Here is a 110,000-nt window from a genome sequence, read left to right on the forward strand (position 1 = left end):
CAAAATTACAATTGAAACCAGAAGTTTACATACACTGTGCAAAAAGACACATAACACTTTTTTTTCTCACTGTCTGAAGTTAAATCAGACTAAACCTCTCCTGTTTCAGGTCTGTTAGGATTACCAAAATTATTTAACTTTTGCAAAATGTCACAATAATGAGAAAGAGAATATTTTAGAGAATTTTTCATTACTTTCTTCAGGGTCAAAAGTTTACATACAGTTCCTTAGTATTTAGTAGCATTGCCTTTGAACTGCATGACTTGGGTCAAACGTTCTGGGTATCCTTCCACAAGCTTCTTACAGTACTCTGCTGGAATTCTGGCCCATTCCTCCGGACAGAACTGGTGTAACTGAGGCAGGTTTGTTGGCCGCCTCGCTCGCACACGCCTTTTCAGATCTGCCCACAAATTTTCGATGGGATTCAGGTCAGGGCTTTGTGATGGCCACTCCAAGACATTGACTTTGTTGTCCTCCAGCCACTTTTTAACTATTTTGGCAGTATGCTTAGGGTCATTGTCCATTTGGAAGACCCATTTGCCCCCAAGTTTTAGCTTCCTGGCTGATGTCCTGAGATGTTGCCTTAATATTTCCAGGTAATGTTTTTTCTTTATGATGCTGTCTATTTTATGAAGAGCTCCAGTTCCTGCTGCAGCAAAACAGCCCCACAACATGATGCTGCCACCTGCATGCTTCACAGTTGGGATGGTGTTTTCAGGTCTACAAGCTTCCCCCTTTTTCCTCCAAATGTAACGGTGGTCATTATGGCCAAACAGCTCCACTTTAGTTTCATCAGACCACAGGACATGTCTCCAGAAGTTAAGGTCTTTGTCTTGGTGTCTTTTTGCAAACTGTAATCTGGCTTTTTTATGTTTCTTTAGGAGTAATGGCTTCCTTCTTGCTGATTAGCCTTTCAGCCCATGTCGGTGCAGGACTCGTTTTACTGTGGATAATGACACTTTCTTACCAGCTTCAGCCATCATCTTCACAAGGTCTTTAGCTTTTGTTCTGGGGTTGATTTGCACATGTCGGACCAAAACACGTTCATCTCTGGAACACAGAGCCTGTCTCCTTCCTGAGCGGTGTGATAGCTGGACATTCCCATGTTTATACTTGCGTATAATTGTTTGCACAGATGAACGTGGCACCTTCAGGCATCTGGAAATTGCACCCAAAGATGAACCAGACTTGTGGAGCTCCACGATTCTCTCCCTGATTTCTTGGCTGATTTCTTTTGACTTTCCCATGATTTCAAACAAGGAAGCAGAGTGTTTGAGGTGTGGCCTTAAAATACATCCCCAGGTGTGCCTTCAATTAACTCACATGTTGTCAGTTAACCTATCAGGAGCTTCAAAAGCCATGACATCATCATCTGGGCTTGCCCACGTTGTTTAAAGACATAGTACTTTTGGTGTATGTAAACTTTTGACCTCAAAGAAAGTAATATAAAATTCTCTAAGAAATTCTCTTTCTCATTATTGTGACATTTAGCAAAAGTTAAATAATGTTGGTAATCCTAATGGACCTGAAACAGGAGAGGTTTAGTCTGATTTAACTTCAGACAGTGAGAAAAAAAGTGTTATGTGTCTTTTTGCACAGTGTATGTAAACTTCTGGTTTCAACTGTATATAAAAAAGTCATACTATAGCATGTCTTCCAAAATTATATAAAAAAGTCATACTATAGCATGTCGTCTAAAATTATATAAAAAAGTCATACTATAGCATGTCATCCAAGATTTCATAAAAAAGTCATACTATAGCATTATAAAATTAAAAGTCATACTATAGCATGTCGTCCAAAATTTATATAAAAAAGTCATACTATAGCATGTCTTCCAAAATTATAAAAAGTCATACTGTAGCATGTCGTCCAAAATTATAAAAAAGTCATACTATAGCATGTTGTCCAAGATTTCATAAAAAAGTCATACTATAGCATGTCGTCCAAGATTTCATAAAAAATTCAGACTATAGCATGTCTTCCAAAATTATAAAAAAGTCATACTGTAGCATGTCGTCCAAAATTATAAAAAAGTCATACTATAGCATGTCATCCAAGATTTCATAAAAAAGTCATACTATAGCATGTCGTCCAAAATTATATTAAGTCATACTATAGCATGTCGTCCAAGATTTCATAAAAAAGTCATACTATAGCATGTCTTCCAAAATTATATAAAAAAGTCATACTAAAGCATGTCGTCCAAAATTATATAAAAAAGTCATACTATAGCATGTCTTCAAAACAATGAAAAAAAGTCATACTATAGCATGTCTTCAAAACAATGAAAAAAAAGTCATACTATAGCATGTCGTCTAAAATTATAAAAAAGTCATACTATAGCATGTCGTCTAAAATTATAAAAAAGTCATACTATAGCATGTCGTCTAAAATTATATAAAAAAGTCATACTATAGCATGTCGTCTAAAATTATATAAAAAAGTCATACTATAGCATGTCGTCCAAGATTTCATAAAAAAAGTCATACTATAGCATGTCGCATATAAATAAACTACTCACAGTATTAGTAACTTTTCAACTGTTGACATCTACAACAGCAAATTAAAACCATTCTCTAAGGACCAGTCTAGTGACGTGTATCCCTACGTCATCCAGATGAATCCGCACGGGGGATTAGCTCAGATGGTAGAGCGCTCGCTTAGCATGCGAGAGGTAGCGGGATCGATGCCCGCATCCTCCAAATATTACTGAAACATCATTCTCCTTTTATTAGTTATTGGACACTAAGTATGTTTTCAGCAAAGAAACAGTCAAAGTATGAAATTAAACTCAGAAGTGACTCTAGTTTAGGTCTCATTGTCTCTGTTTGAGATTGTAAGCTTTGTAACAGCCTAAAATGTTTTACACCTCTAAATGAGTCCTTATCCTCTGATCATAAATAATTAAATTGATTAAAGACAGTAAACTACATGCATATTTCCCACATTTTAATTGCCCCCTTGTTGTTAAAATGGCTAATTATGGTGCCACGTTTAGTTCCTTGATTAAAGTGACTTTCTCTTTGTGTCTTTTTATGCACCTGAAATTTTCTGATCACACATCAAAACTACAGCAAATAAAGTTTTTGCGCCGTGCGACCGAAGCGACAGACTGGCACCGTTTTTAATGCACGTGAACATTTCGCAGCCGTGGCGTCAATTCCTGACAACAGCTGCGAGTTTTAATTCATACACCGAGTAAAATCTGACATGCAAAGAAATGAACAGAGAGAAAAAAAAAAAAAAAAAAAAAAGGAGGCGGGCGGGTTTGCAGCCTCAACAGAACGCTTGTTTTAAACGGCCTCCTAAAACAAAAACGCCCCCATACGGACGCCAGACAGACATCAGCATCGTGGATGTGGCGGTTTAAACGCCGTCAAATACTGTCCTGCTATCTGAGCTGTTCTGTAATATTCCCGTGCTCCTTCCTCGTGTGCAGCGTCCTCTCCTCCCTCCTCCCCCGCCTCCAGATGAAGACGTCCAGCCAGCCTCGGTTTGGTGTGAAAGCAGTTTTTCTCAAGTCCCGGCGCCGTCCCCTCGCCCGGCTCGCTTTCTGCTCCGAGTATTATCCGACAGCAAAAAAAAAGGGATCCGTGATGTCTTTTTGTTTGCTCGTGTTTTTTTTCTTTTTCCATTTTTTTTTTTTAACCCCACTCAATGTCAGTGCAGAGTTACAGCAAGCAAAAGCAGCAGGAGGAGGAGGAAGAGGAGGAGGAGGAAGAGGAGGGGGAGGGGGAGGAGAGCGTCCCGACAGCAGATCGCCCGTCTGCTTGCTGCCTCGTGTTTTTGTTTTTGTTCCACCTCTCACATGAAGTCGTCCGAGTCGTAGCCGTCCTGCAGAAAACACGGGGACGCAGTTGAGAGACGTTACCGGAGCCAAAGTCTATTTAATCTGAAAACACTGTAAATTTATAAACTGCAACTTTTCACGAGTACATTTTCCAAGTTGATCTGGAGTTTTAACAGGTGCAAATAAAAATGTGTGTACAATTTTTGTATTTTTATCCACCCTATATGTATATTCTGGTAAACTCTTGGATAGCCAAACTAACTTCTCCCGTCTAATTCAAATTGATTAAAAAGCGTCTGATCTCCATTGGTCGGTTGGGTCATGTGATCACCTCGTTCGTTTTCATGTTGTCGCTCTTCATCAGTGAAGTGTAGTTCCTGGAGAAACCGAAACAAATACATTACTAAAGATGCATTTATAATACAGCGTGTATGCAGTACATTTAAAAAAGTTAAATAAAAAGTGTTTGGAGAACGAGTCCAGATGTTCTGTGTTATACTGTGTCACCTGAAAACAGATCTGACATTCATAAATTAATTTATTTAATATAGAAACTCAGGATATTTAACGCCCAAAGTTTAGAAATGTCAATTCATAGAAACTAAATGATTCCTGAAATCATTTAGTTTCTGTTCTTTAACGACTTATTTACATAAAAAGCTTGTGTTTAGTGAACTGGGCAGAGACTGAATATAATGATTTCTACTGTAAAATCTGTGCTGATTAAATTTGCCATTTAACAGAATGCAGCTTTTGCACAGTCAGCTGATTTGATTCAAATGTTGCGCAACGCCCCGCCTACTTGAGCTCCTCCATCTCTTTTTTCCTCTTCTGCTCGTCCTTCTCTCTCTTCTTCTGGTCCTGCAGCTGAGCTTTCTTCTCGTTCCTCTCCTCCTGGTCTCTGGATTCCTTCTCCGCCGCCAGGTCGGGCAGCCGCTCCACTTTCGTTTTCTCCAGACGGTTCACGATCTCGTTGACCTTCTTCTCCACCGCCACGATCTTCACCTGCGAAACGAGCGGCACAAAAAACATGAAATGCGGCCGGCAGACGTTTCAGATTCGTGATGCAGAGAAAAAGGATTTGGTTTGATTTCAAATCCTCCAGCTCTGCTGTCACAAGGACTGATACAGGAGATCATTCCTGCCCGATCAATACGATCAATATGATCAATACGATCAATATGATCAATATGATCAATATGATCAATATGACCAAGATGTTCAATAACCCTTAAGGTCAAATCCATCACTTCGATAACACCATTGCACTGTTGTTTAGTTTAGTTTGGTTAAATTTAATATTATTCTATTTTTATTTATATGTAAATTGTATATAAAGTGCATTTTAACATTTAATTTTTTTGAATATTTTTTAGTTTAGTTAAATTTAATATCATTCTATTTTTATTTGTATGAAAGTTGTATATAAAGTACATTTTAAAAATTTTTTTAAAACATTTTTTAGTTTAGTTAAATCTAATTTTATTCTATTTTTATTTGTATGCAAGTTGTACATAAAGTGCATTTTAACATTAATTAAAAAAAAATTTTTTTTTAGTTTAGTTAAATTTAATATTATTTTTATTTGTATGTAAATTGTATTTAAAGTGCGTTTTAACATTAAATTAAAATTTTTTTTTTTTTAGTTTAGTTAAATTTAATATTATTCTATTTTTATTTGTATATAAATTGTATATAAAGTGCATTTTAACATATTTAATTTAAAAAAATGTTTTTTTAGTTTGGTTAAATTTAATATCATTCTATTTTTATTTGTATGTAAATTGTATATAAAGTACATTAAAAGTTTTTTAAAACATTTTTTAGTTTAATTAAATCTAATTTTATTCTATTTTTATGTGTATGCAAGTTGTATATAAAGTGCATTTTAACATATTTAATTTAAAAAAAATTTTTTTTAGTTTAGTTAAATTTAATATTATTCTACTTTTATTTGTATGCAAGTTGTATATAAAGTGCATTTTAACATTAATTTAAAAAAAATCTTTTAGTTTAGTTAAATTTAATATTATTATATTTTTATTTGTATGTAAATTGTATATAAAGTGCATTTTAACATTAATTTAAAAAAAAAAAATTTTTTAGTTTAGTTATATTTAATATTATTCTATTTTTATTTGTATGTAAATTGTATATAAAGTGCATTTTAACATATTTATATATTTTTTAAATATTTTTTAGTTTAGTTAAATTTAATATTATTCTATTTTTATTTGTATGCAAGTTGTATATAAAGTGCATTTTAACATTAATTTAATTTTTTTTTTTTTAGTTTAGTTAAATTTAATATTATTCTATTTTTATTTGTATGTAAATTGTATATAAAGTGCATTTTAACATATTTATATATTTATTAAATATTTTCTAGTTTAGTTAAATTTAATATTATTCTATTTTTATTTGTATGTAAATTGTATATAAAGTGCATTTTAACACATTTATATATTTTTTAAATATTTTTTAGTTTAGTTAAATTTAATATTATTCTATTTTTATTTGTATGCAAGTTGTATATAAAGTGCATTTTAACATTAATTTAAAAATTTTTTTTAGTTTAGTTAAATTTAATATTATTCTATTTTTATTTGTATGTAAATTGTATATAAAGTGTATTTTAACATATTTATATATTTTTAAATATTTTTTAGTTTAGTTAAATTTAATATTATTCTATTTTTATTTGTATGAAAGTTGTATATAAAGTACATTTTAAAAGTTTTTTAAAACATTTTTTTGTTTAATTAAATCAAATTTTATTCTATTTTTATTTGTATGCAAGTTATATATAAAGTGCATTTTAACATATTTATTTATTTTTAAAATATTTTTTAGTTTAGTTAAATTTAATATCATTCTATTTTATTTGTATGAAAGTTGTATATAAAGTACATTTCAAAAGGTTTTTAAAACATTTTTTTGTTTAATTAAATCTAATTTTATTCTATTTTTTTTTGTATGCAAGTTGTATATGAAGTGCATTTTAACATTAAATTTTTTTAAAATATTTTTTTAGTTTAGTTAAATTTAATATCATTCTATTTTTATTTGTATGTAAATTGTATTTAATGTACATTTTAACATTGTTTAAATTTTTTTTTTTTTTTTTAGTTTAGTTAAATTTTATATTATTCTATTTTTATTTGTATGAAAGTTGTATATAATGTACATTTTAAAAGTGTAAAAGTCTGCACATGCTGCTGTAATAACAAAATTTCCCTTGTGGGATTCATAAAGATTATCTATCTATCTATCTATCTATCTATCTAGTGGTTTTTAATTTTTTTTTATATATCTGTGGTTTTTCTGACCTCTTTTTGTCGAAAGAAGCCGATCTGTCCGACGTCCATGTCTCCCGTTTTCTTCAGGTTGGCCCACGGTGTGTAAACAACATTAATGTTGTTCATCTTACAGCCTGACAACATAATAACACAATCACACAGGTGTAAAAAACAAAAAAACAAAAACAAAAACACAGCATAAAGAAGCTTTGACTGAATAATTCAGGTTGTTTTTTTCCCCTCCACCTTGGATGCTGTTGTTTTTCACCAGCTGTGCGCAGTCGATCAGCACCTCTGGAGGAATATCATTGATGGTCTGACCCTGGAAATGAAACCACGCGAGAACAATCACAGCGTGACCACAGACTCAAACGTCCCTTTACCACCGTATAACTGATAATTCATGAATTAGATTATTTTCTTTTCATAAATCACGTCATATTAGTTTTGTCCAAACAGACTTTTAAGCTTCACACGAGACAAATAATAAATAATAGCAGCAAAACCTGAATATTTTGAAGCTGGAAACAGGAGTGTGAACTTGCGTTTAAATTAATGTATTTTAAGAGTCGTTCTCGGTCTCTTTCTTACCTTCTGCAATCTCAGATAAACGTGAGCTGAGGACAGTTTGTCCACGTGAAACCTGGATGTCAGGAAAAAGTCATTAGTTCAAATACATTTTAAGTTTCTGAACTTTTTAATCTACTTTATGACAACAAATTACAAAAAAAAAAAAATTACAAAAAAATGCTTGAAATTTAATTCTACGTTTTTAATAAATTTTGTTTGTATTTCTTATACTTTTTTAATATTTATTTATCTTTCTCGTTTTCAACTTTTATTGAGCATTTGAGTCTCTTTACACAGGAGACAAATCGTACATCAGTAAGGACAAATAATCTCACCAGATGTCCTCGGGCCATCCGTACTTGATAAGATCCTCATCTGTTGACAACAACAGCTGATTTGTTTTATTCAACATAATAATAATAATAATAATACAATAAGAGGCAGCACGCGCGTTGGGGGAAAAAAAAAAAAAAAGGGCGTGCGAGTGATCAAACGTTAACAGTCTTACTTTCATATTTGTCTTTTCCCATGTAGATAGTGAAGGGAGGGTTCACCGCTGAAAAAAAGAAAACAAGATACCGACAATTAAAAAACAACAACAACAACAACAACATAAAAGAGCAGCGGAGGACCGAGCTAACCGGGCTACCAGCTAACACCGCTGCTCGCCCCGCGGCGGCGCTCACCGGCACTCGTGAAGTAAAACACCATTTTTAAAAAAAAAAAAAAAAAAAGAAAAAAAAAGGGGATTAAAAGTCGCCGCCGGGAGGTGAAACGAGGCGACCGTGAGAAGTTTGAAAGCCGAACACGTTTATAACCGAGGACGCGGGCGTGTGTGAGCGCCGCTGCTGTCACTGTTTTTTTTCGCATGTACGAGTTTGACCCGGGAAGTTGTTCGTTGGCAGAGCGACGCTGACGACCGTTAGCACGCGGCAGACCGGAAGGACACACTTTTAGCTACAAAATAAAAGCCCGACGTTCGCGCACGGACAAGACATATTCACTGTTTAAAAAAATAAAAAAAAAAAATGTACTTAATATGTCTTTTTAAATCGTTCGTGCTTTTTTTTTTTAAGATGTGAGAAACAATATTTCGATCTCTCTGTATGTCTTTCGCGAATGTTACATTGACAATAAAACATGTCTGAGATTGTTATTTTCAGAATAGAGTACAAAACACAGAAAAACGCAATCAGGGTTTTTTTGTTTGTTTGTTTGTTTGTTTTTTTACACAGTACTTAGTAAAGTTATTTTCTTTAATAACGGATTGCTATTTGTATAAAAGTCAGAAAACAGTTAAAAAAAATAATTTAAAAAATAGCAGAAAACTAGCATTTTTAAATGACTGAAATAATTAGTAATTGATCAAAATGTTCGGCAATTAATTCATTAAAAACGTTTGCGACCGATGTTTTATTGTGAAAGGCGAGGACCAGAAGTCTCTCCACTCTTTTACGATAGTAACTCGATTAAGGATCTCTATATATATATACTGTTTCCGCTTCCGGTTCGCGTGTGTTTTTTTTTTCCCGGCTGGCGCGCGCTGTTCAAAACACACGGAGAAGAAACGCGGGCAGAAGAAGAAGCCGGAGACTCAAAACTTTAAACCAACATTTGTGGTTTTTTTTTTTGCGTTTTATGTTGCTCGACGGAAACGTGTTCGGTAAGAAGAGTAACGCGTACTTTATTGTTGTGATTCGTTACTTCGCTTGTCTTTTTTTTTTTGGATAAATGACGTATTTTCCCGTCACGTTATGAAGTGTTCACCCGGTCGGAACGAGCTCACGTTTAAAGCCATTTTATTTATTTGTTCGTGGATGTCGACGCGCTTTGCTTTTTCGTAATGGAGGCAGAAGTCACCTTCGTATCAGCTCATCATCCCGCCAAGTAGCGCTTCGCCTCCACTTTTGCTCTTAAATAAGCGCTAACAAGTCCCGCTAAACCAACCCAGCGCCGACATAAGTCCTAGTTGTGCACAGACGAGATAAAAAAAAATAAAATAAAATAAAATAAAAATAAAAATCCGTTAATAGTATGGTGGCACATGAAGAAGCCTGATCAACAATCCTCATCTGCGGGGTGCAGTTTACCAGCCGCACCAAAGTCCTGCAGAAAATCAGTCGATTTAACGTCAATCATCACGTTAAGCTGCGTTGCGCTCTGTGACCTTTCCCGACCTCTGATGGGAAGTTTGCGTTGCTTCTTTACGTCTCAAATAATATTGTGGAATAATTGTTTTTTTTCTTTTTATCAAAATCCTCATTGTACCTTTTTTTTGGGGAGGGGGGGGATTTTTGAAAAGCAAAATGTCTTTGCAGCAGGTGCAGAGATTATTTAGAAATTGCACAAAGCAGCGCATCAAAATCACTCCATCTTTAAAGACTGTAAGAATAACAGAGCTTGAAGCATTTCTTAATCTTCTTGCACATCTTGTTATGGCATTATAAATATATCGGAGGGTAAATGTTGGTCTTCTTTTCAAAGCTAAAAGTTTTGTGTCCTCAGATGACCTCATGATGTTTCTCTGTGTGTAGGTACTTTGTTAAAATGATGCCCACTACGACCAGGAAGAGAAAGCTGTCCTCTTTGGACTCCGACGGGTAAGATATGAACACAAGGAACTGATATTTCCTAAAGTTGTTGTTTTATTATTATTTATCCGAACGTGTGATAATACAAGTTGCATAAAAGAATAATATTTCCTGCTGCCTCTTGTTAAAGTAACCACGTGCTCACGTTGGTGCCGTGTTACCCAGTTTACAAAACAAACCCGCACTAACTAAAATACTATTTAACCAAAACTAAGTAAGAAAAAAAAAAACCATCTAAAGTCAAAAACTGACTTTATTTCTCATCTGATCCCTAAAACATTAGTCACCTGGCCAAGAAGGCGGTGAGAGAGGAGCCGTCGCCGGTGAAGAGGAGATCTCCATCAAAGCCCCGGCAGTCTCCGACCAGGAAGAAGCCAGTCGGGCGTCTGGAGAAGGACGCTTGTCCCTCGCCACAGAAATCCCCCCGTAAGTCCGCAGGTAGACCGAAGAGACGCGCCGGTTTCTGTTTGATCGGGAGTCGAACTCTCGTCCTCATCTCCGTATTTTGTCTTTTTTTTTTCCCCCAAAAGGCTCATCGCCCCGTAAGTCTCCGTTCAAACGCTCGTTGGTTACGAGCTCCTTCTACGGCCGGCAGAAGACCGTCTACCTCACGCCGCTGGAGAGGAAGGCGGTCAAGGAGTGTCGGCCCTCTCGCCCCGTCTGTACGCCCGCTTCGGCCCAAAAGCCGGAAAAGAAGAAGAAGATGACGACGACGAAGAAGAAGAAGAACGTGAAGGGAGGCAGGAAACCCAGAAAGGCGGCGGCTGGATTTAACAACGGGGGAGAAAAGGCCGTCAAAAGCTCCACGACGTCCAAAATCAGCAGAAGGTTTGTTTCTCACTCGGTCCGAGTCGCCGAGTGTCTCTTCGTAGTTTCTGGGATCTCGAGGGTGTTTTCGCTTTCAATGTTCAGGATTTCAATTTAGTTACAAGAACCCGTTATTAATGTCAATATTAAATTTAACACAATCGCAGTATGACCTGGTTAAAAGCAACATTTTCCATTCAAGCTTTTTCTAATGAACTGAATAGATTCTTGTTTGTAGATGGTGTTCGGTTTGTCCTTTTCTGTCGCGGTTATTTTCATTGTTGAAGTCGGTTCAATTGTTAAGTGTTTCACCTTCACCTGAACAAATAAAACAACAAAACGCATGTTGTTGTTGTTGTTTTTGCTAAACTTGTCTCTACCGCGTATATTTTTTTTCTCTCTCTCTAATCGTTGCAGCAGCGTTGCCGTTAAACCGACACCCGCCGCACCGCCGGAGCCCAAGAAAGCGGCCACCGTCATGTTCGGCAGCCTGAAGCCCAAACCGAAGATCTTCGTCGGAGCCGCGTTCTTCGGAACGGGAAAGAAAGCCACGTCCATGTACAAGAAGTCTGCGGCGAAGGCTTCGGCCCCGGCGAGAAGCAAAGACGTCCCGTCGCGGGCGAAGAGCGAGAAACCGAAGCAGCAGGATGTTCAGGCGACAAACCGACAGCAGAAACAAGTGCCGAAGGTTTGTGAGCGTTTTCTTTTTTTTCCTAGGAACAAACATTATCTTGTTAATATTTAGAGTTTAATCCCGGTTGCTTCCTGCAGGCGGTCGTCCGGCCGGCCGAGAAGAAGCAGAGAGCAGAGTTTGACCTGAAAGACTGGATGGACTCTGACAACGACGAGCCGGAAACTCCGCAGCCGTTGAGGTGCTTTTAAGTTTCCCCTCCTTGATTATTATTATTTTTTTCCTGCAAATAAAAAAACATTTAATGTAGCACGAGACATCTGTGAATTCCTGCCAAAAAAAATTGTCTGCATAAGAATCTATGACGATTGATTTGATTGAATTCAAAGCAATCAATCCAGGTGATTAATAATCTTCATCTTCCTCCCTCAGCTGCCCTACAATGTTGACGGAAAAACGTGCGCCGACCCGGACGCTGAAGCTCGTGTTGTCGAGGACGCCGAGTTCAGCATCTGCAGCCTCATTATCCAACACTTGGGTACGTATTGTCTCCTGAGTTTATTATAATTATAATAATAATAATAAAAATAATAATAAGTGCCATTCAGTTATCAGGGTGTCGGGAAAAAAAAAACACGTGTGATGCCGCCTGTTTTATTTCTATCAATAACGTTGTTTATATCGGCCGACATTAAAGCAGCGAAAGGTTGCGCAACTGATTTTCTTTTATTACCGTCGACTCTGAAAAGATGTTTTACTCAACAAAAAAAAATGACGCGATCGTTACAGAAATTAAAGAAATATGATGAAACAATTCTGCTGGCGTGATCTTTATTTATTTTATATTTGTTCCGTTGTGGTGTTACTTTCTGGTTCTGTAAATAGCGCCGCAGGGCGGCGCGGTTCGTTCTCGCACCGTTAGTGAGGATTTAATTTAATTTAAAGACACCGAACACATGACTACGTCTCTGCTGGGAGTCTCCTGTCTAGTCAAAGCAGAAATCCCAAAAACCTTAAATTATTTCTGTCTGAATAACGGGCGTTTTGACATCTGAAAACTAAGTGAACCTACTTCTTTTTTTTGGGATTAATATTGAACTCTGTTTCGCAGGGTGACTCTGACGGCATCTCAGACCTGAGTGATTTCAGCCCCATCAGCCCCCCCAAAGGTACGAACCAAGTTTCAGCCACAAACCAAACTGCACAAAAAAAAAAAAAAAAAAAAACTCTCGCTGTATTTTAATGTTCTGAAATATCGAGCTTTATTTTAACATGTTTTTATGTCCTCCAGATTCGGCAGCCGTTTACCCCATATTTGGTTCTGCCTCTAAAAAGTGAGAAAGTTTGTTTTACATTTCAACACTTCATAAGTGGAAACGTTTTTTTTAATTTTTTTTATCAAACATGATGGTGTAAAGGTTGATACTAATAAGACCAGTTTGTTTAACGCAATTGTACAAAAATTAGTTATTATGGTTTAAAAAGAAAAAAATGCTATTTATTTACATGCATTTTTTTTTATAAAGTCACATCAGAAGTATTTAGGGGATTTTTTTTTTTTTTATAAACTAAAACAAACACTACTATATATATATTTATATACTTCTTTTTAATTTGACTTTTTTCGTCCTGCAGGTTAAAGAACGCCTCTCTGCTGCCTCTGGTGTCCTGCAGCACCCCCTCTGGCTGCACGCCGCTACTGCAGACTCCTTCTGCAGCGGCGAAAGAGCGAAGCGCCCGCCGGAGGAAAGAGAAGCTGGACGACGACCAGCTCATCATCGTGAGTCACCGTCATCTGTGTGTTTTCAATTTTAAGATTTAAGCTGGGTTTATTTTTGGGGGAGCCAATATTCAATATAAATAGTTTTAGTTGAATTTTATAATTCAGCGTGTTGTCTACTTTTTTAAAACATTTGTCCTCCTGTGTTTGTGTTTATCTCTGTTGTTGTTGTTGTTTTTTTTATTCGCCATCAGGATGCAGGTCAGAAGCAGTTCGGAGCGACGACCTGCAGCTCGTGCGGGATGGTTTACAGCGCCGAAAACCCAGAGGACAACTTTCAACACACCCAGTTTCACCAGCGCTTCCTGGAATCCATCAAATTTGTGGTAAAAACTTCCCTCCTTCAGTCTCTCTGAACACTCGGGTGTAGAAAAACTCCCGTTTCAGTTTATTAAAGTCTGATTAGTGCTTTAAATTAAAACGTAACACTCGTGGAGCAGATTTGTCCAATTTTTTTTGTACGTCGGCGTCTTTTCTTTTCTCGTGATTTAGTTACTTGATCTCTTGTTTCACGGGGGCTGAAATTATTTTGCGAATTGCTGCAGCTTCTTCCTTCTTGTTGTTTCCAGGGCTGGAAGAAGGAGCGGGTGGTGGCCGAGTTCTGGGATGGAAAAATTCTCCTGGTCATGCCGGACGATCCCAAATACGCCGTCAAAAAGGTGCGAGAGAGGACGCGGTTAAACCGACTCCCCCACCCCCCCCAAAAAAAAAAACGAGCGACGAGACAAACGAAGGATTAAACAAAAGCTTTTAAAGTTGATGTTCGTGTTGTTGTTGTTTTTCTCTTCCCTCGTCTTCAGGCGGAGGACGTCCGGCGCGTCGCCGACAACGAGTTGGGCTTCCAGCAGGTGACTCTGAGCCGGCCGACGCAGGCGAAAACCTTCCTGTTCATCAACACGGAGCGAATGGTGGTGGGATGTCTGGTCGCCGAGCCCATACGACAGGTCGGCGGGTTTTTTCCCCCCCCTCCCCTCCTCCCCCTCCTCCGTCGCGTGTTCGTAACTCTTAGTAACCGTCCTCATTCTTCAGGCTTACAGAGTCCTCGAGCAGCCGGACCGACACAAGGACATGAGGAAGGACGACTTCATGGAGCGGCACCGGGCCTGGTGCTGCGACACCGTGCCGGAGCCGGCGCTGTGCGGGATCAGTCGGATCTGGGTCTTCAGCCTGGCGCGGCGGCGCTGCATCGCCACCCGCATGCTGGACACCGTCCGGTAACGACGCCGCGTCGTCAAATCTTCACCGTCTCAAATCTAAAATACCGGACGTCGGTATTTAACTCTTCACGTTGTTTTTTTTTTTGTGTCCCCGTAGGAGTTCCTTCGTCTACGGGAGTCATCTCACCAAGGACGAAATCGCCTTCTCCGATCCGACGCCCGACGGGAAGCAGTTCGCCACAAAGTACTGCGGCACGCCGACCTTCCTCGTCTACAACTTCGTCGCGTGAGGTTCGGAAAAAGAAGAAAGAGGAGTTCCAGGTGCCGATTTTTTTTTCTTCTGAAGTACCACGTTCACAAGATCTTCAGGCAGTTGTTAAAGTCGTCTTTCACATCGCAAAGCCGGAGCTGTTGACATCGGTGGGTTTTTCCGTGCCGACTCGGCGGCTTTAGTTTCCCGCGTTTAAGCTTCGGATGTGTAATTATAAAACACCGTGTTCAGGATGAACTCGTTTTTAAAGGTTTACGATACATCGCTCGGTATTTATATTCAGTTTTGCCCGTTTTGCTGTTGGATGTCGTGCATGTTTCAGTTTTTTTTTTTTTTTTTTTTGCTGGATATAGTTTAAACCTGCAGCGATTTGAGGATTTTCACATGTTGCTTTGACTCCTTTTGAACATTTCGCGTTCATATCGACATCGTTTGTTTTTGTTTTTGTTTTTTTTCGGGCGCTTCAGAAGGAAAATATGTTTATTTACAGATACAGACCTGTTTGAAAAGCGCATGCCGTCGTTGTTTGGCGCATTCCCCGAGTTGTAAATAGATTTAATAAACGTTTTGCCTTTTGGTTTCTGAATCTTCCTCGTCTCATTGAAAATGTTTCACACACACCGGATGAAAGCTCCGGAACGAGCAAAGGGGACGTAAGCGTCATCGAATGCTTTTAAATACGAATATTAATTTGTCATTTTTAAAATACTTTATATTTAAAAGTTAAAAAAAAAATACAGTAAGTTTTGCTTCAAGTCTAATTTATTGATCATTAATGTAATGGAGAATTTTACAGATATACAGACAGCAGAAGGTAATGAAAGTAAAAAGAAAAGAAAAGACAACAATAAAAAGACGATAGAAAAAAAAGACCAAAACATACAAAGAAGAAGAAAATGTCAACGGATAGTTTACAGTTCATTTTCTACGTTTGAACGAGACCCTCGAGCTTTTTCTCGAGAAAGTTTCAGTTTCTTGATTAATGCAAAAAAAAAAAAAAAAAAAAAAGAAGCTCCGACCAGAAAATAAAAAAAAAAAAAGTAATAATGAATGAAAACATCCCGGCGTGTTCCCGACCTGCTCTGACGAGGACTTTGCGTGACTCAGTCGATGACGATCACCTCCGTCGTCTTGTCCAGCGGCGCGTTGCTCTCCAACGCCTCCACGATCTGCGCGGCCGACGGTCTCCTCTCGGGCTTCTCCTCCGTGCAGAGATAGAAGAGCTCGACCGCCCGGCGGTACGAACCGCCGAGCGCCGCGGCGTCCAGCGGCGGCCGCGTCCCCAGACGCTCGTAGTAGGCGTCCTCGTCGAAGCTGTCCTCCAGGAAGTCCTCTGAAGGACGGACACGGGACTTTTACTCATCCTTGTCTGGATGTCCGAGTGTTTCTGCTCGTTTTGATTCATTTTGCACTCCAGACATCGAGTTTACACAAACAAGAGTTTTGAGCAGAATATGAATTGTGCAGGCGGCTACAAATCATTATTGATTTCCGCCACTTTCTTGTAATCAATCAGTCTAGAAATGTTAAGATTTTTTTTTTAAGGTCGAAAATGTTATTTTGTCTGATTGAAGATTAAATTTGCTCGAATATAAAACAAAAATGAGCAAATTGTCACATTTGAATGTTAAAACCAGCAAATTTGGGGAATTTTTTTCCCTCAATCGATTAATCAGGAAATTAAACATTTAAAAAAAGTTGTTGTTTTTTTTTTTAAACATTCTAGTTTTGTCTGACTAAATATATAAAATTTGCTATCATATAAAACCAAAAACGGCAAATTGTCACATTTGAATGTTAAAACCAGCAAACTTTTGTACTTTTTTTTTTTTTCTTCTTGAAAATTGCCTGAAACATTTGATCGATTACCGGCTTCGTGTTTAATTACGAGCAAACGTAAGTCGTGCAAATCGACGTTCAAACGAAACGCCCCTATCGGCCACGGAGCGCCTCACCTTCACCACCACCATCACCTTCGGCGTCCAGCATGTCCAGATGAGGCATGGCCAGCGTCATCATCTCCCACAGCGTCAGACCGAAGGCGAAGACGTCGGCCTTGTCGGTGATGTCGCCGCCCTCCTCGAAAACCTCCTTCGGGTTCCACGGCTCCGTGCCGATGTACTCCGCTTTGGGGTCCGACACTGAGCACGGAGAGGAATGTTTTTATATATATATATATATATATATATATATTTTTTAAACCGAAACCATATTTGGAGACGATGGCAATTTAATTTGCAACACAAACAATCAATTTGTCTCGTACTGCCACGATGGCGTCACCCAAAATGACAAATTTTATTTTGCGTACAATTCTGGTGATCTTTGAATCTGCATGCGGGAGAGGCGGGTGGGGGGGATCCAGGAGTTTTCAATTAGTCGAAAATTGTCGAGACCCACGGATAAATGGAATTTATATTTGCGTCCGGGCACAAAAACAAAAGTAAATCAACGGCTGTAAACAAACCGTTTCAAGCCAAAAAAGTCTCTGCCGGGGTTTGTTGCTTGAAATCCCTGATTAATCCCACTTGTGAGCAGAAAACAAGACCCGCGTGGTTCGAGACTGAACGTTCGCCAGTTTACTGATATTTTAAAAATCGACACTGTGGAATAAAGTTTATGCTCCGAAACCGTCCGAGTGCTCCTCGGGAAAAAAAATAAAATCAAACGCACTAAAAGGCCTAAAATCAAGTCAACAACTGGATTTTTTTTTTTTTTTTAAACTAAATAGGAGAAATACTTTTAATATGCCAATATCGATGGTTAGAGATTTGAAAAATTCAATGTTAATACAAATGTGTTTTTTTTTTTTTTTGGGGGGGGGGACACATTTTCTATAGTTTTCGAGTTATAGAGTATATTGTTGTTGTTATGTTGACGTGTTTGGACATGAGCAGAGAGCTTTGTAAGAGGCTCCTCCCACCCATCCCACCGAGTACAAAGCGTGCAGGTTGTTTTCATGACAACAACAAAAATACAAAACAACAAAGTTCACCTCTCATGTTCTCGTCGAGCTGCAGAGAAACGCCGACGTCGCAGATCTTCACCGTCTCGAAGTCGCCCCTGACGACCACGTTGCAGGACTTCATGTCGCCGTGCAGCAGCAGCTTCTCGTTGTGAAGGTACTGAACGAACAAACAAAGTGTTCCCGATCTCCTCGTTTCTTAAACGTACAAACGGAGGACCAAAATAGAAAAGGCGCCCTTTTTAAAAAAAATTTTTTTTTTTTTTTTAAGCACACGACTCACCTTCAGGCCGCGGGCCACGTGTAGCGCCACCTTCTCTACGTCGGCGGCGGGGAAGGCGCTCAGGCCGTCCTCCTTCCTCTTCTCTATGAGGTCGTTGAGCGACCGCTCCCCTCCGTACTCCATGGCCAGGCACTTGGAGCCGTCTTTAGCCGTGGCGAAGGCGCGGAAACCTTCGACGTCGGGGAGAAGGGCGCGAAAGAACGTCAATAAAACTGAAAATGAACTCCGCTGACACGGCAAGACTTTCAAACACCAGGTGGTTTCGGTTACAGACGAGACATCGGAAAGTTTAGTCTCCGTTTTGACGACGGCAGCTATTTTTTGTTGTTGTTGTTGGTGTTTTTGACTTTTTCTTCGGCCTACGAGTCAGAAATTGACGGTGTAATTGGAGAATATCATAATGTTCTGATTTTCATGGCCGCGCCTGCTCGTCCGTTCTTACCAACGATGTTGGGGTGGTCGATCCCCTTCAGGACTTTGGCCTCGTCGTTGAGGCGCTGCTGGTAAACGGCCACCTGCTTGGATGCACACTTGCTGTTGATCTTCTTCACGGCCCACGGCGACGCGTTCAGCTTCCCCACCCTACGATTTGATCAGCAACGCCGCGTTTAACGTGCTTGAAACAAATACTTGACTGTAGATGTTGTTGTTTTTATGAGGATATTAGAAACATAAAGCTGCACGTGATAAATTTATGAAGAACAACTTGTCTTTAGGATATCGGGGAGCACGGCAGACCTGTTCATGAGGTAAACGTTGACGCCGGTCCCACAGCCCAACTTCTTCATGAAGGGCGAGGCGGGGATGTTGATGGGGGTCCCGCCGTTGCCTACGAAGCTCCTCACGCGGATGCTTTGAGGGGTTTTGAACGCGCCCTCGTCTGAGGAAGTGGAGGCCATTCTGTAAAAAAAGGATAACATGATCGTAAACGTGGGCAAACGCCTACTGGGAGACGGCGACATAACATTTACCCAGAGGTAAGGCTTTTATTTTCTGTGTTTTGCATTTTAACAGGCAACAGACTCAGAACAGAAGTTACATCCACTATTTTCTGTTTTTTGTTTTTGTGTGTGATTACCACTTGCGGCCACAGAGGCCGCTGTTGCTCCTGATCAGTGAAGTTGCAAAAATGTTGCTTTAAAGCATTAATATATAACAGTTTACTGTATGTGATATATGCCGAATTAAAAATCGGACGTATTTCATACTCTACTGAGTAAGTATTGGGTTGTCTTTCTCTACGACGACGTGAAACGACAATAAAATGCCAAATTTTGAATAGAGTCTGGCTCAACCGCCTTCAACAATGGAGTCGGGGAGAAACGTAATGCGCCTCAAAATGTTCACGTCAACCGCAAAGTTTGCTTTGACGGCGAATGTTTCGGCAAGTTGCTAAAGTTAATGTGTCGACAGTGTTTTCCTGTTTTGTTTAAAGACGTGTAAGTTAATCGTTCATTCAGTAATAATAAAAAAGACATGTTACCCGAGTCTCCTTCGCCGCGACAACCAAACCGCTGCAGTGAAACCGCGCCGAACATTCAAAATGACTGCGGACAGCCAGTACTTCGGCCGCGGAGGGACAAACCGAGCGAAAGTCGTTTGCTTTATTTAACTAAAAGCGGCAAACGGGAACCTGTATCCCGTTGTTGTTGGTGTTGTTTAGAAACTCTTTAGGAAATCTATGTTATACGTAGTGAGCATATAGGCGCCTCTCAAGTTTATTTCCACGTATTAAAAAGTAATAAAAATTAATTGTAATACTGCGTTTAGCCAGATGAGGGCAGTAAAGTTATGAAATGAGGATCCGTCAGGTGCAAGTAGGACGGAATTATTTATACTGTGGTAATAAGAGTCACTTTCATCACGGATTTGATCCATTAAAAACTTTTAGATGGATGGATGGATGGATGGATGGATGGATGGATGGATGGATGGATGGATGGATGGATGGATAGATAGATAGATAGATAGATAGATAGATAGATAGATAGATAGATAGATAGATAGATAGATAGATAGATAGATAGATAGATAGATGGATGGATGGATGGATGGATGGATGGATGGACGGACGGACGGACGGACGGACGGACGGGAAAAGATTTGTCCTTTTCATTTTATGCGCGCTGCCTCTCCAACATTGTCTGAAAGAATTTCCTCGCTACTGATGGTGACCTCGACTCTCGACCTCGACTCTCGCGATCCCATTTTTGTTTCATCTCCTACACACACACACACTGCAGATGGTCCTGCAGCGCTGTCTCCTCATTGTGCGGAGGGATAACCATTTCATTATGAGGAAGAGGAGCAGGAATGCAGTTTGATGACAAGCTGGACATGAAAGAGAGGACAGAGACTTTCTCTCTCCGTCTCCCACTTCCTCGTTCCCCTGAAGCGAAATGAGCTCATGTCTGTGGGCTCTGCTGTCACATGTTGTGGTGCACAACGTTTTTAAAGAATAAGGATGGTCGGTCTCTGGTCAGACCACAGACAAGCAGCCAGCAAGAAAGAGAGGATGCTGCTTTATGCACACATCTGGAACAGAACAAGTTGTAATGACATTGTTCAAATTGAACCACTTTCATATATGTACTGATGGAAATCTGTGACTTTCATGCACCACAGTAAAAAAAAAAAACAAGTGGACACCTGAATATTACACTCACATTTCAAATAATTTCTATTCTGTGGTAACAGATTTTTATCCCTAATTCAGCTTTAGTTAAAAGCAGGAACATTTAACCTAGAAAACTTTTAACATACCAAATGCGGAGCACCTTTTTGAGGTCGTGACATGTCAGCTCTTGACGTTTAGGATCTTCCAGGATTTATGCGTGAAGATTCACATAAATCTCTCTCCGGTTGTGGGTTTTTACATCTGGAATCACGCAGATCTGCAGCTTAGGAGAGAAGTTGCTGCAGCATGCAGCATGCAGCATCTGCCCTCCGGTTCAACTCCTCTCCTCCGCCTGTAAAAACAACAACCAAAATACCCACTGAAAACAAAAGGTTTTATATGTAATGAAGGATGTCATGTCGTGAAGAAGTTGTGGCATCTTCCTCCCTTGTGGTGGAAAACACAACAATTGGACCAGTTGTTTTGGTCAGTTTCAGGCCTGGATGTGCTTCTTACAGGATCATAGAAAATGCTTTATTCACACATGTACAAACAGCTGCAGCTGAGTGATGTTGATTGTTCTAGGTACGGCCCTGATTTACTGCTTTGTTGAAAAATTCATTACGGATAATAAACACTATGGTGTAGCCTGCGGTGAACAGTAAATTAAAATGTGGAGACTTATAATTCATTATTTGGCAGCATCCCTGACAGGTGCTGTGCATTTTTTTCATGCAGTGTCCTTGCTGTATTTTTTTTTTTTTTTTTTAGCTGAAAATAGCACATACACTGCGGACGTTACATTTTTCATTATAGGAATTTCTCTTTGTATTCACACTTAACGAAGAATGATGGACAGTAAATACAATCACAACATTTAAAGCTGCTACAATCAAGATTTTGATGTTAAAAATGGATCAAATCAGTGTGTGCAACATAAAAGATGTTGCTCGTAGTGTTGACGTCTGTACATCGTTCTAGTGTCTTTTAGCTCTTTGTTTTGGTTCGTTCTCACTGTTTCCATCAATCTAAATAGCAACAGGTAGCAAAACAACAACAACAACAAAAAAAGTATCCGAAAAGATCATGTGGCATCACGTGGGTCTCTGGGGATTGACTCATGTTTGGGGCCAGCCCCAAGTGGCCATACGAGGAATTGCAGTATTTGGCACTTCTGCATCGGCTTTACTCAGTGGCGACCTGGAGACACAACACTTTACCACCGGGTGCATCTACATTTTTACAAACTAAAATCATGTCATCAGAATACTTTGAAAGTTCACATCAACATAGTTTCTAACCGCGAAAAAATAAAATGTCTCGAAATGATGAATTGATTGAAAATAGTCTCATTGAAACGGTCACATGTGGTTCTATTACAGAAATAATACCGAATCAGAGTTTGTCTTATTCTCGAGTTATTCTCAAGAGACAGAAAACTGTTGAAACACACGTCCAACGACCTACACGCGTATAAACGTATTTCCACCTACATACCTGCGCACGTGGACGTATCAAATAAAAAGTAATGAAGTCTTACCCTCCTGGAGCATAAGCGAAACCACGCTGACACGGGTCAAACCGGCTTCACAGTTACTCGGAGAGCAGGTGATTTTGTATTTATTTTTTTTCCAGCTGATCACCTCCACATCTGCTTCACACGTGGAAACGTTCATACGTGTGATTACTGTCCGGAGCTGTCAGTCAAAGCACGTACACGGTGTACGCCTCGACGTGCTTCAGCTCCTGCCATCATGTGTGCGACTCACACGCACGCGCACACACACACACACACACACACACACACACACACACACACACACACACACACACACGTCCAAGTCAACTTCCCGCGTCTCTCTTCACCTGCTGGCGTGTCTGTGTCCAATTCACCTCTACATGTGAGCAGCAATAACAAAGTTCACCTGTTTAAACAAATCTACATTTTATTATTTCAGCAGTGCATATGCAGCATTTTAGTGGTACAAGTCAACAGAACATAAAGTAAAAATTAAAAAAAAAAAAAAAAAAAAGCTCTGTGTAGTTTCAGGTGACGTACTGCATCACATATTTTTAATCAGGTTTACTTCATTTTGCATTTTGTTAGCCCTTATGTGTGCTACGACCCGAATTGTGTATACACAGAGGGCGAAGGGACGTTTTCTTTGTCCAACCGAAACATTTTAAATCCGCACCGGAAGAAAACGACACATTAAAATTGGTTAAGAGCACTTGGTTTGTACTGTGTTCTCACTTTCGAAGGTGTCTCACGTGACACCCAGTTGTTGTTTTTTACAAGTTAAAACTTGACCCCGTGAGGCCGAAGCTTTGATCTGAGGTCAGAGGAGCCTCGAAAACAGGAAATCACATCACAACCGTTTTCTCCTGCTGATATCTGATAGGCTGCAGGTCCGCTGCAGTCCAAATACATTTATCTGTAAGACGAGGCTCAACTGGAGGAGACACCGGCTCCGCATGTTCCCAGGGAGGTTTTTTTTTTGACGTGCGATTAGCGTACATTAATCTCACTTGTTGCATTTCTTCAGAACCTGTTTTTTTGGGTTTTTTTTTTAAGATTCCTCAGGAGCAACTTTGAGCCCTTTTTGTTGTTTCTGGGAGATTTCCACCTGGTATTACTTGATAATTATTACTGAATATTTTGCAAGCCTGTGTGAAAGAAGTGTGAAAAACCTTCCTTTCACTGCTCTCAACGCTTGAAAATAAAACATGCAAATGGTTAGGAGTCTTTTTCACCGCTCTCTATGTGGATAAACAAACTAGTCTAACTGATGCACTGATACCTACTTTTTTTCAAATAAAGTACAAGTAGTTAGTTTTGGGTACTAATATGAGTACAAAAGTATATGAGTATAAAAGTTAGATTTACCACAAAAGTACAATGACTTGGCTGTTTGTCTGAGAGTGCAAACTGTTCGCAATCCAGGAAAATAAATTCTCCATCAGTCCACAGTGAAGCTGACAAGAAACACTGAACAGACACAGCTTTAAAAACTTTAAACTTATTGACTCCAGCGAGATGTGACTGTATTTTCTCTGGCTTCCAAAGCTCTTCTCCTTCTAAGGAAATTCTATCTGCTAGAAAATACAGAGATGTTAAGCAGTGACATTAGTCCAGTGGACCACATTCAATACATTGCGCTGAGGTGATCAAGAATATCAGAATTTCCATCTCTCATAACATTTGCCTTCACTTCCCGTTTGCCGCTTCGAAGAGATCAATCGCCAAGATCAATGCACTTAATACATGTTGTGTATCGATACTGTGGGAATTAACAAAACAATGGAATACATTTTTCTCTCAAAATCTGCATACGTACAAAACAATTTTCTCTGAAACTGATTTTAGTTTTTTTTTTTCTAAAGATGACAAAATAAGCAGAGTGAAAATAGACGCAGACCGGCTTGTTACCTCTGGCTGTCGTTTGAGAAAGGAAATAATAACCGTGCAGTCGGAGGGCTAAATGACAACACAAAAGGCCTGGCTGCCACTCAGTCGTATGTCAGCTAGGGACTTTATAGTGCACATGAAAACAGAGTAGATACTGTACAAATGTGTTGGAAACTACACAACAATATAGCCTGGTACATTTCTCATTTGTTCCATTCATTCACAGGACAAATAAACCCGCTGGACGTAAAAGTGCAACCGTACCACATGTCAAGCTGCTAATATACTGTATGTAAATGAATAACGAGTAATGTATGTCGGCGACTGCTTTAAGTGCACGCTGGTGAAGTTAAAGGCACCGGACTCGGAAGTGAGACGTCTTTTCATCTGTTTTCAAATTTCGATTTACATTTGAAAGAATTGCATAAAGTTGAGTCCGAAAAAAAGTATTCAGTGAAGTCTTCGTTTAATGTGCGATGACGGCGTGTGAAGAGTTTCGGTCGCTGTCGGCTGCCACACTTTCACAAATCATAGATCTTCACTTCCTGTGCTCAGAAAAGAATTCCCACATATCCCAATCAAGAAATTGAGCGAATATGAATGAATCTGCTGCATTTTATTGTTGTTTTTTTCTTCTCTTTAAAGCACTACTTTGGGATTCATACAGACGTTTTTAACACTGAAGTTTGACCGGCAGTCCGAAACTCAAAGATTAAAGGTGCAGTTTACGTAAAGTTCAAGTCCCGTCTTGTAATACCACTTCGTACATTAGGAGGCGACAGTGAGTCACTGTACCGTCCTCTCTGCCCTCTTTTTCTACAACTGATGATTGCATACATCCAAAAGCCTTGGTCGAACCTACGGTTTACGTTCTTATTGCCGTTTTTCAGCAAGACAACAGCACAAAAATGCAGCCACCAAAAAACATACTTCAACGCCATTTGGAAAGATTTTCAGTAGCCTACGATTTGTTGCGTGATCAGCTAAAGATCTGTTTTAAATTGACCAAACGAGGTCAGCACGCCTGATTTGTTTGTTATATAAACTAGCTTCAGTTTGGTAGATTAGCTAGATGTCGAGCTAACTGAGCTCTTCACATGCAGCTAATGTAACTGGTCTGAAACGCATATTAACAAACAGAAAAGCTAACATATTAGCACGGTCAGTAACGTTATAAAGTTAAGTTGCTTTTTTTTTTTTTTAATGGACTGGATGGTAGAGAAACCCTCTATTGCCTCTTGAGGTGCGGGGTAGTATTACAATTCAGGACGCGCTAGGGCTCGCTATGTCTTTGATGTTAAAGCTGTTATTTCTTCAAATTCTGTTGAAAAATATTGTTCATTTTTGAATGTTTCAAATGAAAAAAACAAAAACACGTTTTGATCGTACCTTCAACAAAACATCCTGTCTTTCAGTGGTGGTATGTGTTTTTTTTGTAGCGTATTAATTAGCTGACAAAACCCCATTCAGCACTAATGTGTTCATAAGAAAAATGTGCAGCATTCAGATGTATTATCAGTGTTATAAAACTGATTTCTATGCTTCTGAGCGACGTACGAGGTACATAAGACACATATCAAAGTGAAGATGAAAGAAATAAACAACTAGCTTCCTGGTAGCCCAAAGAGTTGTCATCGTCTTTCATTATAGGAACTAATATGCAGGAATGGTCAAAATACAGACGGCAGATGTGACGATCTGATGAGACTTGATGTTAGCAGATTAATTAACTGGATCAAAGAATACAAATAAAACCAGATTAAAGTGGATTCCTGCTGAGGACAAGCAACTGAGTGAGTCAATCAATCAGCTTTTGCAAAGAAATGTAAGAAAAGGAAACATGTCACCCGTTAAACCAACCACAATTATATCTGTCTATTCAATCTGGTTTCCTCACCTCATTTCCCCTTTTTCCTTCTTCAACTTGTCTTCTGTGGCAGAATTTGTGGTATGAAACAGAAACCTCAACGAACACCAAGGCACTTCATCGGCCAGAAAAAGTCATTCCTGGCTGCACCACCATGAAAAACTCAAATTCATCTCCAAAAAAACATTTTTCCTCTCTTCTCACTTGGACCCAAAACTCTTACTCATCATGTGAACGGATTCATTTTCATAAACAGAAAGTGGGCCAAAGACAAAAAAGATCATGGGAGTAGGGGGAGTTTGACTTTTTTTTTGGGGGGGGTGGTGCTTTTTTTTAGGTTTGTGAGTTTGCCAGATTTTAAGGTGCACTCAAAACCTGTTTCCCCTCTTTAAAATATAAAACGCGGCTTCGTTAAGGCTCGTGCATGTTTTATTTGTTCCAACCTGCAGCTCGACGTCTTCTGCCAGCTCCAGAAGAAGAAGAAGGAACGGCGAGGATACTTGGGAGGTACCGGCTTTTTTGGATTTCAGAGCGGCTATAAAAATGAAATCCCACCGAGAGCGGAGTGAAACGCCGAAGAAGAGTCCATTGTGGTTGGTTTGTGAGTGTGTGTGTGTAGATAAATGCTGAAACAACCCCGACTTTTGGCAACAAACACTGACAGACCCACCGCTATAAATCGTACGGGGCAGGCGTCCATGCATCCATCTGTTTATACTCATCTGTTCTTCTTCCTAACCACTTCATCTGTCATCTGTGACTGTTAACTCTTTCCAAAATGTGTGAAGTTGCATTCTTTAAATTCAGTCAGTAAGCACCGACTGGTGATTTGCAGGTGAAACGATGCATGAAAAGTGAAAGAAAAACAATGTATAAGATTTTTTTTAAAAAGAGCTCCACAATAATTTGAAATAAAACAGACCTTGTGTGCATTACTGCCTAAAAAAAAGTTGTTATAGCTCATTTATTTTTTTAGCAAACATCCAGACACTGAGCAACTATTTTTTGGAGTTCCTGCTCAATATTCACTCTAATTTTAGCTCCGTTTTCTATTTTTCACCAACTCCCGAAGGAAATATCTGACTCTTTAAAAGCTCAATCTTTTCTCTTATCGACCAGCTTTGTCCCGTGTTGCTGTTCTTGTAGAGTACAGCAGATTAATCAAAGCTTTATGGCTCAAAAACAACTTCTTAATGCGACTGAAAATGAGGCTGATGAAAGTGTAATTTGTAGACTGAACAACTGAAACAATCTGCCAACAAATATATGCAGGGTTTTGAGATTTGGCTGATTGTTCTCTGTGTATAAAATGTACTTTCACTTGACAATAACCTCTGGAGTTATGAGCTCTAATAGCGTCACCTTATGAAGAGATGAATACCAAATAAAGAGCAAGTACGTACGGGGTGTTGGCCTGAGTAAAGCATAAAGTAAAAGTCAGTGTACAAAGAGAGAGGAGACGCCAGGTTGTTTACAAATGGGAATAATAGCACGCAATTTTGTACATTTATCGTGTTGCTCCCAGTTGTTCACATTAAAAGGGCCAGAAAAAGGTTCAGGAATAAAAAAAAAGAAAAGAAAAAAGAGCTAAAGTCTGAGACCTCTCTCATTTTCTACTTAGAAAGTTTGGAAATCATTGAACACACGACAGAAAGATGCGCGAGAGGTTTTCCAAAGCTGTTAGACCATCTGATACGCGCTTGTAATGGTTTTTACTTGCTCCTTAATGCACACATAAATGCATCTAAATGCCAACGAAGGAAAGAAAGAGCAAGACTGCAAAATTCTGGTGTAAAAATATGGATGATTTGAAATACTTAAAAAAGAAATAAAAAAAAAAAAAATCAACTTTGCAAATATTTTACGAAGGGAAAGGCACTAAACATGTTTGCCAGACTTAGGAGAAGAAAACTGGGCATCTTTTGACCTGCAAATCACCAAATAACGACCTACTGGACAATTATTACGTGTAATAAGGCAACACTGTGGTATGTTTAGCAAAAAGCCGTAATACTGTGAAGAGCAGCTGCCTGTAGATAAAAAAAAAAATTAAAAAAAATCCGTTCATCGGTGACACTCAGTCTTGTCAGTTGGAGCCTCTTTCAGCTCCTCAGTATCTGGAAATGAAGCTCTGGGAAGATTAAAAGTTGTTGTGGTCGGCCCGTCCTTCCAAAAAAAGAGCCTCTGAGGCTCCACTCCATTTCTATCAGCGCTGACCTTTGACCTTGGTTTATTCAGCCCCACGAAGCGTCCCGTTGTGCGACCACCCCGCTTGCGTGCCAGCTCATACTGTGGAGTTAATGAAAACACAACGTCGCCGCACGGTTGAGTCTTGTGGCTGAAGTAGTCACATGTTTCGTCAGGCGAGGCGGCACTTTTTGTTGTTGTTGTTGTTGTTGGTTTTGTTTTTGTTTGCAGGTAAATAGGCAACACATTGTTAATAAGACACTCCTGGTACAAACGGCGGGGACGTCCGGCACCTCGTAGAAGTTGAAGGAAGTTGTTCGAGGATTTCGGTTTTTTTTTTTTGTGTGTGTGTTTTTTTTTTTTTAGACGGCGCACGTCACGCCGGCGTCCTCCACGTGGCCGCAGTTGGTTTTGCCCCAGCCGGAAAACTTACACTGGTGGATGGCGTCCTCAGTCCCGTTGCACGCCACGTCATCCATCCAGATCAGACCAGTACCTGCACACACACCGGAGGAAATACCAGTTAGTGTAAGAAGGAAAAAAAAAAAACACACTGATGAGTAAATCCTGAAGAGTTCATGAACTCCCCTTTCCAGGACACTCCAAAAAAACAAACAGAGAAAACATTTCCTTTTTTCCTTCATCACGATGAAGAAACAGATTCACATCTGGTCTTCGACGCCGACAATCCGAGCTCGGCGGTTCCTCCGACGGCTCCTTCGCGCATCGCGTTCCCTCTTCGTGCGCACAGTTCACAACGACGCGACGAACACGTCGGCTCGGTAAACTGTAAATTGTATATGTCGTGAACGAACTGACCCGATCCTGGTATTTTACTCCTCCCTACTCGACCGGTCTCCGTACCGTCACCAAAGTAACGAAGCGTTAAAGGTGTGTTTGTTGCCATGTGACAAATGAGATGAGGATGTTGTTTGCGCCCCCAAAACCCTTAACAGCTGTAGGAAGGTCAAAAGTTTTGGAGGTCAAACTGAAACTGATACCTCCCTCTTCATATGACTCCGACGGAACATTCATCAATAGATATTTTGCGTATTGAGACAGCAAGTACTCCCTGTGCTTCCTCACAAGGACTGCTGATCAGATAATATTGCATCCGGTGATAAAATACACAGTTCCAGATGGTAAGCAGAGCTTTTGGCAGAATTGTTTTTGCTATAAACTTTTGTTCCTGTTTGTAAAACGGGAATCACTCGAGGTTTTCAGAAACTCCCCGACGAATGGGTTTTGCAACAATGTTTTTTAATCTTGGAGGAGACGGCGTTCAGCTTTGAGGGAATAAGAGCGAACATTTGGTTGCACTCACGGAGATTCTGTAGTTTAAGGATTCATAACTAAATGTTTAAGGCTGGTCGATTTAGAGGAGAGGCTCACTCGTCAGTAACGCTCTTAAAGAAGCATCTGGAGATGTGGCAACCGCTCTCATCTCTGCTGCGCCTGCTCTAAATAACAGCCGTTAATCACTCGGCCCCGCCCCAATAATCAGTTTGATTGATCACCCCGTCGCTTCCCGCTCCTCCACCACTGACGCACGACAACGCCAGAGACACAAACAAATCACTAAGGGAAGCAAAATGACTACAAAGACATGCAAAGCAATGAAAGGGAGACGTAAATCACCACAAAGACACACAAAACAACTTAAAGGAGACACAAAACGACCATAAAGAAACACTAAAGGACTTCAAAGTCACATCGTAAAGAGACAGAAAACCACAACAAGGCCCACAAAATAACCAAAGATGCAAAATGACGACAAAGACTCACAAAACGACCATAAAAAGACACAAAACGACCACAAAGAGACACAAAACAACTACCGAGACGCAAAATGACCACAAAGAGACACAAAACAACTACCGAGACGCAAAATGACCACAAAGAGATTTAAAAAAAGACTGCAAAGACATGCAAAATGTGAACAAAAGTTTAGCCAAGCAAGTAAAAGGACATAAACTGACCAACAAGACAACTTAGAGACACATAACAAACACTTTTAGTCATTCTGAATGTCTTTGTGGTCGTTTTGTGTCTTGAATTCAAGTCTTAATCCACTTTTACTTGTTTAAAAAAAATGTGCGTCACTTCTTTGAATCTCTCTTCTGCAGACGAGGAAGATAAAAAGCTCAAAATCAATAATTGAATTCACATACAAGCGTAATCAAAAACATTAGTTCAGTTTCAGGGCAGCGGGTTTCAAAACAAATCCAAATATGTTTTTTAAAAAAACACTTTCAATGGCAAATAGTTCAAGACTGTTTCATTTGGAGATTAATTACTGGAATGTGTATTAAGACACGACGGTGCATTAAATCTCTTTCTACATTCTTGTGAGACGTGACTGGAGCGTTTATTTTTTTTATTTATGTCTGACTTTATGAACTAAATCAGAAAAAGAAGGTTAATTTATCTGCAGTGGCAGTAAAAAGTGTTTTTGCCTTCTCATGTTGACCGCAGGAGACGAAGTACTGACTCGCAGTTATATTCTACGTTAAAATGTGGGTTAATCCAGCGTGTTGAACTGCACTGCAAAATATAACGTCACATCTCAGGACACTTAAAGTTGAACTACCTTTAAGTATATATTTATTATAAAAAAACAAAACAGATCTTGATCTTCAAAAGGCTTTCGACTTTAATAAAATACTATTACTACTCGTCCTGACAGGAGATGGGAAAAAAAAAAAGAGGTTTCAGGTTGGAACAAAGAACAAAACCAATATTTCTAATTGTTTTGTGTTGTGATATTTCTAACAGCATCATCAGCGCCGTGTGATTTAGTGATGATTTACTCTTTTCAAAAGTTTAAAGATGTTATTTTACAGCCGGCACAAAGCAAATGTCTTTAAAAATTACCATTACAAGATCACCTGGGTTTTAAAGGGGATTAGAAATGACACTCAGACACACCTACGATTATCGAAGAAAAACGAACACGACTAATTCGAACCGTGCGCTGTCTTGATTATTAAACTAGCAAATGTGGATTTGGACACACCCCTAAGTGCCAAGCTCTTCAGATTGGTGCCGCACAAAGTTAAAGTGCATAATTAGGTAGAAGGATGCTTCCAACACTGTGGAATTTTCCAGACATCTACAAAACGGTTTTAAAGCTACTTGCCAAACAACGTTCGTATAACACTGAAAACTCCCCTCCCCTTTTTTTTTTTTTTTTGGATACATGTATTCAAGTAAAGCTTTTAAATCCAAACTGTAAGTAGCGTCTTTTCTGACTGCAGACAGACGCATCTCATCACCGGTTTGCTGGTTTGAAAGACCTCCAGGATGATCCGTCAAAGTAGCAGTCTGTTGTCTGGTGTGCAAACTCTGCATTCTCTGGCAGCATTCACGGCGCTGCTAAATCAAACTGTCTACTTCTACCACTTTTTTCTGTTGGAGCTACATGAAACACGTGCGTTATGGACCCCAAACAGACACATCAGACATGTTTGATGAACCATTCGAAACAGGAGCGCCTCCAAAAGCTCTCACAGAGACTTGTCTTTGCCAACTTGCTCTTCCACCGATATGTTTTATGTTATGTTGTTCCACTAAAGTTTTGCTTTTGGTTCTCTCTCATTTCTTTTTTCCAGACTCCAGTCCTTAAAAAATAAACTGCAGGTCGGATGGAAATGGCGCTGACACTGCAAATATATGTATTTTTGTGTTTGAAAGATGTAATGTTTTACTGCACCGTTTCTTAAAAGTGCTGACTGGGTTTCTTTTCGGTTCTGCCAGTTTGGCGTCTTGATGTTTTTGTTTTTTTTTACTTCAAAAAAACTCAACTTGTGATACAGGTTTTAGTTTTTTTATGTCATCGCTAGACGCTTAGAGCGAGATCCAAACTAATAAATTTTAGCTGGGTGAGAGAGTCAAGTCAGGTCGAATGTTATTTACATACGAGGTGCCGTCAAAAAGTTCAGAGCAGTGTGCGTGGGATCAGGAGGAAGCAAAATCTTTCCCGAGTAAGTATTCCAGCAACGCTGCTTGATCGGCACCTGCGGAGCATTTATATTTCACCATGGACATAAAACTTGACCGCATCGAATCCTGTATCAAATCTTCGGGCAAAGACGTCGTAGGAAGTCAAATCCTTTGAGTAGATGTGGTGGGGAGCTACGATTGCGTTTTAGCAGGTGAGAAACTTTTTGCCAGGTTCTCTGCCGTGGACGTCTCGGGAGGTCCCAGCAGAACTCGGTGTTGACAGTCCGACTCTGGGGGACGAATTCACGGGTGCGCAACCAAAGAAAACCCACCTGGTTGTTCCTGACCTGAGGCACCTTTTGTTTTTTTTTCTCCAGTCTCGGACGGCGACGTTTCTGCTCCTCTTGAAACACGAATGCCACTCAAAACACCTCTTTGCTTCACCTTCGGAGGCATTTCGAGGGTCTCCATTGCCGATTTCTTCAGTTTGATGTGCGCTCAAGTCCGTGCAATGAAATTGCAAACGAGCAATTACAAAAACGCACATAACTCAGACACTGATGTTGATCAAGTGACATAACTTGGAGTATTTACTCTCTAAAGTTCTTGCTTCCTCCCGCTCCGTGTGCATCACTGTGCTGCGCTCTATTAGCATGCAACAGGAACAGTATCAGACATTTTTGTTCTTCTCTCGTCGTCCAAAATCGCAAATCAGGAATTTGCCTTTTTCATGCATTTTGCAGACTGTTTGAATAACATACCAGTACGTCTGTCTTCTGACCTTCTGAGAGGGAGAATTATTCATTTTGTTCACAAAAGCATACTTCTGATAAAAAAAAAATGGTTGCATTTAAAAGGTTTGATATCCAAATAATTACGTCAAAATGATATCCCGGACAAATTATGTGCTTTCGACATTCCTGCTTCAGTTCCCAATCAAACATGTTGAAATCCCGGTTGCGTATTTGGCATCTTGAACGCGGCACGAAACATCACGCGTGTCTCCACGCAGACGAGCGCCGGCTGGAAACGAGGTGTTCGCTGCAGGGGAGAGTTTACACGGGGCTGCAGCGGTAGCCTGATCCAGTGTTGTTGTACATGATACCTCAGCTGTTCTGCTGCTGTGTGTCCTGAGGATTTACTTTAATATACGTGGCCCTTCAAACCGTTTACTCTGGATCTTAACACACATTCGCAGCACCGTCTCCAGGCCAGCGTTACGCACACTCGCTCCAAATTTATGACACTTCTCGCAAATAAGTGTTGAATCACCACAACGCCGCGGGATTTCAGGGGAACACCCAGGAATCATTCACGAACGGAGGGAGTTAGAGGATTGAAAAGTAGATTTTAGGCTTTTGCTGTGATGAAGCAAAAGGAACATTGCCGTCTGCAGAAAATCGGTCAGATTTAGTTCAAAGTCACATTTTCCAACCCTGGAAAGTGATTCTTCTCGTAGGCTGATGTCTGTGTTTCTTCAACTGGTTATGGGGTTACACAAACTAACAAAGTAGTGTTCACCTATATAAAAAGCAGTATTCTGTTTTTGAGTTTAAATTGAGGGTTTAAGAGTTTAAATAAAATATTCTGACTTTGACATTTTTTTTTTTTTGGGACTTTGGATAAATCGGACAAAGTTTTAAAAATGTTTTGATAATGTTTAGAATTTGAAAACATTGTTCACGGTTTGGATGAAAAATAACTTTAAACTGAATGTCTAGAGTCTAAAAAGAGTTTTTCTTCCAGTGCAGATACATTTGAAAAGAAACAAAAACATTTTAAAGTTCATAATCTCATATGAGACTATAAATACCTTGTTACTTGGTCACGTGGTGTTGGCCTGCAGAAGGATCTTACATGCATGAAATGAATTTGCAACGCTGGTTCATTTTGGGTTTTGTGTTGTGGATTTGGTTACACTCCTGATTTCCTCGATTAGCAGAGCTTTATGCGGTGGCTGTTGCCCAGTTTGTACGGTAATTTAGCTGTGAATAAAAAGGTCAGTGGTTCCGTCCCTGAGCTCCTCTCGTTCATATTTGGGCAGAAAAATATCTCGTCATGGACAAACACATATTTCATGGACAAAATAATCAGATTGAGACATAACCTACTTAGTGTAACTATAACAGTTACAAGGTAGAGGAAATTTGATTTTATAGGCTACCTTTTATTGGACCAAGCTATTGAATGTCTTCCTGATTTGGTCATTTCGGTGGTACAGTGTGTTCTTGCCTGTTAAAATCGGAGCCTGAGAAAAAAGCCCCAGAAAGCTCCTCAAAGACGCTGCGAATGAGAAAAAGTTACACTCAACGAAATAAAAAAAATAAAATAAAAAAAGGTAAATGACTCATCTGAACAGCTGTATGTAAATTCCAGATTGCTTAAAAACGAGTCCAACTGCTAGTCACTGCTGTCGTCTTGGACGTCGTCCCCTGGAACAAAAGCACGTTTTCCCCCATTTTCCAGACGTTTTGGTAACAACTGTGCCTGGACAGAGGCTTGAATAATGTAAATCTGACTGGTGAATGAAGGGGGTGGGGGGTGGGGGGTGGTGGATATGGCCTCTGAGACTCTTCCTTGACGACTTCTGGCTCACATGACTTTCCCAATAAAACTTTAATATTAATCCCTGCCGCGTCTCGGACCGCTGTTCGAGCACTGCAACTCAACAGCGAAGAGAAGCAGTTAGTAAAAATCACAACTCTACTTCCATCGGTAAATTTCAGAAAGGATATGCGCTGTGGGTAAAAACGATTTCACCGAATGCACCATAACTCTCTAAACTTTAAAAGGCAGCTGAACCATTTAAGGTAAAACATTTTTACGTTAAATGCACCGTTGAAATAACAGCTGACGTAGCGTTTCGTACCGTGTCCGAAGCGTCCGATCTTATGGAACGCGGTTGCTCCCTGGTAGCCCAACATCCTGCAGACTACTTCTGCGTCCTTTTTGTCCCAGGCGTCGTCACACACCGTCCCCCAGCGACATTCGTGGAAGACCTCCACGCGGCCTTCGTGAGGCCCGGACCCGTTCACCAGCCGCACCAGGATCTCCTCCACTGCAAAACAACACAAACACATTCATCTGTGTGTGCAGATACACAGAAACACTGAGGTATTTATACGTGTTCGTTCCAACTACTCAATGTGTTTGCAGACAGTTTTTATACTTGAAGTCGGCGGAAGTACGTTGAAAAAACACGGGAAACACTTGACTCTCTTTTATCTGGTGTTTGCTGCCGTGGCTTTGAACTCAGATTATTTTCATTTTGAGTGTTTATGAGTTTAACAAAGCCTCGCGGATCGAATAAATATGAAAACCAACTGAGATGAAGAGGTTTTTCTTGACAAGCTGAAACAGAATTTTTCCATAAACCACAGACGCAGACTTTGATTACACAAGAACTATAAATAAAATCACTAGATTTTTTTTCTTTTTCTGTATCAATCCTCTCGTAAAATTTCTGGTTTGAAGTTCCTAATAATTTTTTCAGCGATTGCGGACTCTATAATCTACCAATAATCTCACAGACCTGACGGTTTATCAATTGAGGGATTTTGAAATTCATCCTTCTTTTGGCTTTGCATCTGTAAGTGTTTATCCAGGCACCTTATTGAAAGACTAAAAACAACCGGCTGTATATAAATATTGAGGAAATCGGAGAAGGCAAATTAAAGATATAGGAATGACCAAACCGTGGTGAAATGAAGTTCGAGGAAACAAGAATATAAGTGACAACATAATATATGAAAAGAAAATAGAAGATACAGTGAGATTAGAAAATATGAGATAAAAGGGAAAAGATTAAAAGTAGAGAGAAGAAATTCACAAATCATTGTTAACTACAATAACAAGTATCTTGTTGGTGATTTGTGAGTGCACTTTATTTATATTTTTTTAACTTGAATGCAGCTAGCTGTTTTCACTGTTCATGCTGAGCTAGGCTAACTGCGCCCTGCGTCCTTCCCTATCAGTTAATGTGATGCAACTCTGCAGAAAATAAGGGGTAGAAATTTCTGAAGCTCTGAGGTCAAACCGTCAATAAACTTGCTTAACATTATGGAGCTACAGCTGAAATTTGTTAAAGATAGATCGACCCTTGACGAAGTTCGTGCCTTTAAGCTTTTATGTACAGGAATGCATCCGGTGGGAATTTGAGACGGCAATCTGCAATTTCGCTGTCATCGTCAGAAAAGACGTAGTTTGAAAGGTCAGCTGACTTGTTTGCATAATCTCGACAAGGCTTCAAATCGTGATGGTGATGGAGATGCAGCTCAAACACTTCAACAGGTGTGTAAAACCTCTGCAGTGTTTGGGATGACCCACTTTGATGGACTCAGGATTGGAGGGCATTTCTCGGTGGCATTATGGCCAAGCACTTTCAGATAATAAACTTACCAACAGTGTGTGTGTGTGTGTGTGTGTGTGTGTGTGTGTGTGTGTGTGTGTGTGTGTGTGTGAGAATGAGTGCGTTTCCTGAAAATATGCAGCAGCTGTACTCGTATAATTGACTTGATTTATCACCTTTCACAGGGCAGAGAGGAAATGAGAGGGAGAGGTAAACACACACACACACACACACACACACACACACACACACACACACACACACACACACACACACACACACACACACACACACACACACACACACACACACACAGGGCTGCTCATCATTGTTAAGACTGTTGACAAAGTGCTGCAGAATGAAGCCAGACACATTATCTACACAGGATATTAGTGTCATCAGACCATCATAAATTTTTAACTGTGTACCATTTAACTCTCATTAAATATAGTCAAGTACATTCACTAGCCCATCACCGGCCCATCATAATTTAATATCTACCATAACATCATACTGTCATATCTGCCGCACATGTTCGTGTTACATAGCGGCAAATTAAAACCAGAAAACCAGGAATTAGATACAATTTCAACCTCCTGTTGCTCTTCTTTCAGACGAAAGAAAAAGAAAGCTGAGATTGATCGAGCAAGCACATGCTTTGTTTTGGAAAATAGATGAGCAATTGCATGCTCAATTACCTGAATTACAGTTTATTACAGATGTTGAAACTATTTGTTTCCTCCTCACAACACACAACAGGTCTAAGTCCAAGATCTTTTTTTTTTTTTTTTACAACTGCCATGAAGTTGGGTAAAAAAGAAAAAAAACTGCAACGCTCCAGAAAACAGGCATGACGACGAAGAAGGTATCAACGAGATTAAATACTCATCACGACCTCTCATCGCTCCTCCAGACGGGAGTTTACTTTTCAAATTCAAAAAAACGCCGTGTCATCGTGAATTCGGGAAAAGAAACGACATTGCGAGTTATCGTGTTGAATACTGATTTCAACAGAAATGTTGTTTGCACATGATTTGTTAGCTTTCTATTTATATACAACTGCTGGAGGTCATCTGGCGCCGTTTTGTTTTCCACTTGTGTAGCCGACTAAAGAACAACATCCCCACTTCAGTGTTTCGTTAAAACCTGCTTGTTTTTTTGGACTGTAAATCATCACAGAAGCGGTAATAACATGAAAGGATGAAGAGTGAGGACGCGTCCACTCATGCTGTCATGTGACTATTGTGCGAGGATTTGCATATAAAAGACCAAAAAAAAAACCTAATACTTCAAAATGTATTTTAAAATAAGAGTCTATACGACACGGACAATCGAACTGAGTGCACTTTCTATTAAGTTATATATGTTTAAAAAAAAAAAAAAAAAAGTTTTTTTCAGAGCTTTATTAAATTCATCTTCGTGTGCAAAAAAACCCCTGATCCACATCACCACTTTCTTCCATCTCTAACTATCCGTCGCTCGCGGCTCTTCGTTCCTTCTCCTCCCTGTGAAGCGCCCGAGGCTCCCCGCGGCGCAAACGAAAGCCGCCCGGAGACAAGAGGAAGGACGAGGAAAGGCAGCACGTGTCGACTAATCAGAACCACGCAACCGAAACTTCGCACGCGTTCGTGTCTCTGCGCGGCAGCAGAACTGAATTATACCGAATGACGTCGTTTTCTGGAGGAAGTGAACTTTGATTTATTTTGCCGGAAAAATTGTATTCAAGTAAATGGATCTCTTTGTATGAAGACGCGGTGCAGCTGCAGGTCGTTTGAGGCGAACACCTTGTGTTTTGAGGCTTTCAAATGAGTAAGAACCAAAGCGTGCCAAACCCTTTCCCCTGCACGATATTTTCTCTAATTATATATAATCATAATCATTGATTATCAAGTCATATCTTCACAACCGCGGGTTTTGCATTGCTACGCTTTGAGCTGTAGAAATATAAAGGGGGAGTTTCTTATGGCATATTTATGGTATATAAATATTCAACGTAGTCTATATTTGTCATTTCAGATGGTAAAATTCATGGTTGCAGACTAGAATTGAGAATTTGTGCGACACTGAAGACCCATTGGTTAAAAAAAATCGTTATAAATGTCGATGTACCGTCGGTTAAGTGCACCATGCAGGAAACTTTGCGGCACGTCGTTTGGTGAAATCCAGTGTTATTCACCCCCCCCCCTTTTTTTTTTATTCCCCAAGCTGGCCGTGCTTGAATATAATAAAATGTCAACATGTCCTAGCCACTAATTTCATTCTGGATCAGAGTTTATGAAAATAATTTCGCTATTGGTGGAAAAACAGGCCTCAGAAATCTGTTTTCAGCTAATTACTTTTGACCGTTTATGCGGTTGATGACTTTCTCAGAGTCTTGATGACACGCGTAGGTTTGCCCTCAGAGAAAATGAGTGTCTTTGAGTTGTTATGCAAAACGTCGAGAACCCCGCATCTGTCGGTTCGCGTCTCCACAAGCCGACAGCTCGTTCACCTCGGACGGCCAACGAAGCGGTTCACCGTGCAATAGAGGCACTCTGTAATTTAGACATAACGAGCCTTGTACCTTTTTCTGCAAAAGTAGGGAAATTAATGTGAGATTTATGAGATGTAATGACTGTTTTTGTTCGGGTGGGTGGGTGGGTGGGGGTTGGGTGGGAGGGGGGGGGGGGGGGGGGGCGAGGGACTGGTCGGGTGAGCTCCAAAGCGTTGGTGTCGGTCCAAGTGGTTCAAGCCTCAGAGAACACGGACTGATCGCGTATTACTAATGTTTATCTGGCAGGCAGGAAAAGCCTGGACTGCAGCGGACTGAATGGCTGCAGGACAACGGCTAACTAGCTCCATCTGTTCGTGAAACGCTCTTCTAAGAAAATCTGACGTGATTGTCTTCTTATCCTCAGTTTCTTCTTGTTGTTTTTGATGGCTTGAAACAGCTCTAGTTGGTCCCACTTATGTTGTCTGTCCGGTTGCAGACCGTTGGCTTAGCTTAGCATAAAGACTGGAAGCAGGGGGGAAGAGCTAGCCTTGGCTTTTGTCCAGTGGTAATAAAACCCAGCTCCTCCAAAAGCTCATTAATTTATAAGATATAAAAAGGGTAAAATTGGTTTTGATTAAGAGGGAAAAAAATAAATAAATTGCAAAATGAGTAAATAAAACACCTCACTCTCAACGAGAGGTTTTAGCGTGAAGATTTTTTGTGTTCGCTTTAAACATGAAATTTGAAATTATTATAATGAGATTAAAGCACTGGGGAAGCCGAGTTCTGTTCCAGCAACATAATTGGATCCATCAAGTAAAAACTATACGTACAATACAAACTTGAGAAGGTACGAAACAAAAGGAAACATACTGTTTTATATCTGATTCTGTCCCTCAGCATTAACGTCGAAGGGTCACACCAGATAGAGATTAAAACTTGGCTTCAGGTGGATTTTCACAGAAATATGATATCGTGGTGTTTTTGTGAGTCATGAGTCTCGGGATGAAAATGTATTTCTCATTAGACTCAGAAAGCTAAAATGATTTGTTTTTGGATCCCTGTAGCTGCCCGTGTCCACTAAAAACAGCCTGTTGTACATTAAACCCTCTCCGGACCCTCGAGATCGACTATCAAGCTGCCCGATGGTATCTCTCTGTTAATATGTCAACTGTCAGGAGAAAATTACACAAAAGTTTTTAATGGCCTCAAAATGAAAAAAAAACGAAAGACAATTTAAGTGTTCTGTTACATGTTACGTACTCATGGAATAAATGTCTTTCAGGAATCATAATAGCGAAATTGCCGGACTCTGGCCTCTGTTAATGTTTCACATTAAGTTCGCTTTTATCCTCAAAATCGAATTGAGGTGATGGCAGTGCAGTTCGGGACAATGGAACCAGTCTCTGCTGAAGTTAGAGAAGATTTACAAAATACACAACGTTAAACAGACTCAAGTGTGTTTACTGCAGCTAAATAGCTTTTAGTAGTCACAGTACAGAGTGTTATTTCCAAGAATCATTAACTGGAGGACATTAGTTTGAGGGGTTTTAGATCATCTGGGAAAATAAAATGTAAAAAAAAAAAAATGATAAAAGATGACATTGTTTACCCAATTCAAGAAATCAGTAACATCTTGATAGTATAAGCCACTGTTGTCATTGTAAACTGCACATTTCCCCCCCCTTTGTATTAAAGAATAACGACAAATGAACGGCCGTAAACAAAGTTTTAAAAAAAAATAAAAGTAGCTATTAGATTAATAATAAAAAGAAATCGAATCAAGTACTGGACGGACCTCCTTGAAAAACAACAATGCGCTAGATTCAATTCTTTTGTGTGGTTTGGCATATTTTCATGTATTCAGTCCGCTAAACCCAGTAGATCAGTTCTTTCAGCTGATTCGGTCACTGGACGAAGTTTTTTTTTCAATCTGCAATTTTGCTGAACTTCATGTAATCTGCATGTGCGTCTCGAACGATTAACAGACAAAACGAGAGTAACAAGGTCAAATTTGACTCATTTTAACCAGAAATATATATTTTTCAGGGCATCAGGAGCACATTAAGTCAATGAGCGCGTTAGAAAAGAGACCGTCTCCAAAATCCATTCTCCCACTCTTATTCTTTGTGACATAAGATAAAAGAAAATGGCCTAATACGGATGACAGATCTGTTACACAATCTGGGCTCCATTTGTCATCTCTGACGCGGGAACATTCACTCGCGCTGTCAAGGCCTTTCAACAGAAGACCCTTCGAGTGACGTGACGTCTCGGTGCCGCAGGTTTCTCCTTACGTTAACGTCCAACATGTGTGCGTGAACTCTCGCTTTTCCACACAATTTCTCAGGTCGCTGTTGCGGTAAGCGATTATGCAGGTACGAGCTGCGTTGCTTTGAAGTCGGGCCCACATGAGGTTTGCGACAGAAAAATGCACGACGCGGCGATTTGATGTTTTCTCAGAGGCACCATTCGTGAGGCCTCGGTTCGTCTGTCGTCCTCCGAGGACATCAAACGTCCGCGTCTTGTAAACGACGTGAGCAAGAGGAACTGATTTTTGACAGCTCAGTGACGGGCAGAAAACGGCACTCGACGGGGTCGAAGGATCGGGAACTCTTTGACGTTGAACGCCACGCCGTCACTCGACACGTGCCGCGCAGCCACGACGACGCAACAAAGGAAGAATAATATCTGCGGCAACAAAAATGTCTGTTTTTTTCTTTCGGGGGTGAGGGAAGCGAGGAGGACATTAATATTTTTCGGTTTCGGGTTTCCACCGCACGACGTATGCACACTTATAATGTTGTTTTTAAAAAAATCCTTTTGATGTACGCTGAGACATGTGGTCCGTCATCGTGTGTCGGAAACAGAGATTACATGGAGAAGAAAAGCAGATCTACTGATCCTTTAAACTCCCCTCGGCTCTGCGACGGGCCAGAGACGTATGAAGCCCATAAAGTCGTCGGATCGTAAATTTTTTGTTCGCCTTTTGTTGGTTTTGGACCATACGCATCGATGTATGTGCTTTGTCTTTGTTTGTATTACGGCGACTGTGCAGTCAGGCGAGATTTGTCTCGAATGTGATCAAATATTCTTATAAACATCGTTGTCAAACACGTTTTTTTTTTGGTCATGTCAAACTTGTTTTAAGTCTTTATTTTGATTTTACCATTTGGAATCGCTGCAATTAGTCGATAATATCCACATGTAGCCAGCTGTGGCCACGTAACAGTAAACACAACAGTCGATGTCTGATGTGATTAAGACGGAGGATAAACAGAGGTGCACGGCATTGTAGTATGATTATCATTGAAAAATGCAATCTAATGCATTGTGCACTGGACTACAATACAGTGACAGATGTTCCTAATATTTTATACTATCCACCCTATTAACATACATGAGGGAGGTAAAATGTTAGGGAACCCTTAAAACTACCACATGTCCAACAATGTCAATAAAATACTGACATTTTTTAAGCTTAAATATTGTATGGTAAGTGCTGAGTGAGTGTAAAATGTAACACAATAGACAAAATATATATATATATATATAACATATTCTTTGATCTATCCTATTTCCTATTTGCTTCTGTGGAAGTCTCATTATTTCACCGTGGGTTGAAAAAGTTGCATAAGTGTGAATGAATCGCACGCTCACGTTACACATCGCGATTTGAGGTTGAATATTCACTCGGAGCCTCTCGTTATAAAAACAGAGAGCGGCGGGAGAGAATACTTCAAATAGCTTTAAGGTAATATAAGGACGCAATAAATGAGCGAAAATATTAGTACTGCTGTAATTCCACAACCGTACAAGCTCTTTAGACCATTTTCAACATGTGTACAGAGAGTGTCACTTAATCACAGTGTGTATAAGGTTTCTATGTCCGAGGGGAAAATTACAATTTATCAAAGCAGCAGCAGCATAATAGAACATCTTATTAGCTGTTGCCCATTTAAAAAAAAAAAAAAAAAATCTCAGCAGGAGAGGATGATGGAAAAGAAACATGAAACTTGCTGGCGTCGAAGCAGCAGTTTTGTTACGGCGCTAATTAGCGGAAATATGAGCGTAGCATCCAACATGCTGTCTCCAATGGAGTCCATAAAACGCTTAATTTCATAGTTGAATCTTTTAGCAGACCGTGATCCCCGACTCTTCAAACATTACTGGGTTTACTGACTGTGTACTCGTCTCTTTGCATCCATGCGCGGACATCTGACGAGCTGCAGGCTGCAGTTACTGCTGGAATTAATGAAATTACCGAACCAAAGAGAGAGACTTGGCATCGCTAACATGATGTTGTTATCCTGGGGGGGGGGGGGGATTTAAAAAAAACAACTTTTATATTTGCTTTTGCGTTTTTATGTTGTTGTCAATCTTGTTGCAAGTGGAACAGTCAACAGTCGCGGGAGGGAAATGTGCTATTAGCATAGAACTGATGGAATTTTCTGATTAAGTGAAACCGTCCGATGCTTCTTTTGTTTTTTTCCTGAAATTTATCCGGTGCTATTAACCCTAAAACTAACCCCCAGAACATAATAAACCCACGAGTGGTAAAGCCTGTGCAGACAGTTAGAGTAATTCATAAACTATTTAATGGTAGCTGAAGAGGACAGAGTGATGTTCCCTTCTGCTGTAACGTGAGCTGGACTCATTTCTATTAAATAATATGGTTTATTTGAATGTCAGCTCTCACCTGTTCTCTCCCCTCGGTCGCCTTTCTCCCCCTTGAACCCTCGTTCTCCTCGGTCACCTGAGGACACAACAGGACAGAAGCTCCCATTAACTCATGATGGAAAACGAAGGAATAGAAACTTTAAAATCCATTAATAAGATTAAGTAGCACATGTGGAAGTGAGACCCAGGTTTCGATCAAATACAACGAAAAGAAAAGTTGTCACATGCCCGTGATGTTTTTATTGATGAGTTGAAGTTAGATATTGATCAGCAGCTGGAAACTGATGATTAACAATAAAATGTGAACCCTTATCAGACCTTAGTTCGATGCTTAAACTCTGTAGACCACACAATTAAGAACACATTTGTAAGAAACAGATAGCACACCAGTTATTTGCACTAAAATATCACGACAAAAAAAGTGAGATTTTCTGTGTTTTCCACTTAAGTTTTGGCTTCACGGAGTCACAATCATATTTGTTTAAAAAAAAAAAAAAAAAAATCCAATAAAATCGAGTTTTTCTAAAAACTGACCACCCTATTAATCTGCTGAACGCTACCACATACCCAAAAATTCTTAATGTACAACCACAGTATAGAACAAAACTGGGGAAAGAAATGAAGTGAAATAACACCAAAGCCAGAGACTAGCCAGAAGCCCCCACAGAAAAGAGCAGCAACAGGTTTAAATTTCAAAACCTTTTCTGACACCTCACGCCCATTTCCCCTCCTTTGTACTCCTTTGTATATTTTTAGCACTCTTAAATAGCCAGCCCTGTAATTGCCTTGCGATTTGGGCATACAACGTATAAATGAGAGGTTACCACCCCGAATCCTGAGTTTAAATTTACCTCTGAAAGTTGTGGTTAACATTTGTTTGGTTTTTTTTCAGCAGAGAAATAGAGAAGATAGAAAACACAGTTTTGGACAATCTTTACAGCATTGATGTTCGGATATGAGAGAAGTTAATGCGATGCAAAACCCAGAAATCACCGCGAGTCAAAAATCCTCCCATTTGCGGTTGCTGCAAAATCACGGTACGTTTAGGCACACGACGCCTCCCTCCAATCAGCACCTCATTTGTTTTCATTTCAAAATATAGTTTTCTTCCAAACTCCCAGGAATTACCCCAGACGCAGGAGAGAGTCGGTTTCAGCGCCGTTTGTGGCTAATTCTCAGCCGTGAGGTTTAAAAAAAAAAAAAAAAAAAAGAAGAAAGAACACACAAATCTGTTATTGCCATGAAGCTGTAAGAGCAGGGGTGTCAAACTCATTTGAGTTAAGGGGCCACATACGGCCCACTTTGATCTCAAGTGGGCCAGACTAGTAAAATCATAGCATAATAACGCAGACATAACGACAATATTTCTCTATGTTTAAATCATTGGTGATAGTTTTTGGATGATAAACCCTATTTTAAGGTCTTTCTACAATAAACTAGAAACATAAAGAGCAAAAACTCAGACATCAGCCCGCTGTTTATCTGCCTGGGCTCTCCTCTGCAGATTCCCTCGCTTTGCGACGCGTTTGACGTCAAACGCGTCGCAAAGCGAGCAGCGATCGCTTCTGCCTCCGGAGCAGACGTCGCATTTACGCTGTTTTTAAAGCAATTACTGGATCGATTAAAAAAAAAATTACAAAACGTTTGTACTCATAAACCTCCATATTCTCATAGAAATGCAATTTATGTCTTTCTGTAATTTTCACACTTAGCAAAGTCATCTGGCGGGCCGAGCTGGACCCGTTTGTTTGACACCCCTGTGTAAGAGGATCAGCTTCACGGGGGGATTTATCCCACCTAGGAGAGTTTAGGTGCTGGCCTCGGTCCTGGTCCCACCTCCCGTCTGCTACTGCCCGTGTGTGACCAAACACTTCACCACACCCTGCCTTGTGACGTTCTCAGCTGTCGGTGTCACCTCCATTTTCGACCACATCCTTAACAACTAAATAACACTGTGGGGAAAACCCAAACACACGAGTAAGCTGCTGCCGAGCCACAAGAAACAGCAGATGCGTTTGATTTAAAGCTGCTCGACGGAATTCGGTGTGCCACGAATGGCAGCGGTGGGTAAAATTGGGTGGGAGAGGAGGGTTCGACAAGTGTCGGAAGGGTTGCTGTGAAATTTGGTACAGACAATCATAAGGACCCTCAGGGTGAATTGGAACAGCTTTCTTAAGTACCTGACTTTTCATCTAATGCCAACAGAATAACAATTCGTTCGGAAAAATACCAGCAAAAATACTGTTACTGCAATCAGCCTCAGCTCTACTGTGTACTTAGTGGTTATTAGCGAATGTTAATTTGTCAACAAGCTTAACCAAAACGTTATATTTGGTAAACATCATGCGAAGCCTCAACTTCCTGTAATTGGTCCAAAAGCCCGAACCCTTGCAAAAACGTTCACATCGGAAACAAATCAAACCAAGGTTCAGTTTGATCCAGACTCAAAGCCAAGTATCTTGTTAGTACCAAATCTTAGACTCATTATGGTCTGTGTTGTGGTCCGAGGGACGCCTCCTACTCCGGTTCAGACTAAACTGAAAAGTGCGAAGGTCCAAACAAGGTAGGTAAAACTTTAACAAGAGCCAAATGTTTTTTCTCGAAGGTTGGTGGAGACCAAAACAGAGATAACAGGAGTTGTCCATCAATGGTGTATAAATGCTGATGTTGCTCTATGCCCGCTAAATGTGCTTAATAGTGAATTGTTTACGACTATGTGTCTGTCCGTTTGCATTTCATTGTCCCTCAGTGACCAAAACACAATCAAACCAACAAATAGTCCAGTTTTAAGCACCGAGAAGTGACAGATATTGTCTGTAAACCCAGCTGGTCAGACATGTTTACATCCAAAGAAAAGACCTACAACTGATGCGCTTCCCTGTTCAGTCTACCGACCATCCATCTAAAAAAACAAAACAAAACAAAACAAAAAAAACACAAAGCGTCCCAGTTCACACCAGAGTTCACCCTTCACTGGTCCGTTAAACCCTCAACCAGACCCCGGTTGGTTGAAAGCAGACACACATTGTTGGAAACCGACGGTGTGCAGACGGCCAAAATATCTGCGAAGATCCTTGTTTTCCTCACGCGCGCTCTGTTTTTCTTGTGAAATGTTTATTTGTGTGCCGTTCCCAGCTTTCCCTCCCATAATTAACTTGTCGCGTTTCATGTTTGTTCAGCCACGGTGGTGAATCAAGCCTTGTGCTAATTTTCACATGTTTTTTTTTTTTTCCCCCCTTTGTGTTTACTCCAAACAAATGAGAGGTCCCAAAATGAAAGCTGTGATTTGTAACAAAATTGAACTTCCTCCCATTTTGACACGTTCTCTCTGATAAAAAAAAAACACATAAATGCCGTACGTGAGTATTGATCGTTGGTGAAATGTGTCTCCGTTTAAGATGTCAATGCTGACAGATTGCTTTCGTGAAACAAGCTCCGTGACACATAATGTGAGGTTTTTTTTTTTTCCAGTGAGAAGCTAAAACAGTTGTTTGGTATAAAATCCGTGCTCTTGAGTGAAAAGGAGTTGGCGGCTGGTTCCACAAATGTTTTCCCTCATCCTGTAGTGCCAATCATTTTTTGGGGTAATTGTTTTTGTTGGTAATCCAAAACGCTGTGTTGCTGCTAACAAGACATGCCTCCCCAGCTGTTGAGTTACATCACACACAATCTAAACGTGAATAGATTTTGTCTGTACGACTTGTCAAATCTTAAGATTGCTGATTGGACGTTTGCTTTGGGTGTTGCAGTTAAAATTTTATGTTCACAAGCTTGTATCTTTGACTATAAATTCTGTTGTGTTAACTAATGTCATTTTATGGGTACTTAAAGCTAACACCAGCATACAACAGCCTAGTTTATGGAAAAATGTACTTTCTGCTGATCAACGATGAGCTGGCTTGAAAAGGCTGACCTTAAAGGGAACTGAACTTACGGTTACTGCAGAATTAATTTCCTTAACAAGTGACCTTGTTAGCTCGGAGACGACCTTCGCTTGTAATGAAACTTTATTGTCTTAAATGATGTATTGTGCAAAAGGGTAGCAAACAACCCAGCACAGAGAAAATGGAAAGAAGCTTGGGATCTACAGTAGCTATTTCTAGCATCTTTCTGGCTATCTTTATTGCCAGCTACAATAGTTCACCAACTAGCCCTGCGAGTAATGACTCCATCACGCTTCGACTGCCAAATATTCGGGTGGAATTTTCCTGTTTCACTTTCTGGTGTGACAGAGCTTTCAACGTTGAATTTTCGCTTGAAACACTTTATTTCTTACAAAGCCTTTCTTACCTTTCTTTATGGCATCTCTTTTTTCTGCTTTATCATCAATATAGCTGGATTTGTTTTTTTCCCCCAGTAAATATCTCAAAGGCCAAGTGCTGTCTTTAATATTAAGCCCGTTGTATAGATAGATAGATAGATAGATAGATAGACAGACAGACAGACAGACAGACAGACAGACAGACAGACAGACAGACAGACAGATAGATAGATAGATAGATAGATAGATAGATAGATAGATAGATAGATAGATAGATAGATAGATAGTTACTTTATTAATCCCACAAGGGGAATTTTTTTTCACTACAGCAGCATTATAGGTACAGGAAAGCAATAAAACAACAGTAAAATATTAAATATAAAAATACACAGTATATACAATAAATAGAATAAAATAGAATAATTAAATTAAAACTAACTAAAACAACTCCGAAGAGAGGAGAAAAAAAAGATACTTAAAACAAAAACACACTCGGTGGAGCTGCTGTAACAGGCTGCCACTAGCACGGCGCCATCTTAGGCAGGGACTGTATAGCCATGCACTTGACATCCATGAGGGCAAAGCAGACAGAATCCGCCAAAACTCCGATGGACTCTGGTACTGAGTGTTGAGCCGCAACAACTAAAGTGCAAGAAACAACAGATCAGCCCGATCCAAGGTTTTGAGAGCTATTGGCCAACATCGGGACTGTGGGACTCAACACTGGACATTTCAGCCAAACACCACACTGATTGGCAACAGCTGTTGGCTGAACACACACACACACACACACAAAAGAAACGCAAAGGCTTTCAGCGGCTTATCACATTAGTCATGGCTGTAATTTCTTCATCAGAGCTGAGTTTATGTCTGAGTGTGTTTTTGTTATCGTTGGCGCTGTCCAACTGGCGGTACCAGAGAGGAAACAACAACGCCCACAGAGTTTACGTCGATTCGGAGAGATGTCGGAGACAGGATGAGGAACAAAAGAATAGCAAAAGGTGTGATTTAGTGGACAGTCTTCAGTCTAAAGGTTGGCATTGTTCTCACGTTTTGTATTTACAGTCTGCATCGGAAAACTATTGGTAAATGAGAATACTGAATGTGCTTTGATAACATATATATTCAGCTGATACTATTCAATGCTTATATTTTGCATCACAAGAATTATGATCCAACCTAAACCATTAAAGATGCATGGACTCTCTAGAAAACATATCACAATCCACTGCATACCTTTAAAGATGTAAATAAATACTTAAATACTCACATTCAAATTCTCTATACATTATTTCCATGGTACATTTGGAGCTTTTTTTGTGACAGCATGATGGATGTTGGGCAATGAGAAAAAGTGGCTGCGTATATGATTGTATGATTAGTATAAATGTATAATTAGCAGACACGGGAAGAAATCCCCCCATTTGACTGTTATCCAACTATTGAAAAGGCAGATTAAATCATACATTTATCCCAATTATACGGGATAATAAGGACCTACTAAACCTCTCATTTATGTCCTCATTTATTTCATTATTTCAGTCCAATGTTCATACTCGGCAAACTGCACCTGCCAGTCGTCCATAAGGTTACGTTTATTGTGACCTCTAGGTGGCCGTACTAATTATGACTGGAGAAAAATAAAACAATGCACGTGACCGTAGTGCAAAGAGTGACAAAGTCCACATGGAGAGGAGGTCGGGGTGCGTACGTTTGTTAATAAACATAACCTTCATAACTGGCATCATGTGAGTAACATACGGTACTTATTTTAACCAAAACAATCATCTTTTCCTAAAGTAGTTTTAGCGCCTGAAGCTCGGCAAACGCTGACCGTGTCAACGGTGCGAGGTTTACCACGTGTTTTTTTTTAATAAAGATCCGGTACACCTGTTCGCTGCAATTCATACATTCTGCATGTCATTGTTATCGGTGACGATAAAGCTGACCTGACACTTTCCCCCAGGTCAGCGGTCTCCAACCATTTTTTTTTTTCCCTTCGAGAGCTACTTTGACAAAATGCAAGTGCTACTCGTGTAGCTCTCGGACACTGTCACATTTATTCACATAGCTGAGCTCCACCAAACCAACTGAATAAGCTTGTTTCACGTGAAGAATAACAAATTGATACTCAACGAGCTACTGGTTGGAGACCCTTGCTGTACTACTTTGGCATTCAGAGAAATATTCTTTAAACTGATCGCTTTCCAGCTCATTATTTTGTAAACATCCTGTGTGGGAAAATATTTCTCTTGCATCGGCTCAGCGAGGATGGCCGAGAACTGATCAGATTAGCAGAGACAGCTGTTCCACTGTAATAAACAGGAGAAGATATGGGTGGTTAAAGCAATTATAGCTTCCATGGGTAAACACACCAGGAAAACAGTGACACCTGTTCGTGATGTAAGAAGTGTTAAAAAGCTTTCGGGTCCTAATAATTCCTGGTGAGGAAGTTTCATGCAGCCATTTGAAGACGGAGATGATTTGAACTGTGAACGCATTGACAAGTTTCAGCTGTGAGTTGGAAAAGGGAGAAACTCTGTTTTTCTACTGATGGACTCTTGATGGTTTCGCAGGAGAATGACTCGCTTTAATGTGGCTACTGCTGCGGCCCCCACATTCCCGCGATTGCTGTATTATAATCTGCTAGTTAATCTGTGTTTTTTTGTTGTGGTTCCATGTGTTTCCTAGATGAGCTTTCTCGGGGTCACATCCACGTGCAGAAACGCTGAGTGGTGACCTCAAATGACCGAGCCAGGAATGAAATCGTAAGCAACTCTGAAACTGATTAATCTCAGATACAGCGCAGATGTACCTCTAGGCCCGGCAGGTCCGGCGTCTCCTTTGTCTCCTTGCACACCGTCCAACCCAACAGACCCTTTCATTCCCCGAGGGCCTTGGATGCCTTTTTCCCCAGTAAATCCTAAAACACAAACATGTAAACATGAGGAAAAATCTGCCTGATCACAACATGCTGCAGGATCGGGCTTCAAAGATTATCATAGAAAAAGCCTGAAATAAGTGCATTTGAACAAATATCTTAAACAGACACATCTTTGGATCTTATAATGCTCCCTGTTGTTTGTTATAGCCTTTATTTTCTGAGCAGTTTAAGACTTACCGGATCCTTTAAAGTTTGCAATAGACTTTAGTGTTCCCTAAAAGACAATAGACCCCCACACATGCTGAATAATTTCACTAGTGTACACATTTTCTTTCACTACTGGCAGCCGCAAAAGGAGCGACTGAGTCAGGAACAAACTTGATGACACGCTGAATCTCCAGTGATCGTGTTTCAAAGTTATACTGTGTGTGGAAAAGGGAAAGGAATGGAAGAGCGCATGAGGACATAAAGAGGCTGCACAGAGTCCTACTGGAGGCCAGTGAAGTTTATCAGAGTGAGGCGAGGTGAGCAGCTTCAACACAACACCGTGCAAGATTTCATCGCCAGACTTCAACGTACTCAGTCCCACTTGATCTGATGAGTCATCATGATTTTCATCAGGCTGTAAATAAGCAAGTACTTCACCAAGCCAATGCAGAAGTGCCTTAAAGTGCAATACCACTGAGGGCCACTAGGGGCTGGCTCCAAAAAAAACCTCAGGCTCCAATAGACTTCCATTAAAAAAAAAAGCATCAGCTTCTCATTAAATACAAAGTCAAGAAAATGTTTTCCACAAATCTTTACGGTCTCATTTGCCGAATTCACTCCTTCTGATGAGTGTTCGGGTGGTCCATCTGAAAATAATTCCATCATTAATTAGATATTCGGCCTCAAACAGAGGTACGTTTGCGGGTGTGCAGTCAGGTTGTTGGTGCAGGCTAGTGGGTGTAGTTTCTTCAGGGTCTCAGGTGGATCACCCTCTACTTCCTCCCAGATCATCCAAATATGGTCACTTCTTGCTCCAAGAAAACCCCCAGGATGGCGACCGCCTGAATGCCAGACTCGGGGCACCGCATTTTATCCGAAAAAGTCTTCAATCACCATTTTTACTGGCCCTGTCTGTGCCCTCAGCACTGTGTACTTTACTCTGTGATTCAGCATCCCCAATAGACACACTAATACTACTCTCGTTCCTCCATCTGTGACTCCCTCGACCCTTAAAATCTTTGCTAACACAGAGAAAAACATCAACATCTTTTGTTTTGCTCCTTAAGTTTGTTTACACGGAGCGCACTCGAACGTCTCAAAATGAACGTGGCAACGAGGTCCTGATTGCGGTGAGCGAAGTGTCGCCGAGCACCGATACGCTCTGATTAATGCGACTGCTCGAGAAAAGTGAATGAAATAATTAGAGTGAAGACGTCACAGCCAGAAACACCAAATAAACCGATGACGGATGATGTCATGTAACTCGGCTCGACACAGAAAAGCCGCTGGGAAAAAAACAGAGAACACCGATCAATCACAGTTTGGATCCAGTGCATAAGTGTTCTTTGTGTTCTGCAGGTCAGTCCAACTGGATCGTTCAACGAGTCGGAGAGGATAGAGGATGGATGTGATGACAGATTACTTTTGGCTGCAGTCGAATACATGTGGTGCAGTACGAACACATTGTGTGGGCCGAGCTCTTTTTAAAAAAAAAAAAAATGTATGATCAGAAACAACATTTCTAAAGTTATTAATTAGTAACAATACCATGTTCTGGTATGGAAATACTTCTGGTGCAGATTCACTATAGTTTCACTTTCTACACATCATGATCAAAACTTCCCTCAGTAACTTGACTGCATCTTTTTATTTATTTTATTTATAATGAAGTATCTTATCTATCTCTTCAGCCTTGATTTGAATTAAAATGTCTTTTAGACGTATTTAAATTTGATTATATTTACTTAAAAGAAAATGCCTTATATGTTTGCTTTTCTTTATTAATTTCCTTCCCGCTTTTAATCCATCTAATTTGTTCTCAAATTTATTTGATTTTTTTCTGGTATTCCAACTGTGAGCACTTTGAACTGCAACCAAAAATGTACGAAAAGTGCGATATAAATAAAGTATGATTGATTGAAGTTTAATTATTTAACTGTCCCTTTTGGAGGTGTTTGTGTTGTTTTTTTTAATCAATAATTTAAAGATAAAACAGCTCTAATTAAGTTCAACACAAGCACCGAATCGTACAGAAGCTCGTCACCAATAAGTATGTCAATAAAAATCATACGACGCTGAAGACGGCGGTTTGGTGGTCGGGAGTTGTTTTGTTCAACTAACAAGGAGGCCCTCTATTTTTCCCTGCAGTTAGAAATTATTTCTGTTCACTTTTTCCTGGAACTATACGGCAGCAGGAGAGGGGGGGAGGGGGGGGCTTTCAGCGCGAAGATAATGCTTCTTGGAAACGTTTGTCGGCCGGGGGAATGTGGGATGGATGATGACAGGGGACGACCTGAGGGGTGCTGATTCAAGGGGTACCAAGCCGGACGGGGTGCCGCAACATCTGGATTCACATTGTTGTTATTTGCGTCGTCCAGTGTCTTTTGAAAAATCGTGATTTCAGGGTCTGGAGGTGCTGACTCGGGCCTGAACGGTTTTTAGAGGAATTACCTGCGAGACAAAGACAGATGAGGCGTCCCGCCGGTCCTGTCTGCAGAATAAATCCCCATCCGAAGTCTGGGGCTTTGTTTTCTTAAGTGAATTTATACGACCTATTATTCTCGACGCTCTCTGCATCATTAATGCAAGTGAACGTAATCGCAAAAGCAGAGGCAGCAACACGGGCCAGTCGGTTCTGCATAAAAGGTGTCTAGACTTTAAACCCTAATGACACGTAAACATAAATTCTGGTTTAAGAGAGAGGCTCATAACTCATGAGATTTATTGATCCATTTATGATATTTATTGGTCATATCAAAATTAATGTCAGTCAAATTCCTACCTTTCTTATATGCATAAAAAAAAAAAAGTGTAAATTAAATTAAATTCTACTTGGCAAATACAATGTATGACAAATACTGTGTTGACACTTGAAGTCGTCGGTTTTCACCGTAGGTTTGTTTGAATTTCTCAGACTTTGTTTGGTTTTGGTTGTTATGAAACGGTTGGAAAAAACTCCAAAATGACCAACTATATTAATGATATCTTTTTTTTTTTTTTTTTGGTGCTGTTGAAAGGAAGACCTGGTTAGGACAGCAGGATGAAATCATCAGGGAACTCGTCAATACTGCAGGAGTCGTCAGTGTGACGCCTCTAACTTCTGGTGGATCACAAGAACGGACCATTTTAACATTTAATTATTTGTGCTTCTCAGTTACTTATGAGCGATAGTCAGGTTGAACCCACCTCTTAGGCCGGTCAACCCAGGAACCCCGGGGGGCCCGAGCTGTCCGGTGTCGCCCTTCTCTCCCTTCGGCCCCGGAGGTCCTGCAAAAAAGAAGGAAAGAAATTGGGCGTCAGATGCAAACGATGTAAATAAAGTCACGATTTGTCATTGAAAGAAGTTGTTTACTGCGTGTACATTCTAGTTTTTGGTGTTTTCTTCACTAACGGGAAACATTTTGTGATTCAACAAAGAGTGACGCATGAATCCAGCTTCCCAAATGGCACCCTGCAGTTTTTCCAAATTGAAAAGCGAACGAGGGTTTTCAAACAATTCCTTTGAAAGTCAAAAGGTCGTAGAGATACACAGCTTAATAGGAGCTTAATAGGGATTTACTAGTGGTACTTCTTCTGTGTTGCTGTTTTCCACCTGTTTTTCTTTAAAGTGAAAGAGAAATTTACAGCATGTCAGTGAAAGTGAGCCCGATATTCATATAAAACAATATTAAATTCAGTCAAATCTGCTATAAATCGCCGCACAAATCAAAAGGTGTGCGCTGCGGTTTAGAGGCTCGAGCTCGGCTGGAAATAAATCTTCACTGTTTCCTTCGGAGAAAAAGTATTTTCTCGGGAGGAAACGGTGAGTTTTACGTTTATAGAAGCGGCATCGCGACCCGTTCGGTATGAAAACACAAGTACGAGCGTCTTTATCACTGCAGCACGATGGAGCGTTTATCATCGAGCGCAGGCAGGATATCAGGAGAATTATTATCCCAGAAGGAAACGCATGGTACCGAGCCTTTAATTCCTGCGGTTAATAATTTGATTAATGTCATGAAACTCTGGAGGTTACTGTATTCGTCGTGGATTTTAATCTCACGAGCGCACGCACACACACACACACACACACACACACACACACACACACACACACACACACACACACACACACACACACAGAGCGACAGAGCAGCCAAATAAAGGCCAAACTGGGTCTTACAACTGGTGTAAGGATTCAGTCCAACGGTTTGTTGTACTTGGATTACTCTGCAGAGAGAAAGAGTGAAAAAAAAAAAAAAAAAAATAGTAAGTGAAACAGAGGGAGAGAGAGAGAGAGAGAGAGAGAGGAAGAGGTCTGTCCACAATGGGAACCACATGTTTAACAAGGTGGACCACAACACTGCTTGTGGGAATGCTGGGAAGTTTCAGGACTTGTTATTGTCCAGCGGTCGTGATCCTTGAGCGCTCCTAATTCAAAAGGTTTCACGACGCCGATCTATGGAGATACAGATCGGCCTCCCGCTGCCGCCGCCGCCGCCTCGAGCTGCTTCACAGCTCAACGCACCTAGCCGGTGAAGAGGGCTGCTAAAAGCTCACGAGGGGAGGCTCAGACCCAGCGTGGCCGCTCCGCTTGTTTCCGTCCCAGCGAGGAAAACTCAAGGTGCCGCGATTCGTTCCTTCGTGAGGATTTTTCTCGCTTTTATCTTTCGTGATAATAAACTCGATCTCTTTTAGCAGTTTCACGTCTCGTAGACCAAAAATGATTAATGAGAAGGTTTAATAATTGGCAGCTCGATCTCAAACAAAAATAATCATTAGTCGCAGCCCTCGTTGAGCCTAAATTGGGCGAAGGATTGCATGAAATAAATGTCATTGTGCATGAACGACTCAGTTGGAAAGAAGAGTCCTGTTGAAGGCAGTCAGCCTTCAAAGGTCCTGAACTGTGTCCCAAATCCCCCCTCCCCCCCCGCCCCTCCCCGTTCGTTCCTTTATTACTCCTTCGAGACACTTAATAGTCTGCAGTAAATTAACATTTTGGACAGTTACTAGTCGTCATCATTTGGTCTTGTTATCGTCACCTTTTGAGTGACTGGTCGTTTCAGTCATCCGTAAAACGCTGCACAATGCATTGTGGGATTATTAGCAGAAAAACACACGACAGGAAAAATAATAATGACTTTCAATTCAGACACCCACGCTGCCTTCAAATCATGTCGCGTGAGTCCGTATGAACCTCTCTCCAGGTATTCGCGATCTCGGACCTCGAAATGTCCCGAAAGCTCAGAGTTCACTTGTTGACTTGATTTGTCGTCGGATGACGAACGTGATTTTAGAGTTTTTTTTTTTTTTACTTGTAATTTCGCAAAGTACAAAGGTGCGTCCTGAAACTCGATCAATACCGCTCATACTTTCAGGAGTTTGCTGACATCACCCTGCAGAGGACCTTCGGTATTTCAGTCTTCTGTCTTTGGAGACGACGGTTCACCCTGGTGGTCGTTATGAGCTCGTTTGAGCGGCGTGTCACGTTATTAATCTCCAGGTTCTCTGCGTCACCTTTGCTCTCTCGGCTGTCGGCGCCCCCCCCCCCCCCCCTTCCCGGGATCTGCCCCGTAAAACGTCTGACGGCTCGGCTCAGAGTCGAGTCCGGGCCCCCCCCCCCCCCCCCATCCAACATCCAGCCCGGGTTACGGATCTACAGCAGACTGATGCGACAGCATGAGATAAGGACCGTGTTGTAAAAATTCATCACAATAACAAATGACACGAAAGCGTTTCTGTAATCTGAGGATCCGGGACGCTCTAACAGAGAACACATGGACGCCACCGTGGTCGGACAGATATATGTTCATTTATTATGTTCCTAGTCTAAGGGGACGGGTTCGTCCTTTAAAAGCATCCCGATGGAGGAAGCGCCTCAGATTTTTCAGAATAACACTGCAACACGGAGACATTTATTTAATTATCTGCACTAAAAACTCACTTAATGAAACTGTCTATCTCAAGTCAGGTCAGTTTGAGTTCACGTAACATGTCGCCTACACGTGTTCATACGTGCTTCTTGTTAAAAGCGAATGTGAGGAAATGGAGGGAATTTGGGTTTGGAGAATTTTTTTTTTTTGCATTCAAAATAAATGAAATTAATATTATATATACACATCAATTCTAATAATTCCTACATCTTGTAACTGTATAAAAAACTGAACATATTGAAGAGAACAGTGGCCTGTAAGGACAAAGAACATTCAAGCACAAGCGTAAAGGGAAACACGCTCCAGGCAACATACATGAAAGGTCCTGGAAGTGCTTCAGGGCACTATGGGAAGCAATAGGGTGTATATGGATAAGAGGAAGCATTACATACTCGAAGCTGTTATGATTTTGTTTGTCAGAGAACTGCTATTATGTCATGAAATTTAAGTATTTGCCAAAAAGTGAGACAAAAAAAAATTCCATTTAAATTTCAGATATGTGGCCAGTTTATCCAAATAATGCAGGATAACGTCTGTGAGGAAAACTGGGTTAACTCACCGAGCCTATGTGCTAGTTAACAGAGACATATAAAATATATATATATATATATATATATTTATATTTCATAGATATGTTTTGTCCTTTTAGGCCACCGTATTTTACCTTTAGAGAAGTTTTGGATTGCCTTGTTGTTGAAAGGTGCCTTATAAGGTGAAAGCTGGTGCTGTGTTTACACATTTGCCTCTGAGGGACCAAAACAAAATCTATTGTTATAGGTTCAATTCAAAATTCAAGTTGGGAGTACAAATGATATGAAGGTTTTGAATGAACTTAAAATTGCAAGTAAAATAAACCTTTCTTAAATAAATTCATTCAACGTTCTCATTCAGTGAAACATCTTTACATTTTTTTTAGTTTGTGGAACTGAATATATTAAAGCGAAGTCTGACAAGTAATTCTCTGTTGTCTTTGAAATACCTCATTGGTTTCCCTAAAAACAGTTTAATAAAACCGTTTAATCATCGTCATTGTTGTCACTCCAACTCACTTTTATAAGTAGAGAGAACTCATAAAAGTGCAAACACATTTAAGGGTCCTTTGCTAACTCAAGATTTACAAGGCTGTTGCTGCCTTTCCTTAAAGCTGGAGCAGCTTGTGCGTGTTTACAGTGTGGTCCACGGGGTGTTTTCTTAGTTCCTGACGGTGAACATGTTGGAAACACGAGTTTTATCTCCACGAGAGAACCAAAACATCAGAAAACCAGTGAGTCACTCTGGCACGACTGGGACAATCAACCTACTTCTTGGTGTTCTTAAGTAACGGTGTGTGGCCCTGTTTATGAATGTCAGCAAATATGTACACACACACACACACACACACACACACACACACACACACACACACACACACACACACACGCACACACACACACACACACACACACACAGCTGTCAAATTGAAAGATAGTTGTGAAACCCCAGTTGACGGTATTTGCTTCATGCCAATTGAACACTGGCGAAAAAACATGGTAAAGGAGGAGGAGGAGGGTGGAGAAAAGGAGTCATGAAACAGAGGGAGGAGGAGGAGGAGGAGGAGGAGGAACATGAAAAGAAAAGAGGAGAGAGGAAAGTACCACTCCGCGAGGGCCAAACACTCGCTGTTGCACAGTCATGTTAATCTCATAATATTGTCTTTGCGACGCTCCGTTTGGTTTTCTGACCGTTTGCACTTTGTTAGGTGGAGCGACTCCGTCGGCAAATGAGCTAATTCTTGTTGAAAAAACAAACACGTTCAACACAACCAGATTCAAACAAAAGTTAATCAGAAAATAGGTCTCGATATTATGCGGATGTTACCACGGCGACTGACAGTTTAAAAAAAAAAAAAAAAAAAATCCGATTCAACGCTTTTTCCGAACGACTCGTCTAACTTGTGACTGTTTGACGTCGAGTCACAACATGTTCCTGCAAATGTTCCACAATAAAAGCCTTGTTTGAACAATAAGTGTTTCTGTTCCACTGACGTGGTGAAAATGGCTTTCGATTTGAAACAGGAAAAGGTGAGTATTGTATTAACACGTGACGCGATGACTTTAACAGGGCAAACGGTAGCGGATCAAAACGAGGCGACAAGTTGACTTTGAATGGAAATGTGACAACTCTGACTGTTCGATTTTATCAACATTTTATGTCCTCACTTGAAGAAACAAAAAAGAAGCGGTGGAGCAACGTTCAGGCGGCGTGTGCTCATTACTGCCACCTGTTGATCATTGTGGAGTAGTGCGACACTAATAGCGAGACTGTGTTTTGAGTCCTTGTTTACAACAGACCCACTCGTAAACAAAAAAAAACAAAAAACCTGCTCCATTGCACTCCCACAAGACGTCTTTAAACAAGAAATGAATTTTGAAAGTGCAAGAAAATATTGACGATAGTTTTGTCACCGATAACATCGACCCCTAAAATTGACGGCGCTGCTCTGCAAATAGCAGATGTCTAATTTGTCATGACATATGGGAGTTGTAATCAACATCATCTGATATATTTGGGCCTGAGTTAGGAGCATGTTTCTGTAAATTAAACCATGCGAGATTCTTGCATCACTCATCAAGAAGAAGAAAAAAAAAACACGACGTTTTAAACAGCTTCTCATCTTTCTGTCATTAATGCAACAAGTACCATGTGTGGCATAAAGATCACAGTGAGTTGCAAAAAGGGGCAAAGCGAAGGGAATAAGAAGGAGGCACGAGAAGAGAGAACAGAGGAGGGTAAACATGGATAGAGATGTAAAACTTTTTCTTGGCCAAGGTGACTGAGAGCTAACAACAAACAAATGGGCCGCGGAGCTAAAACTAATGACAGAGCCGAGCGGTTGAGCTTTTCGTCCTGGACTCGGCGGCTAAATTTAACCCACAATTGTTTCCAGGCGGGAGAGAAACGGCGTCCCACCCACATGTGAAGCAGACGCTATGGATCGGGTGGGGGATTTGGGTGGTGGTGGGGGGGGGGGGGGGTCCCGTACAGTTTCAGTTGCAATCAATCAGCTTTGGGCCGCGTCCCCCCCCCCCTTGCCAGCAACATTACATCACGGCATACCTATTCTGATTTCGGAGCGAGCCAGAGGAGTCGTTTGGTGCCGCTGGCAGGCGAGAGTCGTACCACGTCGGGACTAATCAGGTCCGAGCGGTTCGGAGGGAGAACACTCGGAGTCGCTCCACGGTGTAAAAAAATAAATAAAATAAATAATTCAAAATAAAATCACATTTGCATCAGTCAGTCACACTTGCAAACATGTCCGGGCTCAGATGAGCTGCCGTACGAGAGGACCGAGGTTCCACCCGGAGGGATTCATTATGCTGACGGATAAAGTTCTCGTGTTCTGCTTCTTGTGTTTTTCACGTTTCCTCACTCTCTTCTGCGGTTTTGAGCTTGTCGATGTGAAAGACGTGTGCATGTTTCGCTGTAAATTTCACATTATACTGTGCGCACAGTGTCGCGCAAAGGATTCGGGTGTGTTTGGGGCTACGCGGGCTCAGACTGCCGGCCCAAATCCGATTTCTGTCACATCTGGAAATGATTTTTGAAAGTCTGAACGCGTAGATTTTCGCGCTGTAGAGGGGACAACGATAACAACAACTCCACGGACAGAAGTCGAAATAATAAATGCCGGCAGCTTCCGCGGTTGGGAAGCCGCGTCACCAGCGTAGCTGCGGGTACCTCGTTACCACAGCAACCGATGTAGAAAGGTTGGTGATCAGATCTGTTGCAAATAACAGTACGGAGATTTAGGAGGCCAAAAACCTCGAGTCCAAAACAATGATCTTAAATACTTTCAGATATTTAAATTAAAAACCTGCCAGTCCATTTGATTGATTGATTTCTGCACTCTGACTGGATTTCTTTTTTTTTTTTTTTTTTTTTTTTGTCTTTATTTCATAATAAGACCAGATCCATCCATGTCTCTTTGCTGACCTTCCAGTATGGTGAGGTTCTTCAGGGTCATGGACTGCTCCCAGTCCTTCAGACGGAGGTCCTCCGTGATGGTGTTCAGGATCTCCATCTCGTTCCTCAGCTGGGCCTCGGTGTGGACGTGGGTCACCCACAAACTGCTGGTGTCGTCCGTTATGTTGCTGATCTGGATCTGAGCGGGACGAGTACGGACAGCAGCACCGTTACGACTCCACAAGTTTTTCTATCGCGCAGGACGTCTCTAGCGTAACCGAACCTCTAACCTGCAGGTCTTGTATCTTCAAGCGGTGGACAACGATGTCGTTGCTGAAGGTGTGATTGACGGCTCCCACCGTCCAGTTCACCTCGTCGAGTTTCTCTTGCAGCCCGCTCACCTGCCCCGTGGTTTCCCTGCAATTAATCAGAAACACACGTTTTATTCTTCACCTCGTTAAACGCATTCAACTTTCCACGGGCTGTGATATAACGGCGTACCTGAGCAGCATGTAGTGGTCGCGGAGCCACGTGGAGGTGCGGGTCACCTCCGCGGTCAGGCCCGTCAGGTTCCTGCCGGCGGAGTTGCTCAGCGAGGACAAGCGGTCGTCCAGCTGCACCAGGTAGCCCTCCGACTGGAGGGAGTGAGCCTGGATGCTCCGCAGCTCCACCTGCAGGCCCTGCGAGGAAGAGGAGTCAACGAGGACAGTGCGAGATTCGTCGGTGGGAATTTGAAGCCGCGGCTCAGGGTGGCGGTTATGTACCAGTGAGACGCGAAGCTGATCAAAAACGCCCAGTTTGAGGAAAACGTCAGTGTTAAAGGATCAATGAGATGCCGAAATACACCACATTGGTTTGAGATACTCAGAGACACACTGATCGAGAAGTAAACAGTAGAAATACAGCGTTTATAAAGTATTCTACCTGGAACGACGTCCCGACAGCAAAAGTCGACTGATGTTAAACCTTTTTTTTTTTTTTTTTTTTGCTGGATTAATCAGTGAAGCGACCTCCCAGTAAGGAACACCATCGCCTTCATTAAAGCAGAGGAAAAGCCCCGACGGCAGCTCAGCAGACTCCTCGCAACGCCGCACGACCGGCGGCTGAGGGTCGACTTAGGAAGGCGGTTCAAATTCTCAGAGGACATCGAAATGCATCAAAACAAGTGGCTTCACTGGAAACTCTCTGTCTAGAAGAGGGCCGAGTTTACACTCCGTTAACTTTGAAAAAATGTTGACGAAAAAGCTCATTCGTCGTCGGCCAATAGTCGCCAGCGGGTTCATTGACTACATTTCGGCCAACGCGTCCTCCTTCTTGCGCCCTTGAAATAAGTGTTTACCAGCACGCAACCCCGAAGCGCTCTCAAACACGACTAATCAAAACATACTCGGACCGCAAACTGAAACCAGAAAGCCTCCAGCGCCAACAACGTAGCCCGCCGGCCAAAGATTCTGTGTTTAATAGCAAGATACTGGTTTATAGAGTTTAGCTGCGGATCAAGCGGGGTGATTGATGGTGTTCTTCAACACAAGCTGGGGACTGATCCAGGGTCTGTGTCTGCTGGTCAAGCGTCCATGTTGCACCACCTCGGTGTGTCGTTTTTCAGGCGGACACTTCAAATCAACGAGAGTTGTGTTTTTGCTACAAAACTAACAAATTACTGAAACATCCCTCTTTAAACCTTTAATAAGCTCTAATAAATAACCAAGTAATTATTATTGTGTTTTAATAGAGTACCAACAGGGTTTTAAACACATCACTCACACTTCCAGAGTTTAGTCAGTTTTATTATCTGTTGACTGTTTTGAGGAGTTATTTTTGTCATAAATTTGGCTTTGTGAATGTTTTAAAAGCATTTACAGCCACGACGCCAGACTCTTACTTTTTTCTTTCAGCGATAATCCCTTGATTATCACAATAGTTTGTTTTTAATTTCTTTAGTTTACTTTATTTATTACTTTATGTTTTACATCATGCTGCAAACCCAGCAGCAGATCACATTTTTTTTTTATTACAGCCACAATCACCCAAAACCTCCCAGCCACACATTAAAAGGGAATTAAAAAGAACATAACACAGACATGTTTTTTTTTTTTTAATTTTAAAAGATTTTAAACCATGTTTTGTACCTTGATGAGGATCTCCAGCCTCTGCAGCCAATCGCTGTGGTTCTGGAAGAGGTTCTCCAGCTTCCAGATGTTCTCCAGCAGGTCGGCCTGAGTGGACGCCTCGCCCAGATTCTGCTGGAGCATCTGCGAGCGCTCCGACATCCGGGTCACGTTCTCCATCAGCACCTCCTGCCGCTGCGAGGACACCTGGGAGCGGGAGACTGGGAAGGGGGAAAAAAAAAAAAGAGGTGAGGAGAAGAGAGTGAGAGATTTGCTCCGGGTGTTGATTCAACGATCCCTCGGCTGCGGCGAAAAGTCCCCAAAATCCAGTTTCATTCGCTATCAATCACTACCGTCACCGTGGAGACGGCCAGCACCGTAACGCAGAGCAGATGTGGATTCAGACGTCGCTTCTTGCTGGACGTATTGTTGTGTTTGATCAAGACCTAAATATTTTCACGGGTTTTCCTAAAATTGGCGGCGCTGTGCAGCTTTCCCGAGCCGTAACGTCACGTGGTGGAAACTCTCGTCTTCATATTGACTGATGTTGAAGTTGGCCTCAGCGTGCAGATATTCATCCAATGCTTGCAGGAGAGAGACTTTTAAAAAGATATGACGTATGACTTTCCATTGATATAAAATATCTTTACTATCTCTCTCTGCAGCGCCCCCTGGTGTTTGGAGGCCAGCGACAAAAAACAAGTTGCTCATTAACAACACTTATGTTTGTATCATACAAATGCAGCTCTCAGAATCATCAGCAATGTGTTAACTATTAAACTATTTGAAATTTGAAGTTTACGAGTGCAGTTTTTTTTGGTTTGGTAATTTATACAAATATTTTCCAAAACTCCCCTTTAATTTCATTAAAAACAGATGATAAACTTTAAGATGAATGCATTGGAACTTTTTGTAGAGTTTATAGTTGTTTCCCATTTCAGATGTCTATGATGTTTTTAGCAAGTTCAGCAAAAACTAATTTCACATCCAAAATCCTTTGATTGTTTTAATGTAATAGCCACTGGAGGCCCAAAGAGGCACGATCACCCAAATTCTTACAAAAAATGTTGAGTTTTATGTTGTGATCTTTTGGAGGGGGCTTTATCCATCGACTAAACTCCAACTTCAACACACGGCAAAAGTGAACCTAATAACTCCGGGACTAATACAGGGACCTTTTTTTTTTTTTATTCTGCAGCAACGGTACTTCAACTTTTATACTTGGATTACATTTCACCGATGATGCTTCTGTACTTACATACTTGCATTTTTGTTCTTCTCCATTAAAGCCACAATTCTTGTTGTTTCCAATTCTTAAATATTCATCATTTATTCCTAAATATGAACTTGAGAAATATCTGTGTTTTTTTTTTCTTTGCAGTTAACAAACTGCAGACGAACCCCTCTCGTCTTGAGTTTGGCTGCTCGGCATAAAGGACACTTTATTTTTTTCCCTTTTTCTCCGTTCTCCACCGTGTCTAATGAGAAAAAGCTCCTCGGTTTTTATGTTATGTTGAAAGCACGCTGCATGGTAACGGCTCCATAGCCCGGGAGATATTTTGAAACCAAATCCTCAGCGTAGCGCCATGACGACATCCCCTCTGAAGGACCAGCGGGTGAAAGAAAACCTCATATGGAGAAACAAGGAATTATTTGGGAAATGGGAGGAAGCAGATAATTCCCTTTGCACATGTTCCTCGACACGCTGATGCCGCTAACAGCCCGATATCACACACACACACTCTGCATGTTACAGTTTCCACGTAAGTAAGAGTGATAAAAGTGTGTTTCTTCGCTCTCTCTGTGTGTGTGTGTGTGTGTGTGTGTGTGTGTGTGTGTGTGTGTGTGTGTGTGTGTGTGTGTGTGTGTGTGTGTGTGTGTGTGTGTGTGTGGCTTCCTGTGCCAGCATCCAGGCCAAGAAACGTCAGCGTGACCTCAGAAAAAAGAGCTACGAAGCCGCAACGCTGCAAACAAACCATCGAAATTCCTGCTCATTATATGTGTTAGGTTTATTCCTAATGACCTGAAAAAGTAAATAATGTGAAAGCTCTCCTCTGCACGGGGCGCTTAATAGCTAAATGATGATCTGTCAGCTGCAGCGGCTTTTTTTGATTTATTATTATTTCCAGAGGAACACGCACAAAAAGATAAGATCAGATCAGATCCTGAGGAGTTTATTCGCAAGGCTGCTACATGAGACGGAAGAAGACGAGCAAGAACAAAGAGATGATGAAGGATAAGAAGAGGAAGCTGAGGGAAAATAGAACTAATGCGGTGCACGGTGCATTTTTTTTATTATATTAATTTATTTAACATTTGCAGTTTTTATACTGTAGGTACAACATTAGATAACAAAGATACAGAAAATGTTCTTTTTAAAAAAAAAAAAATTTTAAATTTTTTTTTTACTATAAATAAACCATTTTAATTACAGGACAATGTCCCAGTAATGAGCTTTATTTATTTATTTATTTTATAGCTTTTTTTCTTCAGTGTAGCAGACTTCAGTCACGGCCAACAGTCCACTATTTTTTAATATAGAAATCTGCAACCGCAGCCGCTCTAGATGTCTGGAAATATTTCCAAAACTATTAGAACGATGTCAAAATACAGATGTGCTTGTGTGTCCTTTGAAACCAGTGTCATTGACTTCCTGCTGTATTAAGTTAGAGCAACTACATGTCTAATCCAGATGATAATATATTTAATTTATATTGTTTTTACAAAACGTTATGGATCGTTTCACCTCTTGAACAACGTTTAAACGACCGAAATAGACATTTGCTTGGTATAAATGTTTGAGGAGGCAGGTGAAGTGTCCTTCAGTTGTAAATCAAAATCAAGGAGCTTTATGGTTTTTATCCTTGATACAGAATTTCCTGGATCCCAAAAGACAAAAAACAAACACGCAGGAATTTTTGAGTACAGAAATGATGAATAACCTGCAGTTGAACATCTCTTTCAGTGATTAACCTTCAATCTTTAAGGTCACATTTTGCGAGACGGCAGGCGAGGACGGTGAGAAATAGCCTGAAAGATGAGACGTACACGCCTGACAAATCCATTTCAAACCTCTCAACGCTCGGCTCGGGAGGATGGGAAAGTCATCGTGTGTCTTTTCCATCCACGTCCTATTATTCGTTGTGTATTTCGCACACGCACACACACACACACACACACACACACACACACACACACACACACACACACACACACACACACACACACACACACACACACACACACACACACACACAGAGTGGCATGGCAACAACACTCAGAAGAAGATTAGTTCCAAATTCACAGCTTCGTGGTCTTTAAATGGTCCTGCGGAGACACGGAGGAGGAGGACACTTTATCCATCCATGTATCAGTTGCTGGGCGAGCGGGCCAGCTCAACAGCTGGGCTTCAGTGTGCAATGTGAACGGATCCCACGTTATTGGTCTATGTAAGTGAGCACTTGACCCGCGGTGTCGTCCGTTGGGAACATTTCACTCAACGAGCGTCGCGGGACTGTGTGAAAGCCGAACACGTGAGAGTCATTATTTGACAAATTCTAAACAACCATTCTGGGAGTACAGATGTTATAATAGTAACCAACGGAGGTTGTGGATGTATTGTGAACCAGTGACCGACTGAAATAGAGACTTAAAACGCCCCTAAAAATCTGCTTTGAGCTGATTCACCTTTGACCTTACTGCAGTGATGTACAGGTGAACTCCAGGACACCGTGACATCACTGGTGGGTGTGGGTACGGACCTTGAAAACATCTTGAAAACTGGATGTGTAAAGAGGACCAAGCGGCGACCAACAGTGACGTCACCCGTTGGATTTTGACCGGCCGTCATGAAGCCTCGAGTTCGGATTTTGACCGGTGCGCCGTCTTGCTAGTTTGGTGGTTTGGAGCCACCAATGACCATATTTGGACAACCTGTGGGTGGGGCGGTATTGGAAACCTGACTAAACTACATCCCGCCCAGCGATAGCCGTAACCTGACTACACCACAGGCCTGTCAATCAAACAGACACACACGCCCCCATTTTATTTACTTCGAATATTATGAGACTATATGAATGGGAGTCTGTGGAGGCTTTTTGGAGGCGACCTCTAGTGGAACTCGGTGGTATTGCAGCTTAAGGCACTTCAGCATCTGCCTCCTTTTAAAGACCCAGAAGCTACGTCCGCTTTTATATACAGTCTGTGATTAAGATCACAATAACACCAAAGTTGATATGTATACAGTATGAATGCAACTATAAATGGAATTACTGCCTCGTGGTTCAAGTTGCAGTGCGTGCGTGTGCGTTTCCTGCCTGGATTTGTACTTCAACTTCAACCTGAATCTCATTTACATATTATGACTTCGACCCTCGAACCAAATCCTTCCGCAGAAAAAGGCTTCTGGAAATTAGCTAAAAAGGTTTGATTCCTCCCACAATGTCATGCATACACGAACCTCCTCATCTCCACACACACACACACACACACACACACACACACACACACACACACACACACACACACACACACACACACACACACACACACACACACACACACACACACACACACACACAAAGGCTGGCTGGACAGTCTCAATCAGGACAAGGAGGGGAGACAGAGGGAGGTCCATCGGAGCTGCATTCCTCTGAGGGTGAAGCCAAAGACAACATGGTGCCTTCGGTTATCTCTTGATCTGCTGCCAATGCCAATGCCTGTGTGTGTGTGTGTGTGTGTGTGTGTGTGTGTGTGTGTGTGTGTGTGTGTGTGTGTGTGTGTGTGTGTGTGTGTGTGTGTGTGTGTGTGTGTGTGTGTGTGTACTTCTATTTCTTACGTTGTGTGGACTTGCCCCCCTTTTGGTGGACAAAATGCAGGTCTCTATAACATTAGGGTAAAGGTTGGGATCAGGCTTTAATGGATTACGGTTTTAGATAAGTGCAGGAAATGAATGCAAGTCAATGTAATGTCGTTTAAAAATGATGTAAACACGACTGTGCGTGTGTGTGAATATAGATGTGTTTGAGTTTTAGGACTTTGGGACAGACAGTTATGATGATTCAGGAGTTTGTACCTTTTTAAATGGTGCTCGTGCTGTAATTAAAGGGTCGTTACACAAAAAATGTCGCTGCACAAAGGTACTTGCGGCTGCAGCAATATAATGACAATACATACACACACCAAAGACCACCTAAAAGTGTCAGGACTACACTGGAAACCACAGCTGCTCTGATTGGTCGGCTGCTCTGTGTGTGGGAGCCTTTGAGTTTGTATATTCGGTTTTCAGTCCTTACCACTTACTTTTTTGCTCACAAAAGGAATGATAAGAACGTAAACACGATTACTTTGACAACATGCGACCATATATTCATCTTTCAGTAAACAATAAAGCAACTCCTACACTGTGTAATTTATGATGTAAAACTTCAAATGAAGAAGGACAAGTTGGAAAAAGACATCATTTGTTCCCAAGTCTTTGATCACCAGACCTCCATGAAGGAGTCAGACATGGCTGATAGTCCCCACCCTCCCCCTCTGATGTTGACCTTCATACCTCCGCACAGACATTTATCTTAAAGGAAACAAATGTGATCAGTGACTGACACGGCGATGGTGTTGACTTGAATTGAACCAGAACATTTAGTTGGATTCACATCAGGATCCACCAGTTTTCCAACCCAAACACAGCGACAGTCAAAAATAAAATAAAATAGAAAAAGGCCGAACAAGCAACTCTCGTATGTTGAGTCTGGTCTGCGGAGTACCTGGAACGACCCTGAAGAACAAGGAGTCGGGTGTCGAAGCTCGAACTAGAGGCCGGAGAATCAGAGCTTTTTTTTTGGATCTCATCGGGTAATTACAGTAAGAACATGGTAATGCTGCGGATTATAACAGAGACGAAGAAGAAAAAAGATTAAACACTTGAAAGCAAGCAAAAATATGTCTTGTTATGAGTGTAATCCGGCAATTATATTGCACCTCAACTTAATTGGAAAATTGTTTTCTTTGTGGAGAAACCACATTTTTTAAAGAGACAGGGTTGGATGAAGGAAAGCTCCAATTAGTTGCAGGTTTGTAAAAGGAAGTCTCTCAAAAGATATGGATTGTCCTTTGTTTGCCTAAATGATCTTATTGTTTTGCTGGTCTGATTGGACCAGGCGACAATATTTAAACTTTTCTTGGTCCCACAAACTAAAATAGATCAACCTTGAATCTGCTTTTAGGGGTTTTGTTTTAATCAGGTATAGTTTTTAAGTGTTCCTAAAACCATGCACGATTAACCAACCTTTTTTAGTGTTTATTTCTAAATAAGACTGCTGTTACACTTAGAAAATATGTGAACTTATTTCCAAAATGTATTTTTTGTACCTACATTTAGCCTCAGGAACATCCATCTCATAGAGGGGCTCCACTTTCTTTGGTACCACTTTTCAATGTCAATGTAAGTAGAGGCTACTAAAACAAAAAAAAACTGTGGGTGATAAAGACGTTCTGAAACATATTCGGATTCACAATCCATAAATATACAAGAAAAATGCATTGCTTCTACACGAGACTAAATCTTTGTTCAGCAGTGTTTTTTGTTAACTTTTGTCAGATATATGTTTTTTGGCAAATGAGGGGAAAACAGTAAGAATGTGGAATGTAATGCAGATTCAACCTTTATTAATATAGTTTCTCAGTGGACTCGGTTTGTCTCAAAACATCTAAACTAAACAGCTGAAATAACCTCAACATTCTCCGACTGTGGAATGTAATTCGAAAAATACAAAATAAAATTCAGCTCCATGATTGACCAACCAGAGAGGAAAGTGATCTGACCTGTGAGGATGATGAGAAAAATAGCAACCTCGAGAAACAATAAAACAGCTGGTTCTCAGCTGAAAATAGACAACTTTCCATATGTGTCTGAAACGGTGTCACTTTTTTTTTTAATATCCTTCTAATAATACAAACTCACTGCGTTTTATATGTGTTAGAAACCGAGAGAGTCCAGTCACCTTCGACCAGACCGAAAACTGACCAGCAGCCTACTGGACTTTGAGGGGATGCCAGCAGCAGGAAGAACGGAAGGAAAGAAAGAAGAAAGAGTCTTTTTGTGACCTGCAGACCTGAAAGCCTTCCAGCAGTGAATGAGAATGAAATTACAGGATTTTAAAATGTGAAAGCGAACAACCTGCTTTCTTTGACTTGACATCAAAAAGACAGACATTACTTTATTTCAAATGGATGCCTAAGAAAAGGTGGGATTCATATCCGGTGTAAAGCTCAGTTACCACCGACTGCCATCAAGATGAAATGTGAGAGAGATAAACATTAAACTGGAGGTTTTTCGCAGCCGTGAACGAGAATGTGAAAAGCAAAAGGAAAAACAGAAATGAGAACGGAGAAACAAGGCCTGACCAGGTCTGAAATCAATATCGCAATATTATTGAGGACATTTTCAACTTTATTTATATATATATATATATATTATGGCAAATGTGGTATATTACACATAACATTTAAAAAAAAAAAAAAAAAAAGTTAAATACAATCTGTTTTGCAGTGCATCAGAAAAAAAAAAGATTTTTAGCTCCATTTTTGGTCTCCTCCATCTCCAGAAGATCTCTTTAGCTCCTAAATGCTCCACTATGTTAACCAGCTAGTTGCTAACCATGTTTGTCTGCAGTTTGGTGCTGAGCAACAGTGATGGTATGAAACCGAGTGCATATTCTTGAAATAGTTGTACTATACTTAAGTAGTTTTTGGTTTTTTTGCTAGTTTATACTTCTGTAATTCAGAAGGTTTTGCCATTTATTTGCCAACCTTAGTTACTTTAAATGTGAAGATTTTACTTACAAAACACATGAAGAGTTTATATAACATGATTCTTTGCTATAAATCATAAATTAAGTTGCAGAAATTCTCTAAATTTCATTACTCCAGCTGCTCAGATGTGAGAATGTGCTGCCTTTCCTTTTAGGGAGTTTTAATTCATTGTTATTGATGTTGAGGTTCAGACTTGGTTAATAACATAACAAACATTATGATGGTGCCAATTTGGGCTCTGGGGAATTTCGATGACATTTCTCATTATGAAAATAATCATTAATCAGATGCAAAAAATAGTTGAAAATTAGCTCCGCCTAAACCACACATTAATAAATCATTAATGGTAATCAGCTGCAGCTGGAAACAGCACTGATGAAACAAAAACAATAAAGTGTGGTGACCTGATTCATAGTTAATAAAAAATACTGATGATAGCAGCTTTAACTAATACCTGAGCCAAACAATGCAACACACCTGACCATTTCAGAAATTCATATCAGAATGAACTGGCAACTGTCAGAAAACATCCCAACTAATCCATCACGTTTGTGCTTCACAGTGTTGAACCTGAACCAGTTCCGAGAAAACAGCTTTGCAGTCAACCACGGTTGATCGGCACCATTAAACAATCACATCACAGACTGGACACTAAGGTACACAAACGACAACCCACAACAAATGCAACAAAACCGTCTCAAGCTGCAGAGAAGAAATGTGCTTTCATTGTTTATTGGTGATTGTTTATTTTCATTGCACGCTTGGAAACCAAAGATAAAAGATAGATTCATTAAAAAAAAGTAATGACTGGAGGAGAAACAAAGCATTTTATTTGACTCAGGCTCTGGATTTATTGTTATTGAGGCCCATGATACTGCCTGTCCTCTTTGTCCTTTCTCAGCGTACAATAACCAAAACCAACAGAGTTTAAGACCCCATTAATCAATATTCTACCTTTATGAACAGTGAGTAAAATCACCATGTTAGAAATTTTACTCTCAGTGATTACCACACAGAATTATCACTCAAATTGCAGCGCCGTGGACTTTTTTTTTTTTTTTTTTTTTTAATCCTCTTTCAGCTCATTGTTTTGATTTTATAACCAGAAATGTACTAAATGCTTAGGCTTTACCATTTTTAACTTTGTTCTCTGCAGCAGCAAGCAGCTCTATAGAATAAAAACTACATAAACTCCATTGTAGTTTAAAAGTTGTTTTGGCTACCATGTCTATAAAAAACAACAACCAACCAACCAACGAGCTGACAAACCAACCAACCAACCAACCAACCAACCAGCCGACAAACCAACCAACCAACCAACCAACCAACCAACCAACCAGCTGACAAACCAACCAACCAACCAACCAGCTGACAAACCAACCAACCAACCAACCAACCAACCAACCAACCAGCTGACAAACCAACCAACCAACCAACCAACCAACCCCACCTAAAATAACATAGCGTAGTTTCTAATTTGCCTGAGAAAAAACGCTTCGTCTTTCTTTTTTGTCATACTGGTAAAGTAAACGACGTGTTCAACCAGTTTGGCGGGGAACCTGCTGGATTGCTTTACAGCACAAAACAGCAAGAGCAAACCGAGCTAAAGCTTAGAGAGTTTGGGTTACTGGTATTATAGCGAGTCCACCAGACTTCCACAAAAACAACGAAGGAAGGCTTTATGGGAAACGTGGTCTTAATTTGTAAAAAAAAAAAAAAACAACACTGATGTCACAGTCATTTGTTTTGACCTTCAATACAGCAAACAAGCGGCACATTTAATTAGACAGTGGTACGTTTGTGTTTCTTCTTCTGCAGTGTGGCTACATCTGTGGAAAACTGACAAAGCTATTAGGTGTCTGTGTGTGTGTGTGTGTGTGTGTGTGTGTGTGTGTGTGTGTGTGTGTGTGTGTGTGTGTGTGTGTGTGTGTGTGTGTGTGTGTGTGTGTGTGTGTGTGTTGCTTTGGAAGTGGCACCACTATCACACACCGGCCACATGTTTGGCACCACATCACGAAACCCACGCTAACATCCGCGAATCCACGCCTGCGGCCTACTCGAACTGATATGCTGCGGGTGAATGCCGGGTCATCTCCTTTCACACGAACTCCAGATACAAACATGATTGCAAAACCACATATTTATACCGCATTTACTATGAATATTTTAGCCAAACAAAGACTTGTGGACTTTGTTTATTAAGAGTTGACGTGATGTTTAAACAAGACGCTGTCGACGAAGACGTGCAATTCCATGTTTCTTTTTTTTTTTTTTTTTTTTTTTTGGTTAAATGTGAAAGACAACATTTTGCTCTCCACTCTGCAGTGGCGTCGAAGCGTCTCTTTTGGGGAGGCTGTGTGTGTGTGTGTGTGTGTGTGTGTGTGTGTGTGTGTGTGTGTGTGTGTGTGTGTGTGTGTGTGTGTGTGTGTGTGTGTGTGTGTGTGTGTGTGTGGTGCTCAGCCGGCTGTAACTCAGCTGCAGGAATGTCCAAATGAAGTGACAGCGGTGGCAGCAGCCGAGTTTGTTTGATTTCTAAGCGTGGGCCTTGTCTGATGTGGCGGACTTCAAAGTGAAGCCCCGGCTGTGAGCGGCCAAATAACTTGATGAATGTGCGTGTGTCTTTGTGTGTTCCTACAATGGAGGTACCTGTTTTCTGCCTCCCGTTTAGTCGGCTGATGTTTAAATGAAAAGATTACACGAGTCCCTCTTTCTAACATCATTTACATTGATAAACAGACTGCAAATTATCGATATTCTTATTTTCTTGGTTCCAAAAATGATTATTTTCTTAAATAGAGATGGTGGGCGGCCTCGAAACGTATCTCTAACTTAGTAGGCGTCGTACCCTGTTTGCTGGCCCAAATTCCACTTTAACACAGTCACGCATTGAAGATTTGTATAAATATTTTCTGGTTCCAATGCAACACTTTAACAACTAAACCTCTTTTTTTTTTTTTTTTTGTGGTAAGAACAAGAGACTAAAAGCTGGATCACTGGATTCTAGCAGTGAAAACTGTGCAACGCACAGTGACTCAACAAGTACATGTGCCTCTATAGACGATAGAAAACGTATGAAATATACCCTTTTGCTGTGTACACAACTCTTATTAGAAAGCAGTGCAGCTTTTCTTGCTGTACTGGTATCTTAAAAGGGTTTGCCCCATTTCAACCGGGACACTTTGTGCTTTCAAACGGCGCGTAATCCGGTCCAATTTCATTTAAAACACATCACGCATTCAATCATTTAAAACATCTCTGCTTTCACCGCCACTGCAAATGTGTTCAGTTCCGCTTTTGAGTCGCCGCCAGCGCTTTTGAGCGCAGCACACGGACCTTAAATGTTCATGTTTTATTTATCTGACCTGTTTACATGCCACCGTCTTGATGTCTGCGGCGGCATCGCAACGAAGCTGCAGAGGTTTTATCGTCTCACTTGTCCGGGTTTCCCAGCTGCCATAAAGTGTACATAACTAACATGTATGTAAACAAAGCAGTAAAAACGTTTCATTTCAGCTGTTAAACTAAACTCAACACGCTTTTGTTCCGTGTTGAGAAACAACAGCTGAGAGTTAATTTGACATGACGGAGACACGGGGAACTGAACAAGCAGACTCGTTAAACAGAAACATTTGTGAAAGATATAATGTTGAGATGAAAACAGACGTCTCATTGATATATATATATTTTTTTCACATTTAGATGAGCCCCGCTGAGTTTTTGGTGATGTTTTGAAAGAGTAGGTTCCTGTTTCGTTTCTGCACGCACTCCTGCCAAAAAGCTTAAAGGTCCCATATTGTATAACTTCCAATTTCCGTGTTTTTTCTGGCTTTTAAACACGCTGTGTGGCTACATGAATACTGTGAAAGTGTCAAAACGCTCGGGTTAACAGGCGGGAGAGCCGTACGGAGAAACTCTGCCATTTGGACTTCCCTAAGTTCTCATGTCATACGTCTAGGTGTGACATCACTCAGAACTCAGGACTCAACCAATCAGAAGGGAGCGTCGTTGATATCGATGCAACCTGAAAGGCATGGGCACGAAACAGCCGGATCGTCGTAGAGCTCCCGAGAGAAGCTTCGGAGAAGAGACCTGGAACCATATCGAGATGATTTCTGCAACTTAAAACCACAAAAAGATCTTCTTATCGATAACAAGAATGCAAATAAAACACGGCACAAGTGTAAAATATGGGACTTTTAACACTTTTCTACGAATCAACTCGGTGTAAAAAAAAAAGAAGGTAAAGAAAGTAATGTGCCAGCAACATGCCGGGAAGGGGGAGACTGCGAGCCAGAAAGATAAATGTTAACAATGCAGGTTTAAATTAATTAAAAAAATGTGCTTTACAACTGTTTTGTGACGAAGGATAAGCATTTTAAATATTTGTTAGGCCCCAGAGATCCACACAGGAGGTAGTGAATGTAAGCAGAACGGTTTTTTTGGAAGGAAATTCACCTTTAAAATTTGGCATTAACATTTCACACTTACATTTTAATCTGCGCATTATGTCACTATTTCGTTCGACACCGTCCGAAACCGTTGTCCGTGGAGATCACGGCTTTCTGTTGCCGCAGAAACGAGCTCGCGCACGCCGGGGTCGCGTCAGCGTCGCGTTTTAACCTTCGGCCTCGGTCTTTCGTCAGAGAGCAGGAAAGTCAACCGTCAAATGTCGCCGATTTATAACTTTAAAGACGTCTCTCTGAAATGAAGTTTTCTCGCATTTCCAATCGTTTGTTTTAATTCTTTTGTTCCAAGTTGTCGCGCGTCCAAGCACCGCTGGAAACTAATGGCCGCTCCGCTGTGAGGCGCCAGCTCTCATAACGCTGCATTGTACGTGTCTTTGGGCTTCGCTCAGCTGCTCCAGAAACACAATTAGCCAGATCAAACCCCTGTGTGTGTGTGTGTGTGTGTGTGTGTGTGTGTGTGTGTGTGTGTGTGTGTGTGTGTGTGTGTGTGTGTGTGTGTGAGTCTTTGGAATCTGTTGCTGCTCAATTAGCCCACTAGTAAAAAAAAAAAAAAAAAAGAAGACATTTAGAGGACTAATTTGGACGTCTGCTATCGTGCTCTGAAGTCCCCGGAGCGTTGAACCGTCCTCTCGCAGCAGATTTATTAAATCACTGCAGCTGTTTATGGAGAGCTGCATGAGTGAGACATGCGACTTTTATTTGTGTTGGAGTTACTTACACGCTGCAGCGTCCCGCTTTATTGCGTCCCGCTTTATTGCGTCCCGTGGACTTATTTGGCTCGGAGCTGAGCCGATCGAGTTCAAGTTCAGAAAACTCTCTCTTGTCAAAGAGAGCGCGTCAGCTTGGTGTGCGATTAGCGTTTCTGTTACGAAGGGAGAAAGTTGATCAAGATCAAGTCCAGTTAAAGCGACCACCGTTCGGCACCAATTTTCCTCGTAGCCGCTGAGCTCATTCGCCTGAAAATAATTCATGAAACGCACCATGACTGTAATACGTTGTCAGTCAGCGCTCTTTCTTCAACCTTTTGTTTTGGGAGAAATTTAGTTTAAGCTGCCTTAACGCGGTTGAAACTAATTCTATGTACTGAATAGCAAACTTCACGCTTCATAGAAAACCTGGAATGAGGCCAATGAGCGTAAATGTTTTTGAAATTCTACATGTACGTGATACATCATCTTCATATATTGTACAGCGTAGTATGCATGGTATATTAAACTAATGCTAGCAGCGCTGTGATAGCAAGACCGATGTTAACATCTTCAGCAGGATGTTTACGATCATCCTTTTACTGTGTTAGCGTGCTAAAAAAAAAAAAAAAAAACGTCCTATAACAATAAATACAAAAAGAGAATTTCAACGTAAAAGGCAAATTTCCAAATTTTCACCTGATGTTGGTGCGAGATGAAGCGTCAGAGGACCACTGAAGTTATAACTTTACACCAGAGGGGGAAAAGGAATATTTGCACCAAATTTCATTCCGATCCATCAATAACTTTCAATTAAAAACACCCCGTGGTGTCACTGGAGGGAAAGTTAAGGGGGTCACCGTATTGACCGGGATGCTGTGTGTGGACAAAGTGAATGTATGTCCAACATTTGATGTGTTTTCATTTCAGTCTAGACCAAAATCGTGTGAACCGCACCGCTGGCTTCGGTTGAAAACAACAACAACAACAACAACACACCAGCCCGAGTTAAGTTTGAATTCAGCAATCCGTGTCAACATGTAAATAAGTTAACATAAGTGCTACTGAATATGAAAGACCCACATGCTTGTAAATGAATATTTCAAGAGATTTACTATCAGCTGCCAGACAGTCGCTGCTCCCTGTTGTTTGTCATGTCATATGATGACACAAAAAAAAAGAAAGAAAAACAAGCAAACAAACAACAGAACAGTAAATAAACTGTACTTGGTAAAAAGTGCAAAAGGGACACACACTTAAAAAAAAAAATCTCACATAGAATGAAAAGCGTTTCTGCCTCGAGACGACACCAAAAAAATTCTTTGCAGTATTTAGGAAACGCACACAGAGAGAATGAAGTCTGGTCCAATTAGTCCTGACATGTTAATGGGCTCTCAGACGGCCTGAATGAGGCCTTCTGCTGACTTTTGGGACTCCTCTTGTCTTGGCTGACCCCCCCACCCCCTTTTTTTTTTTTTTTTGGTACATGTGTGTGTGTGTGTGTGTGTGTGTGTGTGTGTGTGTGTGTGTGTGTGTGTGTGTGTGTGTGTGTGTGTGTGTGTGTGTGTGTGCGTGTGAGACGGACTCCCACTGGGAACGCTGGACCGTCTCCAGACCCTTTTCTTTCGGAGAGCACTGCGGCCGGAGCACAGAAACTCATTAGAAAAGGCTTTATGTTCTCAGACTCAATTTTAGGGGCCCCCGGGGGACCGAGGGCACATGTGACATACGTGTCTACATGCGTGTGTGCGTACATACTGCGTACGTGTCTGCTCACGTTTTAGTGGGTTTGCGTGACTTTAAATTCCTGCGTTATAAATGTGGGTGTACAAAGTGTGTGTTTGTGTATTCGTGTGCTTTTTTTTTTTTTTTTCTCGACTACTATAGTGTTTAAGAACATATTTGTTTGGGGATTTTCTTTTTTTTTTTTTTGCATTAATAACGCAACACACATCCCTGCTTGTCGTTATGTGTATTTCTACAAATATTTGATATGCCTGTATGAGAGTTTCTACGCGTCTGTGAGCATCTAGATATAAATTGGTGTGTCGAGGCGATGGGGGATTTACTCTCCCGCAGGCGACGAGTGTTTACGAAAAGGAATTTCTTACCCGCGTCGAACGTAAACACACCGAGAGGAGAAACACCTCGGCCCGAAGCGCTTATTGTTTCCACAAGGGTGTGGTTTAAGAGAGCTCTAAAAGTTTGTCTCTAAAGTCGTTAGGAGAGGCAATTTGTGGCGTCAGATTTAACCTCAGAGACGTTTTCTAGGGACAAACTTAGCCGGAGACACATATGGTGCACATTTAAGGCAGTTTTTTTTATTTTTTATATATATATCTTGTACCTCGTAGATCCGGTGTGCTTTCTTAAATCGCCTCAAAGGAGCTAAAGTAACCTGAAGCTTGCGGTCGTGCTAAAAGGAGCCTGTCACTGTTTTCCTATGAGGGTGAGGTATGGCTCTCCGCCTCTCCGTCTCGCCAGCGGAGACCAAATTCGTTTCTGTGTGAAGAACTTATGGCCATGTGCAAAAAAAATACCTTCAAATGCAGAACTGAAAAAACACGTGGAGAATCCTCTGAAAGGGGCGAAGGGCACATTCAGCGAAGACGAAAGTAAACGCAGTTGGAGACGACGTATGATTTAAAATTTGCAGGAAATACAAAATGGACCTTAAAAAAAAAATTTAAAAAAAAAATCAAAAATCAAAAACACACCGAGTGTTCGTTGTTGATGTACTTTCTGCGTTGTGGCTGCAGTTTCTGCTCTCCGGCTCGGTAATCTGTGCGCTGTAGCACTCACTATCTGGCATAGAAAATACAGCTGACTCAGCTGAAATCAAAGAGAGAGCTAAAGTCACGGCTGGTCATGTGACTGACGAGAGAGGCAGCCGATCGCGTAAACAGATCTTTTTTTCTTTGTCTTGCTAAAAATACGTTGCACCTGGTAGTTTAATGAGTTTAAAGAGTACAGAACATGCCCGGTAGATTGCATAATCTCTGTATCTGCCAAACAAACACGGATATTACAAAAACAAAATACTGATTTTGCTCAACAAATTTTACTGCAATGGAAATTTACCGACCTTCTATATGTTAATATGAATATTTAAAAGAAAAATCTCATTAAAAAGGGTTGCCGTCTTTGGTGAAAAGAGGAGTTTTCCTCATTTTGTTTTTATCATTCGTGTTCATTATTCATGTTGTCTACTTTTTCCAGTAATTAACTTTTCATGCTTTTTGCACGGCGCTGCCTCCTCCGTCAATCACATGCTCCTCTACTTGTAGGTCAGAGCTGTCGGTCAAGACTCTCCAGTAAATATTTAGCTCTCCTTAGAGCCTAAAAAGGGAATTTAGCCGCAGCGGAAAAAGCTGATCTAAAGCACCAAATAAATTACGATAACAAAGTGCACAACCGAACCCGGTTACTACAAAGGGCCCGAGACCAAAATAAACCAAAGCTGTTTTGGGACGCGGGGCCTACTGCCCGTTTCCACTTGGCAATAACATGCCTGTTACCTACAGTATCACTGAAAGACACTCAGTCTTGTCGGAAATAAAAAAAAACAAATCTAACCATCATGTTTTCCAGCGATTAACTTAGTGGAGGAAAGAAAAAAAAAAAAAGAGCAGCGTCATGCCAAACCTGTGAGCTGCATGTTTTCTCCGACTGGAAAGCGTGACTCAGTTGCACCTACTGAGGGACGAACGCCATGTTCGAGATCTGCGGAAAGCCCTCCGTCCAACAAGGCAGGTTAAGAGCTACAGGTGTGGACTTTCTTTAGTGTTTATACTGCGTGAATCAGGCGATGAAAACCCCTGATAATCTTACGTTAGGACCCAATTACACCAATTCTTCGATATTCCGCAGGGTCGCTCGCTTGATAGTAAGCCGTGAGCGATCTCCACGTCCTCGTCCAGCTCCCAAACGCAGATATAATTCCTCTCCTGAAGCCTCCTGTCTTGAACATCCCGACAGTTATCAGCTGTCTGTGTGTGTGAGGCCATATATGGGCCAACGTCTGCCTCTTAAACGTATTTGTTGAGACTTTTTTCTTTTACACAACCTGTTATTCCGAGAACTCGCTCCAGATGTAGCACGAGGTATTTTGCGGCAGCGTCTTGCCAAAACGCAACCAAAAACATCCCATTCCTTCACACAAGGAAGGAAGGAAAAAAAGGGTTGGGATTTGTGAAACCTGCACAGGCACAATGATGGAGGACTTTTATAGAAGAGATCTGCAAAGAGCTGTTCTGCTGAGAGTGCATGAGTCGGCAAAGGACAATGAAGAGCAATGTGGCATCCAGCTAAACTCATGCAACCTTTGCTTTGATTATAATTGAGAAATGTTAACTGACTGTAGATCAGCTGCGCTTCTATCTCACATATTTTTTAGATGTTTGAAAAACACACCATATCTATTATTATTATTACCATGTTATGATTTGTAGATTGTACTAGCCGTTTCCAAGCAGTGGAAACACACACACTAAACACACGATTGTCGCTTTTTACAATGCTGACGTCATCTTTAAAGTCGACGTAGCAAACGGTTGCTTATTCACGCGTCAATTTAAAATTGTGTTTCCGATTCGATTCTTCTTCTTCTGCTACTTCCTGGTGGAAACGTCTGGCTTTTTAGCTGCTAAATGTTCAGCTTTCCTCAAAGTGTTTGATGCCGGTGGGTAAGACAACATCAACTAGCTGTAAGCATGTAAAACCGAAACAACGAGCTGAAAGACATCAAAGTGGTCAATAGAGTTTAGGGATACAGAACTGGGTGTTAATGTCACCTGTCACATTAAAGAATATCCTTTTTTATTCTAAAAGTATTTAATAGAAACACAACAAGAAAAAAGTATTATTCATTGAAATTTGTAGAACATGAGCATGAGATAATACTAAAATGTTGAGATGATAATGTTGAAATCATTACATGTTGGAGGATTTTCATTTTATTTTCAATAGAGGTGGTAAACGATGATAAAGACGATTATAAATTGAATTGTGGGTAAAGTGCAAAAACACTGGAAGTTGATCTTTCTTGAGCTGCATTTACTTATTAATTTCGTGACATAACCTTTTGAAGCCGTTTAACATTCACGGCCACATTTGGAAACACTTAAATCGAGCAATAAAACGCCACATTTCTGAAAAACAAAAAAAACATATTTAGGTCCAGCATATTTCTCGCCTACTGTAATGTTTTAACAACTTTATCCACAAACTAAGCTACTGTAATACTTTGGATGTACTGGGAGGAAAACATCTGAAAGAGCTTAGAAAACTTTCTTAAAAGGAGTTTATTCTTTATTCCGCTGCTGTTTCGCTTGGCATTAATGCTAACGGAGGGACAGTAGAGAAGCTGCTGACGAAGCGCCGCATCTGGTTTCCTTTTAGAAAAGTTACGAAAACTCTTCAGGGTATCACACATAATATTAACCAATCGACTGCATCCAGAAGGAGGTGTTTTATAAAGAGATACAGCCAGATTCGGTAGAGCAGTGCTCAAATGGGCTGAAGAAATGCTACGATAGGTAATCGTTCCCCTTTGGAACCAATCACAAACCTGTATCGAATAATATCCCGTTTCCTTTTATTCCCAAAATGGTTGCAAGTAATAAGAAATGACTGTTTATGTCATTTTGCGGGCTAAAACATCTAGAAACCCGACTGCAGCTACGTTTTCTAACACTTTGTCCTATTTTCTTTTATTCCAACCTACAACCACGAACCAAAATGAACACAATTATGATTCAGCCATTCTTCGAGATGACTTGACAAAAGGTTAAAAGTAAGATTTTTGTATGAATACCATCAAATAAACTGCTGCAATGACCACTGAAATGATCTTTTCCAATGTCCAAGTCCAATGTGACCATCCTCCCTGTTTACTGTTTGGGACCAAAGACTGATTTATTTTCTTTATTTAATTTGAATGATTGCTCATATTTGGTAAAGTTGTGGCTTTTGTTTGACAGTTAGCGGCATATCGAAAGAAAGAGAACGGAAGCAACCTCCCACAAAAGTTTCCTAGCCGGGAAAAATGGGATTTCACAATCCTCTTTCGAATCTAAAAAAAAACTCGATTTATCCGGTCCAACACTTCAGTTAAGGAACCACCTCTGTACAAAACTTTCTTCCAAAGACTTCTGGGAACTGAAGTTCTTCTAAAAATCAAGCTCCATCTTGCCAATATTTGGACCAACATACGTTCCCAGTTGCCAAGTTCTGCTTGAAGACTAAAAAGACGAACGAGCACTTTGAAGTAATCGCTTTCCTCTTGAGCCACATCAGTCAAGACAAGTGATTACAAAGACAAGATTCTCTAACAGGCGTCTCAGAGATTAGAAAAGTTTGGCTTTCTTTGGGCCGACCGATCCGTCTGCTGCCGCTGAGCCTCCCGATCAGAGCTGACAGAGCCCTTCTCCTATCTAGACAGAGATAATCTTGTAGGAATATTGGTCTGATGAGGAACCACATGGCGGATTGCTCTGGCCCTTTCATCCTCTGTCACTTTGCTTTTATCCATCTCTGTTTATTTTTACGACTCTTTGAGCTTTCACATGTCCAAAAACTAAGATTTAGGGATCAGATGCGCCGACAGAGACGATACTATATTATACTTATCACGTCACGGATGCAGATGCTTTGCAGCCAGAGACGGAGGCTCCATGAGGTGAAATATGAATGTGTGTGAACGCGCGGTGAGACGCTGGGAGCCTTCGAAGTTGGGACACGGCCAAGGAGGCAACATAAGAGCTGGAAAAAGCCGAAAAGCCAAAGTCAAGTGAGAATTCAAACAGAGAGAAAACGTGGACGGCGCAGAGCTGAATGTGGCCCCATTTGAAAACTGGCAGCCGCAGCGAGTGTGTGTTTGTGCACGAACTCGCGTTGCATGAACGTGTGTGCGTCTGGAGAAAGAGAGGCGGGGGGAGGAGGGGACGGGGGCGTGGGGGAGGGAGGAGGAGGCGGGGCGACCCTCCCGTGCAGCTTACGCCGGAGCCACTTAGCTTTCGGATGGCCGGCATTTAATTTAGGAGAGGTTGCCCTGAAAAGCTCGGTTTGATTGCTTTTTCGAAAACAACCTCATCTAAAAGCCTTAAAAACAACCGAATGCCTCTGTGACGACAAGAGAAGTGCCCCCCTCCCCTCCCCCCCACCCACCACCACCACCACAAAAAAAGACTCCTGACTACATCTCGGGAATACACGCAGAGCCACATCCGTTTGATGGCATCGGCCGTGCGGTTACAGCATCGAGTGGGTGGCTCGAGGGGGGGGGGTGGGGTGGGGTGGGGGGAGGTGGAGCGAGAGAGGGCCTTGAAATGAAATTAGGATCAGTTGGAGCGGTCGATTCCTTCAGGATCCCGCTGATCCGAAGGCAGACGGCTTGTTTTGTGAGGGGTTCCTGTCGCTTCTCCTTCGAACTCCATCTCCATCACCCTTCTCTTTGTCCTCCTCTCCTCCAATAGCAGAGTTGACATTTACAAGGAGGCCGCAGCAGGGTTCGCAGAAGGTAATAGCCGCAAAGTCTGACACACCTCCAAAGGCTCTCTCGTTCTCACACACACACACACACACACACACACGAGTGAACCGGCCACGAGGCCGCTCTGCTGTGGCGTCTTTCCAGGGTATTTCCAAATCAACCATAAGGAGGAGGAAGCACTCTGCAGAACGCTGGAATTTATTACAGGGACTGATATGAAACCACAACAGCTAATGCTAATTCCCATAACTCACACGTCCAAAGTTCCACTCTGCAGTTTTCTGAGACATGTGATGTTTGAACAACATGTTTGTGTGTGTGTGTGTGCGTGTGCGTGCGCGGCAAGCGTCCAGCTCCGGAGGTTCAGCAGTGGTTTTCGGTGGTTGAGTAAGAATGACGTCTCTCCCTCCTTCACTGCGGGACGTGCCGATGATCGGCGCTGGTTCTTCAGCAGATCGATGGTAAAAATATGTTTTTGCCTCCGAGAGGATTCGAGTTCGAGCCTCAGTCCCTCGAATTAAAAGCTTTTATAATCAGTCGCTTTGATAGTCTGCCTAGTTGGAAACGGCATTTAGCTTGAGCATGAGGTCATCACCCGAAAACGAGTTTAAAGACACTGAAATGTCTCACGCAGCTCGATGAGTGACACCAACAGAAATGCTGATCTGTGTCTTTTTTCGGGGGGGATTGGCCTTGCGCGCTGTAGAACAGCCTCCATTATATTTCAATCATCTCACTGCGCAGTTAAAAGTTGTACATTTAGGACGTGTCCAAAATCCACTTTTTGCAAGTTTAATGGCGGATAATCTGAGTGCAAAGTAACGTGCTTCAAAGGGGTTACATTTTATTTGATCATAGTATAAATCATAGGTGTGCTTCGGACATAACCTGAAATGAACGAATCAGAGTGTCATCTCACTTTCCCCTTTTGAGCCGTTGGGTCTTTTGGTTGGTTGCTGTTACAGTGACAGTTTTACAAAGCTAAAGGCCAGAACTCTTCTCTGCATCGGAAACAGATCTACTCGTGCGCAGACTGATGATCTTTCACGTTGTGATCTTTTTAATCTTTTCCATGTTTGTGCGCTGCCGTACATCCCTTACAAGCAGAGTGAATGCACGTTGTGCACCCGCATAGGTGCACATTTCTACCTTCATAAAGTTAAACATACAGTAAACTACTGCGCCACTGACTAAAGACCGGGTTTTTGTCGGTCAGTTGCTTTCCGCTGCCTCGAAATAGCAACACACCAACAACGCTCTCATTTTAAGACCAACACGCCCGTCGGCGCTCTGCAGGAAGCTTGTACATTTGCGATTTAAACGACACGGGCACTGGATGGGAAACCGACGACGGCGTCAGTCTGAAACTGGCGAAGACACTTGCGCGGCTCTTAGCAAAAAGGTGTCAGATAGACACCGTTGTTGCCGAAGGTTGCTTGAAGGTTCAGGGGCCAAAAGTAATCCGAGTTGTTGGTCGAGTCTCGTTTTTTTTGTCACGCCTGTTTCTTCCTGTAGTTACGCATCTTTATCCACAGAAGAATTGCACCATAAAAATGTCTACAGGCGTGTGACCCCTGCAGATTCCAGCAGCGGTTCAGGTTTTTAGGAGACAACTTGCAGAAATAACAAATCTTAAGGGTTAAGTGGATAAAAGTTTGTTGCTTCACTGTGAAATCGTCCTTCCTGATTGAAAAACTAAGTTTGGCAGCAACAAATGCCCCAAAATGGCACCAGCGATGTAATGCGCATAAATCCTTTGAAAATGCTCTGATTCGGGTTTCCTACAGTCGTAGCCAAGCAAAGATGCCTCTAAGACGCATGCTGAATTGCGAAATCTAATCGTCGAACCCCGACATCACGGAAGGACCCGACGGGATTTTTTTCCTCACTTCCTGTTCTTTTCTGGCACTCGGCCGGTCCCGATTCGCTTTAAAAGGCCACAGATTAGATACCGAACCCCTCGTAGACTGCATCTGTACAATTTAACAGCATTATCGGGGTCTTGGTCGGCTAGAAAATCACTTGTGATGCCAATTCACGGACCAAGACGGCAGCGCTGCTGTTCTTCGTCACCCTGACAAGCCCTGTACGGCATGTCCGTGCAGCGGAGTCCTCCGCGGTCCCTCGGGCGCGGATGAAGGGCAGCATGGGAACCGTGCGGCACAAAGGGAGCCAGAACTTTAAAGCCCACCGTCACGCTTTATCCCCCCCCCCCCCGTATTTTATGCAGCCGTGTAAAAGGTTAAGCTTGTCACGCTTTTCCAAAACCGCTGTGACAAACGTAGCTCTCACATGTGGGAATCGACTTAAAAAAACCTGCCACACATGTGCCGAGTTCTGGATTAGCAGCAGAAAAAAAAAAAAAAAAAAATGCAACAAAAAAAAAAAACAACGCAAAAAACAAAAAGGTCAATTGTGCAACGCGTTTGGAAAACTGATTTCACGACTCAGATTAGAAAAATCTCCAAGGACACGGAGAGAAAAGTTTAGTTGAAGCTATAGAGACCTGCATTATATTTGGCATTGAAACATTCATATAAACCTTTCAACAACAGTAAATAAGAGCTAAATGTCCAATATTGTCAAGTGAAGACAGAAAATAAAGTCGCCAGCCGGACTTTACATTACTGGAGTTTAGGTTGGGCTTCAGATGACTGTTTATTCATTTTGTGTGCGTGCGTGCGTGCGTGCGTGCGTGTGTGTGTGTGTGTGTGTGTGTGTGTGTGTGTGTGTGTGTGTGTGTGTGTGTGCGTGTGTTCTCAATGCTAAACCAGAAGAGACAGTTTGAGAGGGGGAGTAGGGTTTCAGACCACAGCCCAGGGTGTTACCTAAGACTAACTTAATGGGCTTTTATAGTGCCAGTGTGTATACTGTATGGGCGTGTGTGTGTGTGTGTGTGTGTGTGTGTGTGTGTGTGTGTGTGTGTGTGTGTGTGTGTGTGTGTGTGTGTGTGTGTGTGTGTGTGTGTGTGTGTGTGTGTGTGCGTCCTACATCACAGTTCAACTTTGAGGAACGGCTGATGTCATCTGCATAACAAAGCTCTGAGAGCAAAATACAGACAACACGCTCACTTTCTCGACATGTACCGTACAACTACATTTTGTAACTCCCTTCTTTTCTCCTTTCTACCTGAAAGAAGCTCAAACTAAAGGACCGTCATCGAGAACGGCGGTTCCCCATCGGGGGAACTTGTACTGCAGAGGTTATGGAAGATTGTGGAAAAGCTTGGCTTATATACACATATATATATATATATATATATATACAGACAAAAAAAACACACATTGACCTACTGTATAATTGCAATTTGGAGTGCAGGCAAAAAGGCGCTAAAAGCAACAGATTACAGTTAAGATAGTTAGCTAAACATAATGGATGAATACTTAATGGGTAAAAGCATTAGATTAAACAGTTAGAATAGTTAGCTAAAAGTGACGGATAAAAGGTTCAAATAAAAAGCTACAAGCGATAAATAAAGAGCTAAAATTGTGAGCTAAAAGTGAAAGGTCAAAAAAAGCTAAAACTATTCGATAAACAGCTAAAATATTTATCTAAAAGTGACGGATAAAAGGTTCAAATAAAAAGCTACGAGCGTTAGATAACCAGCTAAAAGAGACAAGTAAACAGTCAAAAGAAAAAGCCAAAAGCATTACATAAACAGCTAACAGCTGTTTGTTCAAAAATTACGGATCACGTTGTCAAAGTAAAAACAACCATTAGATAAACAGCAGCGAGAGCAGTTAACTAAAATCGATTGGATAAATGATTGAAATTTCCAGCTTCTGCGAACCCCTCGCCTTGAATTGAATGCTAAAGTTATTATTATAAAGTTGAAAAAACAAAACAAACAAAATATCAAGTCAAAACGAAGACATGTGAAAGGTGACGGGTGTGTCGACAAAGACGTATTTAGTTACAGTTAAAAATGCAGAGAAGGACAGATCCAGAGCAGCTGGAGGACGGTTTGATAGCCAGTAAATCACAACCTGATTCACACACGCCGTCTCCCGTCTGGTGGGATTTAAACAGTTTGCTCTTTGATTTAACGCCACGAATCACATATGTTACAATCAAAACATCAGGACATGAGAGAAAAAAAAAAATATATATATATATACATAAAATTTGCACTCGGGGAAACATTTTTGGCAGCGATTCCTCCGTCGTTGATTCAACCGTCAGTTTCTGACACTATTTGTACAGTAATGACCGCAATAAGAGGACAAGAGCTCCTTTCTGCAGATGATGTTTATAATGTATGCATTTCACGCTGTCATTTTTAGCTCGTGTTTATAATATCTTGAAGATGTGTTTAATTCCACTGCACATCTCGCAACATCGTTTAATTCTACGGAGCATATTTTTTCACACTCTTTACTGCCGTGTTTTGAAGTGGTTTTATTTTCCCAGCTCGTGGTGACTTTTGAACTATCTTGTGGGAATACAAACAAAAGTGTAGTGTCTGTTCTTGAACATCCACTCTCACACTCGCACACGCACACGCACACACACACACACACGCACACACACACACACACACACACACACACACACCTTACCTGCCAGGCAGAGTCCAAAGAAGGTGAGAAGAACCAGGATGTAGAGGGAAACGATGGCGTACTTGATGGCTGAGAGGGAGTTCAGGTGGCTGCAACACTGATCCTGCTTCCTGCGACGCTTTGAACAAACTGGCCCCAAAAAAAAAAAATAAAAATAAATGAACAAGCCGTTAGCATGTAGCTAATTAGTTACCATAGCAACCAGCAGTGTTTCCGGAACAGAATTTATTCCTCCAGAAGGATGTAAAGTTGAGCATCATCTAGAGACAAAAACAAGGTGACCAAGGCTAAAAAAGATATGCCGATTTACAACAGGTGATACACTGACTATACAAAACCCCGTTTCAAAACAGTCCAAACTATCCCCATGAGCGTTTTGTCTTTTTGACCTCGTGGTTCAGACAAACACAGTAAAGAAAGCAACTTTTCTTCTTTTCTTTTTCAGGGTTGTGCATTTTATTGGTGCCGTGATGGTGTTTTTTTTTTTTTTTTTACATTTATTTTCAAGGGGAAACTGCAAATATTTTCATAGCATGGAAACTGTAAATATTTGACAGCGTGAATAACTTGATGATTAAGTGAGCAAAATTAAACATTTCTGGTTAGATATATCTTACTGCAGAGAGTCAGCGAGGAACTGTCGCTGTAATTCACGTCGGCACTTAACTCTGCTCTCGAACAGATGTTTGAGAATTAGTCTTGATAAAACTGACACAGCACAGTTTATGTACGATGGAAGTGGGTTTTTTTCCCCTGTGTGTGTGTGTGTGTGTGTGTGTGTGTGTGTGTGTGTGTGTGTGTGTGTGTGTGTGTGTGTGTGTGTGTGTGTGTGTGTGTGTGTGTGTGTGTGTGTGTGTGTGTGGGACAGCTTGGCAGGAAGCAGCGATCAGGCCGTTGATGTTGCTGACAGGAACATTCCCTTTAAGATCAAGAGGACGAAGAGGTCCTTTTGGAAAGGTTACGCCGGAGTCACATCCTTCATCAGCCACTGGAGCAGGACACGTCACAAGACATCCCCAGAGACTTTTGCAGGTACTTATCGTCCACATTTTTACTTACTAAAAGTTTTGCCTGCAGCCAAAAGCCCAGTTCAGACCAAAGATTTGTGATGAAACTGTTCTTCTACTGTGTGTTTTGGTTTGTGTTGTTGTGTGATTTTGGTGGCGTTTTAACATTTTAGTTTGAAGAAAAAAAAAACCAAAACCGAGCGGCGGACCAGCAACTCCCATCTTCTGTGCCGTAAAATCACCGTTTTTATCAATGGACTCTGGTGGGTTTGAAGAGGCCGATATAACGACTTAGGTTCCCCTCGTCAGAAAGGGCTCTCTGTCGGCGAGGTAAACGGGTAAAAATATTCTCAGCAGTTTTACTCATTTAAAATGTATATTTATTTATTTAAAATCTGTTTAATGAACCAGAAGGACGAAGACGACGTTCAGAGGGGAAACGGGAGAAACACGGCGGCCATCTCGGCTCTCACCGCTTGAACCCGGAGCCACCAGGACAGGACGCCTCCTCGCCGTAAAGGCCGGTCCCGCTTTCAAAGCCTTTGCTGCTCGTGTTCGTCAGCTCTTCATCAGACGTCGACGTCTTGCCTCCTTTTCCCGTTTTCTGATTGGCCGCATCGTCGGGCGTCTCGTCGTCGGGCATCGCTCTCTTCGGTCTCAAAGCACCTTTTTTTGTCCTTTTCATTGCTCCACATCGTTACCCCTCTTTTTTTGTCAGCGGGCGTTACCATGGATACGTAGTAATAGTTGAGAGTTTGTCTGCTTGTGAGGTGGCTGTCCTTCTAGGCCTAAAATCAATCTTAAATTTTTGTTATTTTTTTTTTTTGTAAAACTGCTCATGCAGACACACGTATTCGTGAAAAAAAAAAAAAAAAGGGGGGGCCCAGGTTGCCTGATGGAAATCACAGTGGGGCCATCTGACATGATCATCACGCTAAATGCTGCACCCGCTGGGATATCACGAGGTCATGAGATCCTATCTTCCCGCGAATCGTCGCGATGTTGGCTCGGGTCTGACTTTTAAACACAAACAGTGATTCTGCGGCGCGGCCTCCCGACAGCATGGTTTCATTTGGACCGTTACAATCCATCAGTGGACGCTGGTGGATTGCTGCTGATGCGTACGTACACACACACACACACACACACACGCACGCACACGCACACACACACACACACACACACACACACTTCCCCTTTATGATGAAGAACACACACTCCGCCAGCGAAAGACAAACACAGCTGGCTCAGATGTGTGTGTGAGTGTGTGTGTGTGTGTGTGTGTGTGTGTGTGTGTGTGTGTGTGTGTGTGTGTGTGTGTGTGTGTGTGTGTGTGTGTGTGTGTGTGTGTGTGACATGGTTGGAATGTATAGAAACAGCTGTCTCTCTACGCCGCTCTGCCTTCCTCAGTTGAGTCATGCCGGACTTCAAAACACACTTTAAAGGAAAAGAGACAAAAACAACTTGTACACCAGATAAACAGACAGAAAATAAATAAATTGTAATTACAACAAGCAGCTTAAGGGGGGGGGAACTCATCACCTAGTTTGTGTGGTCTTATAAAAAGCTTCTTTCGCCGGCTTGATTAGTGCAGTTAGTTAATTAGATTAGTTAATTAGCTTAGCATAAACACCGGAAGTTAACCCCGCTTGCTTACAACTCCTTCTAGTGCAAATAAACACTTTACAGGTGCTAGTGAGCATGTGGCTGGAAAGTCAAGGTCTTTATGCTAAGCTATAGGCTAATTGCCTCCTAATACCCTCCAGGGTAGGGTATTGAGTTCGGACCATAAACGAGGTTGTTTTTCCACCCAAGACGGTCTCCTTTGACTTCTTCCCTCCAAACCAACGATTTCCATCAGAATATGGTGATTATTGTCTCAACTGACTGAGAAATAAAAAGTTGTTTGAGCTATTAAATGTCTAAAAATAAAAATGAAATAAAAAGCATTATAGTTTCTAGAACTTGCTTTTAAATGTCTTTTTTTTTTTTTTTTTTTTGGTCCAAAACAGTCCAAAATCCAAAGATATTCTATTTACAACATTAGAAAAGAGAAAAACTGAAAATTCTCATATTTGAGCAACAGATAATTGATGAATACAAAGATATAAACAATCTCCACTTCTGCCTGTCAAATTTCCGATTATCATTTCGCCACAACGTAAAACGCCTCTTGCATGTTTGTGGAAAGTTCAGCGACGTCACGTTTTAATAGACGGCTTTCAAATGTTTTGTTTGTTCTGTATTGACGATGATTTTGGGGGAAATTTTACTGAGAAAAAAAAAAAAGAAAAAAATGCAAATTGCTATTTTCGAAGACGTTCGCATTAGTGGCGCCGCACATTGTTTCCATCTGACAGAGAGGAGCCCAACATCCACTCATCAAGTAAGCGTAAACAAATGGAAATGACTTTATTGCGCTGTTGCATGTTCCATTTGAGTCATGACGGTGTTGTCAACACACGGCTCGGTTTGGACGAGGAGACGGTGAATTTTAACAAGGTGATTAGACCGGGATTAGCGAACCTGGCCGCCCCGCTTTATTAGTAAACTTGCAGATATAACGGCGAAACATGGGCCCACTTTGACACATGCACGGAGTCGGTTTGTTTCCAGCGTGAGTCAGTCCGCTGGCAGAGTCCGTGTGTGCGTGGATGTTTTCGGTCAAGTTTACAAGGATAGGTCACTGATCCTTTAAACTTCCCAGATCAAACACTGCACATCGTGCCCGGCAGGCGTGTCTGTAATTGGCAGGTGGCGGTGACATCACAACTCGTTTCCCAAAAACGCATGTTTTAGGGGATGTTTTCTCCGCCCGTACGGTTAAGCACAAATTGATTGTAATGTGCTGTCATAATTACTATTCATACGTGAAACCGTGGCGGGGAGGCCTGATAACACTTCATCGGGCTACGCGGCCAGTAAACACAGATTTTTTATATTTTTTTTTCTTCCCCTCTATGATAAAAGACGGTGATTTTTTGTTTTTTTTTCCCCGTTATAACGCACAGTATGTTTAACCTTCAATGCACGTCGTCCCGGCGGTTGAAACCCCGCCAGCTTCTTGTGCTTCGGGAACCTCCCCGTAGAAATGTCCCTCTCTGATTGAACGAGGTGTGAAAATGTTCCAGGATTAGTAAAAGCCGGACGGAGAGACGGCGTTTGTCTTCTGACGTGTGAGGCCCGTTGTCCGCTTTCCATTAAAATGTCAACAAATTCTCCGGTTTAACGTCCGCTCGAAGTCTTTCCCACCGAGCGGACCGAGACCCCCCCCCCCCCCCTCCGATACCCCCCGGGGGTGGAAACCCGAGAGCGCCGGCGGGATCGACTGCGGATTCGTTCAGCTGCACCTGTACTCACATACAGATGTTGCTCCTGGACATTTCTGGCTTTTTTTTTTTTTTTTAAATAAAAGATGGCCGCCGCGAGAGGCGAGCGGACGCCAAACGGTGACGCCATGGCCTCTTCTCGAGCCCACGAACTCAGACCGAGTCTGCGTCGGTTATCAGTGCGTGGGTGTTTTCTGTGTAGAAATGTGTTTTTTGTTGGTTTTTTTTTGTTTTTGTAGGAAGTCAATATTCTGAAAATCAATTACAGCATGTTCCTGGTTTTATTTTCCTTCTTCTTCTTCTTCTTTCTCGTGCGTCTGCTGTCCTCGTCATTGGAGAACATCTTTCACCATAAACTTCTGAGATCATGCTTCTTATTGCAGCCGTTGTGGTTTCATGGGGAATATCAGTAAAACCAGGTTTGATTCTTTTTGGAAAAAGTCTGTAATCCGGGTTAATAGAGGAAAATAAATACAAAAATAAATAAAAATAAAACTCTCGTCCTTACCTTCGTCACACAGGTTGAGTTTGGACAAGTTGTGTCCATCGTAGGCTTCTTCGTACATGGAGGAGTTCTCTCTCTCATCGTTGGTGCTCAGGTACATGGCCTTGTTCTCCATCTCCTCCTGACTGGTGAGAGAAATGAGCCATTAGAAGACATCTCTGATCAAACGAAAAGGAATATTCTGAAGCGTCCTCTGATGATGATGATGATGACGACGACGACGACGAGTGTGTTTCCATTCATTACACCTCCGTGTTACGCAGGTATTTTGAAAAAGAAAAAAAAAAAAAAAGCCAGAGCAAACGGTCAATTCTCCGCCCGGTAACTAGAAGTTATTCCAGAAAGTACGTTTTAGTTGCTGGATGTCTCGTTTGCGTCGCCAGCACCAACACACACTCAACGGAAAACTATCCACAGCCTCACACACGGTACCCTCACTAACCGGCATGCGCGGGTTGAATGTGATGGAGATCCCTGATGCAGTTAGCAAAATGGCGGCAAATTTCTGTGTTTTGACTTTCGGTCAGACTTGAAAGCAAATGTCCCAATTTTTAAAAGGAAGCTGCTGGGAGCTTGAGCTTTTCATCCTGATATGTGATGCTCACGAAACAAAACAAAACAAAAAAATCGTAGCCACAATAATCAACATTCACGGGAAGCAACTGTATGAAATAAGCCAGAATTGTCCTTTAAGTAAACTTGCAGTTTGCTTGAGTAACATCGAGAGTGGATTGTAGAGTAGTCGGTCCTCACAAGTGAGTTTAATCATGTGTTTCATTGCCATTACTGCCCTCCGGTGCTGTTAACGAACGAGGCGGAGCTGTGATCGTCGGTTGTGCCAGACACACACACACACACACACACACACACACACACACACACACACACACACACACACACACACACACACACACACACACACACACACACTCACACTCACACACACTCACACGTCCAAGCTAAACAAATAGAAGGAGTTGGACAGCAGTGGTGTTTCTGACCCTTTCCATCCATCCTGCTGCCTTTTAAGAGGATATTTTAGAAAAGCTGTGAATGAGCGTTGGTAAAAACACTGCAGAGGTCAGTGGCAGAGCAAGAGAGGAAGTGATTTACCGCTCGTACCAACTCGCCACGAGGACCGTGGGAAGGCGGCGGCGGCGGCGGCTTTTCACAGTGTTGCATCGGAAGCTGAACTTCGCCGCCAATTTTCCAAAACAGGGTGGAGCGTTTTGAATGTCAGCCCGAATGGAAGCGGGAACCGAACAAAAACCTACTTTGAGATTACCTGAAATCCCCCCCCCCCCCAAAAAAACACCTCCAATTTTCTGTCACATCCAGGCTGCAGCGGCAGAAGAATAATTCAAGTTGTTCAGACCCTCTCGACAGAAACGACCTTCAAGCCTTCCCAAAGTGTTTCCACTGACAATTTGACCTTCGCGGGTGGAAAACAGGTACAAAACCTGGATGTTTGAAAAAAAAAACCATCTTCACTGGGTGCTTCCTGCTCGAATGAACGGTGGTTCTACTCTGACCTCGTTCAAATGTATTTAACCTCTGTCTGAATAAATGCAGGCTTTTAAAAGCAATCAGAGTATAGTTGTAATTTTGACTTGAATGTTGACAAGTGCAACTGGCGATTATATCCAGTTTAATGTCACATAATCGCTACCAAAAATGTCGTCATTTCTGGAGGTCCAAAATTTGAGCAAGAATCTCAACAGGAATGTCCCACGGTCCTTTTCAGGTACCAACATCCTTGAGCTTCATGAACAAGTACGACCTTGAGACAACGCACAACGAGAGGAGCGAGACGGATCAGTTGGTCAGTATTAGGAAATAGCAACGATGTCGGCCGATGAACATGTAGAAATTGCAGCACTTACGGAAATGTTCAAGTAGTTACGGGGCAATTTGTAAACAATGACAGTTCATTTTTTGATACCATTTAAAATGTCCTGCTCAGTTTGCATCTTGTTAACAAAAAAAAAGAAAAAAGAAGACATTGGTTTTGGCCTCAAAACTTCAGGGTCTGCCTGAATATAATTTACAACAGTTTGTTTACATTTAACTCGCCGTGATGAATGCGAAACATCATCGAAGACAACGGTTGCATTCTTGCCGACGCACCACAGCGGCCACAAATTCCCGACCGGCCACTTTTGGAAGTCTGATCGTCAATTCCTCATCACAATGAACATCGACTATTTAACCACACGTGAATTATGGCGAGGAATAAACACTGCTTTGACAGATTTGTGGTGGACTTCCAGCACATCCTCCTTTCTAAACAAAAAAAAAAAACCCCAAAAAACAACCACAACCTGCGGCGCGTAAATCCGACGAAAAACCCTCGGTGGGAGAGGAGCGTGTCTCAGAAGCCCAACTTGTCATCAGACGCGGTTATTCCACCTTAAACACGAGGCGGACGGCGTCGTCCAGCAAGTGCAGCGGCTGCTGCTGGTACAGCTGACTTTATGACTGACTATTCACATTTTACTGGCTTTAAACAAGATCGCGAAAGCGCCAACGAGTTGGAGTTTTTCCTCTCGACTCGGGCGCGTTCGCTCTTCTGTTTCGTTTTCCCACGCTGCGTATGATGTAAACCAAACATGAGCAAAAAGGGAACCCAGAACAAACAGATGAGACTCGGGACAGACGGGATGAAATTAAATCCTCCGCAGTCGAGAGTCGTGGGTGTTGAGCTCCCAGAAGCCCCGGCGGCGGGGCAGCGGGTGTTTGACGAAGTCGTTAAAAAGCGCTCGGTCAGGACTTTCTCATTAAGGGGGGGGGGGTTGAAGGGGTCAGGTTGACATTTAGACTGAAGCGGGGCGGGAAACATTAGGGGCTGCTAGGAGATCGCGCTAAACACTCCTGCGTGCGCGTGCGCGTGTGCGAGTTATCTTGTAATTACTCCGAGTTCGGTGGGATATAACGCTCTTTTATCATTCGGTCGGGTGCCTCGGTGCCAACAGGGGGGACGGTGGGAAAGCAAAGCTGTCAGTCTCTTGCTCTCAGCATCTCCGGCAACTGCAGACTCTGTTTGCGCGAGGGACAAAATAATGGAAACACCATTAACAGAAATTCAAGCAAAAAAAAAAAGGATTTCTGAAGGAAAAACGCGCACGCAAACAGCAGAGAGAGAGAGAGAAAGAAAAAGTTCGACGTTTCCAACTCGACAGCCTTAAAAACTCCATAATCTGGTGCAGAAGTCATTGGTTTATATATATATATATATATATATATATATATATAAACTTCTACGAGTCTTCAGTTTTTCCCCTCCGTCCAAGTTTGCACCTGATTAAACATTACGGGTGCCTTTGATGCACAATAGCAGCTGTTCATTACAGCGTTTTGACTCCCTCAAGTCCTCCTCCAACCGCCGACGTGAGCGGAGCCTGACGGGAGGTGGTGGGTCTCTGTGGCTGGAGGCGCTCCTTCTCTGAGCTCCTTCCAAACAGTTCAAGATGCGCCGGGGACGACGAGCCAAGAAACAGAAAAGCTGCACTGAAGGCAAAGAGCGGCCTCGTGCCTCGTGCCTCGCTGCTGTTCCGTGCGCGGATGCCGCTGCAAAGAAGCGGCGAAGCGGCGAAGCCTGAAACGCCGACGCTTCTTGCGCGCCTTCGCGCCGCACGATCGGCGCGGTTTCTCCGTCGGCGTCGTCGGGTCGGCACCGAACGCGGCCCTCGGAGTCTCCGTCTTCCCCGCCCCCCCCCTCCGAGTTACGGTGTTGAATAATGTCCAGAAAAGTTTTTTTTGTTTTTTTTAAAGAACATTATGACGTGACGTTGACCTTTGACCTTTCGGATATAAACCGTCACCACTTTTATCCCGTTAAGACGTTTGGGTGAAAGTCGGTCGTGACCAGCGAATGAATTCTTGAGTTATGACCACGAACGTGTTTTTTCTTTGTTTTTTTTTGTTTTTTTCTTCCACATCTTTATCTTATCTCAGCTGATGATTTTTCATGATCTAGATTTTTTTTTTTTTTTTTTTTTTTTTTTACAGTGAAAAGATTTTGCTGGTCAAACTTTTTTTATTTTTTTTTTTTTTTATTTTGCAGAGACTTTGCAACAAAGCTCCAAAAAGCTTTTTTTTGTTGTTGTTGTTGTTTTTTTTTTTTTTTGGGAGTCTGGTGAAGAAAATGCAGTTTGGTGAACTGAGACAGAGAGAGACTGGAAATCCCCACTCAAACAGCAGACAGCCTCCCGGACCTGACCATTATCTGGTCTTTGCCCCCAACGGTGCAACCGAATCGTGCCGCGAGGCCGGAGGGAGGCCGCGTGTGTGGTCTCTCTCTCTCTCTCTCTCTCTCTCTCTCTCCTCCGTTTTAAAAGCGGATTTGCGCGAGTGACTGAACAGGACGGTCAATTAGTGTTTGTGCTGATGGTGTGACGAATAAGAGACTCCGCTCAAAAGTCAACGTCTGACACGTTTCTCCTTTTCAATGCAAAACAACAAACCAGGAAAAAAAACAAAAAAAAAACGGATCGTTTCAAAAATAAAAGCACACGAGCTCGTTTTCGGACTTTAAACAGCAGAAGTAGGTGTGTGTGTGTGTGTGTGTGTGTGTGTGTGTGTGTGGGGTTATAACTGGAGCACTTGAACGCATGCACCATCTATATACATACAGTAGTCAAACATCCCACGTCACTGCTCAGTCGTCCATGTGCAACATTAACCCCATTTCCTTTGTCTGGGTTAATTAAAAAGGCAGAGATACTTCACCCATGACCGCCGAAACACAAAGCCACAATGTTCTGCGGATGAGTTCCATTAAATGTGCATTTCCTGTCCTTTTGTGTTGCACCCCCACACCTCCCCTCCCAAAACACTAAAAAAACATTCAACCTAATTGCAATAAGAAAATTGAATAGATGTCAATCAGTTTGCAACACTAAAAAAAAAAAAAAAAAAAAAAGGTCAAACGTTTGTGAACTTGCAGAGCTGCAAGGGTTTGTCAACATGCAGGACAAAATGTCAGTAACCTCTAAACACTCAACACACACACACAAAAAAAGAGGGGATTTGATCACTAAAATGAAGCTTCAGCCAAATCTGCACACGTCTAAAACTCTTATCGTCTAAACTTCGGAGATCTGGATGGGACTTTAAATCGGAAGTGACAGGTGACGGCACAGGTGCAGCTTTGTTGCAAGTGTGAATATTTTTTTTTTGAAAGTTTCGTGCACGACATAAAACTCCAATCTGCGATTACAAAAAAAAAAAAATAAAAAAAAAATTACCAAAAAAAAAAAAAGAAGCAGCCAAACATCTCATCGTCTCACCTTTGTCAGCTGTCAACCGGAAATACAAAAAAAAAAAAAAAGAAATAATAAAAAAAAAAAAAAATCACAGCTCCGCGTTTCTCATAATTTCCCTCCAAAAAGTGGCGTCCGGACGCTGGAAGCTCCGCTGCGTCCCGTCAGTTGTCAAAGCGTCCGTGGAAGTGCACTGAGGTGATGCGGCGGAGCTCGTGCACCATGCGCAGCCGCTGTCAGTGTCGCACAGAGAGAGAGAGAGAGAGAGAGAGAGAGAGAGAGAGAGAGAGACGCAGTCAGCAGCTCTGACAAAACTCAAGACATTTGGAGTAATATACCCACAAACATTGTCACGTGACCGCCAGCTGAACGCGAGCTCAGCCTTTCGCCGAGCAGCTGATGCGCGAGGGCTGCGAGGTGAGGAAGAGAGGGGGTTGGTGGGGGTGGAGGGGAGGGGTGGGGGGTGGGGCGGCCTTCACCTGCTGCACGTGAGCGCCCTCTGATGGAGGTAGAAACGGAGTCGTCGTCTTTGATCGTCTGTGATAAACTGCAACACGCCGACAATAAAGGCATTTGGTTTCAGGTTGGAGTTGCTTTAAACTAAGAAAATGGAGGGTGGAGATTATACATATTCAAACTAATTTTTTTTTTTACACCTGAGCAGATGACGACAGCCGGTGATGCCTTCAGGTATCCCTCGTAAACGAATCAATTCAGTCAAAACGTTGTAAACTTTTCAGCACTGTTGCTGCTAAATTAGTCCGATCTCGTAAAACAATCAACCACAGACTATAATAAAAAGTAATTTGGCTGCGAACATGTTTCTCATTTATAAATTAAGGTACTTTCTGGGACAATTACTTAGTGGTACTTTGGAGTACACACCAATAACACAAAAATCGAGTTATAATACTTTCAATATTTCATATCCTGCCAGAATCCAGGCCTGTAAACATCTACGGACATACAAATGTGCATTCATGAACAATTTTACTTTATTTTTCCATACAATGTCAGTGATTCACGTACACATTACACGTGTTTTTTTCTTCTTCTAAAAAGTATGCCCGATATACGTTATCATGATATTTAACAATAGTACCATGCAAATTATCAACTGTGTTTTTTTTAGTTTTGTTTTTTTTAACGTATGTAATATAAAGACGACATTATCAATGTATTTTTTTTTTTTTTTTTTTTTAACAGCACGTCCCAAATATACCAAAGATTTCTAGCCGTCTTTGAAGGCATCACGAAGGAGGATATGTGGGCGTGGCCTGGAAAACAAACATACCTGGAGCAGCTCTTCCAAAGGTCTGAACAGGTAGAGACAGGAGGCGCCGCACGGACCCGACTGGAGGTAAATACAACTTCTCCCTGAACGAAAACCGACATAAAACTTTGTAAAGATGTCCGCGTGTACTCATACCTACAGTATGTTGATTTTTTTGTTTTTGTAATTAAAAAGGTGATGTTTGAAGACAGTTCCCTTGGGCGGGCCTTTCTTGCCCGACAGAGGGGAAAAAAAAAAACGCGCCAAACTCCATTAAAAAATCGGGTATTTTAACTACTATTAATTTACCGTCGAAGCTGCTCACGTGTTTTATAACAGCGATGATTTTTGAGTTAATGTACTTCAGTTCGGCACAAGCCTGTAAACGACAGCATTCGTTATTTTAGTCGATTTTCTTTTCTCTTTTTTTTTAACATTTATAACCCGTTTGTCTGTTTCTTTGGAGTTGTTGCACAATTAAGCAAAAACATTTCAAGCATTTCAATTCAGTTCCGTTCAGTTTTGTTTTGATGTTTAGCGCCAAATCACAGAATAAGTCATCTGAGGGCAATTAACACGCAACAGAACCTTAACATCGCATACACGCATGACTATATAGCATGTTATTAAAAAATTAAAAATAAAATAAAAACTCTTCGGCCTAACACGTTCTCGAGAGGTGCCTCTCCTATGAATTTATGTTTTGCCACTTGCTGAAAGAAAAAAAAAATAAAATAAAATAAAGCGGCAGTTGTTGTGAAGTTATGAAACAGGAATTGGCGTCAAATGGAGAAAAGCTGCAGATTACAGAGTCACAGAAAAGTTGGTCCACCACAGACAGAAACGCTTCAACATTTTTAAAAGGCTGATCGAGAGATGGTGTACTTCTGCGAGAAACCACGAGGTGGCAGGATTGCATCTTGGGATGCACGAAGGAGGCCTGCAAACTCGAGTACGAGTCCTTTTGTTTAGTGTGCATTGGTCCAGTGTTGCGCCAGGACAGTCCCATGCGATCTGGAGGGATTTCCAACATGTATGTAGTTGTTTAGGTGGTAGAAAAAGTCAATGGAGCCACAGCGTAGCGGTCCTCAAGTGTTTACTTGGACGCATGTGTATGGTCATTTTCAGCTGTTACCTTGTTGGGTGGAAATGGATAAATCACTAAATTAAGGCCTTATGACGTACATCAATATATAAACACTCGCACCATCGACAGTTTGATTCCCTTTTGTGCTCAGCTGTTTTTTATGTATTTATTAATTTTTTTAAAAGAGACATTTTGTGATTCAAATCTTTTTTCTATTTCTTCCTCTGTTTTAGACTAAATTTTCCTTCTGCAAAGCTCGTCCGTGGCTGCACGTGTTTATATAACATTTGAATGTAGGTATTGTTTTGCAATCAATACTTAAATGCAAAGTATTGGCACTAGAATAATAATAATAATAATAATAATAAAAAAAGAAGACGATTTCCCATTCACACTCACACTCAATCCAAGATCCCCCCCACTATCCTCTGGTGGATTGACTTTTAGATTTTAACACTCAAGTCACATTCAGGCAGGAAGGAAAGTAAACATCCAACCAACATGGTGGTTTCAAGCTCTGGGCGGTAGTTCTTTACTCCAAGTTAGGGAATTATTTTGTGCTTTAAAGCTCTCATGGTGATAGAAATGCACTATATTCTGTAAACAACATCAAACACAAATCTTTTTCTCTTTTTTTGTGTGTGTTTTTTGTTGCATCCCTTACGTGACCAGTCCGTGACATCGTACTCACAGTATCATGTCAGTTGCTGTATGTGATGTCATATGTAGATAGTTTTGTATTTTTTTTTTTCTTCCTGTGGACCTTTAAATGTGTCTGTAATTTACGGGGTAGGTAAACGGCCACGCGGTACTTCTGTGAGTTTAACACTATTTAAGGATGTGATACTTACATTTATTTACCTGGCAGGTGGTTTTTGCAACCGATAAAAGTCAAGTAGACGGGAGAATTCAAAATCGCGCGAGCGTACAGTTCACATCGAACTCGCAAAACTACAACTCAAAAAAGATTCAATCGTTAATTTTTATCCCTCCTGCCTCTAGTTGTGCATGAAATCAAGTTGCCAAGAAAAAAATTAATAAAAAAAAAAAAAAAAACCTCGCCCACGCTGTTTTATCTTTTCCACCACCGGGGCTCAATAAAAAAAAAAAAACGGTCAGAAAGTAGAAGCAGACGGCGGCTGCGGGCGCGGATCAAACCGGAAGTGGTGAGCTGCAGCAAGTCTTGAATCCCGAAGGCACAACAGGAAGTTCAGAAGTAAAGAGGTCGATTTTTTTTGATTTTTTTTTTTAACCAGAACGAAAGTCTCGACGCTGCACCCGGTGAAAGGAAAAAACAAATTCAAACACGTTCGTTTTGGATTCAGGCTTGAACGCGAGCTGATGCGTTTAATACAAGTGGTAGAGAAGGTGTAAATTTACCACGCTTTATCACTATAAATGGGACCACTTTTTTTTTTTATTATTATTTTTTTTTTAAATGGCCGATTCTCCACTGATGTTTATTACTTTTGTTTACAGGTCCCGGTTTAGTTGTAACTGGGCAGTTTGAGCTTAAATGAAATGCTTCAGAGCAAATAAGACGAGCCGTGTATACGGTCGCTTCATGCCCCCTGTAAAAAAAAAAAAAAAACCAGACCCCCCCCCGGGGGCTTCGGGTTTAGGAGCCGTACGGTTTTAAGAGACGCTATCGTCGGGCATAAAACCAGCAGCACAGACCACGGTGAGATTTTTTTTTTTTTTCTTTCCCTCTCGGCTCACCCCCCCACCCCCCCCACCCCCCCGCCCCGACTCCGAAGGGAACTTTCCTCCTTCTCTTTTGCCCCTCTTCCCCACCCCCCTCCACCCACCGGTCGCTTTCTGTATGTCAATTACTCCGCCGGGATCTCGTTACCGCCTCGGCCAATCACGCGTCTCCCCGCCCCCCCCTCTACCCTCCCCCTTTATTTTAACGCAGGAAATTACATTCCTATATTTACAACCTAATAACTAGACCGGCCTGCTGTAAAGGTCACATCAACAGTAACAGTTTAGCAGGTTGTTTTTTTTTTGCCCTATAGCGGTGCAGCCCGAGAGGATACCGGCTGGGAAAAAGCCAAATGAACCGGAGGCAACTTTCTTTTATTTTATTTTATTTTATTTTTTTTAAACATTTTTGGAGAAGCAGCAGAACTTTTTGTTTTGTTTTTGACCTCTGGAGTTGTCGGAGTTGTTTGTTTTCACCTCGCCGGTGGAGGAATCTGTCAGCTCAGCTGTTTGTCATCTTGTTCGGGGAGGTTGTCAAATTAATCACTGGAAAACAGGCTTATATGGAGTAAGCAGGTGACACCGCGCGAGGAGGAAATTTAATCCGAAGCGTCCAACTATCAAAAAGCGAGTGATATTTCCTCCCATCCGAAGGTCTACCGCAGACAAAACTGTCCTCAGTCAATGTGTCCCGAGCAACAACAACAACAACAAAAAACCCCACTTCGCTGAGCTGCTTGCTGGAGGACGTCCAGACGCTCAGAACGATGGTTGACGTCAAATTCAGATGTGGTGGATTTAAATAATCCAGTGAAAACTTGTGTTTTCAATCGGCACCGGTACTGTTGGTCTTAATCTGGAGTTCATTTCTTGCATTTCTGTGTTTTTATGGGAAGAAATCCGATGGCAGCCCGTCACCAAATCACAACAGAAGGATTTTGGTGATCAATTATTGATGTTTAATCATTTGTCAAGCAAAAACAAAAGCCAAATACTTTTAGAGGTGAATATTCTGCTGCTTTTCTTTTTCTTTTTTAAATTTTTTTTTTTTTTTTAATATATATATCATTATAATTTTGAATATATTTGGATTTCAAACTTGGTCAGTAAAACAAGGAATTTGAGGACGACGCTTCGCGTCGGATAAGAAATTTTTTTTTTTTTTAGATTGTGTGTTTGTCAAATCTTTGTCAAAACTTGCGTTTCGCCAAACTTTTCTGAGGCTGTTGTTATTAGTTACGACGGGGAGATTTAAAAATGGTCGATTTTTTGAAGAAAGGAGAGAAAAAAAATGTCACCAGAACTTGGGCCAGGTTTTTTTTTACTGACGTTCTCCATCTGATGAGTCAAACTATATTTACATTCTCAAACGGAGATGAACGTGGAATCAATCTGGAGACCGTGATGGATGTTTTTAAAACGGGAACCCGCAAACACAGGATCCGGTCCGTAAGGTCGAAAAAAAAACAACAACAAAAACAACCTCAACGTCACATGTACAGTGTCATTTTAAAACTTTCATACCTGGTATGCAGGAGCTTCCAAGGACCGCTTGAAGACTGGATTTTTTTTAAAAATTTTTTTTTTAGCAGGTACAGTACATGCATTTTGAAGTCTCTTTGTTACATAAATTAAAAAAAACAACACATTTAAGATGCATTTTAATTTTAATGTCAATTTTCTCTGGCGGTCGCAGGGCGATGGACGCGTCGAAGCGAGCGTCTTCGTGGTCGGTGGAAGAAGTGCTGGAGTGGGTTCGGGAGCAGTGCCCCGCCCACACGGGCTTACTCCATCAAGCCATAATCAAACACGCTATATCAGGTGCAACCCGTGCTTTTAAATTCAAAACCAATTTTAAAACTGGGACGAACGTTGACAGAAAAGATCCGTAATGTTGAGTCGATTTAAAAAAAAAAAAAGTCATTTGTTTCTATTCAATCTGTTGCAATATGTTGTTTAAATGATTCGCAACCCAAACGAATGCGTTGAACGCTCGACTGTCTTACACTCGACACGTGTGACGGCTTTTCCGCAGGCCGTGCGTTGCTGAGACTGAAGGAGCGCCACCTGGAGCTCCTCGGGGTGGAGGACGAGGAGCAGCGGCAGCAGATCCTGCAGGATCTCCTCCTCCTCCGAGTTCAGGAGGAAATCGGCGAACTCGGCGACATCCGCTCCGGTGAGAACGCTCGAACGACTTTCGCCCGCGGCCGCAACCCCGATAACGCCGTCCGACACGCAAAGCACAACCTTTTATTTGATTTTTTTTTTTTTTTTGGAACAAAAAACCACAAGCTTTAGGATTATAATTCGAATTTCAGTTTGTATCCAGCGAGACAAAACGGCGCCACTAATTCACATTTCATTCGCTCTCTCTCGTCTTCTCTCCAGACTGTTTTTCTCCATGAAGGACAGTAAAAAAAAAAAAAAAGAAATGAAAAAGATCTTCAAAAAAGAAAGAAACCCAGCATTTTTTATTTTTTTTTTTTAAACTTCACCACCCATCCATTCATCGCTCTGAAGGAGAGAGAAAGGTGGGAGTGATGGAAATAACAAGAGAAGGTGAATAGAAGAAAGGAAGAAGAAGAAGAAGAAGGATCGATGAGGGCTTGAGGAGAGAAAGAAACCCATTTCCTGTGAAATCTGACCTGTGCAGATGGATGAGATGAGTTTTTGTCTGGTCGTCTTTTTCCCCTGACGCCGTCCGTTCGTTTCCGTCCCTTTTGTTTCTTTCGTCCGTCGTAAGATCTGCGACCGACCCGGAGCGTTGTAAAAGCGCCCGACGTATTGAATAAGGAAAGCGGCCTCAAAACTCGAATCCAGACGAAGACAAAATATTAGATGAGTGGACATGAAATTTTGATCCAAATATTGAGGGTGTGTGTTTCTCGTTTTTAAGGCGCAACGTCTCAAAAGCGTTTGGCTCAAATCGCCAATGTGCCTGATCTCAGCGCCGCTAGCTGCTAATCCCCCAGTATCGCTTTTAAAACTTTTGTATTTGACAGCAGATAATTCATCGATTTAAAAAAAAAAAAAAAACTAATTTAAGTAGCACTTCATTTACAAATCTCAAACTATCGCGCGGTCAAAACCTAAATCCAAAAACGCCTATTAAAGGGGCGTGAAATTATGCGTCTAATAAAATCAAAAGAAAGACCTTAAAATATTTTTTTTTAAAAACAAGATTGCAAATGTAGTAAACTGCGGTCTCGCTGCTTGACCCCGAGTTTGTCAAATTTAAATTAAAAAGTCAAGAGTTTCTATTTAACCACTTCGGCCTTTAAAAAAAACAACAACAAAAACAGCTCAGTAACACGCTGCCGTGTTGTCGACACAATAGTCCAGACGTACATTAAGTAACTTGACGTAACGTCACTTATTTATTAATTTTTTTTAACTTCTGTTCGATCTAAAGTCTGAATTAAACTCACATCCTCATAACGCTGAGTCAGCGACACTCCAACCTGGTCTTCACTGACGCCGGCTGGTGGAAAAACCTCCCGGGGGTGGAAAGGGTTAAATATTTCATGTCAGATTAGGAAAGCAGAATCCAGGCGGGTGAAACTTTCTCCTGCCGTTTGCTTCTTCTTCTTTTTTTTTAAAAAGTTTTTATAGTTTTTTTTTTTTTCCCCTCAACTGATGCCGACTCTGAAATTGATTTCACAATACAGCTGCAGTTGTTCCACTCAAATATTTGACGTTCGTCACCGTCCTTAATGCAGATGGTCCTAAAACTTTCAGACTCCTTTTTTTTTTTTTAATTATTTTTTTTGAAATCTATATTTATGATGTTTGTGCTCCTTCAGCGGGTGTTTTACAGGCGTCAGTGTTGCTGCTGCACATTTGTTTTACGTGAAAAGTTTTGTGAGCGTTTCTTGCGGTCAACCCAAATAAAAGTGTTGTTTTAGCAACTTAATCCTGCCTGCTGGGCATTTTCTTCAATTATTTATCTTTTTTGGCAAAGACTTCTGAAATGTAATCTGTTTTTGTTGTTGTTTTTTTTTTTTTTGTGGTCATGTAGCTGTTTTTACAGCTTTTTTTTTTTTAGCTTCGTGGATATCCAGTGTTTCCTCTACAACGCAGATTTTTGTCTGCGAAACATCTGGGTCTGTTCAAACCGAAGCTCATCGTAATAAAAAAAACATTTTAATGCAAAAGCCGTGTGCGGCCCGAACCCCGGGAGTTGTGTAAGAGAGCGCGTCGCGTCCGTTTCCATCGGTCGTACATCGGCACGGTAACCATCCACCGGCGTCGCATTGACGGACTTTCGCCGTGACTGACGCGTTTTAAAAGCTTTAAGCTGCCGCTTTCAAGAAATAAAAATGCTTTTTGTTGTTGTTGTTGTTGTTGTTGTTGTTGACGTACTGGAAGAAAGCCGCGTGAAAGATTTTGAAGTTGTTTACCGATGCTTTCTTGTATTTCTTCTTTCCGTACGTCCTTTCGCGCCGAGTCCGCTGCACCTTCTTCTGGCTTCGCATCGGCTCGTTTGAGGCGTTCGACGAAGCCGTTCGCGCTAAAAGAATATTTAAAACTCAGAACTAATGGCGTACCAGTGTGTACACGCAGTGCACTACAAGTACCTGCATGATGCGCTTAAAACGGTGCAAAAAAAAAAATATAAAAAGAAGAAGTGTGAAACTCTGGACACCTTGCCGCGTTAAATGGCGGGAGGGGGCGGGGCTTAAAGGATTTTCAGGAAGCTGCAGCTGTTCCTGAACGCTGCGCAAATTTTTTTTTTTATTTATTTATTTATTTTTTTAAAGTAGCAACGTGAAGTCGGAGTGAAAACACGTTCATTTCGGAGTAAAATAATTAAAGCTGCAGGTTTTTTTTTTTTTTTGGTTTTTTTTTGCGGGTGATGCGTTCGCGCGCTGCGTTCACGGCCGTGTGCGAATTTGAAACACTGTTCAAATTCAAGCGCTGAGACTCCTCGCATGTTTATGAGTGTACTGAGGGAAGGCGTGTCGTCCGGAGCGCGGCATCAGTTTCCTCCCGGAGCTGCAATCCTCCCCTCAAATGAAACCCTCTGTCCGTGCCTCCTACATGATTTGATATATTTCCCAAAAAGTCCCGACACGGTGCTGCGGGTGTTGTTTTTTTTTTACATTTATTTATTGATTTATTTAACTTCTGGATATCCACCAGGTCTTTTAAAAGTTATGTTGGTTTTAACAATGTTTGGCTACTGTGGATGAATTTGTAACGACTGACCTGCAGGCGGGTCAGCGGGGAAACAAGAAAAATGAGGCGTCGTTACGATGGACATTTTTGTTTATGCTCCCCTGGAAACGTGTGTGTGTGTGTGTGTGTGTGTGTGTGCGCGTGCGGTTACAAACGTGCACACAGAAATGGACGCTGCTGTTAAGGGCAAGAAACAACATGCTTATGAAAACTTAACACGTGACGTTTGGCGTGTGAAACAAGAGTCGGCGTGTTAAAGTGACCTTTCCTTACTTTTTCTTTCCGTTCTCTGGGCCTTAGTGTGTGTGTGTGTGTGTGTGTGTGTGTGTGTGTGTGTGTGTGTGTGTGTGTGTGTGTGTGTGTGTGTGTGTGCGCGCGCGCGCGTCGGAGTGTGATTAATACCTCAGGAGATGGTGTGGCATTTGATTTGGCGTTGGGGGGGGTGGTGGTGGTGGCGGCTGGGGAAGCGCTTAGTCAGCACAAACGTAAATCCACCTCACTGCTAGACTGAAGGGGGCGGGGGGAGGATAGGGGGAGTGGGAGGGGGGGGGGGGTGATGAACAGCACAGCTGACCCTGACCGCGGAGCCAAAAGGGGAGAAGTCTGGTGCAAAAAAATAAATAAATACGCAAACTCCGTTTTACTTTTTAAGACGCGAAGACAAAAACAACAGCCGCTGTGATTGAGATTAAAGTGCTGCGACCTGCAACTGGGAGCTTTAATTTGAATTTAAATAGCAACTTTTAATCATGTGAATTTGTCAGAGCGACTGTAAACGGTGCAAGATGAGTTCAGTTCGAAGGACACATCTGTACGTACACGTCATTGCAAAAGTATACTGACGAGATAAAAGGGGCGTAATCACGCACACTTAAAGCCACAATTCGAGTTTTGAATTCAAACCGACACTTCAAATCTGACTTTGATCTTCGTCAGATTAAAATGTTTTGAAATGTTGATGTTTAAAATCAAATAAGCAGGACGAGCCATTTGAATCACGATCAAATAGACTTGTAAGTTCAAGCAGCTGCCTAATTAGTTCAATTCATTCAATTAAAAGTTAGAAAAAGGGTTTACACAATAATATTTATTCAAATGTTAGAAGAACAAAATGTAATTCATGACTCAACCTAAAAGTCCCTTAACTTGAAAGTTGAAAGAACATGATTTGTTTTATTTTTTTCTTGCGTTGTGAATATGTTTACTGTTCCTACGATGAGGAATTAAATTATTACGCTTTTGATGAGGTGTCATATTTCTGGAGACTTCTATTTCCTTTGCATAAGATCGGTCTATATTGTTCAGACGTTTCCTTCAATCTGATTGGTAAAAGTGTTTTTGTGTTACTCTACATTCAGACAAAAGTCAAATGTCACAAATGTTTTGGAAAAGAAACAACTGCGCTGAAAAAGTCTGAGATCTACTTCAAAATAAAAGAAATGTTTCTTCAAAATAAAAGGAGGGCCAGGAAGCTTTAAAAAAAAAAAAAAAAATTTAAAAGCAGGTAATTTTTCAGCCAGGATTAAAATGACCAACCAGAGCAGGTAATAATTTTTTTTTTTTTTTTTTTAAATGATCCCACCTCTCCTAGAGAAATAAATTCACCAAAAACTCAGACAAATACAAACAAAACAGACGGATATAAACAGGAAATGGAAGTTAGTCCAGACGGAGACCTGGCCTCTCCCACAGAGAAGCAGGCCGAGAGATAAATCCACATACGAGCACATAGCCCTGATATTAAATAAACACTTCTTTTTTTTTTTTTTCCTTCATCGCTGCACCTTTCCAGTTCTGATGGTGACCAGGTGTCCCCCCCCCCCCCCACCCCCCCCCCCCGCTTCAAACAGTCCAGTTTAAACTCAGCCTCCCGACATCTGCCAGCCGCCGCCGCAGCTCCTTCCTCACTTTTCTTTTTCCTTGTGATTTATTCAGAGCTGCGGCGGAGGGAAGAGAAAGATCAATACTTTGTGAAAGAAAAAAAAATGAGTTGCCGTCAGGCCACTGGGATGGGGGGGGAGGGGTGGTGGAGGGGTGGGTGGGGGGGGGGGGGTTCACCGTGAGTTCAGAGAGGCCACGACAGGAATCTGCCGCTCACGGCAGCGACAGAAATCCAGACGCCATCGGTTGTAATTACGACCCCCCCCCCCAACCCCCCTCACCCTCCCCCCCACCCCGGGTACCAGTCGTTTTTTTTTTTTTTTATTTTTTTTATCATATTCTGCTTCTGTTCACACCTTTCAAAACTGTCTGTTTGGCATTTAACGTACTTTGAAACATCAGTCGCTCCACTCTTCTGTGAGAACCGCCGGCTGGGGATTATACGGACGGATTTATTCACATTTATTTCTTGGCTTGTTAGTTTGTAAATATTCAGCTGCCGTCAGTGGACCGGAGCTGCTAATGTGAAGAATACTGACATCGCTGGCAGTAGATAAAACCTGCTGAATGGAGAGATAAAAATAAATAAATTAAAAAATAAATAAATAAAAAAATTAAAATAAAAAAAAAAGCCCTTTTGCTAATCTCCAAGTCACAACTGATTTTATTATATATTATATTTGTATTGGTTTGTTGACAAAAATAAATGATGGAAACTGGAAAGATTAAAAAAAAAATAATAATAATAAATCACGGTTTGTGTTCGATCATATGAT

At 41.4% G+C, this 110,000-nt stretch overlaps 5 protein-coding genes and 1 non-coding gene across 6 annotated transcripts; 3 read left to right on the plus strand and 3 right to left on the minus strand.

The window, feature by feature from the left end:
- Positions 1–2,632: 2,632 nt before the first annotated feature.
- Positions 2,633–2,705, plus strand: trnaa-agc (transfer RNA alanine (anticodon AGC)). The gene has a single exon. It is a non-coding gene; the product is annotated as a tRNA-Ala (tRNA).
- A 376-nt stretch (positions 2,706–3,081) lies between these two features.
- ccdc25 (coiled-coil domain containing 25) lies at positions 3,082–8,540 on the minus strand. Its single transcript, XM_069723495.1, has 9 exons — positions 8,349–8,540; positions 8,171–8,218; positions 7,998–8,037; positions 7,684–7,735; positions 7,339–7,414; positions 7,123–7,226; positions 4,596–4,798; positions 4,125–4,170; positions 3,082–3,837 (listed from the first exon to the last, which is right to left on the minus strand). The coding sequence occupies exons 1-9, from the start codon at positions 8,530–8,532 to the stop codon at positions 3,808–3,810; spliced, it is 783 nt and encodes a 260-aa protein (XP_069579596.1). The 5' UTR covers positions 8,533–8,540; the 3' UTR covers positions 3,082–3,807.
- Positions 8,541–9,251: 711 nt separating this feature from the next.
- On the plus strand, positions 9,252–15,435 carry esco2 (establishment of sister chromatid cohesion N-acetyltransferase 2). The gene is made up of 15 exons (XM_069723494.1): positions 9,252–9,325; positions 10,197–10,262; positions 10,537–10,691; positions 10,784–11,081; positions 11,478–11,748; positions 11,832–11,932; positions 12,124–12,229; positions 12,803–12,860; positions 12,983–13,025; positions 13,327–13,471; positions 13,666–13,797; positions 14,041–14,130; positions 14,272–14,415; positions 14,501–14,685; positions 14,786–15,435. Exons 2-15 carry the CDS (start codon positions 10,210–10,212, stop codon positions 14,916–14,918), a joined length of 1,914 nt encoding a protein of 637 aa, XP_069579595.1. The 5' UTR covers positions 9,252–9,325; positions 10,197–10,209; the 3' UTR covers positions 14,919–15,435.
- A 477-nt stretch (positions 15,436–15,912) lies between these two features.
- Positions 15,913–19,683, minus strand: pbk (PDZ binding kinase). Its single transcript, XM_069723492.1, has 7 exons — positions 19,631–19,683; positions 18,886–19,047; positions 18,590–18,729; positions 18,148–18,317; positions 17,895–18,024; positions 16,855–17,040; positions 15,913–16,232 (listed from the first exon to the last, which is right to left on the minus strand). The coding sequence occupies exons 2-7, from the start codon at positions 19,044–19,046 to the stop codon at positions 16,003–16,005; spliced, it is 1,017 nt and encodes a 338-aa protein (XP_069579593.1). The 5' UTR covers position 19,047; positions 19,631–19,683; the 3' UTR covers positions 15,913–16,002.
- Positions 19,684–28,115: 8,432 nt separating this feature from the next.
- Positions 28,116–92,955, minus strand: scara5 (scavenger receptor class A, member 5 (putative)). The gene is made up of 11 exons (XM_069723487.1): positions 92,844–92,955; positions 88,000–88,128; positions 63,006–63,205; positions 61,378–61,556; positions 61,167–61,293; positions 60,907–61,075; positions 54,209–54,289; positions 50,747–50,854; positions 43,690–43,746; positions 35,039–35,227; positions 28,116–28,723 (listed from the first exon to the last, which is right to left on the minus strand). The coding sequence occupies exons 1-11, from the start codon at positions 92,953–92,955 to the stop codon at positions 28,590–28,592; spliced, it is 1,485 nt and encodes a 494-aa protein (XP_069579588.1). The 3' UTR covers positions 28,116–28,589.
- Positions 92,956–99,361: 6,406 nt separating this feature from the next.
- LOC138635822 (sterile alpha motif domain-containing protein 12-like) lies at positions 99,362–105,071 on the plus strand. The gene is made up of 4 exons (XM_069723493.1): positions 99,362–99,461; positions 103,862–103,986; positions 104,201–104,341; positions 104,554–105,071. The coding sequence occupies exons 2-4, from the start codon at positions 103,866–103,868 to the stop codon at positions 104,568–104,570; spliced, it is 279 nt and encodes a 92-aa protein (XP_069579594.1). The 5' UTR covers positions 99,362–99,461; positions 103,862–103,865; the 3' UTR covers positions 104,571–105,071.
- The last annotated feature ends 4,929 nt before the right edge of the window (positions 105,072–110,000 follow it).

This window comes from Brachyistius frenatus, unplaced genomic scaffold (assembly GCF_029030835.1).
Source record: "Brachyistius frenatus isolate BFR_SWC_R1_liver_20210118 unplaced genomic scaffold, ASM2903083v1 Contig_331, whole genome shotgun sequence".
Classification (NCBI taxonomy): Eukaryota; Metazoa; Chordata; class Actinopteri; family Embiotocidae; genus Brachyistius; species Brachyistius frenatus.

Coding starts and splice junctions, on each gene's coding strand:
- ccdc25 (XM_069723495.1), bottom strand. CDS start 8,532: ATGCGAAAAAAAACAGTGACAGCAGCGGCGCTCACACACGCCCGCGTC. Junction 4,799..7,122: donor GCTTCTTTCGACAAAAAGAG/GTCAGAAAAACC, acceptor CTCGTTTCGCAG/GTGAAGATCGTGGCGGTGGA. Junction 3,838..4,124: donor ACAACATGAAAACGAACGAG/GTGATCACATGA, acceptor TGTTTTCTGCAG/GACGGCTACGACTCGGACGA.
- esco2 (XM_069723494.1), top strand. CDS start 10,210: ATGATGCCCACTACGACCAGGAAGAGAAAGCTGTCCTCTTTGGACTCC. Junction 11,082..11,477: donor ACGTCCAAAATCAGCAGAAG/GTTTGTTTCTCA, acceptor TAATCGTTGCAG/CAGCGTTGCCGTTAAACCGA. Junction 12,861..12,982: donor CCCCATCAGCCCCCCCAAAG/GTACGAACCAAG, acceptor TATGTCCTCCAG/ATTCGGCAGCCGTTTACCCC.
- pbk (XM_069723492.1), bottom strand. CDS start 19,046: ATGGCCTCCACTTCCTCAGACGAGGGCGCGTTCAAAACCCCTCAAAGC. Junction 17,041..17,894: donor GCTCGACGAGAACATGAGAG/GTGAACTTTGTT, acceptor CTCCGTGCTCAG/TGTCGGACCCCAAAGCGGAG. Junction 16,233..16,854: donor AGGTGATGGTGGTGGTGAAG/GTGAGGCGCTCC, acceptor TCCGTCCTTCAG/AGGACTTCCTGGAGGACAGC.
- scara5 (XM_069723487.1), bottom strand. CDS start 92,955: ATGGAGAACAAGGCCATGTACCTGAGCACCAACGATGAGAGAGAGAAC. Junction 50,855..54,208: donor TGGGTTGACCGGCCTAAGAG/GTGGGTTCAACC, acceptor TTTGTGTTTTAG/GATTTACTGGGGAAAAAGGC. Junction 35,228..43,689: donor CGACCGAGGGGAGAGAACAG/GTGAGAGCTGAC, acceptor GTTGTTTTGCAG/TGGAGGAGATCCTGGTGCGG.
- LOC138635822 (XM_069723493.1), top strand. CDS start 103,866: ATGGACGCGTCGAAGCGAGCGTCTTCGTGGTCGGTGGAAGAAGTGCTG. Junction 103,987..104,200: donor AATCAAACACGCTATATCAG/GTGCAACCCGTG, acceptor GCTTTTCCGCAG/GCCGTGCGTTGCTGAGACTG.